This window comes from Xenopus tropicalis, chromosome 3 (genome assembly GCF_000004195.4).
Source record: "Xenopus tropicalis strain Nigerian chromosome 3, UCB_Xtro_10.0, whole genome shotgun sequence".
Taxonomy (NCBI): Eukaryota; Metazoa; Chordata; class Amphibia; order Anura; family Pipidae; genus Xenopus; species Xenopus tropicalis.
The window spans coordinates 129,662,299-129,777,420 of record NC_030679.2 but is presented as its reverse complement, the minus strand read 5'-3'; the positions used below and the strand labels follow the sequence as shown (position 1 = coordinate 129,777,420).

The 115,122-nt window shown below is 42.4% G+C and overlaps 3 protein-coding genes across 5 annotated transcripts; 1 reads left to right on the top strand and 2 right to left on the bottom strand.

The window, feature by feature from the left end:
* Positions 1-29,011: 29,011 nt before the first annotated feature.
* piwil2 (piwi-like RNA-mediated gene silencing 2) lies at positions 29,012-75,238 on the bottom strand. Of its 2 annotated transcripts, none has more exons than XM_012958498.3 (23): positions 75,150-75,238; positions 70,196-70,367; positions 69,966-70,065; positions 68,365-68,506; positions 68,118-68,267; positions 66,495-66,605; positions 65,740-65,857; positions 62,483-62,607; positions 62,250-62,330; positions 61,933-62,046; positions 53,819-54,007; positions 53,646-53,730; positions 52,715-52,801; positions 51,470-51,610; positions 43,833-43,946; positions 39,748-39,936; positions 38,884-38,985; positions 36,592-36,708; positions 35,198-35,286; positions 34,012-34,117; positions 32,874-33,127; positions 29,989-30,096; positions 29,012-29,451 (listed from the first exon to the last, which is right to left on the bottom strand). In XM_012958498.3, the coding sequence occupies exons 1-23, from the start codon at positions 75,179-75,181 to the stop codon at positions 29,295-29,297; spliced, it is 2,883 nt and encodes a 960-aa protein (XP_012813952.1). In that variant the 5' UTR covers positions 75,182-75,238; the 3' UTR covers positions 29,012-29,294.
* Positions 75,239-77,682: 2,444 nt separating this feature from the next.
* Positions 77,683-86,215, bottom strand: polr3d (polymerase (RNA) III (DNA directed) polypeptide D, 44kDa). Of its 2 annotated transcripts, none has more exons than NM_001017346.2 (9): positions 86,155-86,215; positions 84,954-85,104; positions 82,969-83,012; positions 82,570-82,718; positions 81,383-81,507; positions 81,086-81,257; positions 80,270-80,538; positions 79,822-79,974; positions 77,683-78,336 (listed from the first exon to the last, which is right to left on the bottom strand). In NM_001017346.2, exons 2-9 carry the CDS (start codon positions 85,101-85,103, stop codon positions 78,214-78,216), a joined length of 1,185 nt encoding a protein of 394 aa, NP_001017346.1. In that variant the 5' UTR covers position 85,104; positions 86,155-86,215; the 3' UTR covers positions 77,683-78,213. The 2 variants fall into 2 exon arrangements, with proteins under 2 accessions (NP_001017346.1, XP_031753831.1); XM_031897971.1 differs by having other exon boundaries at positions 86,166-86,187.
* Positions 86,216-101,822: 15,607 nt separating this feature from the next.
* phyhip (phytanoyl-CoA 2-hydroxylase interacting protein) lies at positions 101,823-114,651 on the top strand. Its single transcript, XM_002932747.5, has 5 exons — positions 101,823-101,895; positions 105,225-105,395; positions 106,850-107,024; positions 107,941-108,058; positions 110,451-114,651. The coding sequence occupies exons 2-5, from the start codon at positions 105,228-105,230 to the stop codon at positions 110,974-110,976; spliced, it is 987 nt and encodes a 328-aa protein (XP_002932793.2). The 5' UTR covers positions 101,823-101,895; positions 105,225-105,227; the 3' UTR covers positions 110,977-114,651.
* Positions 114,652-115,122: the final 471 nt, after the last annotated feature.

Genomic DNA, 115,122 nt, shown 5'->3' with positions numbered 1-115,122 from the left:
TTAATTATGTGAATAGTAAAAAAATGAAGCAAGAAGGGGTGGGAACTTTATTATCACGGGGAGGTAAGTTGGTTGATGAGAACGGGGAAAAAGCAGAAATTTTGAACTCTTATTTTTCATCTGTCTATACATCTGAGGAGCCAGATAATGAAGGCTTCCCTTTTAATATACCCAGTGCTAGTAATTTAGCTACTGGCGCATGGGTCACTCAGGAGGAAATTCAAAAGAGACTTGAACATGTAAAGGTAAACAAAGGTCCAGGGCCGGATGGGATTCATCCCAGGGTATTAAATGAGCTGAGCGCTGTGATTGCCAAGCCTCTTCACATAATTTTTCAGGATTCGTTGAGGTTTGGCATGGTGCCGAGAGACTGGCGGATTGCTAATGTGGTGCCGTTATTTAAAAAGGGATCTCGTTCTCAGCCTGAAAACTATAGGCCTGTTAGTCTGACATCAGTAGTAGGAAAGCTTCTGGAAGGGGTAATAAGGGATAGGATAGTTGAATACATTGCAGTTCACAATACTATTAGTTTGTGCCAGCATGGTTTTATGCGTAACAGATCTTGCCAGACTAATTTAGTTGCCTTTTATGAGGAGGTGAGCAGGAACCTTGATGCTGGAATGGCAGTTGATGTCATCTACTTAGATTTTGCTAAAGCGTTTGATACAGTACCGCACAGAAAATGATCAAATTGAGGAATATTGGCCTAGAACATAATATTTGTAATTGGATAGAAAACTGGCTGAAGGATAGAGTACAAAGAGTGGTGGTAAATGGAACATTTTCTAATTGGGCCAGTGTGGTTAGTGGAGTACCGCAGGGGTCAGTCCTTGGTCCTTTGCTTTTTAACTTGTTTATTAATGACCTGGAGGTGGGCATAGAGAGTACTGTTTCTATTTTTGCTGATGACACTAAATTGTGCAAAACTATAAGTTCCATGCAGGATGCTGCCGCTTTGCAGAGCGATTTGACAAAATTGGAAAACTGGGCAGCAAACTGGAAAATGAGGTTCAATGTTGACAAGTGCAAAGTTATGCACTTTGGTAGGAATAATATAAACGCAAACTATCTACTGAATGGTAGTGTGTTGGGGGCATCCTTAATGGAGAAGGATCTAGGGGTTTTTGTAGATCACAAGTTGTCTAATTCCAGGCAGTGTCATTCTGTGGCTACTAAAGCAAATAAAGTGCTGTCTTGTATAAAAAAGGGCATTGACTCAAGGGATGAGAACATATTTTTGCCGCTTTATAGGTCCCTGGTAAGGCCTCACCTTGAGTATGCAGTGCAGTTTTGGGCTCCAGTCCTTAAGAAGGATATTAATGAGCTGGAGAGAGTGCAGAGACGTGCAACTAAACTGGTAAAGGGGATGGAAGATTTAAACTATGAGGTGAGACTGTCGAGGTTGGGGTTGTTTTCTCTGGAAAAGAGGCGCTTGCGAGGGGACATGATTACTCTGTACAAGTACATTAGAGGGGATTATAGGCAGTTGGGGGATGTTCTTTTTTCCCATAAAAACAATCAGCGCACCAGAGGTCACCCCTATAGATTAGAGGAACAGAGCTTCCATTTGAAGCAGCGTAGGTGGTTTTTCACGGTGAGGGCAGTGAGGCTGTGGAATGCCCTTCCTAGTGATGGGGTAATGGCAGACTCTGTTAATGCCTTTAAGAGGGGCCTGGATGAGTTTTTGAACAAGCAGAATATCCAAGGCTATTGTGATACTAATATCTACAGTTAGTATTACTGGTTGTATATATATAGTTTATGTATGTGAGTGTATAGATTGGTTAGTATAGGTTGTGTGCTGGGTTTACTCGGATGGGTTGAACTTGATGGACAATGGTCTTTTTTCAACCCTATGTAACTATGTAACTTGTTCCTTTGTAGGGAACCTATTTACCGAGGCAATGGGAAACACACAAAAGCCTCTTGTTCCCCCCAAATAATAAATGGTTGCCCCCACACTCAAAGAGCTTCTTTGACCCGACTTTAAATCAACTTGACAGTGGGCCACAAACTGCCATTTTAGGTCATTACAGAATTAACAGAATCATAAACCACAGTATTGTGCCTCCCAACTGCTTTCTGCTTGTGGGCTGAACCCTGCCCTCTGGTTGGAAAGTAGAACTGGTCAATGACAGAAGAATGTTGGGGGGCACTGAATCTTTATGGGGAAGGGTTCTGTGTAGGAGCTAATTAAGGGGTACAGTAAGTGAAGAGGGGTTGCCAGGGAACCCGGGATCTCAGATAATGTTTTGCAGGTGTTACAAGCAAAGGCTTAGTTGAATGAGATAAAACACCCAGCACCCTCTAGCAGGCAGCTTTTTCTTAATAATGGCAGATTATCTCACAGTGTATTAGGTAGCAGGTTAGGGTTACAGTGTTACATAAGGAGTGTGTAGTGGCAGAACCAGTAATGTATGGCCCCAGTGAATACTGATGTGCCCCCTGCAATAAATATTGCACCCCAAGTTTAACTGTAAATCCTTCTTGGGCTGTACCCTTATTACTATATTTAGCCCAATGGGCCCCTTTAAAGCTGATCCAAACTGGGATTCAAAATAGGCCCTGACATTTCAAGTACCCAGAGGCCCAAACAGCCCCCCAGCCCAATAAATAGTGACTGTCTATGGCATCTTACAGCAGCCCCACTGGCATTTGCCAGAACACACAGATTGTCAGTCCGGGCCTGCTTTAAAGTTCCAATGCGCCTCTCCCAGTGGTAGGTCTACCTTGGACTGCAGTTATAGCTAGGAACCTACCTGCAACAGGTGTTGTTAAACTACACCTCCCAAAACCCTTTGACAACCAAAGGCTTCAAGTTGCACTAATGCAGCATCTGAAGGGATAATCCCAATCCCTGTAAATATTCAATGCAAAGTCTGTGTTGCCCTGGGTCCCATTCTTTCTAAGGCCAGACTTGCTTCCAGACTTACATGAACTGTATAGAGAGCAGACAGACAGTATCACTGGCTGGTGTGAGAGAGTGCAAATACATCTTGAACTTCACTGGGAATTCCATATAAAGTAAATAATGTTCTTATCAGTGCCTGCACTTGGCCTTTACTAATAATAGAAATAAGGCAGCATCGTGCTACTGTTATTCTCAAAGGGTGTATGATAGGGGCGAGAGAGGGACACAGATACTATAGAGTGGGCACACACTGTATGATCTATTTACTTAGATTGTAAGATCTATGGCACTGTAGCTTTTACATATCAGGAGTTTCATGTTTTTATTTATGCTAGGGCTGATTAAAAGCAAAGTACCTCAGCTGTTACTGGCTCATGTCCCTTGTCCCAAAGGGAAATGTCAATTCTAAGGCTGATGCCAGACGTGGCGTAGGGCATCAGCCTAAAGGGCCACGAATAAAGCCTACGATACATGAGATCAATTGCCTCAATGTGTGGCACACAGCAAACAGCCAGCTCCTTGCCATGGATCAATTCCTATTGACTAAAAGGGATTGTTCGCCTTTGATTTAACTTTTAGTATGATGATGAGAGTGCTATTCTGAGACAAATTACAACTGGTTTTAATTTTTTATTTGCGGGTTTTGAATTATTTAGCTTTATGTTCAGCAGCTCTCCGGTTAGGAATTTAACCTAGCAACCAGGCAGCGGTTTGAAAGAGAGACAGAAATAAAAAGATAAGTAATAAAAAGCAACAATAACAATTAAATTTTAGCCTCACAGAGCAATAGGTTTTTGGCTGCTGGGGTCAGTGACCCCAATTTGAAAGCCTGAATGGGAAAGGCAAATAATTCCAAAAATTATAACAAATAAATAATAAAGACCAACTGAAAAGTTGCTAGGAATAGGTCGTTTTACTAAAAGTTAACCTGAAGGTGACCCACCCCTTTAAATGGGTTTTGTTCTGGTTGCCCTGAATGATCTGTAATCCAGGCAACATGCCCTTGCCCTGAAGGCAGCATACCATTTGATGCAGCCAGCCAGTACATGGGTGTATTGCATCTCTCTCATTTCTAGAAGTGCCTGCGTCTTCCTGGTAACATATTTCTTTCTTTTCTGATATATATATATAGCCCAAAAACATTAACACAGCACTTTACAGAGACTGTACATCATTACCGTCAGTGCCTGACCCTTGGGTTAGTATTATCAGTATGTTAACTTGCCTGTTTTTGGTGGAAGAAACCACAGTACCTGGGGGAGACCCACACAGACCTAGGGAGAACATACAAACCCTCTGCAGGTAGTGGAGAGAGTATTCCAATCACCTGTAGATTTTCTTTCCTCTAATAGATCAGCAAAGAGCCAACCAGGAAGCTGCAATATTTCTCAGTCTTACAAATGTGGAACAATATTTGATGTTTCCTGATGAGGTTTGACAGCCAGAATGATGTGTATTGGGTATAACTGATATGCCTGTAACGGGCCTTTAGCTAACACATTATCAGCCAGACCTTTCGTCATTATATTGTCATAAGCATTTTTATTTGAACCCATTTCAGGTTCTCAGTTTGGTCAAGCTTCTTAGTCATACAGTCCAAAGTCACCACCTTGATTTGTGTCTGGAATTGGGTTTTTTTCAGATTAAGATGAGGACACAAAGTTTACTCAACAAGTATAAAGATAAAGCACAACAATAAAGACATAAAGCAAAAAAATAAAGACATAAATGGAAAACTCTGGCTGGATACACTAAGATAAGGACTATAATGCTATAGTGTTATACATTGCATTATATACTTATACCTCTCTTGTGCAATATGACTCTGCCTTTGTATAAGGCAGCAGCTTCTGTGGCTACGGAAGGAGTATGGAAGTGCCAGAACGATGTGTAAGTACAAAATAAATGATGACAGATCAACTTCTCCAAGGTTTGAAGGGCCATACAAATGTTTGATGTGGAGCCCAGTGCATTATAATTCTGCTCCTGCATTCATTAGGATAATGTTACCAAGGAGATGTCTCCACATCTACAAGCAAGAGGGCCTGAGTTTGGTTCTTGCCCTTCATACCTTGGAGAAGGTGATCTAACATCATATATTTTGTAATTACACAGCATTCTGAAACACCATTGGACCACCACATGAAGAATATATTGCAATACATAACATTTTCTTCCTCTGTAGATTATCTGGTGTAGATGAAATATCTAGAGTTTTACGTTTGTGTCTCTGCCCGCAGGGCAAGAAAGTGGTGACTGTTTGGACTGTATGACTAAGAGGCTTTACAGAACGGAGAACCTGAAATGTTGGTTGCCACTCACTCTAGGCCTCATATATCAATCTGCAGCTAAAAGTAGCTCATTAGCAACCAGTGCTCCCTGAACAATTGTAGGTCATGTTTGCACAGTAAATTCTTGTGCAGCTTTTTTTTTTTAAAAATGGGGGCAGAGAGGCCAAATCAAGTACAAAATGTATGTGTGCACCATACAACTACAAAAGCCTTACGCCTAAATACTGATGAATAGTCTGGCTGATAACTTGTTAGCCAAAGAAATGGGACAGGGATGCCCTTTATACCCAATACTCATTTTTCTGGCACAGGACCTGCAATGGGGCAAGGAGAGAACCTTGCCTCAGGCGGCAGTGAGCAGCCAGATACCAGGAGCAATAAAAAGCCGCCTTTGGCAACTTGAGATGAATTTCCATTTTTTAATGGCTGTGCAGCATCTGGGCTGGTACCTCAGGTGGCAGTAGCCCAATACCAACGCAGTTCTGGCTGTCCCTGTTAAAATTTAGGTAACATTTGCATCCTCTGCTTGTATATTCAGCCTAAAACAATAAATATTAAAGGGGCACTATATCTCCTTATTCAACATGGGTGCAACGGAGAGGGCTTGTGCCGAACGTACTTGTTGCCTATTGTTTTAATGATGAAAAGTCTTGTTTTTGTTATTTCTTGAGCTATTCAGGTCAAACAGGGAAATTAAAGTCCCTCCATGTTTGGTCCTTGTGAGCCAGATAATTACATTTCAGCATATGACCCCTAACCTTTACATTGGTTGTGACTGGTTTGTTTGCATTAAGCATGGGAATTACCTGTGGACTGGGAATCATTGGCCTCGCAAGGGCCAAACGTAGCAACTTCTTTTACTCTTTTTGCCCTGTTTAGGAAATAACAAAAACATAGATTTTTTTTGATTAAAAAACAATGAATACATGGGAATACATGTGTTTCTGGTGAGCAACAGAGTTCCCAGCACTTTCTGACCTGTAAAGAGCACAAAGCACCCTGTGTGCCATTGCCCTTAAGGCATGCCGTCATCATGTTGGCCCTGTTTTATAATACCATGTCTGCAGCGGTGCAGTGAATGTTTATGAGCCTTTCAGATAAAATGATATACGATCTTATTTTGTTGTTTTTTGTTTGCCAGAAAGGAAAATCTTTTGCCCAATATGGCCTTCTTGTGCCGCCCAAGAGCCAATCAATAACATCATAATAAGTGGCATTAGAAAATAGGTTCTGCTATTCGAGCACAAACATGTAACAGCAGTAACATGTAACAGTTGCCCCCAAGCCTATACCCATTTACTCGACTAGGTAGGTCCTCTGCACCCAGCCTTCCAGACCTCATGCATCAAACCCCCAGCAATAGAGCCGAACTCTCAGCCAATGTCCAATCGGAAAATATATATAGGGGGGCGCACAAGACAAAATGCAAAATTTCTGCAAAAAAATTGCTTTTATTTTTATGCCATACACATCATATTCATACCCACCAACTATCCCGCTTTTCGCGGGACAGTCCCGCTTTTCATGGCGCATCCCGCTGTCCCGGATAGTTCCATGAATGTCCCGCATTGCGGGACATTCATTGAGCTATCCAGCACAGCGGGATGCGCTGGCTGGAGCTGGACGTTCAGACTTCCCCGCCGGCTCCTCTCCTTATGCGGCTCCTTATACAGCGCGACAGTCCCTTTTATAAGGTTGCGCCTGTGGGTACGTGTGATGTCATTACGCACAGGCGCAACCTTATGAAAGGGCCTGTCGCCGCCGCACAAGGAGCCGCATAAGGAGAGGAGCCGCAGACGAAGGAGGAGCTCCTGTGGCGGGTAATGTGTATGGGGGGTAATGTGTATGGGGGGTAATGTGTATAGGGGGCACTGTGTATGGGGGGCTACTGTGTGTAGGGGCACTGTGTATGGGGGCTACTGTTTATGGGGGGCTACTGTGTATGGGGGGCTACTGTGTATGGGGGGGCTACTGTGTATGGGGGGATACTGTGTATAGGGGCACTGTGTATGGGGGCTACTGTGTATGGGGGGATACTGTGTATAGGGGCACTGTGTATGGGGGGGCTACTGTGGGGGGAAAAACTGGTACATAGTTATAACTCACTTATAACTGACTGCCTTCTCTCTATATTTGTATTTTAATGTAGGAGTTGCTATATTGTTTTTCTTAGGTAGTACAGTATGAGGGTATAGCACATTTGCGTCGGATCCCGCCATTTCATCTATATAAAATTAGTATTTTTTTTTAAAAATGGGGTGTGGTAATTGGGGCGTGGCCACAAAAGTGGGCATGGTCAAAAAAATTTGCCCCGCTGCGTGCGCCAAAACTTTTTGTCCCTCTTTTCATTTTTCAAATGTTGGGAGGTATGCATATTTCGGGCCCCTTTCGTGCTTTTTATCAAGTGACCTATACTCATTTACTCTGTATTTAACATTGTTTTCAGTAACATATATAAACACAATACCCCTTATGCCCTAGCTCAGGTCTTTCTATGCCCGCTGGCTGGCAATGTTCTATTGTAATCTATGGAGAACACATTAAAGCCTGCCCACTACATGTATAAAAAGAAAGAATGTTCTCTGCACGGCAAAGGCGCCACTCCCAAAAGCAAAATACAGTTTTCAGTAAATTTTTAAAAAAAACCACAGAGTTGTCTTAAACTCCAGCTTCCAAATAAAAATTTCTTTAAGAGCTCCACATAAAGTAGAAATCCCTAATACAGGTATAGGACCCATTATCCAGAATGCATGGGACCAAGGGTATTCTGGATAAGGGGTCTTTCTGTAATTTGGATCTCCATACCTTAAGTCTACTAAAAAATTAATAAAACATTAATTAAACAAAATAGGATTGTTTTGCATCCAATAAGGATTATTTATATTTTAGTTGGGATCAATTACAAGGTTCTGTATTATTATTACAGAGAAAAGGGAATCATTTAACCATGAAATAAACCCAATAGGGCTGTTCTGCCCCCAATAAGGGGTAATTATATCTTAGTTGGGATCAAGTACAGGTACTGTTTTATTATTACAGAGAAAAGGGAATCATTTAACCATTAAATAAACCCAATAGGGCTGTTCTGCCCCCAATAAGGGGTAATTATATCTTAGTTGGGATCAAGTACAGGTACTGTTTTATTATTACAGAGAAAAGGGAATCATTTAACCATTAAATAAACCCAATAGGGCTGTTCTGCCCCCAATAAGGGGTAATTATATCTTAGTTGGGATCAAGTACAGGTACTGTTTTATTATTACAGAGAAAAGGGAATCATTTAACCATTAAATAAACCCAATAGGACTGTTCTGCCCCCAATAAGGATTAATTATATCTTAGTTGGGATCAAGTACAGGTACTGTTTTATTATTACAGAGAAAAGGGAATCATTTAACCATTAAATAAACCCAATAGGGCTGTTCTGCCCCCAATAAGGGGTAATTATATCTTAGTTGGGATCAAGTACAGGTACTGTTTTATTATTACAGAGAAAAGGGAATCATTTAACCATTAAATAAACCCAATAGGGCTGTTCTGCCCCCAATAAGGGGTAATTATATCTTAGTTGGGATCAATTACAAGGTTCTGTATTATTATTACAGAGAAAATGGAAATCAGTTTTAAAATTCTTAGTTATTTGATTAAAATGGAGTCTATGGGAGACCAATTTGGAGCTTTCTGGATAACAGGTTTCCAGGTAAGGGATCCCATACCTGTATACCCATCACTGTAATCTGTTCCTTCAGTAAGTATGAATAAATATCATTTTAATTACTCTGTAACACAAATAAACCTGAGGAAAACGCTCTCTTGAACGTCAGATTGTCTAACCTTCCCAACTATACTAGACTACTAATACATTTTATCTTTCTGACAGCCAAAATAACAATTGCCAAATTTTGGAAAACAACCCAAATTCCCATTTCCCACTTTAAGAGCAAAATGAATTGGGTCATGGTTAATGAACGGTTAACTAGCATACTTGCGGATAGACATGACAAATTTATGAAGATATGGGAACCGTGGTATACCTACTCTTTCCCGAATACAAGTAACCTATACGTATTTTCATCTTGAAATAAAAGACAGAATAATACTAAGAGACATAAGAATAAAAGGAAAGTTTATTTGGGTTATACATGAACCAAACTCCCACAGACGCTAATCATTTTGAATTATGTTTACATTATGGGACCTCAAAGGCACTATTACTGAAAGATTATTGGATCTAATGATTAAAAGAACCGTCAACCCAATGTTTAGTTCACATGTTTATTGTGCTATTTCTTTTTATTCACCCTTTGACCCATTGTTTATTAAAATGGGATCTTTTTCTTTCTTCCTTCTTTCTTTTTTTCCATTCTTTCAGGATATGTCATTTATTATGAAAATGCTTTACCTTGATATCCACTCTGTAAAAGTTAAAAAGCAAATAAAAACTATTGAAAGACATATCATTTTAATATGCTGAAATCCAGCTCCAAAACAGTTCTTCTCTTTCTGCATCATTTGAAATCTTGGCAGGGGAGGAGGGACTAAAACATTGATGTTACAAATTGTAGCAACTTGTGCTACATCACGTGTGCAGGGAATTGTGGGGATGCAGGCTGAGGACAGGCGACCACTGTTACATTTTATTTGAGTCACAAAGCAGTCAGCCAGATCAGCAGGGGAACAGGGGGCGGGGCTTAGGGAACTGTTCCAAACCATATTATTACATTAAATGTCATGAAAAGTTTCCCATACGACCACTAGAACTGATGGGCTCTACCCTAGAGGTATATCTTGGGAGAACAGACCTCAGTAAACCACTAACCTGGCTGCATACCATTTTACAGCAACCTTGCCCAAAGCCTTTAACCAAACCACAAGACAAATGGATTAGGGATATACCATTTATTCTACTTTCTTTTCTTTTCCGACATTTCTATTGTTAAATTTAAAAACGCAAAAATAAAAACCTAAAAAAACATAATGAAAAGGCTGCATATTTATTAATTAATGTATATTGCAAAGTTGAGTTGTGTTTGGGTGGAGTTCCCCTTTAACTATAACTGGCAACAAAATCATTCCTTTAAAGCGAAGGTCACAATATTACTACACACTCTTTCATAAAAGTACCCAAAATATTGCGGGGAATCATGACTGTACTGTAAGTACTGTACTCCAATCAGTAATTAGAGAGTATGTAATATGTTCTGTAGCACAATGTCACGGATCTCTGCTCAGCCATTATAATGTTCTGTTCCATTTATGTCGAGCAGTTTTTTTGGGTGGAGGTGCTTTTGGGATCGACTAGGTGTGTGTAGTGTAGGAATGCAGCAATGTGACAAGTCTATTTATAAGGATATAAAGGTGGTGCAGTTACCCACATTGCTTTGTAGTATGGACTCAGTCACATTGCTAGAAGTGGGTCACAATCAAAATGTATCTCATGCTGGGACTGTGGGTTCATTTATGTTTGCCCAGCTTTAAGTAATGGGGTGGAGTAATGGAAGATGATCTAAAGAAAAGTCCTTATTGAAAAACAGAAAGGGGTTTAATTAATGTTGAATTAGAAGAGTTTTATATAATGGCCCATATACATATAGTTTTAGTAACATAGGGTTGAAAAAAGACCAGAGTCCATCAAGTTCAACCCATCCAAGTAAACCCAGCACACCCAACCCACACCTACCAATCTATACACTCACATACATAAACTGTATATATAACCACTAGTACTAACTGTAGATATTTGTATCACAATAGCCTTGGATATTCTGCTTGTTCAAAAACAACAGAAGGGGTTACAATGAAATGCTGTATGGAGCAAAAGGATAAGTGACAGTGAGGAATAATAGGCTATCTTGAGCTAAGGGGATGTTCTATGTAACAGTAGGAGGGCTATGGGGAGGGTTATATGGATTAATAGAAGGAGTTATAGGGAGGGGTTATATGGAGCAATAGGAGGAGTTATAGGGAGGGGTTATATGGATTAATAGAAGGAGTTATAGGGAGGGGTTATATGGAGCAATAGGAGGAGTTATAGAGAAGGGTTATATGGATTAATAGAAGGAGTTATAGGGAGGGGTTATATGGAGCAATAGGAGCGGGGTTATAGAGAGGGGTTATATGGAGCAGTAGGAGGAGTTATAGGGAGGGGTTATATGGAGCAGTAGGAGGAGTTATAGGGAGGGGTTATATGGAGCAATAGGAGGAGTTATAGGGAGGGGTTATATGGATTAATAGAAGGAGTTATAGGGAGGGGTTATATGGAGCAATAGGAGGAGTTATAGGGAGGGGTTATATGGATCAATAGAAGGAGTTATAGGGAGGGGTTATATGGAGCAGTAGGAGGAGTTATAGGGAGGGGTTATATGGAGCAATAGAATGAGTTATAGGGAGGGGGTATATGGAACAGTAGGAAGGTTATATGGAGATTTATATGGATTAATAGAAGGAGTTATAGGAAGGGTTATATGGAACAGTAGAGGGGCTATACGGATTAATAGAAGGAGATAGGGAAGGGTTATATGGAGCAGTAGGAGGGGCAATAGGAAGGGGTTATATGGAGCAATAGGAGGAATTATAGGGAGATAATATATTTTGTTCCATATACACATATGGACCAATAGGAGGCGTTACAGAGAAAGAATGTAACAAATAACAGCAAGGGAAGTTAAAGGATAACATAATATTGAGCATTAAGGGTAGGTTATATAGAAATCATACGGTAAATTAGACGGCGAGGGGTATGCAGTTAAAAGGAAAAGTGTATAGAGCAATAGGAGAGTTATACCTGGGGGGGAATAATAACAGGACGGTATATGAATTAAATGAATTAGTAGCATTCCTGCAATATGTTCATCTCACTGGAAAAAGCAATGTTATTCTGTGCCTTGAAAGTAGCAGTGCTTTTGCTGTGGGTAAGTATATGCTGACCATCAGTATGCTACTCATATCATCTGCCTATAATATCACAGATTGCAGTCATGGATCTCCTATAAGAAGCAATCCGAATAAGTCTGATGGACTACTAATTAATACTACTACTAATTAATACTACTACTAATTAATAGATTGGAAGTTACTAGCCCAATCAGTACCATGCTGGCTGTAAAATGTATTCCGACAGGCAATTAACAGGGGCAATATGCAATTGTTTACTCCTTATAGAATTTCAACAACAGATGGAGCAGACTCCTTGGAAACATCAGGGGGTCAGTAAGCACCTTAAAAGTACATTTATTGAAATATCTTTGTTTTGGCAAGCGGTGTAGAAGTGCAGCTAGGGGATTGTGATATGGGGCTTTGCCTCTCTGATGCCCCCACCAACCCCCTGCCTCTCTGATGCCCCCACCAACCCCCTGCCTCTCTGATGCCCCCACCAACTCCCTGCCTCTCTGATGCCCCCACCAACCCCCTGCCTCTCTGATGCCCCCACCAACCCCCTGCCTCTCTGATGCCCCCACCAACTCCCTGCCTCTCTGATGCCCCCACCAACCCCCTGCCTCTCTGATGCCCCCACCAACCCCCTGCCTCTCTGATGCCCCCACCAACTCCCTGCCTCTCTGATGCCACCCACCAACCCCCCGGCTGGCCCTCTTGTGAATGCACAACATGCCTTTATTTAGGGGAGGGCTGAAATAACTATCAGGGAACAGCTTGGGCCTAAGGGGCTGTGCAAAGATTCATATCTCACCATTGCAGAGAGAAACAGGTACAAAAAAACACCAAGGAGTGTCAAATATGAATAAATTGTATGAATACCAGGAAGGGCTGAAGTTTAAGAAGGGGGGAAGGATCCAGCTCAGTGTCTTGGGTGCCTAATTTGAGGCTGCTGTTGAATTTAAATGGCCACTATAAAGCAGAATTGTGCCAAATACAGGGGGTACCCATGTTAACATAAACTTGTGCTATCATTCTGTACAGCCTGAATGAAGAGCCAGGGGGTTGTATCTGGCATGGATAGAGCCCTGTTACACCCTAATTACATAATACCACACCCCCTTTGCCTATTAGGCCATGCCCTGTCATAAGTGATAAGGAGTCTGTGGCCATCTAAGGTGACTGCTCAGGCAAGGTTTAATACCAGCTGCCAACAGGCTGCTTATCACCTCTCACAGAGGCCCTATTACGAGAAGGGAAGGAAAAACATGCAGTGTCAGTCAATAAAACTTTCCCTGTATCTTTGGCAAATGGCTAATAAATATATTTATAACTGTTAAGATACCTAATAAATATTCCTATATAGGGGAAATTTACCTACCCAAACATTTTTATTTTATACTTGCAGTTTTGTACTGCTAATATCACAAAGCTGAAATGGGAGCACTCCCAGAGAACACTAGAATTTTGAACTACTAATGCAGGAGGCATCTCCTGTTGAGAAGAGTTGGCAGATGCCTCCCACATCAGTAACATATGTTTCTGGTGTCTTGTGTGGCCATGCAGAGCATCAGGGGGCACATCTGTGTAAAACTGCTAATATCATGAAAATAAAAAATGTAAATTGCCAAACTTCTCAGAAAAGCACCCTTAGCAAAGTTGTTTTAGTGCATATATTTCCATAGGGGCTACAGTGCACAGTACATAAGCATTTCCGTAATAAAGATTTCTAAAGGGCTAGTCCCGTATGCAGCTCCTGAGTGCCAGTGCTATTGTTTCTATTCAGTACATAAGCAAGCCATCTTGCCAGATTACTGAACAGATATTTTTAATCAGACAAGGCAGCAGCACTGAAAATTGTGCATAGGAAAACAATACCATGACATAGCATTGTTGATGACTATATAAACACATACAAACAGCCCGGCCCTTCCCAGACGAGATTAGCAGGTACTGCATGAGATGTTTGAGTTTACACCTTACTCACCTTTGCTCCCAAGTGACGTGTGGGGTTGCTGCCATGATGGGCTTGACAATATTTTGCTTCTGTGACCTTACTATACTTACTATATTGCTGGAATTGTTACGTTAGTAAGTACACATCCCTTTATCTGCCCTGCAATGACCTATCCTGCTTGTGTGCTAAATGCAGAGATTTACATCCTAATCACATGGGTTTGTGCCAAAACTCTCTGCTCTCTCACATGGGATAGAGGAGCACTGGTTTCTCTCTGATTTTCTTGGTTGAACCCTATAGCCCATATTAGTAGGCATGAAATTGGTTGTATAAAGATAAACAGAGGAAACCCTTACCCCTTATTGTTACACTTGTCCCTCCTGGCTAGAAATAACCCAGAATGGGCTATTGTAAAGCAACCCAAATACATAAAGGAAACCTATTGATGAGCTCTGCCTAATGTTGCCTTATGGAATAGGTATAAAAACCCAAAAGTTAGATGTTATCATGAGTACCACAGATAATCCCTAGAGGGTATAACTGGTAGAAAAGGATGCCAGTGTTTTTTTCCTGTAAAGTAACATTTTACTTTGTACCTTTATACACTTAATGGTTGAGGCCACTGTCAGTCAGTATAAAGCGCTCACACACACACAGCCAGGTTGAAAACAAGATGGATAAGAAAGTTCTTTAGGTCCTCCTCCAGAGGAAGTACCTTTCAACTTGTCCCTACTTTAAGGCTGGGGAGTGCTAACCCCACCATGGTTAGACTGGATTGGCGGGACACTGGGAATATACCTGGTGGGCCCCACTGACCCAGTCCTGCTCCCCTTCTGATCCAGGCACTCCTCCCTCATCAAAATAAGAGCGATGTGGCACTCAGGGGGGAGGGGTGGAGGTTTGTGACTGGGGGAGGTGGGCCCTGGACACCCCAGTCTGACCCTGAACCCCACTAATTCTACTTGGTGGTGTGCTATGAAAAGTCCCTGTAACCCAGTATAGAAAGGTATACAAATAGTTATCCATAACAAGGGTTTAGTTTTGCTCTGGTTGAACCATGCTGGATTTTTAGACTGAAATACCTTATGATCAGGGGATATACATGAAGGACTTACTTTTGCCCCATTTATGGACTAGAATGGTGTTTGAAAGATAGTAGTATTAGGAGTATTCGTGAGTCACCGAAAAGTTATGTTACTCATGTAACTGGGTTTTAGTTAACAATGATTTACAGTAGGTTTTTTGGAAGGAACTCCCTTTTTGTATATATTTTAGTTTGTAACCACTGCCATAGTCTTGACAGTTTGTAATCACTATGGCTTACTGAAGTAGTGATAATATTTGGTATTTGTTTTCCTAGGCGATATTTCACACCTCTTGTGTATGAATAGAGAGAGAAGTAAATACGTAGGTTCATTTCTCATTAACATGTGAAGTAATAGAAACCCACAGTTGCTGATGCAAAATGTACATTGGTCATTGCATGTACTGTGGAGTCCTACTGGGCCAGATTGGCTTACACAGGGCCCACCGGAACATCCAGTACTACTAACCCCACCCCGCTACCAAATTCCAGAAAATGGCAGTCTAGCCTCACTGTGCGTGATCTGGGAAGTGGGGCTCAATAAGATTGAGGTTCATCAGGTTTTCTTCCAGTGCCCCAGTCCAACCTTGTACTGAGCTCAGCACAAACAGGATAGGAGGGATGTGAATATATTGATAGTAAGCAGAGGGAGGGGCAGTCTTTGGGAAACTGTAAGGTAGTATTAGATGGAGGGGAGTAACAGGCCATTCATGTGGTGACACAGTAAATAAGTCTGATTGGACGCACCCACAAGAGCGGATTGTTTATGCTCTCAGACTATAATCTTTCCAATAGATCGATAGTTTATTGTATTTTGTTATATTTATTCTGATACGGGATGGGTGCAGTATTGAGTGACTGTGACCTTTGAGCCAAAATAACTTATTCTGAGCCACCCTTCCTGTTTTTAACAAAGGACTCCATGCAACTCCAAGAAGGGATACTTGATTTTACGTGGGTAATAATTACATAGAATAATCAAAGCTCCAATAGAAGCTAGAGGTAGCCAACTAATGGTATGGGCCATGACCCTGCAATTATATTGCAACAGGCTCACTTCCAACATTCTTCTGTTTCTAAAACTGTCAGCCTTGCTTTGGATTTCCCCTTTCAACACCAATGGTCTACATCAGCGGTGCCTGAGCTCTTTTTATTTCAAGTCCTCTCCTCTGAGGAACAATCTTTTTTCAGGGCACGCTTAAGGTTGAAGACACTGAGCTACTTAGTAGCAGCTACTTCTTACGGCTACTAAACACCAGAAAATACCCTGCCATAGACAATACTGAAAATTGCCTCTAATAAAGCACATGTATAGACAATAATTAGTAAATTATCAGCATTGTCTATTTTCTAGCTGTGACAAGTAGCTGCTACTAGTAGCTCTGTGTGTCTTCACCCTACCTAATAACATCATTTCAAGAATATCAAGGGCAATTCACCCTAAATCTTACCTTAACTGACCTGGTCTTTCAGGGGTATCTAGAAGAGCATATAAACATTATATCATTATAAAAGTCTCACCAAGGTTTGTCTTCAGGCTGAGCACCCTTAGCTGCTACTCTAAGCCCTCCAGAGGGCCTGTCTCAAAGATTTGGAACCACTGGTCTCCATATATGATCAATAGAGGGGTCAGTTTATAAAAGCATGCACTTGTATCTGCAATTAGTATCTATACCTCTCTTAGATAGTGTGAGACCTAGGAAACAGATCTGCAGATTAGAGTTGGGCCAAGTAGTAGAGGTTCAGTGTTCAGAACAAACCCTGTCTGACACTTAGTCCACTTGGCACCCCCACTGCTTGTTTCCCCTTTCCACCCTTTAGTATTTTCCTTCCCTGTTACTGCTCTTCAATTTCACCCCTTCCCCAACTGAGCTTGAGGCATGTGTCTTGTCTTCCACCCCAGTTTGGATCAGTCTTCATAAGCACGGCTACCAGTTAGAAAAACTCAAAAATCACCAACTGTCCTTTCTATACCGATTAACTCATTTCATTTGCTCATACAATCTGCATTGGTGCCGCCATCAGCAAAGCACCTCTCGAAACCTTCTGTAGGGGATATAAAGCGTTAATTTACACTACTATAGGGAATCCATAGTTGAGCGGTGGTTTTCTGACTTTTTCAGTTCAACATTTGAGGTCCAAGATTTGGTCAGGGCCCTTGGCTTCTAACAGATACTGAGAACATTGCTGTATCAGCTGTAATTCCAAGAATACCTAGGGCAGCAAATACGCATTCAGTGGCAATCAGCCTGGGCTCCCAGGAGTATCTAGTAGAGAAAATAGAGGTTGGCTCTAAATCTCATCCTTAAAGGAACAGTAACACCAAAAAATGAAAGTGTTTTAAAGTAATTAAAATATAATGTACAGTTGCCCTGTGCTCGTAAAGCTGGTAAGTTTGCAACAGAAACACTACTATAGTTTATATAAATGAGCTGCTATGTCAACACGGGGGCAGCCATTGAAGCTGGGAAAAAGGAGAAAAGGCACAGGCACATAGCAGATAACAGATAAGCTTTGTAGAATATAATGGGGTTTTATCTGTTTTCTGCTAAGTAACCTGTGCCTTTTCTCCTGTAAATGGCTGCCCCCGTGGCTACACGGAGGCTTTATTTATATAAACTATAGTAGTCTTTCTAAGGAAAACACACCAGTTGTACCAGTACAGGGCAGCATTACATTATATAGTAATTACTTTTATACACTTTCATTTTTTTGTGTTACTGTCCCTTTAACTGCCTTCTGGCTGACATTTCATGTCAGTAGTAAAGTATTTGGTGCTTTCCTTTAACTCTTTTATTCATCAACAAAGTTACTGTTCCTGTTTAACTAACACTGGCCCCAAAGCATTTTGAAGTAAGAGTATATATACACACACATATATATATATATATATACATATATATATACACACTGTATATATATATTTCAGTTATATTTTCAGTTCTGTGCTACAGTTCATACGACACTATATGATATGGCATCTATCTGTATTCTCTGCACTGCTGGCCCTGACTACATACTGTAGAAGCTCTCCTGCATTCTCCCCAGAAATAACCCTATTAAAAACAACCCCCCCACTACATAGCAAGCAGATCAGATGCCATGATCAATACGCACATACCTACAGGAAAGCTGTGGAAGGATATTGAAAATCATTTGAAAGCCCCCCTAAAACTGGCACATCTTTCTATGTACCCAAAGCATCTAGAGCCACCCCAACAAACCTATTTCACACCTCTAAACATGCATTAGACCTACAGGACACTGTAGTGAAATTAAGAAGGCCTAACACTAGTTATGTAACTATTCTGCACAATAAAGACTTTACACCAGGCTGTACCCCCTCGGAGTTCAAATCCTGGATAACCGCAAACATGCTCACTTTACCAGCTTTTATGTCTGACAGAGAGGTTATACCATTCCAACAATGTACAGACAAGTATGAAATACCAAATATGTAATTATTCCAATATCTACAAATCAAACATTATGTGGAATCCAAAATCAAAACAGACAAATCAATCTCTCACATATTTTGAAACCATATGCCATAAGCCTTATATACCATATGCCATAGGCCTTATATACCATATGCCTTATATACCATATGCCATAAGCCTTATATACCATATGCCTTATATACCATAAGCCTTATATACCATAGGCCTTATATACCATATGCCTTAAATACCATATGCCTTATATACCATATGCCATAAGCCTTATATACCATATGCCTTATATACCATAGGCCTTATATACCATATGCCTTAAATACCATATGCCTTATATACCATATGCCTTGCTTGCAGTAAAGGGCAAGAGGAAAGCACTATATAAATGATACTCTTCTTCCCCCAGTTTAGGAAAAGGAGCGGTTACGTAATTGAATGAGCCATCTCTGGCACTGCTATTAGGTGACAAAAGCTCACAGTGTGTTATTGAATTACATTAATGTGTTATTGAATTACACTTAATGTTTTAAGATGTCATTACATTTTTATGTGACATTTTGTCAATACTTTGTACTGTTGAATCTATTTTGCTTTAAAATTAATAAAAATTTCTAATTAAAAAAAAAAATGCAGAGAATGTGAACAATTTTATTTGGCTGAGCAGTGAATTCCCCACATATTTTCATGCCATAGGAATTAGGGCCCAGTCGGAAGCCATTACAACCATATAAATCCAGCCGAGGGATTTGACAATGAACAAACAGAATATCAAAGGCACAAAGTGTCTATTTAGTGCTAATTACTATAATCATCAGTCATTTGGCCCCAATTTATTTTGTGTCTGGGAGGGCCTGTAGGTACATTATTTGTGGCTATATATTTAACCATGCTCCGTGGGTCACACAAATGGCTTCCTTCTAGCATTCTTGCACAAAGTGTAGTTCTTCTTTTTGCTACAGCCTTAAAGGAGAACTAAACCTCACCAAAGAAGTCAGAAAAAAATGCTGCACTGTATGTTTTGGGCTTCTGTGCTGGTCATTTAGCAGGGAATATTTGCAAATTTACATTCACAGCTATTGTACAACAAGCCCTTACGGTAGCAAAGTAAACCCCTGGGATACAGCAAAAAGTCAGCTATGCAAATTTTTTTTATTTAGGCCACACCCACTAAAGGTGACAGCCCCACGGTTACATTTAATGAAAAACAAAAAATAAATATTATAGCATTGTGTAAGTAACTTCCCACTGTATGATTGTGTAAATGCTACTGTTGCTGCTAACACAAATCACAGCAGAAGCGGTGGAACTGGTGAGCCAAAAAAACAGGGACTTTCTTGAGCCAAGAGCTGCAGACAGGGGCTACATACAGTGTCGGACTGGGACCCAGGGGCCCACCAGAAAACCTTAGACCCTAGGCCCGCTTTCCAAACTATTTTTCCTCCTTTTCTCATCCAACCTCTTTATTCTCCTAGTCTCTTTTATTTACATGCTAACATTTATCCTTCCATCTATTTCTCTTTGTTCCCATTCAGAAATAGGGAATGAGCATGAAACAGGCCAAATGGTCAGGAGCAGGAGGGCCCACTGACACCTGGGCCCACCGGGAGTTTTCCTGGTATCCTGGTGGGCCAGTCCGACACTGGCTACATACAGGGAAATGGGGGCTGCTCCAAAGAAACAGCTACTGGGGAATGTAGTTGGGGTACCTAGTAAATCTGACCATTAATCTGTTTATGTGCTCTTCAAGCAATAGTTCCCTCAATGTCAAATAAAACAAGCAGCTCTTTATGTATCGATACCTACTAAACACTGTTTGCCTAAATGTGAAATGCACTGTGGGATCAGTCTGCTGAAAATGAAGTAAGGGCATTTCTATACTAAGAAAGAAGATGCCTAAGCCCACAATAGGGTAAGGCTGTATAACAAATTTTCTTATCCCCAAGGTGCACAAATATATATAAAAGAGCTGGGAAAGTAGCGTACCAAAGGTTCAAGAGGCCCGGGTGTAGAAACCCCCAACCCGTCTCAAAGTGCATTCAATCCCACTCAGTCATAGAAAATCAATGAAATCCAATCGTTTACAAAAAAAGGCTCACCCAGGTCCGGGTGCTCAAGGCCCCGAACCCGTAGCCGAAGGGAGGAGAAAAACACAAAGGTGTAGAAGAACAAACATGAGCAGACACAGAAGTCTGCTAAAAGGCGATCTTTATTCTTCCATTTAAAATCAAAGTGCCTGACGCGTTTCGTGCGCGTGCGTCCTATGATTAAGTGTGCACGCGCACGAAACGCGTCAGGCACTTTGATTTTAAATGGAAGAATAAAGATCGCCTTTTAGCAGACTTCTGTGTCCGGTCGTGCTTGAAGTTCCTCTACACCTTTGTGCATTTCTATACTAAGGCCACGTGCAGACAATGTGGATGATCTGCTCTTTTCTGCCTGCGTTTTGTATGCTCCACTCCCTTCAGCTCCTCCGTGCAGCAACATTGACAGGCACAGCTACACTCAATGGATTTCACACTAAAAATGGATATGATTGAGGGTCATCTGCATTGTGGGCTGTCTGCCTAAAGCTGACCATACATGTTCAGATTTTAGTCATCGTATTATGTTATTACAGTTTTGCTTAAAAAAAAAAGGTAATAAAAAAAACACAAATACGAGAGTATTGTAGAAATGATACCTATACTGGCTAACAATAAAAATACATTGCAAGCTTTCGGAGCTCTAAGGCCCCTTCGTCAGGCAAAATACAAATGAGGACTTGAATGGCACAACATTTATACTGATAGATCAGAGAGAAGTGTTCACAAGCAATAAATTAAGAAGTTACAGATAGATAGAGATAACTTGTGAAGATAATAAAAGTAATTAATGTTCTCTCTGTAACTTCCTAATTTATTGCTCGTGAACACTTCTCTCTGATCTAACAGATATAATGGAGAATATATTCAGCATTTATTGAAAAAAAAAAATTGCATGAAAAAGCTGGGTAAGTAAAAGCTGCCTAGTTTTAGTAGCAGTCAATGGGAACTGTCTCTAAAAATTCCAACTTTATTGTATTTATCATCTTCTCCAATTTTTTTTTAAAATTTTCAGCCTCCTTGAAAATGAATTAACATGCTGGTGCTCAAGGATAAAAAGGTGGGTCACGAAAAAATTGTGTTTTTATCTCTGCGAACTAAAAAATGGATAAATGTGGCTCCTAAGAGTTGATGCTACTGGGGTGATGGGGGGGCGCTAATCTTTCTAGACTTTGGCAGAATATAATGTGACTGTCCCTTTAAAAATGGATCTGTTAAAGTGAATGAATTTTTTTTAAAAATGACAAAAATAAACAGCGTCAGTATAATCTCTTACATTATTTCTGTATAGAGGATATTAACATTCTTTGCATGAGAATCACACAGAATATAGGGACATTAGAAATACAGTAATCACAATACTGAGAGTGAAATAAAAAATTTGTAAAAAAAAAAAAAAAGCTGTAAAAGGAAATAAAGAAACTGTCCATGGGTTATTAATACACGTGGAGGCATATATACTGCTGAGAGAAGCACAATGGAAAATAATCACATAATGAAATTATAAATATTGTAAAGTTTCCTGTTATAGGGATGAAGGAGGAGTTATCTTATCTGCCAGTGGTAATACTGGGAAACTTCCATAACTAGATAGTTGTCTAATCCATTAACTAAATGAAAGGGGATCTATACCCAGGTCACTGTTAACAGGATATAGCCCCAAGTACCAAAGGGCATATTAGACAATCAAACCAGGAAAAAATATCCCGTAACAAAGCCAGTACATAAAAATATGGATTTATTCAAGTCTTTATATGAAAAAGTCAATACACATACAAACCCCAAGTTGTATCCACCTTATGCGTTTCGTACCCCACGGTACTTAATCATAGGCAGGGGCTGTTAAAGCACCATCTCGTGTTCTAATCGGAGTGAAGGAATTTTGAAAAAATGTATTTAGTCTGCGTGGTAGTTGAAATTTGTTAATTTCTCAGTTATTAGGAGATTAAACTCTGATCTAAGTCAGGACATTAAGTTCTGAAGAAGTTTTTCTACAGTGTGTCTGAGAATAGTGGATTCTAGTTGGGTTTTTTACTCTTAGCAAAGGCTTATATCAGAAGGCCACGGATCTATGCCTTATGGGCTGCCCACAATATCTGTTGTTGATGTCGGGGACATATTTAAGCGAAAGTAATTCTGTATTTCTGTTTATACCTGCTTAGCTATATGGGGATTAGATAACAGCGTATCATCTAACTTCCAAGAATAAATTTGAGGTCTGGGAGCATTGTTACGTAACCGAATTTTAACTATCAAGTGGTCAGATCAGGGGTATTTATGAATAGAGGCTTTTTCTATAGCAGTAGAGAGGGGATTATTAAGTAATATCATGTCTAATCTTAAATAGGATTTATGGAAGTAAAGAAAGTATAATCTCTATTAAGGGGATGGTGTTCCCTCCATGCATCCACTAAAGAGAAATGTTGCAAAGTCAAAAAATAATGAGTGTATTGTCTTAAATATTTTAATGAAGGGCCTTAGCAGTCCATTGCCAGATTGACCCTTCATTAAAATCCCCTCCTAAGATGAGTTGTCCTCTTTTGTGTTTCTCCAGTAGAGCAAAGAAATGATCAAAGAACTGCTTTTGATTGTTCAATTGGGCCGTACACCACAACGAGTGTTGGTATTGTGTTAATGTTGAAGATGCCCTTCTTGTCTGTGACTGTAGTTTCTTTTTGTATATTAAGCCTCTCTTGGAGGCATACTGCAACCTTGCTTTTACATTATGAGACCACATATCACTGCCATGATACCCTAGTAGCAAATAGCTCGTGGTTGCAGAAAAGTCAAGTAAATACAGTGGTAATATTAAATGAAATGACTCATGGGATTTAAAAAGTAACAACCAACATTTGAGTAAACAAACAGAAAATAAAGTGCCCTTTGTCCAGGGGAATCATAGAAAGGTGAGTTTGGAGATTTGCATTGGTAGCAACGGAACAACCAAAGAAATCCAGTTAGGTCTTTTCGATGCTTTTGCCACAGTGGTGGGATAGATCCTTCTCTAGCGCCCGATTGTGATTTGGTACAGTAGATTGAGGGGAGGAGTTAGGAGATGTAGTCAGCTTGAGGTATGAAAGCAGATCAAGGCCTTCATGTAGAGCAAAAACAGTAAAAGACAGATTCCTTATATGTGAAGATTAAGCGAAAAAGATATCCCCATTTATATCTGAGGTAGTTGGCCATTAGGATTGTAGTAACTGGTTTCATCTCTCTCTGATGTATTGTGACTCCAGAAAGATCAGTAAACAATGCGTATTTGGCTCCTTTGTATTCGGGGTGAGATGCTGCCCTTTTAGTGCATTATGTATTATTGCCCTGCACTGGTAAAATTAGTGTTACCCTACTTTAGTGTATATAAATAAAGCTGGTCTGTAGCCATGGGGGTAGATATTCAAATGGAAGAAAGGGCACAGGTTACATAGCAGAAAACAGATAAGCTTTGTAGATTGCCATGGCTGCCCCTTTTTTTCCAGCTTAAATGAATGGCTACCCCCTTGGCAACACAACAGGTTATTTACAGTTATGGAATAATAGCAGTGTGTTTAAAAAAGTGAATAAAGCTCAAAATCCTTATAATAGCTTTTATTTCCACACACGCAAATGCATGGGGAACACTGCACATTCTATTCCAAATCAATCCATAAAGAAAAATGTATCAAATTTGTGTTATTCCTTTACAGTAAGTGAAGAAAGGGGAATATCAGGCTGTTCAAAGAAATAATAGTGTCTGCATTCTTTTTTACAAACGGAAACATTGACTGTATAAACACTTTGAATCACTAAACTAATATTTAGTTGTATAACCACTGTTTCTGAGAACTGCTGCACATCTGTGTTGCATGGAGTCGACCAACTTGTGGCACCTGGGAACAGGTATTCCAGCCCAGGATGACTGGACTACAATCCACAATTCTTCTGCATTTCTTGGTTTTGCCTCAGAAACAGCATTTTTGATGTCACTCCACAAGTTTTCTATTGGATTATGGTCTGGGGATTGGGCTGGACACTCCATGTTAATCTTGTTGGTATGAAACCAAGATGTTGCTCGTTTACTAATGTGTTTGGGGCCGTTGTCTTGTTGAAACACTCACTTCAAGGGCATTTCCTCTTCGGCATAAGGTAACATGACCTCTTCAATAATTTGATGTATTCAAACTGATCCATGATCCCTGGTATGTGATAAATAGGTCCAACACCATAGTGAGAAACATCCCCATATCAAGATGCTTGCACCACCATGCTTCACTGTCCTCACCGTGTACTATGGCTTAAATTCAGTGTTTGGGGGTTGTCTGACAAACTGTCTGCGGCCCCTAGACCCAAAAAGAACAATCTTGCTGCACCATTTCTCTTTAGGCCAGTCAGTGTTCTGGCGAATTGTAACCTCTTCAGCACATATTTTTTTCAACAATGGGACTTTGCAGGGGCTTCTTGCTGATAGCTTGGCTTCACATAGATGACTTCTAATTGTAACAGTACTCATGGGTAACTTTAGACCTTCTTTGATCTTCCTGGAGCTGATCATTGGGCGAGTCTTTGCCATTTTGGCTATTCTTCAATCCATTTGAATGGTAGTTTATAATTTTGTACGCTTCTTTATATGTTTTTCCCTCTCCAATCAACTTTTTAATCTTCTGAAAAATGTCTGAAACGACCCATTTTCCTCAGATTTTCAGAGAGAAATGCACAATAACCAGCATGCACATTTGCTGCCTTAAATAAGGGCCTGTTTTTTTCTCAGAATGATGACCTCACTAACTGAACACTGCTATTATTTTGAACAATAATCTATTATTATGAACAAAAATGTGAAATGGAATCAATTAATGATTCAATTACAGTCAACAGCGTGCATGTCATGATTGTTGGTCTTCTAGTACTCTACTACACCTACTAGTAAATTATTTGCCATGAAGAAATGGCAAAAAAAAATGATTGATTAGGTTTAGTGATGTTGGATTGCTATTATTCTGAACACAACTGGTTGCAAGGAAACACAAAATCAGTGCAGCGCAACAGTATATTATAATTTAATTACTTAAAAACATTTCTTAGTGTTCCTGTTCCTTTAATAAAGAAAGCTGCAGGTCTCTGCATGGCTATTTTCATAATGCACCATGCAGTGTGCATGGCGATTGCCCTACAGACTATCAGTATAATGTTGCATAAGGAAACATTACATCTACAGTTTTATTACATGTAATCTTCTTTTATTCCACTTCTCTGCTTACATTGTGCGGTTCAGCACCAAGGAATGGCACATACACATTGCATACAAGTTCTAGGAAACTGTCAACATAAGAATTTCAGTGAGTTAAACCCAAAACACACAGGTGGTTTACAAGTTCAAACACTAACATAAAACTGGACATTCAATTCAATTCTTTCAATCGCCCAAGTACTTGTAAGAACAAAGGAAATGGCAAAGAAAAGCAATATTTGCACAGCAATGGAAATGATCCGAGTGCATGCCCAGATGCACACGTTTCATATTTTAAAAATACAAAGTGAAGAGGAAAGAGCAGAAAATGAGTATGGCTGGTTGGATAAACATGAATCTATAGGGCTGTTGTGCACCCCATATGAACAACAGCCAATACCACTGAATTCAGAGGCTAAGGATCATGGACAGCAGGTTTGGGCCCTGATATCAGTGGCATAGCGATCCATTTTGGCCTTTTCTCGTACAGCAAGCACTGGCTACAATGTACAGTATTTAGCTACTTGGGCATGCAAGAAACCATGACATCAGCAAAGGCATTGGGACTCATTTGTACCAGGGCAGTAACCCATAGCAACCAGGATTTGTATTCTGCAGCCAGCTGCAGGTAGATCAATGAAAGACAAAATCGGATTGGTTGCCACGTTACTGCCCTGGTGCAAATTTGCCCGGCATTGATAAATATGCCATAGTATTGGAAGGAGGACAATGATAAGGGTGCAGTTATTGCTCAAGTGCAATTTTTGCCATGCACCCCTAATAGATATCAGTACCGATATATATATATGACTAGCAAATGATGGCAGTAAAATGTACCTGTACCTCAGACATGTTAGCTTACAAGGATTTTTAGGGAGTTATCCTGGCTTGTCCCCCCCACCACTCAGTAATCCCCTGTAACAGTCCAGTCTCCTTTTCCCTATGATTTGCACCCAAATAGGGTGTAACTGCAGCTGCATCAAGCTTCCCTTGTGGCATTATTACATTAAGTATGTGCTAATGTTTGTGGCTATCATTTGCATCCCTTCTCATCAGATACATGTCTCACTATCAGCATTCACTGAGTACCTACCTGGATCCTGAGTGTTGCCTCCACTGCAGCTGGGATGTGCCTATAGGGTGTGTGTATGCCTTCCTGCTATGCAGAGAATAGGAGTCTTGTCTCAATGAACTCCTTCTGCTTCCACAGCACTTATAAAAGGCAATGCATGGAAGAATGATGGCTGTTTGCCTGGTTTTGCATTTATACAGGAATGGATATGTTTTTTTTCTTCTGTAAGTTCAGCTGTCCAATCAAAGCCCAGTAACAGCTTTTCACTTCTTTCTGATCAGTAGCTTACTGGCCCATGTATGGGGGTGAAAATTATGGTCTCTCCATCTTTTTTAGATTGGGACTCAACCACTGATGGGAAATGGTTGAAAATCCTATTAGGAGATACGAATGAAGTCCTCTCCTAACTAGTCAACACTGGCCCCGCCAGTTACTACCACCCTGGGCAAATAATAATCACAACCTGATTTATAACTTTGGTAACAAAATTGGCAAACACTTGGTTCTGTCAAATTTTAGCTTTCTAAAGGGACATAACAGTAGAGACAACTTATCTATGTGTTACAGAGGGCAGAGTGACAAACAAATAATGTATGGGGAAACGGATCATTTTCCCTAAATCCCTCTAATTTTCTTTTGTGTGCATAAGTTGTTACAAGTGAATACTGTAATGATGTGAGAATTTTTCATGTTATCAACGCCCTTCTGTTTAATGCCATATCCCACTTGCTGATAAAGCGCCAACATATCCAGCAGTGCTGTAGGACTTAATTTCCCCTAATAGGTGGACGCTGGCTCATGAAGGGTGCAATTAGGCAAAATTAAGATGGTCAGCTTTGGATTGGGAAATATTAGGGAATTCTTTCATAGTATTAGAAGGGAATTCTAGTTCCCAGGGATGACCCAATAAATCTAGTCCCTAGAGCAGGGGTCCCCAGCCTTTTTTATCCGTGAGCCACATTCTAATATAAAAAGATTTGGGGAGCAACAGAAGCATAAAAACAAATTTTGGGGGGCCAAATAAGGGCTGTGATTTGGTTGCCCCCTTTGTGGACTGGCAGCCTACAGAGGGTTCTGTTTGTCAATACACCTGGTTTTTATGCAACCAAAACTTGCCTCCAAGTCAGGAATTCAAAAATAAGCCCCTGCGTTGAGGCCACTGGGAGCAACATTTAAGGGGTTGGGGAGCAACAGAAGCATAAAAACAAATTCTGGAGTGCCAAATAAGGGCTGTGATTTGGAAGCCCCCTTTGTGAACTGGCAGCCTATAGAAGGCTCTGTTTGTCAATACACCTGGTTTTTATGCAACCAAAACTTGCCTCCAAGTCAGGAATTCAAAAATAAGCCCCTGCGTTGAGGCCACTGGGAGCAACATTTAAGGGGTTGGGGAGTAACATGTTGCCCCCAAGTCACTGGTTGGGGATCACTGCCCTAGAGGGATATCCATGAGCCAAATCTCTCTCTACAGTTACAAGCTTCCCTGATCTGATAACTGCCATACAAAGCCTGTTCTTCTGTTCTGATGATGAAACACTGACCGTCTGTATGGCACAAATCAGTATGCATGGGCACCAAACAGGCCTGGACTGGAATTTAAAATAGGCCCTGGTATTTCAAGTACACAGAGGACCCAACAGCCCAATAAATAGTGACTTGTCTATGGCATCTTAGAGCAGCCCCTCTGGCATTTGGCAAAATTAACAGATAGCCAGTACGGGCCTGGCACCAAAGTTCAAAGGCAATGCTATTCTCTTTGAACATTCAGAAGCACATTAAAATCTGTGCTTGTGGTGCAGCTAAATGGGAGTACACTAAAGTACTTTTACTGTTCACTGTTTGAACGTGCGGCTTAAGATAGCTTATTTACGAAGGCCTTATTATACCTTAAATCCTTTTTTTGGAAATAGAAAATTGGAATAATTCTACACCGCTGACATTTACATTCTTGTCGATCCTTTATAGTAACTGTGTGAGGCAGGTGTATTTGCAGATGAATGCCATCATTTGGCAGCTAGCTGCCTTGGTGACCCAAGAGACTGTTAGTACAGGCCCTGTGTAAATCCTTACAAAGAGTGCATGCAACATTTTAACCGGGTCAAAATCTTGTTCTTTTTCAGATGGAACATATTAAAGGCATGTGATACATTTCTTGTCCTCTTAACAACAAATAAAACTGAACAGCTTGTCCTAAAATGAAATGGTATCTAAGCTAAATGGTTGGAGAAGAAGTAATGGGCATGATATGGAAGAAAGAGGGATAAAAACTAAAAGGAAGATACTTAAACAGAAACAATAAAAAGGGATAGAGCAATTTTATCCTAAAGGATTTTCTTTTTTTTTGTATTGGGCTCCATTTGTGACTCTGTTTCAAAGGAAGAAAAGCTTGTCACACAGCTTTATGGAAGGCTCGTGGTGCAGAAACTGACCGGAAAGGAAGGCCAGCTTGTGTGCGTATTTACATGGAGCTGGCACTCGGATGGTCCCAGGCCAGTTCCAGTACATGTGGCAAAGCTTGAAGGTCAACCTGAGAAACAGAAATAGAAAGGACTGTCAGGCAAGAGCAGAATTAGTAAAGAGTGTGCCATGTAAGATACAGTGAAGCCAATGAATAGTGTATGGTGACAATAAATATCAGCCATATGCAACTCAAATTAGAGACACAGACATAGTTCTGTTTGCACTGCCCTAGCTAACCCATCTAATTTCTTTCTGTGAAAACTATGGCAGATGTCACCAACAGGCAGCACTTTAAATGACTGCTTCAGGTATTCAAGATCACTTATTTTGCCATAATTCTGCATCTTGAATTCTAGCCATAAAGCAGGATGAGACTGTGTGTTGTTGTGAGAAGTTGTGTTTCTGTGTTTTTGTGAGATGCCACCTGTATACAAAGAAATATATTCACTTACATGTGCAATAAGAGGGACCACAATATTCTCAAACAACTAGTTATTTCTATCTAATCTAATGTAATCAGACTGTGGGCACAATAGCACAACATCTACAGGACCTCCAAACAGAACACTGTTCCCTTGGGTTCATTAACAGTAGGCCCTATTACCTCTGTAAATGGTCAGGACCCAAATTTGCTGTATTCATGACACAAATGTAGTGGGTGGGGATCCCGCAGCCTTGTCTCACATGATGAGACATCAGGAAGAAATCTATCCTGGAGAAAATGAAAAGGGATTAGAGTACAATTTCATTATAAAACAAGTGCCTGTGTGCACCATCTTCTTCAGCTTCTTAGCATTCATGTTATTTTTGCCAAACTTTACATTTATCAGCATTGAACAATATATGCCAAATTGCTGCTATGTCCCCCCAATTCATACAAATTACTCTAAAAGGAAGTGACACACAGGGAGATGTGTCGCCCATGTTAAAAATTTGGCACCATGGGCAACAAGTCTCCCCAAAAATACCTTGCCCTTCGATAATATCGTAATCACTGCAAGTAAAATTACATTACCATGATAATTTGGCTTAATCCTGGGGAAATGTCAGATTTGCATTTTCCTGCGATTTAAGCTGGATTGCTGAAAGTAACATACATTACTTGAGGCAATTGCAATTTTAGCAAAGAACATGGAATTTTCAGGGAGATTTGCCTTCTGAAGTAGCACATTTTTAACACAAATCCCCCAGTGTTGCCATTGCCCTAAATTTAGAAGCATCCTGCACAGAACCTATTGCTTTGCACTATGCAGTACCAACAACAAACACACAGACAATGCCCACTTCAAGGTCATTTATGAAACAATTAAAAAGCAACAGAGCAGCACAGACCCCTAAGGCACTTCATTAACAACCGGTCCAGCTAGAAAATGTTATCACCATTGTTTGTAATCTTTTAGCCAACTCTCTATCCCCAGTACAAATAGTATGTTTGAGGCCAATATTTCTCAAGTTAATCAGTAACTGTCTGGTACTGTATCAAACGCTTTGGTACGATCTAAGTACATTAGATCCACTGCAAACCCAAAGTTTAGGCCTCTCCTTGCCTCCTAATGGATAGCAGTTAGATTTTTTTTTGACAATGGTCTATTAAATATCCTATCCCATACCTTAATAACTTCTCCGTAAGTTTTCCTTCCACCGAAGTCAAACTATTGATACCTGGCTGAGAGCAGGATCTCTTTTTGAGTAACGGCAGTACATTAGCAATTCAATCGTTGCCTCTTGGTACATTGCCACATATATAGTATTCATGCTAGGTTAAAAGTGGTCTGGAAATCATCCTGGCATTAATCAGCTCCTGGAGCTTTTTTACTTTCAAATGATCTAGTCTCTTTTAAACTCCCTAGTGATTAAACGAGTGACCTATACTTAAAGTAAATGAATTGGGCCTATTAATAAAGGAAGCCATTATTAACTGGTGTTTCATTTGTGCAAGCATCTTTTTAAAATGCCAGAAGCCTCCTTGTTTCTATTTTTTGGAGAGGCTTCAGATGTTCTTTATTTGCCTTCCACTGGATCAACTAGCAGTTAGGCAGGTTTTATATAAAAAAACTAAATTCAATAGACGTTTCTTTTTTCAACTGAGCTCAAATTTGAATATACTAATGAAAACGTTGCTTCAGTGTAGTATTCAAACAAGTTTTTAGTTAAATTAAGGGTTATTGACATTGGTGCATGCCTTTCAGTACTGAGTTTGTACATAAAACCTGCTGGAATATTACAAGCAAACCATTCAAGGGCTTTTAAATTCCAAACCTCAGGAGGCATGAAAACCCAGTTTGTTTCCGGAGATAATTTTAAATAAGAATGTCAATACTGTAAAGAAAATCTATTAAGCTGTAGTGAATGTTTTAATAAATCTGTTACATAAACAAGTCATTTTTTTAGACATTCAGAAATGTATCTGTGGGTTCATCAACCTACACTCATGCTGTAAGTTAATGGATCATAGAGTTCACCTGTTCTACCTGGCTGATTTGCAATGCACCACTGACTGAGAACATGGTTGACTAGACTGCAGTAAAAAATAAGAACAAAAGCCTAATAACAATCCCAGGTCCTCTCCACAGGCCTTATGCTCTCATAACCGCACCACCAGGCACTAACAGAACAGCAGCTTTTCCTGACTGAAAATGCAGATTAGGTTTTGGGGTTGTCAGTAGGCTTCCGTTCTCTCTTCAGCACCCAATACAGTTTGGGTGTGTTTATATCAACAACAGTTCAACTTTAAATAGTTATACCTGAGACCCTGATCCATTCACCCACTCACTGCCAGAAATATTCCTGCTGCTGTACACCTAAAGGTGGCCATATGAGTAAGTGCGCACGCGCACAAAACACGTTAGGCGTTTAGCTTTTTAATGAATCAATAAAGGACCTGCTTTTAAAGACCCTTTGAGTCCGGAGCGCTTGGTGTTCATTTTCTTTGATTTAAAGGTGGCCATACATGAGCCACTAAGAGCTGACTCAGCATCATCAGTCCTAGTCAAGGGTTTATTGGTCCTTGTTTGGCTTCCTCCTGGCTGACATATGGACAACCATTCAGTTGGGTATTTATCACACAGATTAGAAAATGCAGTTGGCTGACCTTGTTCCCAAGGCTGCTGTTACTCCTCTCTTAAAAACTTTATCAGTCCTGGGTATACTGTTAACAGTGCCATGTTGCCATTTTTGGCTACTTCCAATGGCCCTTTCATCTGTGCAGGGCAGCATTCATGCACAGTATAGCTGGCTGGGAATGTGTGAATGTGCAGTACATTAGTGTTACTATAGTGCACATGTATGTGTTCCTAGGCAGCCAAAACACCCATTGAAAGCATGGTGGTGGTGCGACGCTGTCAGCAGTTTATTCTAGGACAATAAAACTGACAAACCAGCAAGGGGAACAAGATCAGCTACTGTCAAATAGGCCTGACAAATAGTTATTTTCAGTTTCCTGGTTCTTTACACTTTTCTTCTGTGAATAACAACAATGCAGTAACTTACCACTTGCGGTTGGTGACTGTATGGTCTATAACAGTCCCAGGTTGAGGGGTAAGAAACTGCCCAGTGGCGGTAGAGTACAGATTAGTGCTAACCCTTTTCTGTACTACAATAACCACCATACGTGGATTATAGTTATCAAATGTCTGGAAGCAAGTTTGAAGCTGTGGGATCTCATAGTTTTCCACCGTGTTAAGTTGCCCATCAGATACGCCATCTCGATACACCACAATCTTCTCTGGAAGACTGTGATTCACCTGTGTAATTATGAAGCAGACACAGAAGCACTGTAGCAAAATGTGGAAAAGTCAACAGGGGTTGGTGACAAGGACTGGGGAAACAGGGTTTTTAATAATAAGCAGCATAGCATATGAATAGGTAAAATTATACATTTAGCCAAGGCCCATTCAAATCCTTATATTTTGCATAGATATATACAATAATTATAAATACATTAGCCATGCATACAGTTTACATTGATATAGCACAGTTTCGGACTGTGCCTTTAAAGGAACAGTAACACAAAAAAATGAAAGAGCTTTAAAGTAATAAAAATATAATGCACTGTTGCCCTGCACTGGTAAAACTGGTGTGTTTGCTACAGTAATACTACTATAATTTATATAATAAGCTGCTGTGTAGCCACGGGGGCAGCCATTCAAGCTGGAAAAAAGGAGAAAAGGCACAGGTTACATAGCAGATAACAGATAAGTTCTGTAGAATACAATAGTGTTTTATCTGTTATCTGCTATGTGCCTGTGCCTTTTCTCCTTTGAATGGCTGCCTCCATGGCTACATAGCAGCTTATTTATATAAATTATAGTAGACTTTCTGAAGTAAACACACAACTTTTACCAGTGCAGGGCAGCAGCACATTATATTTTACTTACTTTTATACACTTTCATTTTTTGGTGTTACTGTTCCTTTAATGTTAAAAGTGCAAAGCTCTATACTATAAGGCAGATTGATTATGTCAATAATACAATGGGAACTAAGTTTAATACTGGCACAAAGCAGATTGTAATTATACCTTCAGTACTGTAGGTATACATTTGCTGCTGGCTATAGCTAAAATTCAGTGGGTGCAGTGTTTTAATATAGATTTCGTTTAAAATTCGTTGCTAAACTATCATCTCCTACCTCAAAGAATTTCTGCAGGGCTGCCACAAGGCAAAGCTTTAGGCTATCCATGATCTCCTGGTTAGGAAGCTGAAAGACCACACGAGAATACCAAGCAGTCAGGCAGCTGAGGAGAAAGAGAAATGAGAGGATTGATTTTAAAATGACAAACTGCCATAATGTGTAAATATTCTGTACAGAAAGGGTTGCATGAACAAGCTGTTCAGATTAAGGCTGCACCACTCTTCTAGCACCGTCAGTGCCTTAATAGAATAATTTGAATGCCATCATTATTTTAATATATTTAGATAATTTGGAGCCACAACCAGGGGTGAGATTCAGCACCTTTGCCCGTCTTAAGGTGGGCTTTCAGATGGCAACCCCCCCCTCAGGTCAAGGGTGGGTTGCATCGCTAGTACAGAGAGCGCGATTGTCCTCTCTGCACTGCAAGAGCTAAAATTCTGACTTTAGAATCTTAGTTAACAGGAGTGGATTTTTGTTGAGAAACTCGCCTGACGGCAGCAGCACCCCTGCACCCCATCTATGCATACATTTCAGTTTTACCATGTAGTAATTACAACACTTTTTATACACAGCCCCCCTTATTCTAGGGCACTATAATGTTTGGGACAAAGTAATGGTAGGTATTTGAAAGCTTGTTTAGTACTTTGGTGTCTGCTATTCATAGCCATCAACAGGCGCTGAGTATCTTCTCTGGTGATGCTCTGCCAAGCCTCTACTGCAGCCACCTTCAACTGCTGCTTGTTCCAGGGGCTTGTCCCTTTAAGTTCCCTCTTCAGCATATGGAAGGCATTCTCAGTTTGATTTAAATCAGGTGACTGGCTTGGCCATTCAAGATTTTTCCAATTTTTAGCTTTGAGAAACTTCCGTGTTACCTTAGCAGTATGTTTGGGATCATTATCTTGTTGCAGAATGAAGTGCCATCCAATAAGCTTGGAAACATTGACTAGAACTTTAGCACATAAGATGTTTCTATACACCTCAGAATTCATTGTGCAACTGCCATCAGCAGTTACATCATGAATGATGATAAGTGTGCCAGTACCTGTGGCCAAGCCATAACACACCCACCACTATGTTTAGATCTTTCTGGATAATAGGTTTCCAGATAAGGGATCTTATACCTGTATACCATTATTAAAGATGCAATACTATTCCCAAATAATCTTGGTCAACTGTTTCTTACCTGTTGATGCTAGCAACAAAGCCTAATACAGAGCGCATGCCTCTGCTGGGGTCGTGATAAACATCCATCCCAATCACCATCACACTTTTCTAGGGGAAAATTGTGTATATGAAAGACAATTACAAGAGATCATCTAGTCATGATGCAGGGCTCTACTGTATAGTCTTACTTATTATTATTATTTATTAACATTTAATTATAAAGCGCCAACATATTCCGCAGCGCTGTACAATAAGTGGGTTTCATACATTGGACATACAGAGTAACATATAAAGCAATCAATAACCGATACAAGAGGTGAAGAGGGCCCTGCCCAAAAGAGCTTACAATCTACAAGGAAAAAGGGTTACTTACTGTGTAAGACTATAAAAAAAAAATACAATGATACAGGTTAATTTCTCAGAGATTTCATTGTTTATTTTTAGACTGGAAACATGAGGGAAATCGCATACAGAATGGTTTGATCAAAAGCAAGGACAGTGGTCTCTACCATCCCCATATATTAAATGTGGATTATATTTTTAAGACACTAGAATATATAAGGAAGGCAACTGTAATTGGCCAACTTTACCGCCATTTTTATCAATCCCCTGGTGTGAACACAGTTAACACCTGACCTCCAGAGGACACAACAAAAGCTAAGCCTGGCCCTGCCTAGCTGGGGGGAGAGGAGGAGGTTATTTTTATGGTTCTCTCCTGCTACTTTCAAGGAGAATTGCCAAAAATATGATTGAAGTTGTTGAAAAAAAAAGCTGAACCAGAAGTGTCACAGCCCAACTGGGATACTTGATTTAGACAGCAAATTGTCCTCAATTGGAACATGTATCCTTCTGTGTATTTAAATCAGTTTTTTTTTAATATTCCATGGCATCCTGTAATAGTGTGCATAGTGGCCAATAAAATAGGTTCACCATAGAAACAAGAAAAATGAGCCAGGCTGAAAATGAAAAACATTTTAACTCCAATGTATGACTGCTTGGAAACATTTTTGTGGAGTCAGAGAATGTGCTATCAGGCCTGACTTGCCACTTTCTGCTGATAAGGGCTCTGGCATACACCTTGTTCTAATCACTGCTACTTACAGCAGTAATCAAAATAGCACCACTCAGTCTAGATTGCTTTCTGTTGAGCCCATAGATACCGTGAGTCACTTCACATCCTCTACTGGTGTTAAAAACATGAACCAGTTAGTCTAAGAAGCCATTATTACTAGCTCTTTACTGTGCACTTGTCATAGCATTTCTTTTGAGCAGAATCTTGAGTAGGCAGTAGTCATTTCATAGTCTGTGCATGATTACATCAAATAACTTCACTGAGTTTGGCAAACCTATGTCTATCCATAATGCTTTATGGGCAACCACAGAAGAACATGCATAACTACTGTCCTCACTTACCAGAGGGATGTCTACTCCCCACAGTTCCCCTCCCAGCTTGCAGTTAATCTGAAGCAGAATTTTCTGTGCAATGCTCCTGAGCTTCTGGGGCTGGGAGATGGTTCTGGTATTAATCACCTTATCAGAGAAAAGGGTCAGAAGAAAACACCTTACTGCAAATATCACCCAATTCCTTTATGAGCGAATACAATGTAATGATGGCAAGCAAAGCTACCTGTGCACAAGCACAGAGACCTCTAATTGTATCTGACTTGTAACAAAATACAGAACTGCAATTCATTTGTACATTTTTCTTCTTGCAAAATCTAAAGTGCAACATATGGAGACTGTATTACAATGTAACTACAGCCTTAAAGTGCAAGAAATGCAAGAGTGCAGAATTAGAGCATGGCACAGCAAGACCAAGTAGGAAAAATGTAAAGGGGGGGGGGGAAGGAGAGGGAAAGAATAATAAAGGCATTATTTAAAGGCTTCATTTAAGTCCATGGCTAATACTCCCAGGCATTTTACACTGACCGGGTACAGATCTCTATAAAGCTATGCATATTAAGCTGGCAATAATAATTCTGAGCTCGGTCATTTATAATAGTAGTACATTTTTGGATATTTAACAGTTTTATAGCAAAAATGTTTAAAAATGTTTTAAAAATAGAAATATCCTATTGCACTGAATGCTATTTCTGAATCATTATTCCTCCCTTTAAACATGCATTTTGAACAGCCCAATGGAATTCTATTCTCAAAGCAGTCAAAACACATTCTGCCAACATGACATATTCATGACAGCATGAAATGCTTTTATTAAACTTGACAATTCTTTAGAACATTTTCCTGACAGTCAGGAAAGTGTTAATAATACAATTGATGCATTTTGAAATGCATCAGAATTGCAATTTACTATTACATTTTCATTCTGCCAATCTAACTTGGTTGCTAGGGTAAATAAGCCCTCCTGGTAGCCCTGGAGTTAGAAGTGAATAATTGAAAACCCACAAAAATATAAAAATATGCTTAGGGCTATGTCACATGTGGCATTTTTATATTGGATTTTTGGTAAAATACCACATGGAGTAAAAACACAAGCACAGGTGTATTTCTAAATGATTTGTGATTTGCTGTACTCTCCCACACACCTTTGCATCAATTACATTTTGCCACAAACCACCAAGGCCTTCCATCAGTCCAAGCTATGTCATATATCACCTAATGATGCCAAAAATTGCAGAAATAAAGACAGGCAACTGAACAAATAGCGGTAACTCTATATTCTGTAATGACTTCACATAATGATGTAAGCCCCACACTCAGCAGCCAAATAGGCTACATTTTTATGCCAATGTGTTGCCAGCAATCCAGGCATTATCATTTAGTTTAATAGTAATTTTTTTTTTTTGATGCAGATGTGAAATTTCCAGCACTGTAGATTCTCAGTTTCTGCGTTCTCTTTGTTCTATGCTGTGCAGTCCTGATATGGAAGTGCTTACAGGCGTTATGTCTTCTGATAATTATAATGTTTTTATAGTCCCCTTATATGTTGTACACAAGTTTAAATAATACTGTATTTGTATTCTGTCCATCAGAGATCTGACTCTCATATACTAGATTGGACTATTATACAACTATACTGGTTTATTCTACTTTCTTTTTCTTCCATTCTTCACTAAATAGGAATATTTCTGTGTAATATAAGCATTACTCTTAGTCAAAGATTTCATTTTTAATGGGTCCCCCCAATTCCCATTTAACGGACAGCTTTTCCTATTTTCTCTGAGATTTATTATATATTTTGGGGAAATTACCTATTTTCACTACTTGCTTATCTCCTATGTCCTTGGTGATTTGTCATAAATGGATTCTGATTAGCAGTCCAGTAGAATTTTGTTCCAGATACAGAGGCATATTTATGTATAAACCAACTTCACCGTTGATGCTGCTAATAGCAGAAAATCAGCAATTAAATTTGAATGGTCACCTACAAGTTAGAAAACGATCTGATAAGTTGCTATGGGCAACATCACCGTTGATCTTGGCTTACACACTATAATAAATATGCCCCTTAGTGTGCCCCTAAAGCATGTGATTGCCAGTATGTTTAAAAGAATAATTTTGTTTGGCCACCAGCAAAATAACTTTGAAGGCTATAAAGTAATAAAAAAAACATTCAGATAATTTTTCTCCATAAACATAATGAAGTGTGGGAAGTATTTGACCACAGTATTTCTTTCGATATGAATGCACGAATACACTGAACACATCTTGTTCTGATGTATTTCACAATGGACAGAAACATACCTGTGATGGAACTGGGTTCTGTACACAACACAATTTCTTAATAGCACCGTACAGGTCATCTCTGGTCCCAGATATAAGACACACTAGTAGCTGAACTTTGCCCTGTGACATGGGAGAAACAGCTTTTAGATATGCAGGTTTATGTCCCCTTTACAGATATAATAAATTAATTGACACTTAAGAACCCAGCGATTTCACTGATTTATAAGGTCAGACAGGGCCAGCAGGACACCCCTTACTATATTTAGGGCTGTGTAATAGTTCTGATACTACTCAAAATTGTGAGCTTTTAAAGCTATCACAAAGCTATTTTTGAGGAGTCTATTATTTAATTACCACATTATTGCTATGCATTATTTTAATAGAACACCAAATGTTCAGGGTCGAATTAATCTTTCCTGCTTTAATAAACCTTTCTGCTTTATGTAACTAAGAGTACAAATGCCAGTGTTAATACAGGATTAGAAAAAAATAGTTGCCTTGTGAGAATGCTAATCTGGATAATGTAAAGCCAAACTCTGGGTGCTTTTCATAAGAGAAATAGAATGAGCATGTGTGCCGTGCCACATTATGTATAGGTACCACATGTCTACCTTTAAGACATTTCCAACACTACAAAACAACTTGATTTGCTACCTCAGTGCTAAAGGTTGCCCTTCTCCAAGATAATCTGAGCAGGCTGAGTAATGCAATGCCTGTGAAAAGGCTTGCCATGGTGGGACTAGGAAGACCAGCATTGCTATTACTTTTGACCACATTAATACCTAAATAGTAAAATGCCATTAAGGCAGAAGACCATGTAACTAATGTCAATTATTTTCTGTAATACAAGAGCATGAAAGTAATATGGACTGCATATCTTACCTCACCCTCTAACAGTGATTTGATGCTGCGCGCGTACGTTTCGACACGGTCATCCCGGAGCTCCACACAGTTAGGATGGTTTACTCGTATTCCAATAGGTCCTCCAATCCTCTCCAGCATACTAGACAATTCTTGTGCCTGTGCTGAAGCCCGTTTAGGATATATCATTGCCCAATAAAGAAGATGCACCTGAAATAAACAGACAATAATATATTGTAATTGTTTAGCACCAATGGGAGGACCATGGTCCCTAAAGCGATTGGGCAGCCACTAGTCTTTGATAAGTGATAAAATGGATACAAGGTGTCACTGACAGTTTCCTGTCAATTTCCATTACTTCTTAATTAGTTCCTCTACACTTGTATGAATAGAAAAATGGTTTGTTACTGAGCAGAAGAATTCACCATAACCTTAGTTCTCTTCTTCTTCTATTCCTAATGTTAGTGGCAAGGCCGCACAATTTTTTACAGCATTAAAGTGATACTGACAGCCGATGAAATTTTTTTTTACACCTGCTATTGTGTTTTAATTTGTATCAGCTTTAAATTCCTTATAAACTAAATCTGCAAAGTTTTTTCGCTTCATAATTATGGTAGCACGAATTACAGACCCACGGAGCATGTTTGTTCCCCTCTTCCGGGTTTTAATTTAAATGCCTCCCAAGTGGCCAAGTCTGCTTTCAGCCGGTGTGTGACAAGCTCAGCTCCGTTGTCTATGTGTAATGGGGAGGGGGAGCACTTAGAAGCAGGCACGGGAAAGCTATTTAAATTCTTTGTACAAAGAGCAGAAAGGGGGGGGGGACAGCCCTTTGAAGCAGGCAGGCAATGGAAAGATCAAGCCTGCCTGCTATCTAGCTCACAATGCGAGGGGCGAGGGAGGGGGAACACTTTGAAGCAAACAGCAAGCTAAAGCCTCCCAGTTTATGGCGTAGCCCTTTTGACAGATTGAGAAGCTACAGTCGGGTTGCCAGACAGTCAGGTTCAGGATCTTTAGTAGGTTTTATGTAGAGAAACAGGGCTTTTAGGAAAAAACAGTCAGCATGACCTATAGGTAGGTTTGGAAGTAGGTTCATATTTTTTAAAGAAATGTTTTGGTGTCAGTATCACTTTAAGATAGTTTGTTCTGAGGTCAACTCAGAAAGATGAGTCACGGTTCAAAATATGTTATCAAATTGAGACATCACTTTAAAGTTTTTTAGGCACTAAAACTGCAGGGTGAACTACAAGGAAGTAGCTTCTGTCTTTTCTAATAAACCACTCATGCACTAAAGTGTTGATTGAACTGTAATTGCCAGTATGACAAGCTTTATGGGACAGCACGTTTCCAGACATCCTGCAGGAGTATAGGGCAATCCACTCTGGACTATTTATCAGCAGACAGATAAACATATAATGGCCTGTTTCTTTTGGTGGTCTTCTTGTGCCTGACCCACCTAGTGATAAGTAAGCATGTCTGTGACTGTGGCGTTAAGGCTAGTGCCACACATGGCAGATTCTCACCCTGCAGATAAACACAGGCCAAGAATTCATCCCTAAACTCCTAACAGCTTTTTGATGCGCCATTGTGTTAGCCCCAGTGCACACACATGGGGATTTTGGTGCTGTTGCGGAAATGCTTGAGTATTTTGGTCCCGAAACTCACTCTATGGCCCTGTGCCTGCATTAATTCACAGGCCGAAAGTCTGCAATGCGTCGCCATAGGCTTACATCTTAGCCCATTGTCTCCTGCACTACTTAGGGACTCCTGAAAACACTTTTACACAATGGAGATTTTGAGTGGGGGCCCACATGGGACATAACTGGTCAGTTAGTTTGTGAGCATGCAGATCAGATTCAAAAGCAAACTAAGGGCCGTGACACACGGGGAGATTAGTCGCGCCACGACGAATCTCCATTGTTGCGGGTGACTAATCTCCCCGCAATGCCATCCCACTGGCTAGAATGCAAATCACCGGTGGGATGGCATACGCGGCGCTGCGATTTGCCGGTCGCCTTGAAAGGAAACTTCGGGCGACTTTGGTAAATCACGGCTTCGCGTATGCCATCCCACTGGGGATTTACATTCAAGCCGGAGGGATGGCATTGCGGGGAGATTAGTTGCGGCACAACTAATCTCCCCGTGTGTCACAGCCCTAACTGAACAGTTATGTCCCAAATGGGCCCCCCTCAAGTCACTGATCGGTTACTGACTGGTAACAGGTTAGAGAGCAGCAAAGGAGGAAGTTGAGTTCTAGCTATTATGGCATCTGTTCACACCAGCCTTTATAGATGACATATTTGCCTAACTAACTATATTGAAAACATTTTTTTGCGCAGCCTGTTTACCCAGTTTCATTTTTACACTGAACAGTTCCTTTAAGAGGCGAACTATCAAGGACATTCTAAATGTGTGAAGTATTTATAGAACACCCGCTAAATTGTGCAAATGAATAACACAGACAGTAACAAGTATATAAGGTTAATTAAAAACAAAGTTTTACATCTGATCTTTATAATATTCTTCATAAGACCAGAATTAAAAAAACAGAAACATCTGCAGTTTGTTACAATTTTGCCAGAATTGTGATTCCTATTAAAGCAGCAATCACTCCAAAAATTGTAATTATATCTTCACATCAACAGATCCTTCCTGTTGTGATGATCTGTTTTTCCCATTGCCTTCCAACTCTCAGCTACATGTTTCCTTTGTTGACTGTCATCAAATGCTACCATGGCAACTAGACATTTTAGAGGAAATATGTGAAATTTACAAATGGTTTTAGTCTGTCAGTTTTAAAAAACTGTAGCCTCTAAAATTATTTATTATATTCTTCAAACGTTTCCTGCTATCAATGCCAGTTTGATGTTTTTTCAGGCTTACCCCATTTCTTCCTGACACCAGATAACTGGTCATTTGCTTCCAAATACTGGCTGGATGGAAACTGGAAAGTGGGGTCATACAGTAATTTCTAAGAATACCGTTATTGACACGTATCCATAAAACACCTACATACTTTGCAGTACTGTACCTAGGGTGTGATGATATGTACATAAACCAGGCACAGATAGGTCAGCCCAAAACAATGGCAAAGATGAAAAGCGCTGGAAGCAGGTACTAGTAAATAACTGCTGGAATACACCGACACCTTGCTTGGTAAAGGGGTGGGGTCATTAGTTAAATTCTTATCAGTGTTTGTTTTCTAATGTTTAACGTCATCACTGCTGTTAAGCCATCTTGACTGTGATATAGATTTTGTCTGAAACCCTGACACGTCCTTTAAATGTACTTTCAATCAAGCTTGAGTTATTGCCAATGGATGAGCAATGCCACTGCCCCACTGAAATATGGCTGATAGGGTAACTGGACAATAAATACAAAAGGCTGTTTAGATGGAATATGGTAAATAGAAAAGGAAAGTGTGTAATACAAAAATAGTGATTGAAAATGCAATGCTCAATATTTTGTAGTGCAACTATTAATAAATACACAGCAATCAACAACTCATAAACGATAAAATATAAATGGAAAGTGCAAAAATACACAAAAAGGGGGGTTGTGGTACAGTACAATGGAAGGGCAAGCATACAAAAGAGGGGATTGAGCAGTGCACATTCCCTGGTCCCCTGTTTCACTAGTCATTTAGTATCGATGCAAGTGCATATATTTACAAAAACAGAGGTTTTTAACCTCTGATCATCTATGTCAGACCTCCTGCTCTCAGAAAAATCCTTCAGGGCAGGGCACGAGTCTGCTCAGTTTGCTCCTCTTTCCTCCTCCCTTTTCTTCCTCCCCCTCCCAACTGTGCTGTGTAATCTGAGCTACCAGCAGCCAGTGTTGCAACGTGGAAGCTACCGAGACCACAAAAAAGAAAAAAAAAAAAAAAAGCTGGCTTTTTCACTCTAAAGTGCCTGCACCGGCCTTGGGATTCCAAAAGATAGACAAGAGAAGAAAAAGTATTGCTCGTTCTCAGCTACTCCGGGCTGGTGCAGTTTTCTTATTACAGGAGCAGCAACCCAGGGTATAGGGTAACCGTTTACAATCACTTACTTACTGTTGAGTGAAGAGCTATAAGAGCTAGACAAAACCACAATTGTATTATTACTCACTGAGGAACGGCATGCCTCACGTGTCACTTCCCTGTTCCAATTGAGATCTTCTCCTGCAGGAAATGAGTTATTACGCAGATTTATTTTCTCTATTGGTAAAATCCTACCAGTGGTCTGTGGGAAGATGGAAACCAGTACAGGTAATTGTAACAAAAGAAATACAGATGCCACTTGCTTAACCCTAAAATTTACCATGCCATTGTTACTATACATGTACAGTACCATAGTACACAGAAAATGTAGGATTAAATTTAGGGACAATAAAATGACTAAACTCCAAAAAGGAGATTTTGTGATACTCACCGTTAAATCCTTTTCTCTCAGGGCGTCTGTGGGACACAGGGACCATGGGGTATAGTAGGTACCAGCAGGAGGCAGGACACTAGAAGAGGAAGAAGAGAACTAACCCCTCCTCCCTGCTGCTATACCCCCCGGCACTTCCTGCCTTCACCAGTTTTGTCACAAAGAACCATAAGGTAACGATCAACATAATAACTATATACATGTAGGCAGAGAGAAGTTCAGAAGGTTGATCCGCTTCCAGGGGGGGAAGCCCTGTGTCCCACAGACGCCCTGAGAGAAAAGGATTTAACGGTGAGTATCACAAAATCTCCTTTTCTCTTACAGGTGTCTGTGGGACACAGGGACCATGGGGACATACCAAAGCTGTCCCTTGATTTAGGGTGGGTGAAGCGGATTGGTAGATAATAGGAGGATTAATTGCCGCCTGTAGCACTTTTCTACCGAAGTGCGCGTCAGATGCTGCGAATACCTCGAATTGGTAGAATTTGGTGAAAGAGTGAATGGAGGACCAAGTAGCGGCCCTGCAGACCTGTTCGGCTGAAGCTCTGTTTCTAAAGGCCCAGGAGGATCCTATGCCCCGGGTAGAGTGAGCTGTGATGCGAATGGGAGGAGACTTTCCGCGGGCGATGTAAGCTCTGCGTATGGCCTCTCGGATCCAGCGAGATATGGTGGTCTTGGACGCCTGGTGTCCTTTCCGTTGGCCGGAATGGAGAGTGAACAGGGAGGTTGTAGATCGTGATTCTCGGGTGCGATGTAGGTAGAATTTGAGGGCCCTCACTGGGTCGAGGGAGTGTAACGCCACTTCCTTGGGGGATGTCGGATTTGGACAGAATGATGGGATGGTGATGTCTTGGTTGATGTGGAAGACCGAGACCACCTTGGGGACAAAGGTTGGTAGGGTCCGTAGTACTGCTCGGTCCTCGTGGAATATCAGGTATGGAGGTTGGCTGGACAGTGCGTTGAGTTCCGACACCCTTCGAGCTGAGGCGATGGCCAGAAGGAATACCGTCTTCCAGGTTAGCCAGGCTAGTGGAATGGTAGCTAGTGGCTCGAATGGGGGTGCTTGTAGTGCCGATAGGACCAGGTTGAGATCCCACGGGGGCAGAGGTTCTCAGAAGGGGGGGCAAATATGAGATACCCCCTGAATGAATGTGGCCACGTCGGGTAGAGTGGCTAGCCGTTGTTGGAATAGGACGGATAGTGCGGAGATTTGAGATTTGATGGAGCTCAGCGACAGACCCTTGTCTAGACCTGATTGTAAGAAGGCCAGGAGGCGCGGGACCGATAGGTCCTGAAATGGATGACCAGCCCGGTTGCACCAGTCTCTGTAGGTTTTCCATACCCGGTGGTAGGTCCTAGAAGAAACGGGTTTTCTGGCTGCCATCATGGTGCGTATGACTTTCTGGGAGAATCCCTTTCGTTTGAGGACTATCGACTCAATCTCCACGCCGTCAAATTCAGGAAGGTTGGATTGGGATGGAGGACTGGTCCCTGAGTGAGAAGATCGGGGATCTGAGGTAGCGGCCACGGTTCTGCTCGGCTGAGAGCTACAAGTTCTGTGAACCATGCTCTTCTGGGCCAATGTGGAGCTATCAGAATGACTGTGCATCGTTCCGATCTGATCTTTCTGATGACCCTTGGTAGAAGGGGAAGAGGCGGGAAGGCATATGCGAGGTTGAAGTCCCACCTGGTCGTTAAGGCGTCCGCTGCCAACGCTAGGGGGTCTCGGCATCTGGACATGAATTGTGTCACCTTGCGGTTTTGACGGGAGGCCATGAGGTCCACTTCTGGAAGTCCCCAGCGAGCCACGATGTCCTGGAATATTCCGGGGTTCAGAGCCCATTCCTCCGGATCGATCCGTTGTCTGCTGCGGTAATCGGCCTGCCAGTTTTCGAGGCTGGGAATGTAGATGGCAGAGAGGCGGACTTCCCTCGCCTCTGCCCACGTTAGGATGCGGCTGACCTCGTTGAGGGCTTGCCGACTCCTTGTGCCCCTTTGGTGATTGAGGTATGTGACCGTGGTGGCGTTGTCCGATTGGACCTTGATGTCGCGCCCTGTGAGTTGGTTCTGCCAGTGGCCGAGAGCTAGGCGTACCGCCCTGATTTCCAGAATGTTGATCGGAAGGCGGGCTTCAGCTGTCGTCCAGGTTCCCTGAGCTGAGAGATGTCCCAGGACTGCGCCCCAGCCTTGGAGGCTGGCATCCGTGGTTAGGATGAGCCACTGAGGTTCCTGTAGGGAGCGTCCCTTCTCCAGGTGGGTCGGGTTGAGCCACCAGGTCAGAGCCACTCTCGTCCTGGGCAGGAGTTTGATTGGGTGGGAAAGAGAGCTGCGGTTCCATTGATCCAAGATGTTCCACTGCAGGGCCCTGAGGTGGAACTGGGAGAAGGGAACTGCTTCGATGGAGGATACGAGTGACCCCAGTACCTGCATGGCCAGGCGGACGGAGGGCTGGGGGTTGTGTAGAAGTTGACGGACTAGGCTCTGGATCCTGGCAATCTTGTCCGGTGGGAGAAAAACCCTTTGCTCGGCCGTGTCGAATACCATGCCTAGAAAGGGCATGCGTTGGGATGGTGTTAGTCGGGACTTTGCCGTGTTGATCTTCCATCCTAGAACGGTCAGAGATTGCATGACCAGAGAAAGTTGGGATGTGGCTGCAGGTAGGGAGGGGGCCTTTAGGAGTAGGTCGTCCAAGTAGGGTGTGATGGAGACCCCCCGTGATCTCAGTGAGGCTGCGGCCGCCGACATAATCTTGGTGAATATCCGGGGGGCCGAGGTGAGGCCGAAGGGGAGTGCGGTGAACTGGAAGTGCTGGTTTTTGAGAGCAAACCGCAAGAACTTCCAATGGGGAGGCAAAATAGGCACATGTAGGTAGGCATCTTTGATGTCCAGGGCCACCAGGAACTCGTTTGGATTCATGGCTGAGATGACTGACCTGAGAGACTCCATCTTGAAGCGAGAGAAACGAATGAAGGCGTTGAGGTGCTTTAGGTCTAGGACGGGTCGGAAAGATCCGTCCTTCTTTGGAACGATAAAGAGGTTGGAGTAGAAACCTCGATATTTTTCTCCCGAAGGGACCGGAACAATCACCCTTTCGTCCAGCAGGTTCTGGATGATGGCGAGGAAGGCCTTCTGTTTGTTTGAGTCTGGGGGGAGTCTTGACATGAAGAAGCGATTTGGTGGTCTGGACACGAATTCGAGCCGATAACCTGAGGAGATTATGTCGTGTACCCAACGGTCGGCGGTGAGGCGAAGCCACTCGTTTCGGAAAAAGCAAAATCTGCCTCCTACCGGGTTGGTGTCTTCTTGTGGAAGGTAGTCATGCTGTGGCGGACTTGTTGGAAGTCTTGCCCTGGGGCTTCTTATTTTGCCAGGAAAATTTTGGACGGCCCTAGGTTTGTGGGAGGACTGAGATTGGTAGTCCCTGGATGATGATGATGTCCTGGATGGCCTTCCACGAAAGAAACGTCCTCGTCGAAAGGAGGTACGGTTTTTCGGTTGTGGGAGTAGAGTGCTCTTTCCTCCGGTAGCCTGGCTGATGATTTTGTCCAGTTCAGGACCGAACAGGAGCTTGCCCTTGAAGGGGATGGAGGTTAGAGATTTTTTGGATGAGAGGTCGGCAGACCACAATTTAAGCCATAGAGAACGACGTGCCGCTACCGAAAGGGCTGATGTGCGGCTAATGGCTTAAGCCGCGTCGAGGGATGCTTCGCACAGGTATTCGTTGGCGTCTTTGATCTGGGATGCCAGGGTCGCCAATTCCTGTCTGGGGGCGCCAGAGTTGATTCCCTCAATAAGGGAGTCAGACCAAGATTGGATGGCCCGAGATACCCATGCTGATGCTAAAACCGGTCTCAGACTTTCTCCAGCCGCTGTGAATGCGGCTCTGAGGAAACCTTCCATCTTTTTGTCCATGGAATCCTTGAATGTGGAAGCGTCAGGGACCGGAAGGGCTGTGTTCTTGGAAAGGCGCGAGACGGGGGCATCGACTGAAGGTGGCGTGGACCACTTCTGTAGAGTGTCTTGAGGGAATGGGTAGGAGCGCTGGAACCTCCTATTGGCTTGAAAGCGCTTCTCTGGGTGATCCCATTCTGACTGAATGATGCTGTCTAGCTGTTCGTGGGTAGGGCACATGGATAGAAGCTTCTTCTGGCGTTTGAAAAGCGTTTGTGCTGAGCTCTGAGACTCAGGGGTCTTGAGATCTAGGCAGGAGATTACTGCCGCAATGAGGGAGTCTACGGCTTCTGATGGAGATCTGGAAGGCTCCTCAGTGTCGGCAATGTCATCGTCGTCAGATATTTCGCCCTCACTTAGTGACTGTCCGTCCCAGTCAGCTGATGGTTGAGGTGATTCAGAGTCACTGTAGTCCTCGGTATGCATGGGAACGTGGCGTTTGAGGGATTTGGGACGAGAGTCTGAGTCTTCCCGATCCAGCTTGTCCAGGAGTTTGTCCAGACATGCGGCCAGTTTGGGAATACCCGAAGATAGAGAGACTGCCCAGGACGGGGGTCCTGGCTAGGAGCCGCGGTCGGTATCTGTGCTGTGAGTGCATCTGCAGTAGAGGACTCGTCCGCAGGTTCGGCAGCTTGGACCGGTGGAGTAGGGTCCTGGGCCTGGGAAGCAGTTTCAGCCGTGGCTTTGGAGCAGGAGGAGCATAGTGGTTCCTTTCTGCCGGAAGGTAGGCGTTTGCAGCACCTGGCGCAGGCGAAAAATTTTACCTTGGAGGAGCCGGAAGCCCCACTGGGAAAGGGGCCCGCTGAATTGCCCTCTGCCATAGTGCTGGAAGGAATTAGTGCAGGAACAAGGGAATGTTAATGCAGAGCAGTACAAGAGTTATGGTACCAATGAGGTAAGGTGCCAAACAGTAATAACAACCAGTTTATGGGTAACACCAGTACAGAGCTAGTACACAGTGTCAGTACGGAGCTAGTACGGTGCCAGTGGAGAGCTAGTACACAGTGTTAGTACAGAGCTAGTAGATTGCCAGTGGAGAGCTAGTACACAGTGTCAGTACGTGCTAGAATAACCTCCAAGACAGTGTAGTGCTAATACACAGAACCAGAAAGGAATATGAGAAGGTAAAATGCTCTGGGAGAGAGGTGTTGTAAGTACTTAGAATGTGAAGTAAGCAATACAGAAGCAAGGAAAAAAATACACTCATACAGTCCCCAATGAGCGCCCAACCCCTTTAAAGCCTGTTCTCCCTCTAGCCAGCGCCAACCCCTGCAAGGAATGGAGAGTACTAGACCGTGATCCCTGTGAGCCCACTGCTGTCGTCCTGCCAGAGCCTCTGCCTGTCGGCGCAGACAAGTGTGGAGAAGCGCGCGAAGAGTGGCGCGAAGATTGTGACGTCACGCGCCGAGCAGGAAGTGGAACGCATCGGTGGAACGCATGGAGGATAGACGCTACGGCAGAGCCGCATGGAAGCCACAAGGAACGGAGCTTGAGAAGGTAAGGGCTGAAGGCAGAGGCGGTGCAGGCAGGCATGCTGGGCTTGAGCAAGGCGGTCCGGTAAGGGAGCATAAGGGAGGAAGCGCTTGCAGGGAACAGGCTTAGGAGTTTGGCTAGGACGGAGAAGGCATGGCTAGAGAGAAAAGGGGGGGGGGGGGGTTTGGGGCTGAATAGCCTGCAGGTAGCAGGGCTACTGATAGAGGCAAGTCTTAATGCCAGATAGGAGCGCATGGCACTGGGAAGTGCTGGGCAGCTTCTGCGCTCTGTTTTCAGAGGCAGGATATCTTCAGGGCTTGTAACTCACGTGCCCCAGCGTCCACACTTTTTCCCACGTAGGGGGAAGCCTGAGTAGAGTAGCTCCTGTTGGAGACCTCTAGGTCGACCCCTGTTGCCAGATTGGATCTGGCCGAAGAAAAAACGGACTCGAAGAGTATGATGATCCTGTCTCCTTGTGGGACACTAGAAAAAACTGGTGAAGGCAGGAAGTGCCGGGGGGTATAGCAGCAGGGAGGAGGGGTTAGTTCTCTTCTTCCTCTTCTAGTATCCTGCCTCCTGCTGGTACCTACTATACCACATGGTCCCTGTGTCCCACAGACACCTGTAAGAGAAATCCAATTGTGAAATTAAATTGCAACTGTAAGTAGATTAGGAACGACAGCAGGTTCAGGCTGGATTGTACTCTACGATTAAAGGAACAGTAACACTAAAAAATAAAAATGTTTAAAAATAATTAAAATATAATGTACTGTTGCCCTGCACTGGTAAAAGTTGTGTGTTTGCTTCAGAAAGACTACTATAGTTAATAGAAATAGCTGTTGTGTAGCCATGGGGGCAGCCATTTAAATTGAAAAAAGGAGAAAAGGCACAGGTTACATAAGATAACAGATAAACTGTGTAGAATACAATGGGAATCTATGCTACTTATCTGTTTTCTGCTTAGTAACCTGTGCCTTTTCTCCTTTTTTCAATTTAAATGGCTGCCCCCATGGCTACACAGCAGGGTATTTATATAAACTGTAGTAGTGTTTATGAAGCAAACACACAACTTTTACTGGTGCAGGGCAATAGTACATAATATATTTATTATTTTTATACACTTTCATTTTTTGGTGTTACTGTTCCTTTAAGTCTGCACTAGGTTCGCCTGGGAAAGGCAAGTAATACTGAGGCACGACAACTGTGTTACTTTCTTCCCAGGTCAGAAAAATGGTAGCTGTTTATTTACTGGGGGGTGTGCAACCTATTGGTACTCCCCAATGAACCAGGGTTTGCTTGTCCTTTAAAGAGATGTCCATTTTTCTTGTTTGACTTGCCAATGCACTTAAAGGGGTCCTTACAGTGTTAAAGTGATACTGTCTGAAAAAAGTACTCTTCAAACTATGAATATTTGTAAAAAGTGACCTATAGGTCATGTTGATAGTTTTTCGCTGACAGGGCTGCTTTAGTAAGTAATTGCTACTTGGACTTCCTAAACCTGGGACTAAACCTAAGGACATACTAAATAATCAGCCCTGTAGCATCAGCTTCTATGACAAGTGGAGCCTCATTTCCTGCTGGATGATTTGTGATGACCCCTAAGCTTAGCTTTACAATGGCTGCCCAGAGCACACTGAGAATGTGCAGGGTCACTGACACTTCTAACAAAATCCAAGATGGTGCACAAGTCCTGGATTTTTACTGTTATAGAAAATCTGATATATATAAAAGTAAAAACCTTTTTCTGTGCCTCCCCACCCGCAATCCCAGGTTATAAATATATTTTAATAGATTAATAGAGAGGTTGTGTGTGTGTACTGGTGCAGTAGCTCAGATTATATTTATTCATACAGTGCGGACACATTTACGTAGTACTAATGTAAACACCCATACAGACAGAGGAAACATACCATGTGAATATCAGTGTCTAGGAATAAGCCCCAACGCTGCAGTTCATTCTTTGCATCCGCACTGCTTTCAATACGTTTTAGCAATTTCCCCAAAGAGATATGATGCTGTTTTGGGCTTAAATGAATCTGCTGTGTCAGATCCTAAACAAAACAAAACATGAACTATGAACAGTTGCTCTTTTCTCAGTTTGCTTGCATGAACAACCTTTATTGTGTATAGGGCATGTAAAAGGCAATGGCATAAACAATATGAGCTGAGTCACACTATGTGATGTTTACAGTACGCACACCCCCTCCTTATAAATGAGCTGGTATTCAGTTGGATAGAGCATGACTGATCACTGTGTGATTTTTTCTAAATGGCCTTGGAATCTGTGGCTCTGACAAAGGCCAGAGAGGCTGCTTTAAGATACCATAGACTGCCACTATTTATAGGAATGTGGGTCTGTTTGGGCCTCAGTGTACTGAAATGCCAGAGCCTATTTTGAATCACAGTCCAGGCCTGAGTTGGATGAAGGCCACAATGGCCTGCTGATTGCTCTCCATATGTCTGCTGTATAGTTTAGTGTGTGTGTGTGTGTGTTTGTTTGTGTCCACACTGAGCAGAGATCCGCTAGTTTGCCAACCTTGCCAAACAAGTGCGTATGGGTATATATGACCAACTTGTCTCCAGAAGTAATGTTGTAAAGCCAGCTGAATAAAAGCACTTGAGGAGAAATAAATAGAAACACGACTGCACATACGTGGCATGAAATGATGGCCAATTCCCAATTAACATCAGGTTTAATGCAAGCGCCACAAAAATAAGATTGTCGGGAAAAGGCAAAAATACAGAACTAGTTGCAAAAAGTGTGCTTTATTTACACAGCATGTTTCGGGCACAAAAGACTTCAAATGACCTGGAGGAGAACCGACACCTGTTACATTGTTTAAAGAATTAAAATAAGAGACCCAACCACTCTAAAGAACCCCGATTTTACTTTTGCCAGGGGACAATGTTAAAAAGTCAAATTCAGGAAAAGTGTAAATTCTGGTAACAAAAAAAATGCAGTTTGCCAGTGTGGGAGCTCAAAACAGCTGTTTTGCTTGTAACCAGTTAAAAAAAAAACTAGAACTGTAAAATCTTCTGTACAGTGTTTCACAGCCAGAGCTATAGCTTTTCAGGTAAGCAGTTAAACCTACAGTAGTAACTATATTTATGCATCTATAAACTTGTGTCACATGTTGGCAACAGCAAATAAATACCTTCATGGCCCGAAAGTCTTTTCTCATTTTTTCAGGGATGCCAGTCATAAAAGCAAGTTCTGGTAAGAGGAGGACAATATCAAGTGCCTGAAACAGAAAGTGAGCAGAGAATATATCAAGGGAGGTAAAATAAACAAATAATTAGATGCAAATACATGTGTAACTGTCACCCACAAAGACCCCCCCACTACAGCTGCAGATTGAAGGTCTTATATACACCACGGATGCAGTGCAATCTGCAATTTGCTCTTTTTCCCACAATGAGTTGCATCCAAAATCACTTCCATTAAAGGCACTTGCATCCAAATGTGTTCTGCACACTACCGTATAATTGAGCAGCAGTCCTTCCTGCCTTCCATTCTGAATTTAGTGCTGCCATGTCTGTTGATGCACAGAGTTGTGCAGACCCTGAAGCTACTGTCACCTTCTGACCAGCTAGTAGCTCCAGGATTCCCACAGCACCTTGCCTCAACGACACACTACACTTGCGACTAAAGAATCAGGCACAGACGTCATTCTTAACACTGAAACTCACCACAGACAGACTGTGAAAATATTTGTTGCAACTGTGTCTGATTTACAGCAAAGTGCAAATGCAGTTGTGTCTATTCTGACAAATCGGACACAACAGTGCCATTTATGTCCACAGACACAGTGGGGAATTTGCTCTTTTCCTTGCAGGAGTTGTGTCTAAAACCACGCTCGTTAAAAGTCAGACACATTGCAACTGCATCGAATTCATGCACTTGCATGCACAATGATTCTGGGGAAAAACTGTTACACTGTGGGAAAACAACATGGCCATTGTGTCCAAAAGTGCACTTTGCTTCGCTTTGTAAGTGAATGTGTCCTTGCTGCAGTCTGCTCTCCCTGTAGTGCCTACATCTGCAACCATTATGGAGGTTGCAAATAAAATATGCAATGATCCCACCTTGCCCTTTGGTGCCTTCCTTTCACTAGGTCTGTGAAGCAGCAAGGGTTGGTCCAGCTCCTTAACAGTTATGCCATAGTTCTTGCTATAAGAGAGATGTAACATGCACATAAGGACTCCAAGAACAACAAAATAAATCAATACATGAAAAATTCGTACATCCAAAAAGTTACCTGTAATAATCAATGAAACTGACTTTGCTTCCATCTGACATAGAGAAGGAGTCCTTGGGGCTCATGTTCCATTCAATGTCATCTATTCGGTAGGTACGGTTGTTGTATCTGGTGATCACAATGCTGCCAACCAGCTGCTTGGTAACCTCATCCTGAAAGTTCTCAGGGCTCTGCTGATATAGAATGTTCCTGAAATGTGAATTAATAAAATTGTCATTGGCTTTCTATAGGTGCACACACAAAAAAGATAAGTGATCTGAAGATGGAAATATATGCTCGGGGAGAGACAGCTACAACAACTGCAAAGATGCTTCAAATTACTACAGATTACTACTTGTCAGTCAGATGCAACACCCACAAGAGGACCAAAAAAATTCTCAAGCAAAACATTAAGTAAGGAAACTTATTACTCCTGCATAATTCCCACACCCTATCCCTAATGCTTTTTTTTGGGTTTACTTAAAGGGGCGATTCACCTTAAGTTAACTTTTAGTATTGCCAATTCTATGCATCTTTTCAATTTGTTTTTTCAGTTTTGTTTTTTTTATAGTTTTTGTAATTAATTTTATAATTTATTTGCCTTCTAACTTCTAAGTTTTTAAATGAGGGTCACTGACCCCAGGTGCCAAAAAAGTATTGCTCTGTGAGACTACAGCTTTATTGTTACTGTTACTTTTTATTCCTTATCTTTCTATTGAGGTCCTCTCCTATTCATACAGTATACCAGTCTCTCATTCAAACAACTCCCTGGTTGCAAAGGTAATTTGGACACTAGCAACCTGCTAGCTGCAGAAACTTAAAAAGGGAGAGCTGCTGAACAAAAATTGAAATAACTAAAAAATTACAAATAATAAAAAATGAAGACCAATTTCAAATTGGCTCAGAATATTGCTCTCTACATTATACTAAACGTTAAAAGGTAAACAGCCCCTTTAACTTCAAAGAAGAATCCAATTCGCAGAAAGCATGCCTGTAGAAATTAGTGGATGTGCAGATCAAGACACTTTAGGGCACAACTGATCCACAAATGCACTTGACTGGCCACACACAATGCGCTTGACATAGTGTATTGAGTGAGTTGTCACACTCTTGTTCTTTTATTGTTCTGTCCTCCCGGAAGTAACATTAACCCTCCAGTACCTGTGTTCCCCGGAAATGAAAGAGAAAAGGAGATTTTGTGTTACTCACCGTTAAATCTCTTTCTCCTCAATGGCTTGGGGGACACAGGGACAATGGGTATAGCTCCACCTGCAGGAGGCAGGACACTAGGGAAAAAAAAAAAAAAGAATGCTCCTCCCTCTCAGCTATACTCCACAGCGCAGCCAAATGTAGATCAGTTTTGTCTAACAAAGAGGTAACCAGAGTAACCAATGAACAATATAACAATGTAACATAAATAACATGGCAAGGGGCGCAGAAAGAATTCCGCTTCCGGGGGAGGGAAGCCCTGTGTCCCCCAAGCCATTGAGGAGAAAGAGATTTAACGGTGAGTAACACAAAATCTCCTTTTCTCACACAATAGCTTGGGGGACACAGGGACAATGGGGACATACCAAAGCAGTCCCCTGAGCTTAATAAGAGGTGGGCAGGAAGCGGAGTCGGAGTTAGACTGCCGCTGCTTGCAGCACCTTGCGACCAAAGCGTGCGTCAGATGCAGCAAAGGCGTCAAATTTGTAGAACTTAACAAAGGAGTGGATGGAGGTCCACGTGGCAGCTTTGCACAGTTGCTCAGCTGAGGCCTGGTTTCTGAAAGCCCAAGAGGTACTGACAGATCTAGTGGAATGGGCCTTGATCAATTGAGGGGCCTGTTTCCCCTTGGATATGTATGCTCTTCGAATAGTTTCTCTGAGCCATCGAGAGATGGTGGTCTTAGAGGCAGGTTGCCCAAGACGGGTGCCCGTGGGAATGACCAGGAGGGCATCAGACTTGCGGATTCCCTCCGTGCGGTGGACGTAGTATTTGAGAGCACGTACTGCATCTAATGAATGGAGAGCGACTTCCTTTGGGGATTTGGGATTAGGGCAGAAGGAGGGAATGGTGAGTTCCTGGTTAATGTGAAACTTGGTCACCACCTTAGGAAGGAAGGATGGTACGGTACGCAGTACTGCCTTGTCCAGGTGGAAGATGAGAAAGGGGGATTTGCAGGAGAGCGCACTCAGCTCGGACAGGCGTCGAGCTGATGAGATGGCCAGAAGGAAGGCTACCTTACGAGTGAGCCAAATGATGGGAATGGAGGCGAGGGGCTCAAATGGGGGCTCCTGTAGTGCGCTTAGGACGATGTTCAGGTCCCACGGAGCACAAGGATAGCGAAAGGGAGGTCTGATGTGCGTGACGCCCTGCATGAAAGTCCTGATGTCCGGCAGAAGGGCAAGGCGCTCCTGGAACAGAACCGAAAGAGCCGAAATTTGAGCCTTGAGCGAACCCAGGGCTAGACCCTTGTCAAGGCCAGCTTGAAGGAAGCTCAGTATGGCTGGTAGCGAAAAGGTCTGAAATGGAACATGTTCCTGGGAACACCAGTCCCGGTAGATTCTCCAGACCCTGTGGTAGGCCTGAGAGGATACAGGCTTCCGTGCCGCTAGGAGGGTTTTGATCACGGGTTCCGAGAACCCTTTTCTTCTGAGGATCAGGGATTCAGTAGCCACGCCGTCAAATGCAGAGACCTTGGGTTTGGGTGGAGGAAGGGACCCTGGGAAAGAATGTCCGGATCGTGAGGTAGATGCCACGGTTCTTCTTGAGACAGAGACAGAAGGTCTGAGAACCAGGTCCGGCGCGGCCAGTAGGGGGCGACGAGAATGGTCCTCACTCTTTCCCGTTTGATCTTTTTGATGACTCGGGGAAGCATGGGCAGAGGAGGAAAGATGTACGCCAGGTTGAAGGACCATGGTGTCGTCATGGCGTCCGTCGCCTCGGCCCGAGGGTCCCTGGATCGCGACAGGTATCGAGGTAGTTGGTGGTTGATACGAGAGGCCATCAGGTCCACCTCTGGTGTGCCCCACCTCTGCGTGAGTGCTTGGAACACGCTGGTCTTGAGTGACCACTCCCCCGGGTCCATCGTTTGCCGACTGAGGTAATCGGCCTCCCAGTTGTCCACACCGGGAATGTAAATGGCCGAGAGGAGGGTGTGATGAAGTTCCGCCCACCTGAAGATGTGACTGGCCTCTGTGAAGGCTTGATGGCTCCTCGTCCCGCCCTGGTGGTTGATGTAGGCCACTGCGGTGGCATTGTCCGTTTGGACGCGGATCGACTGCCCGTTGAGGAGAGTCTGCCAGTGTATCAGTGCAAGACGGATGGCCCGAAGTTCGAGGATATTGATGGGGAGCAGGGATTCCGAACGGGACCAGGAGCCCTGGGCTATCCGTCCCTCCAGGACTGCTCCCCAGCCGGATAGGCTGGCATCGGTCGTGAGGATGCGCCAGGTAGGGTCTGCGAGTGAGCGGCCGCGAGTGAGATTGTCGGTGTTGAGCCACCACCGCAGGGAGGCCCTGGTCTTTGAGGAGAGCGGGGTCTGCTGGGAGAGGCTCCTGTTCCTGTGCCATACTGAGAGAATATTCCACTGTAGCGGTCGGAGATGGAATTGGGCGAATGGTACAGCCTCGATGGAGGATACCATCGATCCGAGTACCTTCATGCAGAACCGGAGAGATGGTTGAGGTAACGAAAGAAGCAGCCGAACCAGGGCCTGAATGCGAAGGACCTTCTCTTGGGGAAGGAAGAGTCTCTGCGCTCCGGTATCGAAAGTCAAACCTAGAAAGGTCATCACCTGGCTCGGACGGAGAGATGATTTGGCGAGGTTTATCTTCCAGCCGAAATCCTGTAAGATGTTCATGGACAGTCGGAGATGCTCCTCCGCTGTCTGGAAGGACGGGGCTTTTATGAGCAGGTCGTCCAAGTAGGGGGTGATCGAGATCCCCCTGGACCTGATGACTGCTGCAGTGACCGCCATGATCTTCGTGAAGACACGTGGGGCTGACGAGAGGCCGAACGGCAGAGCCGTGAATTGGAAGTGGAGGTTGCGGTAGGCAAATCGCAAGTATCTCTGATGGCGAGGGGCGATGGGGACGTGAAGATAGGCATCTTTTACGTCCAGCGCGGTGAGAAATTCCTGTGGTCCCATGGCCGCAATAACCGATCGCAGAGATTCCATTTTGAACTTGGTGTAACGGATGAATTTGTTTATGCCCTTGAGATCGAGGATCGGTCGGAAGGACCGGTCCTTCTTGGGAACGAGGAACAGGTTGGAATAATATCCCTGAAATCTCTCTGCCTGGGGGACCGGGGAGATTACTTCGGCCGCCAGCAGGTCTTGGATTGCCGTCTGGAAGGCCTGGAGTAGAAGAGGGTCCCCGGGAGTTCTGGACATGAAAAAGCGATGAGGAGGGGGGGCTGTGAACTCGAGGTGGTAACCTCGTGTTATGACCTCGCAGACCCAGGAGTCTTGAGCATGAGCCTGCCACTGTGCACGGAAGTGCTGCAACCTGCCGCCGATGGGGGTTTGCAGCAATGGGACTGACGGACAGTCATGCAGAGGTGGACTTGTCCGTCTGCTTGTGAGTGGGTTTTCAGGGCTGCCAGGCGGGGCGAGGCTTGTTGTTGAATTTACCGCGGGAGGATGATGGTTGCGAGGAATCAGAAGGCTTGGTGGATCTGTATCCGGAGCCACGAAAAAATCTCCCCCTGCGAAAGGAAGGCCGGGACTTGTTCTGTGGGAGGAAGGTACTCTTCCCACCTGTGGCCTGGCTTATGATTTTGTCCAATTCTGGACCGAAAAGTAACTTACCCTTGAAGGGGAGGGAAGTAAGGGATTTTTTCGAAGAGAGGTCCGCGGACCAGAGTTTCAGCCAAAGTGATCTGCGAGCGGCTACTGTAAGGGCTGAAGCCCTACAGGTTAGTTGGGCAGCATCAAGTGTTGCTTCGCAGATGAAGGAGTTAGCTTCCTTGATCTGGGAGATCATAGGGATGAGTTCCTGTCTAGGGACTCCCGAGAGGATGCTGTCCAGAAGTGTTTGGGACCAGGACTGAATTGCCCTGCTGACCCAGGCGGCGGCGAAAGTAGGACGCAAGGCTGTCCCAGAAGCCGCGAAGGCAGAGCGCAGAAAACCCTCGATTTTCTTGTCCATAGCGTCCTTAAAGGAAGACGCATCAGGGACAGGAAGGGCCGTGTTTTTGGAAAGGCGTGACACCGGAGCATCGACGACCGGTGGAGAAGACCAGGTGTCCATGGTTTCCTGCGGAAAGGGATAGAGACGTTGGAAGCGCTTGTTGGACTGTGAACGCCTCTCGGGATTATCCCATTCAGATTGCACAATATTATCTAATTGTGCGTGTGAAGGGAAGCATACGGATTGTTTCTTGTGCCTCTTGAAAAGAAGTTTGGAAGTGTCGGAAGGATTATTGGAATCCCCTAGATTGAGAGTTTCTATAACTGAGGCAATAAGGGCCTCAATTTCCTCAGATGAAGATTTGGGTAGGTCTTCGCCTAACGTATCTGAGTCTCCAGAAAGCTCTCCCTCACTTAGGGATAGATCTGGCTGAGTGGGAGAATCTGCCGTGAAGGGGTTGTCACTCTCCTCATCAGATGAAGGAGGTGCATGACGCTTGTGTGAAGAGGATTTAGGAGCGTCTAGCTTAGCCAATAACTTATTAAGGGAATCCGCGAGTCTGGGAATACCGCTAGAAAGTTGTAGGGCCCAATCAGGGGCAAACTGGTTAGTGGCAGGGGGGCCCGGCTGGGCTTGGTCTGTTGGTTGAGGGATGGCAGAGCCTGAGGGCTCAGCAGAATCCAAGGCCTGGGGCTGAGGAGCTGTAGAAGCAGATTCAGGGGGCTTACATGCCTCACAAACTGGTTCCTTGTGCCCAGATGGCAAACGCTTTTTGCATTTGGCGCAGGCCAGGAATTTGATATTAGCCGAAGAGGCTGGGCCCCGGGGGAATAGCTGTTTACTGCCCTCCGCCATATTAGCCTCACTATTAGGCTGAAAGATGCCCCTGTAGTGCCCAGAAGTAGAAAAAGAAATTCCCCCTGTGAAACTGCGCTGCGGGGAAAAGGCAGGAGAAAAGGAGAGCCTACCTACAGGTGGAGGCACCCGCTGTCCGCAGAGCAAGAAGTGAGGAGTCGCAAGGCCTGCGACACTGAGTTCTCCCCGGGAGCTGCGCCAGTGCAGAGCAGAAGGGCGCGAAGAGAGGCGGCGGAAGTGGGCGGGCGGTATGACGGAGGGCGCGAATCGGCTCCTGTTCCTGAGAGAGCAGGAAGTATTGGCCAATGGGAGCGCAGTAGCCTGTGCGCGCCTATTTTAAAAACGGAAGTGGGGGCCCCCGGCGCTTCGGGTTAGAGATACCCGGTTGGCCGCATGGTGAGGGGGGGAGGGGACGACCCGAGGGTCCCGCCGGCGCTGCTCCGGACCTGGGTGCCTACTTACCGATGCGGTCCGTAGCAGTGCTGAGCGCTCCTCTGGCTAGCCTTCTATCCCTCAAGAGGGTAGGAATGCTGCTAGGTGGCCCGCACCGAAGTGACTTAGTGGCCCCAGGGGAAATCCAGCGGTGGGGGGAGATCTGTAAGGGACCTACTTCCTGAGGTCTTCAGTCAGCCCCCGAGTATCCAGGCTAATCCGCGACTTTTAAACCTAGATGCAGGCATACTAAGCCTGGTCCTACCTCCTAACACTAGGAGAAAAAACTGATCTACATTTGGCTGCGCTGTGGGGTATAGCTGAGAGGGAGGAGCATTCTTTTTTTTTTTTTCCCTAGTGTCCTGCCTCCTGCAGGTGGAGCTATACCCATTGTCCCTGTGTCCCCCAAGCTATTGTGTGAGAAATAAATGAGTGGACAGTGTGGTTAGTGGTCAGACTGAGAAATAAATAGTTTCTAGGGGAAAAACAAATGGGTGGGCGCAGGGGGCTGGAGTCTGCTGTTAGAAGTCAAGTACTGTGACAATTGTGTCGCAGGACACACTTGGCTGCCCCTTGGCACGTTGCCGAGGGGGTTTGGGGGCACACATGACTCCCTGCACCAGCAGCAAAAGCAAAGTTTATGTGATACGTACTTTGCAGTTAAAGCTTTTTTCTACAACCACATTTTACGTACGTCCTTGGCAGGAAAAGCTTTTAAGAGATACTAACACCAGAAATTAAACCTTTTTATATCAATCATAGCATTGCCTTTATATACTATTTATAATTGTGCCATAAAAGTATTTGCCTGATGCTTTTACATTAACTATCTTATCCCCCATGTTCCTGTACAAGGGCGCTGCCATATTTGTGCCTTAGCATTATAAGCTATAACTTATACAGGAGTCATTTAGTCTCGGTAAAGAATTTAGCATTTTCATAAAAAGTTGCAGAAAATATAAATTGCAAATTAAAATAACAATGTCCCAGTAATTTTTTATGAGGCTGTAAAATCTCAACTGTTAGAAAAACAAACAAACAAAAAAAACCCAATAAAACTCCAACATCAACTTGCTTGAACGCCTTAGATATACTTCTTGACTATAAAAACTCACCAGCTTTGGGCTGATACATTTTTAAAAAATGTAAATATATTCGAGATCACGATTATTTGCTATAATTGCAGCAAAACTGACAGCTTGTGACACTACCTAAAAATCAGGGACTGTTACGGATTACATTTTTGCTTGCTTTGTCCTGTAATGTATCCCCTGAGATTCAAAGCCTTAGTTAGTAAAGCTTTTATGTAGTTGGGGAAGTATCTATGTAGAACTAACTAAAATTTTAAGCCCTAATGGGGTGATTCATCTACGTTTTTATTCTAATGAGTTTTCCATATTAATGAGCAAACATTTGTATTTTTTTAAAAAGCTAGTTTATTCGAATTAGAAAAACACTTGAAAATTGATAATTAAGACTCCTTGTAAGAAAATCAGCTGTCTATAAAATTGTGGTCACAGCCTCATTGCACCCCACCTAATGGTTTAAAATTTATTGGTGAGCACTAATTCCCCCTTTTGCTATCCTTATAAGAAAAGTCACCTACAGCCTTGTGAGCTGCATGTTGAAAACATGAGGCTGAAAAAGTTACAAGGCCTATAGTGCATGGGGCACTATTTGGAACCTTAAATGCCTAGTGATCACCTGAGCTCATTGTTAATAACTCACATGATGTCCAGCACAGAATCACTGCGGATAATCTTGTGGGTGATGTCAACCAAAAGAAATAGCCCACCGTCAGTTTTGCGTATATTTGCAGCATAGCCTGGCCACACCTGCAGTCTGGGAAATAAAGGGATGTTACACAGGTCTAAACCTAATCAAGAAATTAGAATCTGAATTTTGGTGCATTTGTCACTGAACTGTGCCAACGTTAAATCGTATCAATCTTCTGTAACTGCAGGAAAAGAATCCATTAGAAAAGGTAAAATGACGTTCACATCAATGACAAACTTTGCCCAAACCAGCGTGAATGTTAAGCTGACCTGTACTGCTGCAGCACTGTTGAACTTGCTGGGTCATAAAAATTTCTCCCAACAAGTTTCAGGTCCAGAATTTTGAACACCCTACAAGATAAAGTGATATAAAAAATGCTAATAAACTAGGTCATGTAATTCATCCAATAACACTGCACCATGATCTATTTAAATTGTTGGAAGTGAAGTTTAATGAACAAAATAAATACTGTCCTAGATTATGTCAACAAATTATTCTTTACCTCCTCATGACTACATTATAAAAAGGAAGGCACAAGTCTGAACTGGGATCCAGAATCTTTGTCATCTGTATGGTTATCTTTATTTTTTGTCCATCTGTCCGGCGTTCACTCTCCAGCTCAACTGTCTAAAAATGGATTAAAAAAACATTACAATGCTAAACCCTATATTAAAAAATATAGCTCCCTGGCTTTGTTCAGGAAAAGGAAAGGCATAATCACTGGGAATGCCAAAATGTTTAACCCCCTGAGTCATTATAATTGCTTTTTCTGAGACCCCAGGTTGGTACTGATTGTTGAAAACTGCACCAGCCTGGGGTACTACTGTAGCAGTACCACATCATTATCTTTTTTTTGGGGTCCTCTCTATGGCCCAGTCCAGGTGAGCATATGCTGTACTCACTGTTAAATCTCTTTTCTCTTACTCGCTATTCACAGGAATAGTGGGGTATAGCTGGTACCACTAGGATGCAGGACACAACAGAGTAACAAGAACTAGCTCCTCCCCCAGCAGGCAGAGCCCAGTTCAGTTTTGTACCAAAGTAAACAGGATTGTAAACAAAGAACATGGAACAATTAATGGACTAACTAGAAAAGAAGGTACAAAAATTGTCAGTAATCACCAGACCACATCTGCTGGACAGTGAAGGCCTCTATCCTTGGAGGGAAGTCCTGTACCCCCAAGTGACTGAAGAGAAAGAGATTTAACGGTGAGTACACAAAATCTTTTCTCCATTGTCTGCTTAGCAGACACATGAACAGTGGGGATGTACTAAAGCTGTCCCCGGTAAACTAGGATATGAGATAGGCCTTTGTGGGAAGTACCACTGCAGCTTGGAGTACCAGCCTGCAATCGTTAGATCCCGCAAAGGTGTCAAAATGGAAGAATTTTGTGAAGGAGTGGACTAAGGTCCATGTGGCTGCCTTACACAGCTGTTCAGCTGATGCCTGGTTCCAGAAAGCCCAGGACATACTCATCCCTCTGGTGGAATGGGCCTTGCCCTGGGCAGTGTAGGCTTCACTTAATGGTCTGCTTTACCCAGCGAGAAATGGATGATTTGGTAGTTGTGGTACCCAGTAGAAAAGATTTCTGAATGTTGCAGACCCTGTACAAGTAAAACTTTAGGACCCGGGCGGAGTCCAGGGAGTGGAGGGCCATTTCCTTAGGGTTGGCTGTTGACAGGCAGAACATTGGAATGGTTATCTCCTGGTTCAGGCAGAAACCAACTTGGGAAGAAATGATGGGACCGTGCAAAGAACATCCCTGTCGGGATGGAAGATGAGACAGGGGTCCTTACATGGCAAGGCACAGAGCTTGAGGATGTCTTCCACATATGCCACTGAAGAAAAACAAAGGTCAGTGGTTCCAATGGGTCTCAAGAGCCACGCCGCCAAACTGAGGCTGGAAGGGTTTAGTTGTGGTACTGGACCCGAGAAAGATCTAGAAGAGGAAATAGAGTCCAAGGGTCTACCACCAACAGGTTGAGAAGGTCAAAACCAGGTGCGTCGAGGCCACCTGAAGGCTATGAGAATGAGGATGGTTCGTTCTCCTTAGCACTTGGCACTTTCATCCTGGGAAAGAGGAAGTGGAGGGAAGGCATAGGCGAGGAGAAAATTCATGGGGTTGTCAGGTCATCGATTGCCAAGTCCAGAGAGTCCCGATAATGGGGAAAGAAGTTACTTAAATTGCCTGATGAGATGCGGTTGATCAGCAGCCACTAGAAAAGAGATGCTTGCGTTTGGCAGGCTAGGCGGATCTCCTGGAGCAGGAACTTCCGTTTCCAGGCCAAGTGGATGTTTTACTGGAGCTCTTTGAGGTGGTATTGTGAAAAGGGTACCACTTCTGTAGTAGAGAAGTGCCATAAACCGTCAGTGCTGATTTTGAAAGGCAAAGCACAAGTACATCTAATGGGGAGGGAAAATAGGTACATACAAATATGCATCCTTTGTGTATTTTTTGGGGACTACAAAGAGATTTGAGTAGTAGCCCTTAAAGCGCTCCCTGGAATGCACAGGGGTGATCACCTCTGCGCGGACGAGTTTGGAGATCACATTTTAGAACACTCTGTGCTTGCCTAGTTCCTGAGGTATCCTGGACATAAAAAAGCAGGGAAGGGACAGGAAAAAAATTCCAGGTTATAGTCTAGTGTCACAGTTTTGTGAACCCTGGTGTCTTGCGTAAGCTTGAACCAGGTGTCAGGGAAGTGGTGCAGCCTTCCTCCTATGGCCATATGGACAGTAGGGGCCAATCATCGAGCTGAGAAGGTCTTGTCTGTGGTCTGGGTTTGCCACCAAAGCAGCAGTGAGATCCATGAACACGTCCTAACCTCCTGAGGACAAAATAAAAACTGAACATAAACATAAAGAGGATCCAAAAACAAAAGAAGGTTACGATGTGGTGCCCCTACAGAAGTACCCTGACCTAATAGGCTAATAAAGAGTTAATCTCAAGCTGCAGGCATACCTTCAGTTCTCTAAATAGTGCCCTTAAGTCTCCCCATATTTCTCCTGTTTAGATGATCAGAAGCCTCATAGGAAAAAAAAACGCTGAGCTCTAAAAAAAAAAAAAAAAAAATACCCATAATGCCTCACTCCTGCAGCAAGATGCAGCCCGGTGTATGTGTGCAGTTTGTAAGACTATGAGGAAGCTTCCTGCTGATTGGCTCAGATCACACATTCCTAAGGGAGGGGGGTTCTTAGCATTCTTGAGGGAGTGGGGAGCAGGAGAGGGGAGAGAGGAGAGAGCTGCACAGACTCTGGCACAGGAAAACAAAGAGATAATCCTTTTTCTTTTGACAGAGAACTCAGTGCAGCGTTTCTGTGAGTGCTTATGGTTGTATTTACCTTTCTGACAAAGCTTACTTAGTTTTTACCTTTCCTTCTCCTTTAACACTGCACCTGGGTAGGGCCTAAATTATTTTGGAGGGATACCAACATTTTTTTATGGATCCAGAATCAGGAGAAAACAATCAAAAAAGAAAATTAGCTTTGGTATTCTTCAAACCAGACTGGGAAGCAACATTGCGCATAGAAGTTGAGTAGATTTAATACCCATGTATTAATGTCAGCCATATGATGTTTACCTTGTTTTTATTTAAATGAGGTATTCTATCTCTGTTTATTAAACAAATCAATTAGATCTTTATTAGCGATTACTCAGATCTTTATTAATGATTACTTATACAGCAGAAAAAAAACAGAGAGGAGTTTAATCTTATTTTTCTAGATACAGTGGTAATCTGATCTCTGGTTCTACAAACCTGTGCAAGTTTGACAGGAAGGTAAAGTATAGAACCGTCGAATGCAGTTACTGGTCCTGTCACAGAGCGGTGGTCCTTCATCATACCAAAACGCATACTACGGCACTCCACTATGGGACTGAAATATTAAGGCAATTAGAGAAATAAGCATAGAAAATGTGCAAAAAAGTAAAAAATGAATAGAGCCAGCTCAGGGTACTACTGAAGCAGTACCCCATCACCACCTTCTTTTTCTTGGACCCTCTCAATGGCCGGGTCCAAGTGCACATGTGAAGTAGAACAAAAACCTGAACTTAGAAGCAAAAAGCCTGCATTTCCCCGCAATTGGGTATGCATACCCAGCCCCGGGCCACAGAGAGGATGCAGAAACAGGAACATGATTGAGATGTGGTGCTCCAGTATGAAGGGATATATACTGAGCACAGTGGTTATTTTGAGCAAACAGCATGTAGAACTATTATACTGTACACTGGCATGTCCCCTTCTGTATCTCATTTGACCTTATGGGGCTCATTTAATAACACCGGTGGGTAAATAACTAGAAAATGAAAAAAGAAACATGGAGTTAACATTGGACTATTGAAATAAATATAGACTATTTGGTTGGTAGCAACAAATTACAGTGCAAAGGATTCGGAGAAACAAAGGACAATTTAATAAACGTAACGTGGCAAAAAAAAATGCAGGCAGAGCAGCAGAAAATTATTTAAAACAGCTTAAATGACAAAGCATCAATACAATATGAAAGAACTTACGTAAATGTGACATGGTACTGATATACGGCTTCATTCTGGAAGTTAATTTTAATGAGGTTCAGTCCAAGCTGACAGGGGCTACCTTTGCTGCCTTTCTTTGGTAAAGGCTCCCTGTAAATTAATGAGGGGGGGCAGTGAAAAGCAATATGTGTTATGTTCATATTGCTCATTTGCAACATGCTGTATTTAAGAAATCACAGTTTTTAAGGTTTATATTTTAAAGATTCAATGTTATTTTTCTCCTCAATGACTTGATGTGACACCTATAGATGGGCATATACCCAACTACACATCTCAGCCTAGGATAGTTGTCTCAGTATTTTCTTTCAAAGGCTACACACAACAGTATATGCCTACAACCCTTTTTCAGTAATGCTAACCCTGAAATCCACTCCCATGTGTACAGAAGGATAGGGCTGATTAAAATAATTTGCAATGTACTGCTCTGAGTAAAGTCACTTCACGAATAGGGACATACATTCTGATAATAAAGGTTCAGAACATGAGGAACTTAACACCAAACATTGTACAATAAATAGAAGCACAACTTGGTATGAAACAGAATTACTACTAAACAATTAAAAAAATATCTAAGAAACCTCTGTCTATATGTCTTTGTACAAAGTTCAAATAAGGCAAAAGACTCCAGTGATACACTGGTGAAGTGTTCTTCAGATGTTCTGCCTTTAGAGCAGTCCAGGTTTAACTCTAAACTCACACCCTAATAAATTGTGCCTGGCCAAGTTACCATCTTAAAATTCAAATACAAAAAATTTAATAATTAAACATTAGTTTGTCCAGCAGCAACTGAAAATATCTATACAAAATTAATATGTTACTATTATTGTTATAAACAGTCCAGCTGCCCAATTTATTCATCTAAAAAACTAAACTCAGTCTTGAAACTTTATGGCAGCCATAGGGTATTATTATTTGGATTACAGGAGCGTAGGCTAGCCACAGTTTCTAAAGGGTAAGTTTTACACCCTATTATCAGTGGTGGCCAAGGAAGGTTTTAGTGGTACAAAAAGTAGGATCCTGATGGCCTTACATTATAGAGTAGATCTGCTCAACTGATTATAGAGGGCACAGAATTCACTGTACAGGGCTCACTATTCAGCACACAGCCTTCCCCAGCCTTAATGCATTAGTCCCTCTAGAGCGGATCCACATTTCACCGATAGCAAATTCATTTGTAAAAGAACAGCCTTATTAGAGTGATGTATACATTACTGGCCCCATCTAGTGCCCTTTATAAAGGAAAGACACATACTCCTCAAGTACCACACATTTTTAAGAGGGGGTTATGCCTTATCTTTTAAACAAGCCACATATTACTTAGGAGTATATTTATAATGCTGTGTAAAAAGTGGAGTGAAGCATTACCGGTGATGTTGCCCAGGGCAACCAATCAGCAATTAGTTTTTATCAGTTAGAAAACCAAAGCAAAGCATCCGATTGGCTGCTATGAGCACTTTTTTAAATATATCCCTTAGCCACTCCCATGGTGCATTACCACCACACAAGGGCAGACTTGTTTGACAGCTTAAAAAACGTCAAACACATGCTGACAAACTGACACAGATATCGGTGCTTGATAAGGTAAATCATAATCACACTCACCATTTCTCTTCCTTCTCAATTTGAAGTGTAGCGATAGGGCTTTCTTTAGGTACTGGGTCAGATGTCAAAGTGGGTAGAACAGAGGGAAATAACAAACCCCTTCCAGTGGGTACATGTGGCTTTTCCATACTCACCGGAGGTATTGGAAACCTAAGATAGAGAAAAATACAAATCAAGAAAAGACCATTTTTTACAGTTATCTTGGCAATTTAACTTATGTCTATTAAATGCAGGTGAGGTAGCTCACCTGGCTCTCCCAAGTGCAACCCTCTCTGTGCTAAAATCACTTGCTTGCTGAACACGGGTTGAGAGGGAGGGTCTTATAGAGGGTTCTGAAAGTGGCTGATCAGGGCCATCTCCTGAAGACATAGTAGAAAGAAACCCCCTGCCTGGCAAGAAAATAGCCTTGGTTACATACAGATAAATCTGTAGTAAACTGAAGTATAAAATCAAACTAAAGCGTACATTTCTAATTTATTGTGGCATATTAATCAAAACTATGTCCCCCCCATTTAATGTTTTACACATATTCTAGCCAGAAAAATGACCTATTTATTATGTAAAGCTCTTTGCTTGTCATGCACATCAAGTCATCTGACTGCAAGTGACAGAAGGGGCACCCACCAGCTCAGGTCGTATCCTTCTAAGGGTAATCCCATTCACCTCTATGGAATATCATGATCACAGAATAAGCAAACATTTAAAATGTGCTTATTGGGGGTGTTTCTCCATTCGGAATTGGAAGTAGTTGGAAGTATTTACAGTGTCACGAATGAAAATTGTCTTTCTGGACAATCACTCAAATATGATGCCCTCCTTAGGGATTATCAACTAGTGGACCTTCAAAAGCAGCTGATCTGGGATCCATATACTGTTGCAATGTGGACATGGGTAAGTGGTTATTGACTTAACAGACCTTTCATAGCTGCAAATTTCCTCTAAGTGTGTCTGTAAAGTACAATGTCTTCTTGGTTTGGTTTTTAATACAACGGGGAAGATGTCATCCTTAAAGCTTTATTTTGCTCACTAGGATTTGCTGACTGCCTTCAAATGGGAGGGAGTATGTTTGGGAAGGCTTCTCGATGACACAACCTGTCCATCTGAGTTGGTACTGCATTATTGCAGCAGAGATGTTGCTAATTTTGGCCTCCTCAAAGTACGCTCTTATTGGTGCATGTTTGTAAAATCTAGTTGGCATTGTTAGAGGACTCTTATGTGTCTTTTGTAGGTGGTCCATTATACAACAATGTTGGAAAGATAGCTGTCCTAAAAGTTTTGTTTGCAGCTGCACGGCATTCTTCTTATAATACTGTAATTGTGTAGGGTTCAGTCCACTAGTACTGAACGTTAGCTCTGAGTGTTAGTTGATCTCTAACTTTTAGCAAAAAGCACTGACAAGTAAAGGAAAATAGTCCACATTTAGGTTGAACCTTGCTGCCTTGTGGTCTGGTTGCTGCACAGCTGAGTAGGATAAGTTTTAGTGTTCCATCCTTCTGGACTCCAGTTCTACAGTTTGGCACACTTTGACAGCACTGCATTTGGGATTTCAACTTTAGCTTATTGGAAACTGCCCCAGAGTAGAGGCAAGGAGGGCAAATAAAGACCACACAAGCTGGGCTATTCCTTCATGTTTAACAATTTTGACAAAGTCTTTTAAAGTATGTTAGATATCCTAAAATAATGGTTAAAAGTCCTGCCGTAGCTTCCAGTGTTCTCAGTAGGTACTCATCAACAGGTGCTGCGATGTCTAAACATGTGTACTCTCCGGGTTATTTGTACTTGAATTTTAAAGGAACCCTAACCTGAATATTTAACCCAGTAGCTTTAGCAAATACTGTATAATCTTACCAAAGACTGGCCCACCACGGCCAGGAATCCCACTGGGCTTTGTTTCAATTCCCATACCACGAAATAGAGCAGGGAGAACATTCCTAGAGTCAGATGGATCCTGAAGAGAAAAGTGTCAGTTTGGTAGTAATCAAAGTGACTGACCAACATGCTAAAAGATACTAGGAATGGAATGATTTATACAAATAATGTAATGTTATTTCAACAAAACTTTTTATTATAAACAGTACTCTTTGGGTAGTATCAGAAGAAGGTGCTGATGCACCCAATAATGCACGGCCCCGTGGTAATAGGACTGCTCTTCCATGTGGCCCTTCTTCTTTAGTTTCTAGAACTGGAGGACGCACTCCCAATGGTGTATGAAAGGGGGAACCCCTGAATGGAGGTCTGGTAGGATCCATTCTGCAAATAATAATGAAAAACAATAAATGCCTTATAGCACTAAACAAACATGTAACAAACAAAAAACGGCAATTGTGTTCAAAGGAGGCATATAGTATACATGATTAAACCTCTAATCTTGTAGGCAATTATGCAGAATATATGGTGCTGGCTTCACTTTGGTCTAAAAATTAATACTTTTTGTAAAAATGGCCCCTTTATTGGAGCTCCCTATTGATCCTCCCTGGATCCTGTCCGTGTTTCATATAAGGGGTGACCATGTCCTATTGGTCCCTGAAAGAACCACCTAGCTGCTGATTGGTTCATATCCTACAGTGCAGTGTACTGAGTGCATAGCCTGGGGAAGGACAGGACTAGTAGGCTTTTTGGAGAAATAATCAATAAATCAGCCAAAAACACAAGACATTATTTTTATATTTAAAAGAGTATAATGCACTGGCACATTCTTGTTTTTACACAATATGTCTCCTTTAAGTCTTAAACGATAGAAATGTACCAGCTTTATTTAGGAGTAATATGGGTCCCTTCTTCAAAAAACATTTGCCTTGGTTGTTTAGGTTAACTGGATACTGTCTGCCCACCTCAAAACAAATAAAACTAAATGATTTTAAGTATTTTAATCAAAAACTCAATATCAAACAGCAGTCATATGAACTGCAATAAATTATTTAAACTCAGTTAATGAAAAAACAATAAAGTGATGCAACCTAAACCAATAAAGATCTATAAACCTATTCTCTATATCATAACCATCTGTATAGACACACGTCAGTTAGGAATCATACAGGGGAAGAAGTGTATAACATGCATATAAACTTCATCTACAAAAACAATCATAAAACTATCCTGTCCAAATTTCCATCCTGTGGATTGGGCAATAGTTTATCTGTGATCTGAAAAGAAAAATTCTTTAAGCTATTGCGATTTTCAACACATTGGGAAATACTTTATCTATGATCTGTAAAGAAAAATACTGTGGGACATTGTGACCTTCAGTGCAATTTTTATTTTTTCTTTAATAGTCCATTTGTATGCTTCTGCTTACGCACTAGGCACTAAATGTACAATTAGTAAAGTATGTTTTTCGAATTATATGAAGCAACAACAGATTTGGATAGATTCCGGAATATTCAAAGGTAACACATGAATAGTGGTCCAACGATACCAAGATTTATGTGTAAAAGCAGTGCTGGGATCCTGAGTTTGATTCCAGCTCAAACACTACCTGAGAGGAGTCTGTATGTTCTCCATGCATGTGCGAGATTCCTCCAAAAACATACAGGCAGGCTAACTGGCACTTGATAACATTTGCCCTAGTGTGTAAATGTGATAGGGACATTGTAAACTTCACTGGGGTAGGAACTGATGCAAATGATGTATAATCTCTGTAACATGCAACAAAATATATTGGCACTATAAAAAATAAAAAAATCTTCACATTTTTCATAAAGGAGAATTAAACCCCAAAAATAAATATGGCTAGAAATGCCATGTTTTATATTTGGGATGCACAGAAGCCAGGATTCGGTTTGGGATTTGGCCTTTTTCAACTTTCGTGTTTACGTGACAAAGTCATGTAATTTTAAGGATTCGGTTGAAAAGTTTTCGCCACGCATGCAGTGTGCTTAACCCTTCCATACCCTTCAGATTCAGTTTGGTATTCGCTCGAATCTCTCACAAAGGATTTTGGGTTTGCTCGAATCCAAAAAAAGGATTTGGTGCATCCCTATTTTATATACTTAACTTATTGCACCAGATTAAAGGTTCAGTATCTCTTCAGTAGTAATGATCCAGGCCATTAAGGTTGTCACAGGAGCTCTCAGTCTTGGATTTTGTTAGGAGTGTCAATGGCACTGACACATGCTCAGTGAGCTCTGAGCAGCTGTTGAGAAGCTAAGCTTAGGGGTTGCCACAAGTTATCAAGTAGTAAAATGATGCTGCCTCCCCAAGCCTTAATGAAAATCCGCCCATGCTTCTAACCACTACTGCTAGTTGAAGAGATACATGTTTATACAGCATAAATGGATAACATCTAGAATTTAAGTGTAAAAAAAATATATTGTGTAATGTTAAGTAGTCTTGGGGTAAAATAATATCTTTCATTTAGGCTGAAAGCAGAACCTGAAAAAGACTCTGTTGCCTCCCACTGACTGTAATGTGAACTGAAAGTCCCAGCACTAAGTTCTTGGTCCACCAATCATCAGTACAGACACGTTCAGGTATATTTTATCTGAAGGGGAACATGTACTATGTGCTGGCTGTTTCTACCGAAATTTATAACAGGGCAGCCTACCAGTCCTAAAACCCGTTTACCCCACTGCAGGATTTTAAATGGGAACTCCACCCAAACACAATTTAAGCTTTCTGGAAAGTAATCATCATTTCAAGCAATTTTGAAATATACACCATTTAAAAAATATGCAGCCTTTTCATAATTTTTATGAGATAATAAGGTTTGGAACAGTTCCCTAAGCCCCGCCCCCTGTTCCCCTGCAGATCTGGATGACGACTTTAAGACTCAAATACAATGTAACAGTATTCGACTGTTCTCAGTCTGCATCCTCCCAATCCCACAATTCCCTGCACATCACAGTGCAATGCGTTGTGGGTCATGTAGTTCCTGCCTGCTTGTAAACTGTGGAGAGTTACATTTTGTAAAATAAATGTTTAGTCCCTCCTCCCCTGCCAGGATTTCAGATGATGCAGAAAAAGAACTGTTTTGCAGATGGATTTCCGCATATAAAAATGATATGTATTCATATTTTTTGAAGGAACAGGTTACAGTGATAGGTATATTAGGGGTCTCTGTGTTGTGTAGGGCTCTTTATCTAATTTTGGTTAGGAATCCAGAGTTCTCCTTTAAGCTCTTAGGCCTATGGCACACTGAGCTGTGCCTCGGCTTCTCTCCCCACTCATTAGGCACATGCATGTGACGGAGCAGTGGTGGACGCGACTCACCCGCCTACATCACACGCGTGCGCATAATGAAGAAGCTGTGAAACTCGCTCATTATGCACATGCGAATGCCACAACAGGGCTGCCCAAACTGGGAGCCCCCTCCTTGTGTGGGCAGCCTAACACTGTGGGGGGCTTTTTTTAAGGGCAGGGGTACACGGGGAGATTAGTTGTGCGGAGATTTGTCGCGGGCGACTAATCTCCCCACAATGCCATCCCACCGGCTAGAATGTAAATTGCCGGGATGGTATCCTTAAGAAGGATATTAATGAGCTGGAGGGAGTGCAGAGACTGCAACTAAACTGGTTAAGGGGATGGAAGGGTTAAACTATGAGGTGAGACTGTCGAGGTTGAGGTTGTTTTCTCTGGAAAAGAGGCGCTTGCGAGGGGACATGATTACTCTGTACAAGTACATTAGAGGGGATTATAGGCAGATGGGGATGTTCTTTTTTCCCATAAAAACAAATAACGAACCAGAGGCCCCCCCTTTAGATTAGAGGAACGGAGCTTCCATTTGAAGCAGCGTAGGGGGTTCCTCACGGTGAGGGCAGTGAGGTTGGGGAATGCCCTTCCTAGTGATGCTGTAATGGCAGATTCTGTTAATGCCTATAAGAGGGGCCTGGATGAGTTCTTGAACAATCAGAATATCCAAGGCTATTGTGAAACTAATATCTACAGTAAGTACTAGTGGTTGTATATATAGTTTATGTATGTGAGTATATATTGGTAGGTGTGGGTTGGGTGTGCTGGGTTTACTTGGAATGGTTGAACTTGATGGACACTGGTCTTTTTTCAACCCTATGTAACTATGTATAAGCGGCGACGCGATTTGTTGCTTGAGAGGAAACTTCGGCCGACTTAGGCAAATCGCAGCGCCGCGTATGCCATCCCACTGGCAATTTACATTCGGTGGGATGGCATTGTGGGGAGATTAGTCGCCCGTGACAGTGAAGATCTGTCGTGCAGCAACTAATCTGCCCGTGTGACACTGCCCTAAAAAGCTATTGTTTCCCCCAACAGTAATGTGGGTTCTATTAGCAATTTTAGGGTGACAGGTGCCCTTTAAAAATAAATGACTGGTACAGCGGCAACACCATCATGTGACTGAACTGCTCTACCTCAATGTGTGCCATCCTGTCACAGCCACTTGCTAGCCTGAGCATACACACTCACTGCTGGGGGGCTGTTTGGGCCTCTGTGTACTTGTAATTTCGAATATTAAAGGGTTCTAGGCATTGCAGCAAGGCTGGGGTACCAACTGAGGGAAAAACAATAATGGAGGGGTTGAAAGGAGGAATATTTTTGTATAATTCATAGATATGGGGGTTGCAGTTTCACAGCTGCAGGGCCACAGACCCTGGAATGTATGATGTATGTGCGCCATAGCGCTATACTGAGCCCCAGGCCGCCCCGCCCAATGCCGGCCTTTGCCTCTCCTTATGGCGCACTGTGAGTTACAGCGCACTGCTCTGGGCAAACTTATCTCCCCTGTGGGCTGAAACCATTCCCTTCATGTAAGTACATCACATTTAGTCTTTGAAGGAAGACGCAATAGGGAAACCGCAGGCTGAATGAGCCAAGCACCAGTGAGCTGAGGATCTATGGGCCTCCGTAGGTAAAGTCGCACTACACCGACATTCAGTCAGTACCTGCCCGCTATGCCTGCACAAATCAATGTATACCACATTTTCCTTCCATGCTTGGCATTTTATGCCCAGTTAACTAAAACATAACCCACTCCTTCCACACAAGACATTGGTACCTCAACGAGGCGCGACTCGACTCTCTCTCACACTCAGGGTAATCCCACTGCTCAGGTTCACTCACTTTTGGGCGGTAACCCGCTGCTGACTTCCCATTGGCCGAGCATTCTGTCTGTCGCGCTTACTGCGCTCCCGATTGGTCCTCGGGGGCGTTAACGCGTTTCAGCGCAGGAATACCAGCATGACCCAAATATAATCCCAGGGTAGCAGCTACAGTGACTGTTTGGAAATTAGGGGGATTTCCATTGTTAGGCTCAAAGTGGGATGTCTTTAGCACTGGCCTACCTGTCAGGAGGAGTTGCAGATTGACATTTTACAGAAAATGCCAAGTAATATATGTCCTGAATTAATATAGTTTAAAGGAAAGGTGTCAGAAAGCGAATCTGTGCTGTAGAAAAAGCAGCAGCTTTGGGGGTATTGGATGGTTGTAGGAATTTGTCTTGAACTTTTCTTTTTATTGGGGACTCTTTTGAAACCCCATGCACTAGCAGAAGGACAATAGATTTGTGTCACCAATAGTGTTGGCATGTCCCCCCCCCCCCAAAAAAAATACTGGCCTTTCTATATCTTTGCCCTTTTTCCCTATAAGGGAAGATTAGTCACCCGCGACAAAACTCCCCGTTCGCGGGCGACTAATCTCCCCAAGTTGCCTTCCCCTGCCATCCCACCAGCGACAATGTAAGTCGCCGGTGGGATGGCACACGTGGCGGCGCGATTTCGGGAAATCGCCGAAAAATACTCACAAGGCTTTTCCGGCGATTTGCGCGAAATCGCGCCGCCGCGTGTGCCATCCCACCAGCGACTTACATTGTCGCCGGTCGACTAATCTCCCCGTGTGCCAGAGCCCTAAAGGCTGATGGCCAGGGAGCAAGTTAGTCGCCCATGATAGATATCTGCTACCATGGGCAACTAACTGCTTTGAAATGCCTTCCCACTGGCAACAATAGGAATCGCAGGTGGAAAGGCCTACGAATTGGTTTGGCTGCAGGTCGCCTACAGGAGGAAACTTGGGAAAGCCAAAGTGATGCGTCGGTCTTTCCTCCAGTGACTCCTATTGTTGCCTGTGGAAAAGCATTTTGGAGCAGTTAGTCGCCCGCGGTAGCAGAGATCTATCACAGGCTATTAACTCGCTCTGTGGCCCATCAGCCTAATTTGCCATCAAGCATCATTTTCACTGGCGAGGCCAGTAAAATATCAGCCAGGTGGCAACCCTAGTCAGCAAGCTACTGTACCTCAGACCCAGCATATATATGTAAATATAGTCAACCATGGGCTGGACACCGGGGTGGCACATGGGTGCCAAAATACAGACACCAAACCTTTATTTGCATATAAAAATTTGAGAAATCACAAATTGTATTGATTATGTACAAATAATTATCACATTTGTTCAGAACTTTAAAGTCATGACTTTAACAGTTTGGATTTTTTTTGGGCTGCACTCTTAGGAACTGGCGGAATCCATATCCTGCTGAAAGTGGTAGCATCCTGGTGCATCCCTACTTTGTAACATGTGTTGACACCACAAGGCTTGACATTTCACCAGGTCTCGACTGGGATACAAAATAGGCCCTGACAAGTACACAGAGGCCCAAACAGTACCCTAAATAGTAACGGTCTATGGCATCTTACAGCAGCCCCTCTGGCATTTGCCAGATACCACAGATTGCCAGTCTGAGCCTGCGTTGCACCAACTGCCAATAGTTCAGTAAAAAAAATGAAACTAGGTAAATAGATTGCTCAGAACAAGGTCAATCTTGGATGTTCCATGTTAGCTAAATTGGACATTGCGATTAAAAAATTAATTTGGATAATCAGAATTTTCTTTGCAGACAAGAAAATCATCCAATTGTATAATTTACTAAGTGGCATAGCTATGTGTTTCCAATGCACGTCTCCACAATATCAGAATGTTGTTTATCACGGCGCTGGTGATATATGGCTCCAGATTCTGGCTGTATATTTTTTCCCCTGTAGCACAGCTGGGTTAATGCAGCAGTAAACCTTTATAAGTATGATATGGAGCATAGATTGTGAGCTCTAAACTGCTTTACTGTTCAACTTCAGTGCTAAAGCATATGAATAAGCTAGTAGGAATTTCATCTGGAACATGACAGGTAAACAGCTGGCTTCAGGATGTTACACACAGGCTTTTGAGCCTGCGTTCTCCAGTGGTGGATCTTTCATGCATTTCATCACAGGGAATGCAGGGAAAAAATGCAGCTTTTTTTTTTCCAAATGGTGTTGTTGGGATCAAGTACAAGGCACTGTTTTATTATTACAGAGAAAAATGAAATCATTTTCAAAAATTAGAATTATTTGCTTATAATGGAGCCTATGGGAGACGGCCTTTCCGTAATTCTGAACTTTCTGGATAACGCGTTTCCAGATAATGGATCCCATACCTGTATACCTTATCTAATATGGCTTGTGCCCTGTAGTAATTTAGTACCAGTTAATAGCAGTGGCATGTATTCATAGACAAAAATTTATGACTGATAAGTAATGAAGTTTCCATTCATCCAGGTCATGATACTTTCTGCCCATTTCCTTCAGACTTAATTCTACTATATATAGGCATACATTTCATAAACTAATAGTGTTAACATAAAGTCTTATTTATTCCATCTTTGAAAGAAACAATATATACATATATTTAATTTAAATACATTTTCTTCAAAAGAAACAGACATTATATTATTCAATTGAAGCTTTCCAAACGTATGTCCATTGTTTATTTTTTCCCTACATACTCTTCCAGGTCCTCAAGGAAAAGATGCATTGCCAAGGCCTTGGAATCCCTATTTATACATCTTCGCACATTTAGTTTTGTGTATGCTGGCATGAGTTTGTGGCTGTAAATTCCACACTTTGGGCTGCCATGTTGCAGAGGGCTTGCCTGCAGGCTCTACCTTTCACTCCATACATCCTGCTGCAGAAAATGATCTTTAAGAATTCTACTGGGTCTAAAAGCAGTGATGTCACAGGACCAGAGAAGGCATTGCAACCACCATCTGATCATTCTGGAGCACAACCACTCAGAATGTCGTCTACTGAACATGAGTGTTGTTTAACAATCAGAGCAGACAATGTGACAGGCTATCGTATTAGAAAGGAAAGGGAAGTGTTTAGCCCTGTCTTTTTTCCAGCAGAGACTCAAAATCTGGGGAGCACACAAGTTTGTGTTGAATATGGCCCAGGACCATCATCTCCCCACCACGAGATTCACCAACACTGACTGACACCAGCTCCTAAAAAAGAGAAAAGTAGGGATCACAAATATTAGAATTAAACGTGAAACATACAAACATTTATACGCACCGTCTAGCCATCCTGAGGAAAAATTACCTTTCAACCTTACACAGGTTCATTTTTACGATATCCAACCAGTGCAAATCAGTTGCATATTGGGTAATTTGGCAACACAAACAGATGCTGACATTGCATTAAAGGATAAGTCAACCGTAATCTAAAACTTACAGTTCCTGTAGCCGTACAGTCAAAAACAATAAAAGAGATATACCTTCAGAAGTAAAATAGAGAATTATAAAAGTGTTCTGATGTTCCTCTCCCCAGGAAGACAATCAGAAGCCTTAGATGTCCTTTATCATTTACTTCCTGAGCAGAGCAACATCAGAACACTCCTTTTTCCTCAGAAGGTATATCTCTGTGACTATACAGTTACTAGAACGGACCAGCAGGTGGTGCTGTTACAAAATTCATTGCACTGGTGGATAATGAACACCTAAATAGCTTTGACTGAAAAAACAATGTAAATTGCTTACATGCAGTGCTTACATTTTTGTTTTTACATTTTTTTTTTAAGTTTACTTATCCTTTAAGCCAAGCCAATCACTTAAAGGGATTCGGTCGTTATTTTTATGGTATACTTTATATTTCTAAATTACACTGTTCACATAGCAAATATTTCACTCTGCCATTTGAAATGTTATTCTTGAACCAAAAATTTTTTTTAGCTGTAATATTAGTGTGCAGGCACCATCTGCATTGTGCCCGAGTCTGAGCTTTTACAAGGAGGCAGCGCTACATATTAGAACTGCTTTCAGGTAACCTATTGTTTCTCCTGCTCCCATGTAACTGGAGGAGTCCCAAGCCGGACTTGGATTTCTTACTATTGAGTGCTATTCTGATATCTCATGGGAGCTGCTATTTTGCTTCCTTCCCATTGTTCTGCTGATCGGCTGCTGTGTGGGAAAGGGGGAGGGGGGGCTATAACTCCAACTTGCAGAGCAACAGTAAAGTGTGACTGAAGTTTATCAGAGAACAAGTCACATGGCTGTAGCACCCTGGGAAATGTAGAATATGGGTAGCGCCATATGAAATTAAATATAAAAAAAAAATCTGTTTGCGTTTTTACAAAATGGATTTAATGCAGGATTCTGCAGGAAAAAGTTCTATTAAACTGGTGCATTTTGAAAAAACATGTTTTCCAAATACAGTATTCCTTTAAATTACTATGTTGAAGTGTGTCCAGTTTGCTGTGGTTTTCTGCAAATTATGGCTCTGTACTGTGCCTCCCTTCTATCTAGCAGCTAGAAAGAGGATCAGATTGACTGTGTGTCTACCTTATTACTGCTACAATTTATGCGGTTATCAGTTTGGCAAGCTGGTGAACAAAAGGCAAAATCGAAAACCACAAATAGTAGGTTCAACTGTTTACAAGTACCATGTTGTACAAATCCTTTGAAAAACTATCCCTATAAAAGTCTACTCACCTGCAAGAATGAACAGGATGTGCCCATAGTAACATCCAGCATGACTTTGCCCAGCTTAAGCTGAACCTTGCCAGACTTGCGTACAAATAGCTTCCCAATATGGCCTTCTGACACATCCCGCAAGGTACAGCTGTCTTCTGCAGCCTTCGAGTCCTACAAGTAATTGAGAGGCAAGATTTAGAACTACTACCCGCTAACACCAGTGCATAAAAAAAGAATGTTTTGTTAACTGGAGTCCCCAGTGCAGACCTGAAAGTTTAGTGTTTGAACTGATGGAAGCAGAGGTGTGTCACTACAAGTTAAACATAAAGTACCTGTGCTGTGGAATATCGTGGTGCTATATAATGCATAATAATAGCCGAGATCAGGGGCGGGCCGAGCCGACCGGGCGCCCTAGGCAACCCGGTCGGCCACCTCGTCCCTGCACCTGTGCAGTAGCTTTATGTACCTGTCCTTTGTCCTTGACCAGTAACATATGGCCATCCTCACTCTGCACTTCAGTCTTTGTAGGCCTTGTCTCTAAACTTGGAGGCTGTCCAGGCAGAGTGTCAGGAAGTTGCACAAAAAAGAGACATTCTTCATCAGAAACCCTCAAAGATTCCAGCATCTCTGGGAAGGACACATCCTTGGTTACAGGGGGTTTCTTAACAATGGGAACTTTTGCAGAGGGCACCCCAGGCTTCCATGCACCAGCATCCTCCATTGGTTCTTCCTTTACTAGCAAGGGGAAGAGAAAGCATGTAGTGTAATGTGCATGTTGGCCCTTTAAAAGGCATATCAGCTTATTCAGATTGGTACTTTGAGCACTATACAATTAACATTAAACTTCTGTTTTTAATGGTTTTTTAGACTGCTAATACCAGGCTTTAAATTTAGCAACTATCTTTGAAGGTCAGAGTGTCAGCACTCCTGTCTGTGCACTTCCTATACATACATAAGCCTAGGGTTGCAGACTCTCAGTTAAGCCAAAAGCCTGGTATAAGTAGTTGGAAAATGCAAACATCTAAGAAACTGCTAAGATAAAAAATAACTATAAATTGCAAAAGTGCTCAGAGAAAAAGTAGTGCTAGAACCAGTATGATCTTCAATTTGTCATGAATTAATTTTAAGGTTTAATGAAAGTTTAATTTTCTCAGTAAATGTAGTCCAGTTCCATTACGGATGCTAGGTTTTTTGCTCTACATTGAGAACTTCTGCCATGGTATCTGGAGAGCTCTTTGTAAAGGAAAAGTGCAAAGACAGTTGTGTCTACAAAGGACATTACCTTTAACCTGAGAAGTATCATCTACTTCCATCTTTTCCTCTTTAAGTTGTCCTTGAATGGGCTTTATATCCTCCTCTTCATCCACTTGCCTAAAGAGCCAGCCAGAATGGGCAAGTGGGATCTGCACTGGATGGTTCTGAGAATCATTCCTGAGGCCAGGGTCATCAAGAAACTAAGAGGGAAAAAAAGACAAAAATTCTTATTCTCACTAACTTCTATGTACAACACATTTAACTACTATTTAAAAAAGTACTGTACTTTGTCTTTCATTTAAATTCTCCAGAGTAAACCATTTACCTTGTCATTTTCCAGCATGCGGAGGATCTCCTTCGTCTCCTCTTCAGTTTCTCGCTTCTCTCGTTTTATGTTAATGATGTGTGATGGGCCAAAGTCAGCAGATTCTGAAGGTCCATCCCATCCAACTATAATTTAAAGGGAGGGTACAGTCAGAACAGATGTAGATTGTACTTTTTGACACAGTTGCAAATTATGTGAAGAAGTCACTTTAGTTTAAAACAAGAAGATGAACCAAAAAGCAAACGCACCCCCAAAAAAAATATATTCAGCCATTTAGCCATTCTTGCTTGTTTCTTACATACAGGTAAGCCCAAGGGTAATAGGTCATAGCCTTAAATAATACACACACAGCAATGAGCTGTAAGGATTGTAAAGACAAATTCAATGCTCCACATTGCTGTTTCCTAAGTGTATTTATCTAGGGATGCACAGAACCCCAGATTTGGTTTGGAATCTGAACGTAATTACAGCCTTTTTTAATTTGAAATATCCGTCATGTATGGCTGAACCAAAACCAAGCCCATTATATCATATGACTGGACAATACTATTATACATCTGCTGTAAGTTTGGGGTGGGGCGAGGATTTTAACCATTAGAATATATAAAATAGGGTTTGCATTTTATTCAGGAATCTCTTGTAGTGGATTTGGTATTTGGCCAAATCTTAAAATTGTGGGTGTGGTGCATTCCTGTATGAGTCATCTGACCTGAAACACTAATGCTTTAAATGAGAATTGAAATGTAACCATTACCCCTTGCATCCCTCTGAGCTATAATCTGTGGCATTGCCACCCAGTGCTGGACACCCTGTAAGAGATCTTCAGTGGCGCCACACTCATAGGCAGTCTCCAACCCACTCCCCCCCAGCGCAATGCTGCCCTCAGCAGGGCAAGCGGTAGCAGGTGGCAACGTTTCTAGTGGCTGGGGAGGGGACCTATCATGCAGCATACAATTTATGCCTCTGGCTATAATGCATTAGGGTATCCCGTGTCTTCTAAATTGCACTATGTGCTGCTATGTGTTAAATACATTGCCATATATAAGGCAAAAATCTGCCTCACTTGAGTCGCAAACTGTCTTGTTAATTACTGTGACTGGTTCAGCTTTGTACCAAAAATGTTACATTCTGCTTTATGCCAATTATCTGGAGCTCCCAGTAAAAACCAGTTCCTTCCCATGCTTTACCTTTCTTCTTGAGCTGTTCAGCTGGTCCCTGCTCAAAGATGGAGTGACTCTGTATGACTTGTGGCTTCCCACGCCCTCTTCCTGCTCCATCTCGACGGTCCCTTCCACGCTCTGCACGTTCTACCTTAACAGACACTTCCTCCTTGGGCCTGGAAACAACACAAGGAATTGTGAAAAGAAAGTGGGGGAGACCAGAAAGAGAATGGACAGAATAGAAGCATGGGGATAAGACTACAGATAGATATAGAATAAAGCAAACGTAAAACTGTTATAAGTGAAGCATCACAAGAAAGTCAGAAAATAAAGGTGTAAAAATAGATACAGTAAAAAAAAAAAAAGAAGATAAATAGATGGGTACAACAAAGCAGGAAAGTTCCCTTTAGGTGCCATTTTCCTTACTCTTCTTTTATCTTTCTACTGATGATGTTGGGAGCAAATGTTTTCTGTAAGAGAAGAGATAGTGCAGGTCTTTAAGACATGTCAAAACTCTTATATTATTAGACATACAGAAAAAAAACGATAAAATGTATGTCCTTACAGCCTTCCCATACACTGATTAAATAACATGAAGTAGGATTTATACAAAATATCAGTGCAATTTGTATTGACCTACAATACAAGGGAGTCCGTTCTTGAAGATGAACTGATAGAGATGTTTGGCAAGAACACTAAAGGCTCATTTACAAAGCCCCCTTGCAGTGTGCAAAAAAAAAAAGGTCTGCAATCGCCCATTTTTTGCACTTTGCCCACTGTGTAGTTTAAAAAGGGTGGCTGGAGGGGCACACAGGCGTCCTTTCCTCCCGCCCCCTATCTTGTACTTAATACTGAGGTATTGGCAAGGTAGTAGCAGCACGATGTTCAGCCCAAAGTGGGGCCCATCCTGAGGCTTTGCTTGTCACTCAGCATCAAATATTTTTTTTTATCCGGCACAGAGTGCAGGGGGGCGCAAGAGACTTCTCAAATGTGCTTTTGTGCACCTCATTGCTCTTACCCCTCCATGACTGAATATGACCCGTAAAACACCTATGATATAAATGAATCTTCACTGAGAGTCCTACAGCCAAAAAAACTTAAAGGGCACCTATCACACCAATATTGTTTCCTCCACCAGAGGTGTGGCCTAATAGAGCCTGCATTCCAGTTGAGAGAAACAAGAGTTTAAAAAAAAAAAAAAAAAAAAAAAACTTCCAGCGCCGGGCTACCCTCACTGGGAGAGAGCTCCCAGTACGATCGGCTATGTTGGTCGGCGCACATGCGCGGATATCCCCGCTTACTTACTATGCACGTGTCGTAGGAGTGGTGGATGTAAATCACCCTCCTAAGTTACACACATGCGCATAATGAGTTATGTTGTCAAGTTGCGGCTCCAACATGGCTGGCCACAACGGGGGCTCCCTCCCAGCGCTGTCAGGGGCAGTTTTTAAAAGAAAGGCTATTGTTTCCCCTATTTGGTGGGGGGTGCCCTTTAAGAGCTGTGATAGACAGGGAGATTATTTGCCAAGCGACTAATCTCCCTGTCTGTCACAGCCCTAATAACCGCACCAGGGCAGTATTAAGTTAGGGTGACACATGAAGCTACTACTAGCAGCTACTTGTCATGGCTACTAAAATAGTCAATGCTGATCATTTACTGATAATTGTCTTTTTTTTTTTTTTTTTAATTCAGGCAAGTTTATTGAGAAGATTTTACATCAGTTTCAGCATATATACATCACATTTATGAGGCAGAGTTCCACAATGTAGTTTTAGTATATGACATGTTTTGCAGTAACAAAAGTTGCAACAGCATTTTAAATTACATTATAACCTTATCTTTTGTATGCACTTTCCTTTCCCTTGTCATTGCTGACTGTTTCCCTCGGATGTTGGCACATATTACAGTTACAAACATACTATCATAAAATGCTTTGAGAAAATACCGCCATAGCTCACTTAAGTGGATTTTTCTAGCCATTTTCCCCATATTTTTTCGTGTTTTTTGGGGGCTCCTCTAGTTTTATATATTAGACTTTCCATTGCACATAGGTGTTTGACTTCAGAGAGCCAATGTGAATATTTGGGGGGTGTTGAGTCTTTCCATTTCCTTGTTATTGCTTTTTTTTGCTAAAAATAAACATTCTCTGGTGACTGATAATTGTCTCTACATGTGTTTTAGCAGAGGCAATTCTCAGTACTGTCTATGGCAGGGCATTTTCTGGGGTTTAGTAGCAATGAAAAGTAGCTGCTTCTAAGTATATTCGTGTGTCTTCGCCCTTAGTGACAGTACGGCCTGGTTGAGATACATGTGATATCCAACATACATATATGTGCAGATATTAGAACTGGCAGTAGATAGTCACATTTGACCAGCCACTTCTCTGTAAGAACAGCCAATGGAAACCCACCTTTCTGACTCCGCCAAGCGTAAGATCTCGGGAGCGGATGGAAGGAAGGCGACCTGGGGTAAGAGGAGTAGAAGATCTGCGTCCCACAAGCCCCCTGCCCATTGGAGTACGCGGCCCCCCACCATCGTTGCTTGGATTACCGTCAGACATTCTGTTGGGGAGAATTAATACATGAGAATGGGGATAGGAACGTTTCCTACACCTACGTGGTGGTGTTTATGTTACTGCTTGCTTTCTATAAAACACTGTCTATATATTTATATACAAAACTGGCCACCTGTAGTGGAGGCTAAGCCCCAGGGCCACCATGAGGGATTTTAGGGCAGTGACACACAGGGAGATTAGTCACAGTGTGACAAATCTTCGTCGTCGCGGGCGACTAAACTCCCTGCAATGCCATCCCACCAGCTATAATGTAAATCGCCGGTGAGATGGCATACGCAGCACCGCGATTTGCCAAAGTTCCCTTGCAAGGAAACTTCGCGCTACTTCGGCAAATCGCGGTGGCGCATATGCCATCCCACCGCCGATTTACATTCTAGCTGGTGGGATGGGATTGCGGGGAGAAAGAATGGTCTTGAGGCGACTAATCTCCCTGTGTGCATACGCAGCACCGCTATTTGCCGAAGTTGCCTTGAGAGGAAACTTCGGGCGACTTTGGCAAATCGCGGGGCTGCATATGCCATCCCACCGCTGATTTACATTCTAGCGGGATGGTCGGACGGGATTAGTCGCCCACAACAACGAAGATTGGTTGCGTGGAGACTAATCTCCCCGTGTGTCACTGCCCTTAGGGTGAAGACACACGGAGCTACTAGTAGCAGCTACTTTTTCACGGCTACTAAATACCAGAAAATCCCCGCCATAGACAATACTGAGAATTGCCTCTGCCAAAACACACCAAGAGACAATTATCAGTAAATGATCAGCATTGTCTGTTTCTGTAGCCACAACAAGTAGCTGTTACTAGTAGCTCTGTGTGTCTTCAGCCTTAAAAGGGCCCGCTGTGCTTACCTGGATTAGTCAGGTCCCCTGCTGTCAGTGAGCTGTAGACTTCAGAAGGGAGCTGGGGAGTCTGCTTGTTCTTTCCCCGCTGCAAATACCGTAGCTCCAATGCTCCTCTCCCAAAACTGCAGCTCACTGACAGCAGAGGGCCCGGCTGATCCAAGAAAGTGCATAGTTCTCAACACCATTGCTTTACCTTACTTACACCTCCCAGAGCTGTTACTTGCTTCCGCCTTTCCACATGTCTCACACGAAATCCCGACGCCGCAAGTCTCATCACGCGAGAGTGTGACGTCACGCCTACATATAAGTGCAGGGACACGGGACGTAGCCGCCTTGTGGGAGTGGCGAGCGGACTGAGCGGAGCCCTCAAGTTGTTGGAGAGTGCTGCTGAGTCTGCTCGAACTAAATAGGAAAAAAATTTGTGTGCAAAACATGGGTGGGTAAAATGATAGGATCTTTTTAGCAACTTTGTAATTTGAGGGTAGCTGTATTTTTTTTTCTAAAAGTTTCAGGGTTCCAAAGGGCGTCAGTAAAGATCCCTGTTTGGCAGATGAGTTTGCCCACACTGACTGCCACCCACAGTTACCCAAAATCAGTTATTTTATGTTCTGATCCAGAGTTTTATATGAAGACTGGAATGATACTTTTCCATCATTTAGGGACAACATATGGGCTAATATAAAAGTATCTTGCGGGTATAATGAGTAGTCTGTAGTTTTAGGGTGCTTATTGATGGTAGTGTCCAAGAATCTGCTCACAGCAGAGCCTCTTCTCCCAATTTGGCTAAAAAAGTTTTTTGTTTTTTTAAAGAATCAGGTTTGGGGTTTTTTTTTTTTGGAGAATTATGTAAATGTTTACTCTGTCATACATTTTGGGTCAAAAATAATATGATTATTATTATTATTAAAGGAGACATATCCTATATAAATTATGAATGTACCAGTGAATTATACTCCTCTAGATATAGAAGGAATGTGCTTAAAAAAGTTGTGTTTCAGACTGATTTATTGAGAAATTCCCCCAAAACCCCACTAGCCCCGCCCATCTGTTCCACTTCCTGCTGGCTGAATTCTCTGGATGAGCTGGGGAGCCGGCGGCCCTCCGTACACTGCACTGTAGGATAGGAACCAATCAGCAGCTAGGCTGACCTGATAGGGAACTGAAGCCTGTCTGCGCTTGTGTGAGTGCAGGGCTGTGATTGGCTCTCCCCCTCCTACTGTGCTTCTGGCAGGGACCGTTAGGACTCGCCCACTCTTTATTTCAAACTTGGTCAGAGAAGAGACAGGATCTATAGGGAGCTCCAACAAAGGGGCCATTTTTACAGATAGGATTAATTTTAAACACAATGGGAAACCAGCACCGAATATTATTCATAATTGCCTACAAAATTAGGGTTTTTCCCATTTATCCAATATGTCTCCTTTAAATAGTGCAAAATCCAAATATTTGATCCCTACTCCAAATACCTTGTGTCCCAGGTCCAATATTAGTTGTGTGTAACTCGTCTGTCTTTAGACCTAACATAAGGTGAAAATGGAAAAAAAAAAAGCTTGATATTGTTTACAAAAGTACATGCTCGTTATATTTTACTACCACTCTTTTTTGTAATTATCACACCAAGTTATGTTGCTAAATTATAACACCCAAATCCACTTGAGGTCTATGAGCACCCAATGTGACCACTTCTGTGAATTTGCAGATTTTCCGTCTCCCTTCACTTTTATAAATCAGACATTATCAAAAAACATTTTTGATCAATGGATATCCAGTTAGGAAGCTTGATAGTAAACCAGCAACTTCTCAGTTTTCCTTCTCCACTTATATTTACTCAGGAATGCTAACAAATGCACGCTACGGGGGGGGAGATTTACAAATCCACGAATCCGAATCCCAAAAGGGAAAAAATTGTATTGGAAATGAAAATTTTGCGACTTTTTCATCGGCGTCGAAATTTTTCGTATTTGTCGCCACTTTATTGTATTTTGCGCGACTTTTGCGTCGCCGGTGAGATTTTTCCGTATTGAGCGATAGTAGACGGCGGAAAAACCAATCCGATTTTTTTCGCGACGGTGACTAAAAAGTTGCTGAAAATATACGGAATAACCGCAGCGGAGACGGAAAAATCGCAGGACATACGAAAAAGTCGCGATGGCGACGAAAAAGTCGCAAAAATACCGATCATTACGAAAAAACGCATTCGGACGCCTTCGGACCGTTCGTGGATTAGTAAATCTCCCCCTACATGTGCAAAATCTTAATCACTTTAATATTAAAACAATTTTACTAATACACTCACAAACAAATTGGGAAATGCTCTTATCAAGAGTCTCTCTCCATAGCTTGGGTTACTGCTCCTTCACTTCCCCCATTCGTGACCTGCGGTTATCGCTCTCTGGGCGCGGCAGCCCTTCCCGATGGGTGCATACACTTTTGTAAACAATATCACGCTATTTTTTTATATATTTATTTTTTATTTTTACCTCATAAGACCTCATCTGTTAGGTCAAAAGACAGAAGAGGGCGCTCCAGAGTTACAGACAAATAATACATTTTGGGCTACATGGCCTCCATAAGAACACAGGAAAAAGAATATAAGAAAAGAGGGGGGTAAAATTAATGGAGGTTACTACTGGTAAACTATGTATTTCATTAATCAGAGCATATCAGGGCACCACTGACTATGATGTGAAAAAAGAAAAAGTTTTTGTTTAAACTAGGGCTAGGTGGAATGAAGGAATCCTAGGTAGAAAGGCTTCTTTGGGCACATAGAGACAGAGAATTGGTCTTAAGTTTAGCTGCCAGAGAGGTAACCGCTGTGTCCATCATAAAATGCTTTTGGGGCCACAGTGTGTTTGTTGTTCAGCTACGTATATAGGGGTATATTTTTATTAATTCAGTGTTTTTTAGGGTGTGGCTGCAAAGTGAGCATGGCTAAAATTTTCACTTCCACAGTACATGCAGCAGTTAAAGGGGTTGTTCATCTTTGAGTTAACTTTTAGCATGATGAGAGTAAAGTTCTGAGACAATTTGCAGTGGATGTTAATTTTTTATTATTTGTAGTTTGTTAGTTATTTGACTTTTTGTTCAGCAACTATCTGGTTGCTAGGGTCTAAATGACCTTAGCAACCAGGGAGTGGTTTGAATGAGAGACTGGTATAGGAATAGGGGAGGACCTGAATAGGAAAAAAAAGCTATAAACTGTAGCCTTGCCAAGCAATATTTTTTTTGCCGCTTTCCACAAGTTTTTTCTCCTTTTCTTTATCCAACCTCTTTATTCTCCTAGTCTCTTTTATTTACATGCTAACATCTATTCTTCCATCTATTTCTCCTGTTTCTTCCCATTCAGAAATAGGGAATGAGCATGAAGTAGGCCAAATGGTCAGGAGCAGGAGGGCCCACTGACACCTGGGCCCACCGGGAGTTTTCCTGGTATCCTGGTGGGCCAGTCCGACACTGGTCACGTATGTATGTATGTATATGTTTATTTATAAAGCACTTCTTATGTACGCAGCGCTGTACAGTAGAATAGATTAATACAAACAGGGGGTTATTAAGATAATAATAGATAAATACACAGTATAACAATAAATACAAATAAATAAATACAAGATACAGTTGCAATAAGTTAAGAGTCAAAGACACAAGAGGATGGAGGTCCCTGCCCCGTAGAGCTTACAATCTAGACGTGAAGCTGTTCCTCGGCTACTTCTCTGCCTGCACATTTTTCACGGGTGGAGAAAGGACCGATGCTTGAAAATGAATTTCTCGTTTTCATGGCGAAATTCATGCTGCACACAGATCGGCGTAGTGCACGTTAGTGCAGAAAAATGACGCAGATGATAGCGCATCGGCTTCTCTACACCCACGGCTCAAACACAGGAGGAAATATGCAGAGGCATATGTACTTAGCTTAAGTCTTATGGCACACTGAGCATTTTTTTTCTGCCATTGTAAAATACTGCTTGTATTTGCATTTTTTGTGGCCCAAAATCTGCCCTGCGTGTGTCGCGGAAGATGGATCTCAGTTATTTCTGTCACTACACACATGGGATGAATGTAGAACAGATTGGTCTTTTCTCTGCTGGTGTTTTTTCCTGGCAGATCAAACACACAGTAAGCCATAAGTCAAAAGGAACCAAGAGCAGAAGAGGGGGCTTAAAGGGGACATATTGTCAAAAAAATATAAATTAAATGGGTTGTTCACCTTGAAGTGAACTTTTAGTATGACATAGACAATGATATTCTGAGACAGTTTGCAATTAGTATTCATTTTTTAATTGTTTGTGGTTTTTCAGTTATTTAGCTTTTTGTACAGCAGCTCTCCAGTTTGGAATTTCAGCAGCTGTCTGGTTGCTAGAGTCTTGTTTACCTTAGCAACAAGGCAGTGTTTTAAATGAGAGACTGAAATATGAATAGAAAGTTAAAAAATAAAAAGTAACAATAAAACTGTAAGTTCACAGAGCCCCTTGTCACTGTAAACTGTGTTGTGCCTTCTAATTATTGAATAGCAGAACTTGAACAAGCGAGTTGTTCAAAGAATCAATTATTGCCATTTGTTCAGAATCTATGGGAAATGCTTTGTTTATATTCTCATAACAGTATTTTTCAGGGGTCTCCAACCTTTCTTAATCCTGAGCCACAGTCAAATGTAAAAAGACTTGGGGAGCAACACAAGCATCATAAAAGTTCATGGAGGTGTCAAATAAGGGCTGTGATTGGCTATTAGGGGTCTCTATGCACCCTATCAGCTTACAGGGGGCTTTATTTGGTAGTAACTCCTGTTTTTATTCAACCAAAGCTTGCCCCCAAGTCAGGAATTCAAAAATAACTACCTGGTTTGGGGGCACTGAGAGCAACATCCAAGGGGTTCTTGAGCAACATGATGCCCCCGAGTTACTTGTTGGGGATCACTGCCTTAAGAGATAGCCATCACAGGCAAAGAACTGTATAACATCATATGATTTCCCTGTCCCAAGATGGCGTTTCAGTAGGTTCAGGGTAGGTTACATATCCTCAATGCACCACCCTTGATGGGTTTCTTTAAGCAACAATGGTCTAGTATAAGAGTCACTCATGGTCACTGCTGGACATTCATAGGAAGGGTCTTACTGTTTCAATTATCTAACAAGCCTCAAGGGAGTTCTGATTGTCTGGTTGCCATACAGTATTTTCATAGGGAACAGATAAGGAGACACAAGAGGCACCGAATGTTGAGGGCTGGCTGCTCTCTGAAGACTTGGCAACAAGAGACTCTCATGGATTCCTGTATGTCAGAGTGTGCTGAGGGGTCAGTAAAATAAGAGAAACCACTGATCGGGTATATATACTTATTCCATTACAACATTATATAACTGTTTTACTCACTTTCCTAAAGCTAGAGAGACTGCTGGAGGGGCTGAGATAGTGCTGGAAAGATAGAGATTCTGCTAAATAAGCAGAGGTACTGCTCTAAAGGTTCAGATACGACCATCAAATAAAGAGTTAGGGGCACATTTACTAATCCATGAACACTCCAAGCGTATTTTCGGTGACTTTTTCGTACCTGGATGACTTTTTCGTATTTTTCGTGACTTTTTTGTACTTTGAGACAAAATCGTATTGTCGCACCGAGTACGAAAGTTTTGGATTCATTCAAGCTTCGGTAACGTGACTTTCCTTGGGCCAGGTTGGAGCTGCAGAGTGCCATTGAGCCCTATGGGATGCTTTCCTTGGGCCAGGTTGGAGCTGCAGAGTGCCATTGAGTCCTATGGGATGCTTTCCTTGGGCCAGGTTGGAGCTACAGAGTGCCATTGAGTCCTATGGGAGACTTTCCTTGGGCCCGGTTGGAGCTGCAGAGTGCCATTGAGTCCTATGGGAGACTTTCCTTGGGCCGGGTTGGAGCTGCAGAGTGCCATTGAGCCCTATGGGAGACTTTCCTTGGGCCGGGTTGGAGCTGCAGAGTGCCATTGAGCCCTATGGGAGACTTTCCTTGGGCCGGGTTGGAGCTGCAGAGTGCCAGTGAGCCCTATGGGAGACTTTCCTTGGGCTGGGTTGGAGCTGCAGAGTGCCATTGAGCCCTATGGGAGACTTTCCTTGGGCCGGGTTGGAGCTGCAGAGTGCCATTGAGCCCTATGGGAGACTTTCCTTGGGCCCGGTTGGAGCTGCAGAGTGCCATTGAGCCCTATGGGAGACTTTCCTTGGGCCGGGTTGGAGCTGCAGAGTGCCATTGAGCCCTATGGGAGACTTTCCTTGGGCCAGGTTGGAGCTGCAGAGTGCCATTGAGCCCTATGGGAGACTTTCCTTGGGCCAGGTTGGAGCTGCAGAGTGCCATTGAGCCCTATGGGAGACTTTCCTTGGGCCGGGATGGAGCTGCAGAGAGCCATTGAGTCCTATGGGAGGCTTCCAAAATCATGCACAGAAGGATCAAAGTCGGAAAGGTTTTCCCGCATTTTACGATCGCTCGGATATGAAAATTTTGTGACTTTCGGATCGCCAATACGATATTATCGTGACTAATATGATTTTTTCGTAAGCATGTTCGTGATATTTGCGATCTTAAGAAATTATCGTATCCAATCTGAATTTATCCCGTTCAGGATTCGAACCCGTTTTCATGAATGTACCCCTATGTGCTTGATTGAGAACAACTGGTACCTAAGTCATTTGTGAGATCAAGTTCTGAGTGTGGATTCAGTATGGTTAACCCTTCCTACAACAGTACAGCAAGGGGGAAAGAGTTCATGTAACACCGTCATGTGCTCTACTGGGAGTTGCAACTGCCTGAATCTATTCTGGGTAAGACCAATACAAGTAGAAAGTACAGGTATTGGACCTATTTTGCAGAATGCTCAGGACCCTTCTGTAATTTGGATCACCACAACTTCAGTCTACTAAAAAAATTATTTGTTTTGCCTCCAATAATTATTAATTATATCTTACTTGGGATCAAGTACAAGGTCCTGTTTTATTATTATAGAGAAAAGGGAATCGTTAACCATTAAATAAACCCAATAGGGCTGTTCTGCCCCCAATAAGGGGTAATTATATCTTAGTTGGGATCAAGTACAGGTACTGTTTTATTATTAAAGAGAAAAGGGAATCGTTTAACCATTAAATAAACCCAATAGGGCTGTTCTGCCCCCAATAAGGGGTAATTATATCTTAGTTGGGATCAAGTACAAGGTCCTGTTTTATTATTACAGAGAAAAGGGAATCATTTAACCATTAAATAAACCCAATAGGGCTGTTCTGCCCCCATAAGGGGTAATTATATCTTAGTTGGGATCAAGTACAGGTACTGTTTTATTATTACAGAGAAAAGGGAATCGTTTAACCATTAAATAAACCCAATAGGGCTGTTCTGCCCCCAATAAGGGGTAATTATATCTTAGTTGGGATCAAGTACAAGGTCCTGTTTTATTATTACAGAGAAAAGGGAATCATTTAACCATTAAATAAACCCAATAGGGCTGTTCTGCCCCCAATAAGGGGTAATTATATCTTACTTGGGATCAAGTACAAGGTTCTGTTTTATTATTAGAAAGGAAATCATTTTTTAAAATGTCAAAGATTTTATTAAAATGGAGTCTATGGAAGGTGGCCTTCCCATAATTTGGAACTTTCTGGATAATGTTTTTTTCTGATAACGGATCCTGTACGTTGTACCTGCAAGCACACCATTTCCTAAAACCCGTTACATACAGATTACCAGTCGGGCCTGGATACTACAGGAGGGCAGATATACTGTAGAGTAGAAATACGGCTGTAATGAGAGAGACAATGCTAAATGCCAGAGCTACCGTTGGAGTAACAGATGGTTTATTTGGACCACTGTGCTGCCTGAGGCGGAAGAGCCCAGCTGCCACCTGCTGTCTCAAAGTCTGTCACTGTAACTCTTTTTTTTCACCTCTTTTGGAAAGGGGAGCATGCTTCCCATTGCTGTTTATTTTGTATGTCACAGTTCTGAGGCAGTCCCGGACTGGCGATCTGAAGATTGGGGCTGTAGGATGCCATAGACAGTCACTATTTTTTATGCCTGTGGTGGGTTTGTTTGGGCCTCTGTGTACTTGAAATGCCTGGGACTATTTTGCATCTTTTTAAACATTACGTACCACCAGGACCTAGGTGTAGGGTCAGCCCAATCTCCCTAAAGCAGTGGTTGTCAGTTGCTTTCATTAATGATATCATCGATATCTGCACATCGTCTCTTCTCTGTTGTGTTTAAATACGCTTTTCATTTAAGGCAGTATTTTTATGAAGGTTGCCTTGTCCTTTAAACAGAGTTGACCACTCTAGTGCCGAATCCTCAGCCTCCAGCCCCCTTTTTAGGGCTCTGGCACACGGGGAGATTAGTCGCCCGCGACAAATCTCCCTTGTTGCGGGCGACTAATCTCCCTAATATGACATCCCACCGGCGAAAATGTAAATCGCCGGTAGGATGGCATATGCGGCAGCGCGATTTGCGGAAGAGGCCTCAAGAAGCAACTCGTCTGTGTTATCAAGCCCCCTTGGAGGTCAAACCTTTGGTTATGGCCTCTCAGCTCATTACAACTTTGCAGATAAAGGAACATATTGATGTGTCAGCAATTAGACCATCACCCCAATAATATCTTGGACAACAAATAAGCATTCATCCAAATCTTAGTCTAACTGGCATTCAGACTACATCTCCCACCCTCGGTCCAAGTTCCCCCATGGGATCCATCCCCGCAGTTTGGGAACCACTGCCCTGAGGTAAAGAGCTTTTAAAAACTCTACCCCTAAACAATGTATGTCTTTATAAAAATGTATTACATTAAACAACTCAAAACCCTGCTTCATCTACACCATGTTCATAAAAATATACTTTTTAAAAAATTATATAGAAAATTGCCATTTTAACAGTGGGATCATAAGATTCACAGTGCACACAAACAAGCCAAGAACACATGCATGCTAGGCCCCATCAGCCAATGAATGGACAGAGTTCTACCTTTTGCTCCCACACTTCTTCCTGTTACAGTTAGAGCTGCATTATTTCCTGTCAGCTGATCTCTGGGGGAGCACCCAGCCCATCACTAAATGGCGGCTCAAGAGAAAAGATGTAAAAGGGCAATATTTACTGCTAAAAAAATAAGAAAAACATCAAGCCGTGAAACAGCAGTGAAAGTTTGCATTGTTAGCACATAACTTCCCTTCTGTAATTGTCAGGGTAATTATAGCTTATGCCATCACAGGTTTAGCCCGAGTTACTAAGCAACAGCAATGCATGTTGGTGCCTAGCAAGACAAGCCTTGATACTGTAGAATTACAGCATTACATCCTCTCTGTCCTTAAAAAAAAGCAGCAGTAGGTTGTAAGCTCTATTGAGCAGGCCTCTTCACCTCTTGTATCAGCTGTATTTTGTATTTAGTTTGATTGTAACAAAGGGGGTGAACCTTTATAATATTAATAATTTGTATTAATTGATATTAATAACAAATATTAATACATATGCAGGATCAATGATTAAACCTTCTGATAAACTGTTAGTGAGCAATAACACGCACACAAGTAATAATAGAATCGAATTGATTTACTAATCTTTGTATGATTATAGTTACAAGCATAGCCAGTTCTGCATCAATTCAGCACAATCGGGGAGCCCCACAATCTTTGGTGCAAGACCTTCAGGTTCCCGATAACCAATCGATGATCCAAATGTCCCGGCACTCGTTCAGGAGTCCTAGGCAAAGCTACTGACATATGGTGGAGGCTCCTTTTTATAACAAAGTTCTTAGCAAACCTCCAACACCAAGTGCTGACTTGTGCAATATTCTGTACAAACTTTTGTCATGAACATATACAATTTATTAGCTTTGTAGCAGGCCTTATTTAAGTTGTACATAGTTGTACATAGAGTGTATTGTCTATCAGCTGTCTGTTTATTCCAAGGATATTTGCTGGGTAACAATACCTGTATTTACTGTTTACCCAGCAATATACATAGAACAAAGGCATCGTACCTTGAACACTGGACAATAGTTGTCCCCAAATCTGCTGCTTTTACTGGACTAACCCAGAGGTTTTGAGATTTGATTCATATGTCAAAGCAGATGTATATATTGTAAATCATTATAAAATCAATAGAAAATCCACTGTGTTACATTGATGTATACACCCATTTATTTATACGTGACTTTATTCATGCTGTAGTCAAATATTAATTATATACACTTATTTCCTTATGTTTTACTTACCCATACATAATAAAAAAATGTATAAAATGCATATATTGCAGGCTGCTCTAGATGCGCTTATTGTATGATTATCTGTGTGTATGTGGTGGCCCACTAATCCTGACCAATATCAATATACTATAGATATTGGTTGATTTGTGGATTGGGCAGGTTTGAATATTTCTGCTGATTTCCCATGTAGGTCAGTGCATGATGCATTGGCAGATGTGGAAGTGAAGGGGAGTTGGAGATCCTACTTTGTGAGTGTATCAGGGGCCACATTGACTTACAGATGGGCCGGGCCAGCGTTACACCCAGGGCCGCCATCAGAAATCATGGGGCCTCTCAGCTCCCCCCCAACAACACAGGCATGACTCTAGAAATGGTACAGGCTCCTGAAGCAAGTAGAAACTTGTATGTAAAAGAGAGAGAGGAGCAATTCTTGAAGAGAAAGCTAATGGCAATGACCAGGGCACTTTTACCTAAGGCAGTGGTTGCCAAATTATTGGGCTCAAGCTATGGCAGGAGGGGCTCAGATTGAAGGGCAATTAGGGGTAAAAACTGGGGAGAATGGCCATTTGCTTTCTTAGATACCCCTGCAAACCCAGCTTGAAGAACAGAGTGAGATATCTGGTGAAAATGTAATTAATGTCCTGGGTATTTTTGACTATATCTGTCTTTTCATGACCTAAGGGGGGCCTTGACCAAAGGTTGGACCTTTAAGAGGTTCCCTGACCAAAGGTTGGACATTCAAGTGGGACTTGAACTGAAAAAGCCTTACAACCACTGACTTAGAGTGACAAGATATTACAGTACCCAGTTTTTATCCAAAGTTACAGTATATCTGCTGGGGGACAATTACATGTAATAATGACAAGGTGACATTTTTTTTTTTAAGTCTAAGCAGACAAATCTCACTGAATTAATCCTTCTCACTGGTGCCTCAGGCCAACTGGATTCTGGGAATCAAACCTGCCAGTTTCCTTTAAGAGCTGGATAACTGACAGTAATACATCATGACAGACTGTCTGGCTAATTTGAATGCATTCTCAGTCATTACAAATGCAAAAGCATTCTCGTTAGCACTGCATTTTGTTCTCTTGAAGGAGGGTTGATTTACAGCAGATCAATCTTGAGCACAGCAAGAGCACCGTGACTCACCGAGCAAGCAGTGCGACACATTCTAGGGCATTATCTGGTTCTGGCGCGCAGCCTCACTTACCCACTCCATCCAAAGCACTGCTAAGCCATAAACTCTATTCTAACACTCTGTGTGAGTACATATGGATTTGCTGAACAGACATTGCCTTAAGTCCCCATGTGATTAATTGCTTACTAACCCCTTTGGCTGTTGTTTCCAGTGGCCTCAGAGCAGGTGCTTATTTTTGAATTCATGGCAAGTTTTGGTTGCATAAAAACCAAGTGTACTGACAAACAGAGTCTCCTGTATGACTGTAGGCTGCCAGTCCACCTAGGGGCTACCAGCTAAAAACCAAACACAGCCCTTATTTGGCACTCCCCTTGGAGTTTTTTACATGTTTATGCTGCTCCCCAACTCTTTTTACATTTGAATGTGGCTCACAGCCTAAAACGTTTGGGGGCCCCTGTTCTAACCCACAGCATCTCTTGCTGGTTGGTAGAATATTTTGATTTATTCTAGGCAAGGCAGGAAATGGGTAACAGATCCATTTTATAGTACAGGTATAGGACCCATTATCCAGAATGCTCGGGACCAAGGGTATTCCGGATAAGGGATCTTTCCGTAATTTGGATCTCCATACCTTGTCTACTAAAAAATCAATAAAACATGAATTAAACCCCATAGGATTGTTTTGCCTCCAATAAGGATTAATTATATCTTAGTTGGAATCAATTACAAGGTACTGTTTTATTACTACAGAGAAAAAGAGAATCAGTTTTAAAATTCTAATTTATTCGATTAAAATGGAGTCTATGGGAGACAGGCTTTCCGTAATTTGGAGCTTTCTGGATAATGGGTTTCCGGATAAGGGATCCAATACCTGTACATGTAACGGTGCAGCTTTTCAGGAGAGAGTGCCCTGGGCAGCAAATTATAAGGTAGGAAAGAGAAGACATTTGTCTAGTGCTCCTGGATACATAAGGGCCCAGCGGTGGGATCTAGATAAGGAATTAAGGATGTCTAACTTAAAACTCCCAATGTCCCACTGAGAGGCAAATATTAATTAAACAGTATGTCTGTGTAACAATGTATTGACCCTCTTCATGTCATTTCACCTCTTGGTGCTCCCCTTTACTGGAAAACGCACTGGCTCTTAGTGATATGGTGCCAATGGTTCCAATGGTCCCTTCTGGCTGTCCACAACCATGAGCAGTACAGTAAATCGCTACAGTCCCAGACAGCTGAAAGCAAGCATTGAGAAGTATCTGATTAAGGGGGCGCTAATAGGAATACTTTCTGAGCAGTGCATTTTTCAGTGAAGAAAAGCACCAGCCCAGCATCCAAAGGCAGATACATTGGGCTATAAAAGCTGCCAAGGAGGCCCCTCCAGACAGAGTCAACAGCCTACTGACCTGTGTAGGCCATCTATAACTAAGAGTCAAGGCTTCCTTTCTTTGTCCCTACAGATGGCCTAGATAATCATTGATCTTATGACCAGAAATCTGTGTGTGCACTGTAACCTGACAGCAGAAGCAGTAAGAACAATTTAAATAGCTTTTTCCAGTTCTATAGGGAAATGCAAGATTTGGATTGTTTTATAAATATGTCATAGTTGCAGAATGTTATTATTATAGAAAAGCAGCTTATATTTTAATCTGCCACTATCTACTTTGTTACCCACCTGCTCAACTCTGAAGCATTGCCAGAAAATGGGGGCTTTTGTTTTTATTATTCACTCCCCTGTAGACCTTGGATGTCACAGTTTTACAGCACCTGTGCTGCTGAGGATGCTGGAATGTGCAGTTAGGTGGTTATTGTAATATTTAAGAATAACAAATATTAATATTTGTACAAACATAGGTTGTGTTTTGCCTGGCAATTCAAATGTACAGTGAAGCTACACTGTGCTCCTCTGTAACTGCTTTCCCTGGCCATCTAGGATGTATAGTGCGGCAAGACTGTGCTCCTCTGTAACTGCTTTCCCTGGCCATCTAGGATGTATAGTGCGGCAAGACTGTGCTCCTCTGTAACTGCTTTCCCTGGCCATCTAGGATGTATAGTGCGGCTACGGGTGTGCTCCTCTGTAACTGCTTTCCCTGGCCATCTAGGATGTATAGTGCGGCAAGACTGTGCTCCTCTGTAACTACTTTCCCTGGCCATCTAGGATGTATAGTGCAGCTACGGCTGTGCTCCCCTGTAACTGCTTTCCCTGGCCATCTAGGATGTACAGTGCGGCTACGGGTGTGCTCCTCTGTAACTGCTTTCCCTGGCCATCTAGGATGTATAGTGCGGCAAGACTGTGCTCCTCTGTAACTGCTTTCCCTGGCCATCTAGGATGTATAGTGCGGCAAGACTGTGCTCCTCTGTAACTGCTTTCCCTGGCCATCTAGGATGTATAGTGCGGCTACGGCTGTGCTCCTCTGTAACTGCTTTCCCTGGCCATCTAGGATGTATAGTGCGGCAAGACTGTGCTCCTCTGTAACTGCTTTCCCTGGCCATCTAGGATGTATAGTGCGGCAAGACTGTGCTCCTCTGTAACTACTTTCCCTGGCCATCTAGGATGTACAGTGCGGCTACGGCTGTGCTCCTCTGTAACTGCTTTCCCTGGCCATCTAGGATGTATAGTGCAGCTACGGCTGTGCTCCTCTGTAACTGCTTTCCCTGGCCATCTAGGATGTATAGTGCGGCTACGGCTGTGCTCCCCTGTAACTGCTTTCCATGGCCATCTAGGATGTATAGTGCGGCTACGGCTGTGCTCCCCTGTAACTGCTTTCCCTGGCCATCTAGGATGTATAGTGCGGCTACGACTGTGCTCCTCTGTAACTGCTTTCCCTGGCCATCTAGGATGTATAGTGCGGCTACGACTGTGCTCCTCTGTAACTGCTTTCCCTGGCCATCTAGGATGTATAGTGCGGCTACGGCTGTACTCCCCTGTAACTGCTTTCCATGGCCATCTAGGATGTATAGTGCGGCTACGGCTGTGCTCCCCTGTAACTGCTTTCCATGGCCATCTAGGATGTATAGTGCGGCTACGGCTGTGCTCCCCTGTAACTGCTTTCCCTGGCCATCTAGGATGTATAGTGCGGCTACGACTGTGCTCCTCTGTAACTGCTTTCCATGGCCATCTAGGATGTATAGTGCGGCTACGGCTGTGCTCCCCTGTAACTGCTTTCCATGGCCATCTAGGATGTATAGTGCGGCTACGGCTGTGCTCCCCTGTAACTACTTTCCATGGCCATCTAGGATGTATAGTGCGGCTACGACTGTGCTCCTCTGTAACTGCTTTCCCTGGCCATCTAGGATGTATAGTGCGGCTACGGCTGTGCTCCCCTGTTACTGCTTTCCCTGGCCATCTAGGATGTATAGTGCGGCTACGACTGTGCTCCCCTGTTACTGCTTTCCCTGGCCATCTAGGATGTATAGTGCGGCTACGGCTGTGCTCCCCTGTAACTACTTTCCATAGCCATCTAGGATGTATAGTGCGGCTACGACTGTGCTCCCCTGTAACTACTTTCCATGGCCATCTAGGATGTAAAGTGCGGCTACGGCTGTGCTCCTCTGTAACTGCTTTCCCTGGCCATCTAGGATGTATAGTGCGGCTACGGCTGTGCTCCCCTGTAACTGCTTTCCCTGGCCATCTAGGATGTATAGTGTGGCTACGGCTGTGCTCCCCTGTAACTGCTTTCCATGGCCATCTAGGATGTATAGTGTGGCTACAACTGTGCTCCCCTGTAACTGCCCGGCTGACTGTACCATTGAGCAGGCAAATTCAGCCACTTCAGAACTGATGGAAGATTTCTCTGCAGGCCCCACAGCAAAATCCTTTTTCGACCCCTGTAAACCTTATGAATAATTTTTCATAAATATATATTGAAACCACCAGGCCCCCTATAACTCTTTGGCCCCTCATTAGTTGCAGGCTCTGCTCCCTCTATATGTACATCCTGCAGCAGCGTTAAGCTCCCTGGTTGCACATCATCATGAACAATTATGATCGATTTAAGACTGCTATGATACAAAAGTCTGTATTTAAGTGGTCCTGTTTGTGTGGCTGTTAACCCTTCATGCCATTATCTACAGCTCATTACCACCCTGTATCAGTCTAAGCTCCTTACTGCAATAGCATCACTTTATTATACTGTATGTTCTTCCTCAGTAATTAGTACATGGCACCAGTGACCAATTAAGTTAAATGACTATGGCACTCTAACAGCACCCCCTCCTACAGAGCACTGGTGTGATGCACAAGTAACGTCATGCATGATTAACTCTTTCATTGTCGGAGGGCCATGAATCCGTTGTTCCAAATCTTGTGACAGTAAGAGTTTTTATCACAGCTTTTTAGGGGGGCAGTAAATGTATTTATATGTGCCAGGGAATGGATTAGGGGGCACTCTTTTTCTCTCCCACAAATACTTATTCCATGTTGTTTCTCTCTGCCTTTCTTTTTCTCTTTTTAATTCTGATCTCTCTATCTCTCCTCCCCCCCCAGACTCTCTCACCTCTCTCTCTCGATGCTTTGCTGTTTCCCACCTACTCATGCGTTTTTCCTCTCTCGCTCTCTATTCTATCTTGCATCTCCCTCTCGTTCCTCTGTAAGGCACCCAGATATCTCAAGGTATGTCTTACTTCAGAGTGCTTACTAATTAAGTACATGCTTGTCTATGCCATTAGAGTGTCTCTGTCCTCTGTGTGCCTTTCCCTTTCTGTCTCTTGGAAGAGTTAGTCACTTCTGCATTGATTAGGTAACAATTGCACGCAGGGTTTTTAATGCTGTGCAGTTTGTGTGACATTGTATAATGGTGTTTATGGGGTCTGCCTTGTGCCTCTTGCAGAGCATGTCTATGTGATCCTCTGATCACATAGACCTATAGGAGTGTGCAATCAAGGGGGTCTGACCTGAAACATACTTTTTGTGGGACCCTGTAGATTGAGAAAATAAAGGTGCTTCGTTGCATCCAAAGATGTATCTCTTTTTGGGAAGAGGCTGATGCTGTGTCATGTGTACCATAAGGAATATAGTGTCAGTAATGTTTTATCTTGTATCAGGGCTTGCAACATGAAGTCTCCTCTTGATGTTGAACTACAACTTCTAGCAGGTGATACTGGCAGCTGTAGTTATGCCAAAATTCATGGGAAGTATAAATAGGGCTAATAAAGAAGAGGAACTGACCCTGTGGCAGCTGGAATAGTATATTATGTATTTGCTTTGGTGATTTCAGGGGCTGTGCAGGGATTAAGGACAATTATTAAAGGCAAAAATGTATTTTAATCTTTCTAGTTATGTTTGCATATAGCGCAAGAGTTGTGGATGCAGGGACAAAATGGGGGATAACTACCTTAGTACCAAAAGTATGCCCCAATAATTCTGCAGATGTTCCTCTTAGATATAAATACAGCCATACTCTTGGTGGTGGAACTTCCTTTGCAGTTGGAGATGTGGGTCTGTAGTGATATGGGGAAAGGTGGGTTTCGTCCTCAGTCCAGTAGAAGGGCACACTTTCAGATTACAGGCTTCCATAGCTGTGTATATAGAAAAATCAGAAGGGCTGCAAAGCATGATCCGATAGGATCAGATAGACTGATATGGAATATGCGTGGGTGGCTTGTAAGCAGAGATAAGGAAAGATAACATCCACCCACGTCCCTTACTGCAGGAAATTAAAACTTGGGGAGAAAGTAGATGGAATGGATGGAGTTTAGAATAGGAAGGATTATAGAGAGCACCAAAAAAAGCTGTTAAGGTTCATACAGAGTGAAAAGAGAGAGAAGTACATGTAGAACTAGTGGCAGAGACAGATAAGAGAACACCCAGAGTAGAGAGTTAGAGCAGACCACCAAGTGTGAGGTGACAGTAAGAGCAGTTTGTAGAAGTAGGAGGGAAAGTTAGAGGAGAGTATTCAGGTTGAGGGGCAAGTAAGAATGATGGGTGGACCTTGGTAGAGAAAACAGTAAGAAGAGAGGGGGTAGTAAAAGGCGAGTTCCAAAAGAAAGAGGACAATGAGTACCAGGGAGAGGTGACATATAAGAGTATGCAGATAGAAGGAACAATTAGAAGAAAATATCCATAATGAGGGGAAAGGGTGTAACCTGGTAGAGAAGGGACTAGGGCTCATTTACTAATAAGGGTCAAATTTGCTTTTGAGCAGTAATTGTTTACATCCAATAAGCGATTCACTTTTTTTTCAGCCAGCTTCAGGTAGATAAATGAAAACAAAAATTTGATTGGTTGCCATGAGTTAATGTAGAGGTGCAGATTTGCCCATTGTTGGTAAATGAGCCCCCCAGTAATTAGAAAGCACCCAAAGAGACTGGACAGAAAAAGAAGGGTTCCAAGGGAGAGAGAACTGAGAGAAGAAAGCACCAGGCAGAGGGTATAGTGAGAGCAGGGTATCCAGAAAGGCATTGTTAGAGGAAAGCATCCAAGAGGAGTGGCGAGTGAGATGGGTGCACCCATGTAGAAGTGACAGTAAGTAAAGAGCACCTGAAGGGTGGGGACAATGAAATGGAGAACCATGGTACAGTGAGAGGAGAGTACCAACGAATAATCAACAATGAAACAGGAAGGAATCAAAGAGAACCAGCAGGGGACAGTTTTTCAAAGTGGACCCAGGAAGAGACGCCAGAAGAATGCATTCAGGGTGAGAGGAGTCCCACCAGGAAGAATGTACCATGAGACAAGAACAACCAATCAATGATGACAATGAGAGAGGGGTATGTAGGGAGAGGGGACCGTTGAAGCAGAACCCAACCAAAAGTAAAAAATGTTCACTAAGATGAGAGAATTAAGGTTAATTGTAATGTAATTAAAGTATTTTAAGTGCAACAATGACAAAACAGGGGTTTGTATTGGTCACACCTCTGTTAGGCAGCTAGAATCTTTAATATACCTTGTGCTTAGTATAGGGGGATATCTAGGCTGCCATTGTTTTATAGTGTCATTCTGAACAGGGTTGTACCTGCTATGCAGAGCCAAGGAAGCTTGTGGCCAGTTTGAGCTTAATGAGAGTCAATGGCAGCTTAGGCAAAGCTGAAACTGCGAGCTGAGCCAGTAGCACCCTACACAGGCCTGGAAGGGGAACCATTTGTGCTTTGTTGTTACCATTTTTGCACCAAATAAAAAATTCTTTAAGATATTCATTGTATTTATATCCCTGTTACAGCCAAGAACACAGCCCAGGGCAGTGCAGAAACAAAATGGGCACCATAATGTAGTAAATATGCACTGCTACAAATAAATATCTACGGGCTGATTGCTCCTTTTTCTCACACGATCTTGCTAGGGAGAAACCTGAGTACTGTTTCCCATGTGTTCTTGTCCTTGTGCATTTATTTTTCTTTGTATTAGTTTTGTCAGGCTGTGTTCCCATTGGTTTCACGGGGTCTGGAAAAATCTCAAGCTGTGGGAAAAAGTATTTTTTGTCAGGACTGAGCAGAAGGAAAATATCTTGCTCTTTGATTTACTGCTATCATGTAGCCCTTACCAATCACAGACTGCCTATAGCTGGGGTATAGGGGGCAAATACTACCTGCCCTAATAGCAGACCTGCTTGCAAACTTACTATCTGCATTCTGCGGAAGAGCTGCCACCCCCTGTGTACAACTGTCAGCCTGTTCTGTACACAGGCATAATGCCAATCTCAGCATCACAAGGTCCTTGTGACTATGGCAGCATTCTGTGTCACGCAGTAATGAGCCGTGGGTTCCTGCACGCACTTACTGACATCCAATTAGGGAATGCACCAGCCAACAGATCAGACATTTACAATGTATCTGTACAGTCACTGTACCAACCTACAAACAGCTCCCTGGATCAGGGGTCTGACATGGTCACATATTGGTCTTAAGGTTGACAAGCTTGCAAGTCATATGGTGGCCTTGGGATGACTACACCTTGTAGACACTTTGCCAGCCAGAATCTAAAAGGGTATGTCTCAATTGCCACAGGAAATGGAGCCTCCACTTTCTGCCCCCCATGGGATTGAGATCAGCGATATTACATGCGATTCCTTCCGCGTGTCCTGGGATATCCTGCCATATGACATACACCGGATTACGCATTACTTCATAGACCTGAACAAGAAGGGAGGGCAGAAAGAAAACAAGTTCAAGCACAGGGTGAGCTGCTGAGTACATTTTGTGCTTTTTCTCAATTTTGTCATTGTTATTGGTCCTCTGCCTGCTGAGCAAGCATCTCTAGTGTATTGTAAGGCTTTGAAAGCAATCCCCTGTATATCGTAAGCACCAAACATAACATACAAACTGCTTTATATAAATGATCCTCAATGAAAATGTTAGATGCATCCTATGTGCACCACACTTGCTCCATATTGTAAATCTTGACAACCAATCACTCCTAATTTTAGGATACAATTTAAGATTCAATTCTTTGGCTTGAGCAGCAGGATTAGTGCACTTAGTCAGTCCATTCCTAAGGGCTTACATATGGTCCTTTTTGTTGGTGTGTGGTTTGGATAAGACTAAATATGATTAGACCTAAGCAAGGCTCATCTTAGGGTGAAGACACACGGAGCTACTATTAGCAGCTACTTTTTCAAGGCTACTTAATGCCAGAAAATACCCTGCCATAGACAATTACCTCCGCTAAAACACACATAATGGCAATTATCAGTAAATTATTTAGGGCTCTGGCACACGGGGGAGATTAGTCGCCCGCGATAAAACTCCCTGTTCGCGGGCAACTAATCTCCCCGAGTTGCCTACCCCTGCCATCCCACCGGCGAACATGTAAGTCGCCGGCGGGATGGCAGACGCGGCGGGGCAATTTCAGGGAATCGCCGAAAAAGACTTGCGAGTCTTTTTCGGCGATTTGCGCGAAATCGCGCCGCCGCGTCTGCCATCCCGCCGGCGACTTACATGTTCGCCGGTGGGATGGCAGGGGAAGGCAACTCGGGGAGATTAGTCACCCGCGAACAGGGAGTTTTATCGTGGGCGACTAATCTCCCCCGTGTGCCAGAGCCCTTAACTGAGCATTGTTTTTGTAGCCATGACAAGTAGCTGCTACTAGTAGCTCTGTGTGTCTTCAACCTAAAAGGGCAAGCCTGCTTCATTGGCTTAGCTGTCTGCCATAAGCTCTAGTACCACTGGTTAAGGAATATGAATTCCCATATTAATTCCGTTACAGAGCTTTGATTCTTGTTCTTTTCTCATGCTCTTGCTCTAGCACAGCCATATACCCACATCTATGGGTATAGTAGAGCAGGTTTATAAAACATTGGTTACAAGGTGGAGCATTTTGGCTACGTGATGAAGATGAATGCAAGTTTTCTTGCCCCACCCCATCTGACAGTCATTTAAGAAAGCAGGACAGTAGAAGAAAGTACATAAAATTAGAGCACAGATATATATTAGGTTTGTACTAAGAGTAACTGGAAACTGGAATTCCTTACTCAAATGGGCCCAGATTATATCCAAACAGGATTTATCCACTAAGCCTGCCAAAAGCAATACACTGACTTTCAAAAAGTTCTGAGAACCACCCACCAATGTGTGTAGCTAAGCTCTAATACCATGGCTGCCAGTCTGATGGGGAATATCTTTTTTTTACTAAGGACGTGCCAACCAAATTGGTGGCGAAGGCTGTAGCTCTACCCATGATGGTCCGTGGTCATTGGTTCCTGAGCCCACGCACAGAGTACACGCTGGCCGTGCAGACTGCAATAAAACGCAGTGATGGCGAATATACTGTGTCTGGCTGGAGCGAAACACTCAGCTTCTGCACTGGGGGTGAGACCTACCTCTCTTCACAACATATATAGTTGATGTCTAGAACTGCCTTTTTATGGCATTTATTTTAGTGTTATGCTTTGGGGAGAAAAATGTCAGTTGTGTTGTTTTTGCCACTAACAAATTGATTTGTGCTCTCAAGCATCTATTGCTCAACTACAAGATAAGATTTATGGATGGGGGTTTATAATATTTAGAGATGCCTATTGGTCAGCCTTTTCATGGTGTCTACAACAACAGTGTGTTCTGAGATGCTTGGCATGGTATAACTATAAAGGAACAGAGGGTGCTGGGAGACCCGGAGGTATGGAGAACAAGCAGGGCATATCTAGTTACAATATATGTTTATAAAACATATCTTATTCCCTACATTTAAAGGGTCCTTATAGGAATACTGTCATGGGAAATCATGTTTTTTTTCCAAACACATCAGTTAATAGAACTTCTCCAGCAGAATCCTGCATTGAAATCTGTTTTTCAAAAACACAAACAGATTTTTTTATATTTCATTTTAAAATGTCAGGTTAGCCATATTTTTCATTTCCCAGGGTGCCACAGCTATGTGACCTGTGCTCTGATAAACTTCACACTTTACTGCTGCGCTGCAAGTGGAGTGATATTCCCCCCTCCCAGCAGCCAATCAGCAGAACAATGGGAAGGGAACAAGATAGCAGCTCCCAGTAGGTATCAGAATAGCACTCAATAGTAAGAAATCCAAGTCCGGCTTGGGACTCCTCCAGTTACATGGGAGTAGGAGAAACAATAGGTTAGCTGAAAGGAGTTCTAATGTGTAGCGCTGGCTCCTTCTGAAAGCTCAGACTCAGGCACAATACATACTTTGCATTGAATAAAAATCATAATTAGAGTAACTAGAGTAAGCCAGCGACACTACTGATCCTTGTTACATCCAATACAGATTATGCAATGGAGCAAGTGAGACAGCTGCAGGTAAAAGCAGAGGGCATCGCTGGTCGCATGTTACCTCTCCAAGTCTTCTACAGGAATCAGACGCCGGAATACTTCCAATATGTCAGGTGGGTTGGCGAAAGTAACTCTGCCCAAAGCTCCATCATACGCACACCTCTTTGTTTTGTGCTCTTATAAAACGAGTAAATGAAATCTTATAATTAAGGAGTACAATATAACACATCTCCTTGACTGCAGCGTCCCTTCTAAAACCTTGGGATGTGTTTATTAATAAGTCCTGGCTGCTTTGCTTGGACTTAAACAAGTGCTGATTCATCAAAACATAGAACTGTTGGTAACATGAGACACATTAGCCCCATTGGGGAGACTGCAGCACACTGTGATTCCCTATAAAGGTAAAATAGAATCTATTAACAAAAAAGATTGATTCTAATTTTACTTTTCCATAAATAGACTTTACCTTTGATTAACTTTTAGCATGTCATAGAATGGGCAATTCTAAGCAACTTTTGCACTGGTCTTTAATATTTTTTATTTATAGTTTTTGAATGATTTGGGTTCTTCTTCCAACTCTTTGCAGCTTTCAAATGGGGGGTCACTGACCCCTGCAGCCAAATAAAACATTACTTTGTGATACTACAGTTTAATTGTTATTGCTATTTTCTAGATTTTTTTTCTATTCATATATGCCCTCTTCACCTCTTGTATCGGTTATTGATTGCTTTATATGTTACTCTGTATGTCCAATGTATGAAACCCACTTATTGTACAGCGCTGCGGAAAATGTTGGCGCATTCATTCAAACCACACCCTGGTCGCTAAGGTCATTTGGATCCTAGCAAACAAATAGCTGCTAAAACGCTAAACAGGAGAGCTGCTGAACCAAAACGGAAATAAAAAATGAAGACCAGCTGCAATTTGTCTCCAAATATGACTCTCTACATCAGTGATCCCCAACCAGTGGCTCGTGAGCGACATGTTGCTCTCCAACCCTTTGGATGTTGCTCCCAGTGGCCTCAAAGCAGGTGCTTATTTTTGAATTCTTGGCTTGATTCTTGGCTTGGGGGCAAGTTTTGGAGGCATAAAAACCAGGTGTACTGCCAAACAGAGTCTCCTATAGGCTGGCAGTCCACAAAAGGGCTACCAAATAGCCAATAACAGTCCTTATTTGGCACCCCCAGGAACATGTTTCATGGTCATGTTGCTCCCCAATGCTTTTTACACTTAAATGTGGCTCACGGGTAGAAAAGGTTGGGGATCCCTGCTCTACATCATACAAACAGTTAACTGAAAGGAGAACAACCTCTTTTATATATGAGGTCATAACTGCTGGCATGCATTTCATGATCATTGTATATTTGTATTTCTACCCGTGTATGGGTAGGAACTGCCATCTTGCCTTCATTTTTGGACACCTTGAAATATGCAGAAAGCCCTTTTGACCTAATACCTTCTTCAGCTTTTGGTTCCTAGTTCTCCATTCACAAGAGACAGCCTTGTACTGACCTTGGAGCCTCAGATTAAAGGTTTCATTGAATGATACAATGTTATGGCCACTGTTGTCCAACATTAGTTATAGTCAGATCCAGGGCTTTGTACCTAACTGGCTCCACTAAAATGTGGGCCATTGGGCCAAGGGATCCTTCAACATGTATTTATAGATCCTAATACAATGACAGTCAAGATGTCTGCATTCAGTGCCTAGGGAAATGGGCATGTCTTATGGGTGAGTTATAGACTTACCAAAGTCTCTTTTGGCATTAAACATAGTAACATAGTAAGTTAGGTCAAAAAAAGACATATGTCAATCAAGTTCAACCTTATGCCTATATATAACCTGCCTAACTACTAGTTGATCCAGTGGAAGGCAAAAAACCCCATCTGAAGCCTCTCTAATTTGCCGCAGAGGGGCAAATTAGACAGTACTGTTGCTAGTGCTGTCTCTGGAGAAACATTTGGCTCAATATAGCTAACGGAAGTCAGGTACCAGCTGGGAAATTCAGTTTCTGAACTAAAAATCTGCTAAAGAGCCCCACACAACACAGAAACCCTTAATAACACTGTAATCTGCAGCCCAGCTGCAAACCAGTTCATTTCTTCTTCATTATTTGAAATCCTGGCAGGGGAGGAGGGACTAATACATTGATGTTACAAATTGTAACAACTTCCCCACAGCTTACAGACAGCATGCAGGAACTACATAGCCCACAATGCATTGCAATGTGTGTTCCTTTCCTTATTGACATCACGTGTACAGGGAATTGTGGGATATGGAGGATGCAGGTATTATTATATTACAAATCATGAAAAAGCTGCATATTTTTAATTTATGTATATGTTGTGTGAAATTATGTTTACTTTTCAAAAAGCTTAAGTTGTGTTTGGGTGACTTTCCCCTTTAACAAATGAAGTAAATATAATTTTTCACTTTAAGAACCTCGATAATTACTGCATATAGTAATTAATACTAATACTAACTCATTTTCTGTTTCTGGGCAGGGAAAAATGGGGCAGCGTAATGCTACCTTCCCTAAAAGACCAGAGTGGCAGCCACGGCTCACCCATCAGTGGGACCCTCCATGGAGTGTTTTTTAGTTGCAACACCGAGTTCAACACGGGGCATCCTCCGAATGACTCACCCTATGGCCGATGGAGGCTGACCGTGCCCGCTGGGCATCTCTTCCATGAGGGTACAAACCTGTACTTTGCAGATTTCTACTGCATGTACAGTGCTTACCACTATGTTGTCCTGGTCTTGTCACCACAAGGTTCTCAAGGAGATGTCTTCTGCAATAAGCGTCTGCCACTGCTGGACCCACAGGACAACCCTTTCTTAACCCGTGGGGAGAAGGGGGGGTACTGGCACGCACAGGATCTTATCCTGGAAGTGCTATTCACAGACCCAGTGCCGCTTGGGCTGGGGCAGCTAGCAGAGATCAGTGGCCATCAACTGATGAGCCTTTCCACAGCGAATGCCAAAAAGGACCCCAGCTGTAAGGTGTGCAATATCAGTGGGGGGCGCTAGGTGGCAGTACTGAGGCTCAGCATGAAAGCAGCTAATTAGATAACACTGGTAGGGCAAATGTAAGGTTCGTTCCATTTAGAATGTCGGGGGCAGTTATATGGTATCAAAATGGGGGCATGTGTTACATAACATGACAATATACAGTATTTGTGACATGTAAACATGTAACATGTAAATAGAAAAATTGTGAATAGAGTGTATAGTAAAAAGCTCAAGTTTATAGTCAATGAGGGCAGTATCTGCTAGTGTCAGATGAATGAATGTGATACACATAAGTAGATAGAAGTCCAAGCCAAAATCTGTACATCTGTGATGTCAGATTAACGTCCTCTGACATCCTAACTTCCTCTGACATCATACTATTAGCTTAAATGATATAGGGAAGGAATACAGTAAATGGCACTATGTCTTAAATGTGGGCAATGGTGTTCAAAATGGAGCAAAATGTTTTTACACTGCTTATTAACCCATATGTGCCCTCAGCAAGCCTCAGGCACCACTTCTGATGGAGCCCCAGAGCATATTGTTTGTCCCGTGATTCTCAAGTAATAATGTGAATCTTTGTTCAAATATTATATATCTTTTCTATAGGAAAACTTGCAGTGGTAAACAGGGATGAGCTCTGAAACCCTTTGCTTAATGATTAATAAGAAGGTACATTGCTGCATAAACATCTGTGAACCCTACTGGCCCCTGCAGGCCTTTTATAGTTTCTCTACAGATACCCTTTTAATGTGCCACAGTTGTTGCACAACCAGGAATGTCTGAAGAACACAAACTCTATCTATCTATCTATCTACCTGTCTATCTATCTACCTATCTATCTCTATATTGGTTTGTTGATGCACTCCTCAGTTATGTGACCAGTGATATGTTGCTCCCAGTGGCCTCACAGCAGATGTTCATTTGTGAATTCTTGGCTTAGAGGCAAGTTTTAGCTGCATAAAAACCAGGTGTACTGACAAACAGAACCTCCTGTAGGCTGCCAGCCCATATAGGGGCTATCAGATATCCAACAGTCCTTATTTGGCACCCCAGGAACATGTTTCATGCTTGTTTTGCTCCCCAACTCTTTTTACATTTGAATGTGGCTCACAGGTAAAAAAGGGGACCCCTGATATACAGTATATGTATGATCCACAAAGATAGGTGATGTTGAGGTCTTAAGGACAAGTTTGAGAACCTAAGCTATAAAAAAAAACCTAATATTATATATATATATATATATATATATATATATATATATATATAACGAACCCAGGGTGGCACCCTGCTTCAGCTCTTGCCTCGGGTGCAAGGTAAATGATTTAAATATCCAAAAAAAGACCAGCAACACCGAGTTATATTCCAAAAAGATCAATCATGTATTAAAAACCCATGAACAGCCAACGTAGAAAGGTTTGAGAAAGGTCCCAATGGGGACCGAAACGTAATGTTGGCTGTTCATGCGTTTTTAATACACGATTGATCTTTTTGGAATATAACTCGGTGTTGCTGCTCTTTTTTTGGAGATATATATATAAATTTCAAATAACACACAGTTTGTTTGCAAAATCAAGCATTTTTTTAACTCTCTAGAACAGCGATTCCCAGTTGTAAGGCTACCCCCCTAATGGGGACCAAAGCAGTCAAGGGCACGGGTCAGCTTGATGGGAAATTTGAGTGAAATGTGGTTAGATATTTAGTTGGATACCCTTGGAACTATAGGAGAATGACTGTTATGACCCTGTTTTCATGTCTGCAACCTTATTATGAGCTATGTGGGCCCAACTGTGTGCTATATGACAAAAAAGGGACCCTTAACCAAAAAATACAAAGGCTTCTGTTCTAGGACATACATCACTTCTAATGCTCCATACAGCATGAGAGAAAAGTGTCTTATTTACTCCCGAGAATGTTTAGTTAATTATATTTTTATTTTATGATATGCCTTTCATTCTGCCTATCTGCTTCCTTTCAGTTCAGAATATGAGGCATGGTAATAGCAGTCCCTTTCCAAATCACTACTTATTATTGCTTTTATGTGATTTGGAAGTTCTTATGTTGGATTTGGCATTTGCATGGGTGCCTTTATATTTATTAGGCTTCACCACCAGCTGAAAAGTTGAAGGGAAAAAAAATTATTCCTGACTCCAAGATGGCAATCGGACCAGTTCCTGCATCACCTTATACTAACTAATACCCTGTATTCCCCCACTTGCTAAAAAGCCATACAACCCCTTCTTGAAGCTATCTAATGTATCTGCCAGGGAGACAATTCTAACACTTCACAGCTCTCACTGTAAAACCCCTTTCCCAATGTTTAGATAAAACCTCCTTTATTCTAAACAAAATGGATGCCCTTGTGTCTGCTGGAAGGACCTACTGGTAAATGAAGCATTACAGAGATTATTATCAATTTATATATTTGCACATAGTTCTAATACCCCCCTTAAGTGCCTCTTCTCCAGTGTAAACAGACCCAACTTGGCCACTCTTTCTTCATAACTTAGACTTCCCATGCCCATTACATTTCCGTGACTTTTCCATGAGACTCCATGTCCTTCCATGGGACTTTTCCATGCGCTTTCTTTGGACTCTCTCTAGTTCCACTAATATACCGTTTGATCACTGGAGATCAAAACTGCACATCATATTATAGATTTTAGTTGGAATATTCTCCATTGTACTTTGCCCATTTGAAGCAATTTATGCTTCACAGCTTTATAACAGGGCCCCATATTTTTAGGCAACATATATAATTTGGCTATTAATAGCACTGTTTTTTTACAAGCTGCTCTTGATGTACAACTAACAAAAATTTCCAATATATAGCTTAATATAAGTAGTGCAGAGTTAATAGTATATTGGGGAACCATCTTTGCCAGAGCCATAGACCTTGTGGATTCCTGTTCCCTTTGTTGTTTGTTATACGGACTGCACTTCCCTACCCAAACAATCTGGTTTTGGCAAATCCCTTGTATGTGTGAATGGTATGTGTGTATTAGTAATGGATCCATGCTGAAGTTGGAATGGTAGGTATTCCAAGTTCAGGCTTCAGAGACAGGGGTGCCACGGCTACAGGGGCAGAAACCAGTGTACTATGCTATGTCTGAAGTTTATAAATAGTCTTATCATTTGACAAGGAATGGAAGAAGTAAGGTGGTGTATATATTAAAAAAAGAACCTTGTGATGTCTTGTTCTTGTGTTGACCAGTGGAAATACACTTTTACAGTGATAACTGTCAAAACTAAGCCATAAAAGAAAGTGTGGGTGTGAAGTATAAAACACAAACATCCGTGTGTTCAGTGCTAAAGTGTGTACATGCATTCAGCAACATCAGTTTATTATGTGCAAAACACTGGAACCACCAAACAATACAGATGAAATAATATTTTTTGCTTTCAAGGGACTAAGCGACATAATACAAGGGCATATACTATATACGTTGGACTTCTGCATATTTGCCTCGGCCAGGAGCCAGGCTTGGCTGACAATGTGTTAGAAATCTCTCTTTGTACAGTAAGGTGCCACGGTAATGCTATTGTATATTATTTATCTCATGGTTCCATTTCTTGCCGATATCATAGTCTAAAAGCTAAATGCTTTGGCTTTTTGTACAGCTGCTTTGGTTACAGTAGCAATTTGTAATGTGGAAAATGTTGGCTCTTTATAAATAAATCGTTAGAACAAGATCATAATAACAACTGCAGAGGCTTGTCTTTTACTCCCATGTCATATCTATAAATATGATCCAATCAAAAGCATATATACATATTATATATTATAATGGATTTTTTGATAAAACACATGGCCTTTAAGTTGTCCTGGAATATGGGCAGTCCTAGCCGACTTTTCTCTGAAGAAGACCTTGTAAATAACTGTGTTTATGGGTCAAACAGAATTTCAAGCATGTGTGACTGAAATTCATAGGCCATCTTTAATGTATCCCCAAGCTTTGGTACCACAACTTAAACCCTATTTTTTGGTGTTATCTGACCCATTGGGTTCAAATACTGGATCAAACTTGCACTTAGTGTGAAAGAGACCCTAAAAAGATAAATACTCATTAAAGGCCACTTTCTTCTAATGGCCAGGGCTTTACTGGAAAGCAAGTCTTCCATTTTTGATGTGGACTAGCCGGCTTTCATATGATCAGCAGCGTG

Excerpts from the sequence above, each read along its gene's own strand:
- phyhip (XM_002932747.5), top strand. The coding sequence starts at position 105,228 with ATGGAGCCTCCACTTTCTGCCCCCCATGGGATTGAGATCAGCGATATT. Across the intron at positions 105,396-106,849 it reads AAAACAAGTTCAAGCACAGG|GACGTGCCAACCAAATTGGT; the intron begins GTGAGCTGCTGA and ends TTTTTTACTAAG. Across the intron at positions 108,059-110,450 it reads GAATACTTCCAATATGTCAG|GGAAAAATGGGGCAGCGTAA; the intron begins GTGGGTTGGCGA and ends GTTTCTGGGCAG.
- polr3d (NM_001017346.2), bottom strand. The coding sequence starts at position 85,103 with ATGTCTGACGGTAATCCAAGCAACGATGGTGGGGGGCCGCGTACTCCA. Across the intron at positions 80,539-81,085 it reads TGATACTTCTCAGGTTAAAG|TAAAGGAAGAACCAATGGAG; the intron begins GTAATGTCCTTT and ends TCCCCTTGCTAG. Across the intron at positions 79,975-80,269 it reads TGGTCAAGGACAAAGGACAG|GACTCGAAGGCTGCAGAAGA; the intron begins GTACATAAAGCT and ends AATTACTTGTAG.
- piwil2 (XM_012958498.3), bottom strand. The coding sequence starts at position 75,181 with ATGGGAAGTCAGCAGCGGGTTACCGCCCAAAA. Across the intron at positions 68,268-68,364 it reads GTTGCACTTGGGAGAGCCAG|GTTTCCAATACCTCCGGTGA; the intron begins GTGAGCTACCTC and ends TCTCTATCTTAG. Across the intron at positions 65,858-66,494 it reads CAGTACCATGTCACATTTAC|TCCCATAGTGGAGTGCCGTA; the intron begins GTAAGTTCTTTC and ends TTAATATTTCAG.